The sequence below is a fragment of the Triturus cristatus genome, chromosome 7 (genome assembly GCF_964204655.1).
Source record: "Triturus cristatus chromosome 7, aTriCri1.1, whole genome shotgun sequence".
NCBI lineage: Eukaryota > Metazoa > Chordata > Amphibia > Caudata > Salamandridae > Triturus > Triturus cristatus.
Window position 1 is genome coordinate 720,957,255 of NC_140590.1, and position 144,179 is coordinate 721,101,433.

The window sequence follows — 144,179 nt, forward strand, 5'->3', positions numbered from 1 at the left end:
AGACCACCACCCTAATCCTCCTCGACCTCTCCGTTGCATTTGTCTTTCACCACACACTCATCACTCATCACCAGACTACACACAGTGGGATTTTAAGAATCAGAACTCAAACAGATAGCTTCTTTTCTCTCCGGAAGAACACAAGAAGTTAGGTTCTTGCTGTTCACATCAAAACCCAAGGACTTCATCTGCGGAGTCCCACAGGGACCAACACTCCGCCCCACACTTTTCAACATCTACATCATCACATCCCGCAGAAATTAATATCATCTCCTACGCCGATGGCACCCAGCTAATTTTTTTCCCTCTGAGACGACACCGCCACCACCAAGACAAACGTCAAATAATGCATGACCATTGAGGCCAATTGGATGAAAGAAAACTGCCTCAAGCTAAACATTGACAAAACTGAAGTTCTGACCTTCAGGAATAAGAGCTCTCTTTCAGACTCCACCTGGTGGTGTGCTGATCTAAGAACCACCCCCACCCCAACCGACCAGGCTTGGAACTTAGGCCTCAACCTGGACACCAATCTCAACATGAAGTACAAGGTTAACACAGTCACCACATGCTTCCACATCCTCTGCATGTTATGTGAAATCTTCAAGTGTCTCCCACTGGACACCAGGCGTACCATCACACAGGCCCTAATCACAAGCAGATTGGACTATGGCAATGCACTATATGCCAGCATCCCAACCCATCTCCTTCACAGACTTCAAACCCTCCAAAATGCAGCCGCCAGACTCGTCCTCGACCTCCTGCATCAAACCCACACCACACCTCAGAGATTTACTGGCTCCTCATCCAGAAGTGCTGCCAATTCAAACCTTTCACACATGCATTCAGGTCACTACACAACACGGGACCCACATACCTCAATCGCTGGCTTCCCTTCCACCAACTCACCAGACAGCTTCATTTGGTATCATTGCACTCACACACACACCCTGCATCCACAGAAACACAGCTGGAGGTTGATCATTCTCCCACCAAGCTGCAAAACCCTGGAATGCCCCCCTTCATTTTGTGAATTGCGCAAGAAGCTGAAGACCTAGCTATCAAACTAGTCTTCTTGTGGGACCATTGAGACTGGCTGTTTTTAGGCCCAGCCTCACTACATGCGAATACTCCCCTACTCAGCGCCTGAATACCCTCACGATGACAAGCAGCATTCTACAACTCCACCTTACATTATATTACAGTGCTTGGTTTTGTTAGATCTGCTCTGCTGTACTATCCTGGTGGTGCCCTGTCCTGTTTTAAACAGGTGTTGGTCTGTCAGCTATGTTACATTGGTGCAGTTATGTCTCCCTCGTTAAACTACAATTTTCTGGCTCCAGTGTTATTCTCATACTGCAACTGTTCGCTATGTAGTGTTTCACTAGTGCTGTTCTGTCTCTTGTGTTACACTGGTTCTTTCCTGTCCTCAGTGTTCTGTTCTGTTTCTTTGGTACATTGGTGCTGCTCTGTCTACTTTGTTACGTTACTGCTATTTCATATTATGTGTTACACTGGTGATATTTTGCCTCCTATCTTACACTAGTTTGGTTTTGATGTGTCTGCTGTGTTCAGCTAGTGCTCATTTATCTGCTGCGCAACTTAGATATTGCCCTGTCCTTTGTTATACGGGTGTTGCTCTATCAGCAGCATTAAGTTTGGTAGTGTCTGTTGCGTTACACTTAAGCTCCCCTGTTTCCTGTATTCAGTGGTACTGCTCTAGCTCTTGTGTTCTACTCCTCTTGTTGTATCTACTTTGTTCCACTAGTGCTGCTGTTCTTCTTACTAACAGTGATCTTGCTCTGCCTCCTGTGTTACGCCAACGTTCTTGTGTCGCCTTTGTTACACTGGTGCTTTTCTACTCTGTATGCTTTTTTACATTGGTGCTTGTGTGTTGCTATTGTTGCTCGGTTCAGTGTTGCACTGCCTCCTTCGTTACACCAGTGCTGTTTTGGAGCTATTGTTAGACTTGTGCTGTTGCACTTGTGCTGAGCGTGTCCCTCCTGTTACACTGATGTTGTTCTGTCTCCTATTGCCTGTTTGTTCTGTTTGATGTGTTACTTGGTGCTGTTCTGTTGCACTGGTGTTTAGGGCTTTAAGTGGGATAAAAAAAACTGGGGAGTCTCTCAAAGTGACGTGGCCAGCGTAATTAGGGGCGGGGTTTAAAAATACCTAAGCTAAAAATCTGTGCTTATCATAGTGTGCCGCCCAACTGGTATTTATATTTGCTTTTGTGATTGCATCCAGATATATAATACAAGTAACATTACACATACAACAAGCCAGGACTATTGGCTTGGTCAATGGTTGTTAGTTTCATAAGATAAATAAGCAACCAGTGGTGGCTGGTGACATTTGAAAGTGGTGAGCCTTAAAGGTTGGGTTCAAGTGTTATTTCGTGTTTGGGGAGAAAACCTTCAAGAAACCAGTGGCAAATCGCGCAATAAACAGACCACACCGTGTCTTTAGCGTAAAAGGCCATTTATTAGGACCAGGCTGCACAACATAAACAATAACCAAACATTATCTGAATAAACTTTCCCACAACACTCTACCATCCTTCACTCCTTTCACCCACTCCACACTCCCCTTTTGTACCACTCCATGCCCCTTCCGTTCCTCACCATTCCACAAACCTCCTTGCATCCTCCCAGCTCTCCTCGGCCATTTCACTCACGCCTCCAATACCCCCACCTCGTTCACTCTTCCCCCCCGAGGGATGGGTGTGCCCGCTAATGACTCCCCCCACCCCTCCAAAGTACCGCCACCCCCGCAGCCTGTCCTAAACTGGCACGCTGTAGCCAACCCCGAAACCCAACCCTCAACTGCAGGGCGGGTGGGTGGCCTTTGCTAAACCCTCCCGATGGTGCCGAGCTCAGGAAGAGGAAGTCGCCTTCCTCCCCTGCGCTCATATACCCACCCCCTAACTCCACCCCTTGACCCTACCTGGTCCTACCCTCGCGCGAATGACCCCGGGGGAAGACTAGTCTGCGACTCTGCTTCCCCCGGGACCCGGCATCGCGCAATAAACAGACCACACCGTGTCTTTAGCGTAAAAGGCCATTTATTAGGACCAGGCTGCACAACATAAACAATAACCAAACATTATCTGAATAAACTTTCCCACAACACTCTACCATCCTTCACTCCTTTCACCCACTCCACACTCCCCTTTTGTACCACTCCATGCCCCTTCCGTTCCTCACCATTCCACAAACCTCCTTGCATCCTCCCGGCTCTCCTCAGCCATTTCACTCATGCCTCCAATACCCCCACCTCGTTCACTCTTCCCCCCCCCCCCGAGGGATGGGTGTGCCCGCTAATGACTCCCTCCACCCCTCCAAAGTACCGCCAACCAGGTAGCCCCCTGTAGGGCGGATACCTGCCCCACCCCCTAGGCCAGGACCCCTCACACATCCCTGCGACACCAGATTGCCTCATTCCAGAGCTTGCTGACCACATCCCTCATCTCCATCATATAGTAGGCGTTCCCCAGTCTAGACAGATGCACCCCATCATCCCTAAATAACAGTGGTTCTTCCAGTCATAGTCCCGGGTGACTGATCACCTTAATGTCTTTCTCCCCACAAAAAACGCGCATAGCTCTGTTCAATTTCCGTCGCGCCTTTTCAATTGCCCCATGCTTAACAGCTCCCCTCCAGATCCTCCTTGGAACAAATTCCGTCCAGGCAATGCAAGCCCCTGCCAGTCTGTGCTTTAGTACCTCCAAGTCTCTCTGCATCAGCTGTAAGAGCGCCAAACCCGACAGCCGAACCAAATCATTCTCCCCCAAGTGTATAATCAACAGATCCGGGCAACCCTTCTGTGGGACCATCTTCGCGAGCCAGGGCAGTAGTGCCCCCAATCGCATTCCCCCTTTACCCCACCAGTGCACTTCGTGAAGTTGTCCTTTGAGTCCCAGGTTACGGCCGTACACCTGTTGCTCCGCGTATTTCAACGCCCAGTGCACAAAGGAATGCCCCACGATCCATGTGACCGTCTTGGCCCCAGGGCCTCCCACGCAACCTAAGAGAGAAACATAGGTTAGAGACGCACAAAGAAAGCCACTCCCTGCCCCAACCGACCCCCCACGCCCTGCACCCCACCCTGTCACTTCCGCACATACCGCTCACAACACCTTGACCTCCATCTCCCAATCTGCCGGATCCTATCCCAGGACCACCCCAGCCGGGCTGCCGCTGTCGCCGCCCCAATCCGAAAGGAGTGAGTTCCAAAACCCGCCGGCTCCAAACCCACACGCACCAATGCCATGCGCAACACCGCCAACAACTGGCCAGCCGTCACTCGTGCCCCAGACCTGTGACAAAATATTTCCCCTACCCCAAGCTGCCTCACACTCACAAACGCCCGCCACTCAGCCACCGGGCATACACCCCCTCCCTGATTCTCATTCAGCCAAACCCACTTACCCCGGCCCAACTGGTCTGTCTTCGACCGACCGAGCCAAATCCCCAGGCGCCCCGCTTCCAATCTGATTTCCTCATACCTCCGCCCCTCCCCAGCACGCGTGCCCAGCAATTCAGAAACCCGAAATGCCCCAAAAAACATCCAGACCATACACAAGTGAAAAATCCGAACCTCAAACTCATCATAACAACAGAGCGGCAACGCCGCAACCAACCGAACCAACACCTCAAACGTTATGGCCTCCCTCGGCACAGTGCCCCCCGCTCTCTCCCTACCCCAACCCCGCAACACCCTACTAACAATCACACTTTTTGTAGGGTCAAAACCAAAAAACAGACAGCAATAAAAAGACACCCCCGCCAGCTTTCCTGAAATGGTTGCCGCCGACAACCCCTTATCCACGCAGTGCAGCACAAACTGTAACACTCCACGCTCCACCACCACCTGTCCCCCAGCCTCAGAAACCCCGCTCCAACCCATAAAGGCGACAAACTCTGCCCACACCCGTCTGTAGGTCCGCCTGGTGGTAACAGCAACAGAATTCTCCACTAGGCCAACCACCCTCACTCCCCCAGGGCCCAAATGCCATCCGGCAGCCCCGTCTTGCACAGATCCGCTCCAGGTGCCAGTCGCCGGAATCGCTGCCACTGCGAACGAGACAAAGCATCCGCAATGTCATTATTCGCCCCCGGAACATGCTTGGCTCGAAAAGTCACATTCAGACGCAAACACTTCAGCATGAAACTCCTCAACAATCGCAACACCCTCAGGTCCCTTGCCCTCTGCCGGTTGACCAACTCGACCACCGTCATGTTGTCCACATGGAACAACACCGCCCTGTTTTGAAACTCAGAACCCCACACTTCCAGCGCCACCAACAAAGGAAAGAATTCCAAAAATGCAATGCTCCTCCCCTGCTTCCTCCAGTGCTCCGGCCAGGTCTCTGCGCACCACCTCCCGTCCCAGAAAATACCAAAGCCATCCGCCCCAGCTGCATCCGAGTAAATTTGGATTTGCCAAACCGTGTTTTCCTCCACAAAGTCCAAGGAGACCCCATTGAAATCCATCAAGAACAACAACCATGTCCGCAGATCCGCCCTCACTTCCATGGAGATCCTGACCCTGTGGTGTGGAAGCACTGCCCCCGACATGGCCATGCCGAGCCGTCTACAGAACGTCCGCCCCGCCCTGACCACCCGGCATGCAAAGTTCAAGAACCCCAGCAGCCGCTGCACCGCCCGCAGCGCAATCCGTTTCTCACCAATCGCCCACTGGAGGCACTCCTGAATTTCCACTACCTTCGCGACCGAGAGCCTCGCTGTCCATTGGATGGAATCCAGCTCAATGCCCAAGAATGTCAAAACGCAACCCGGCCCACTCGTCTTTTCGGGCGCCAACGGAACCCCAAATCCCTTCGCCAACTCCTGGAACCCTGACAGAGCCCTGCCACAGTCCCCCGAACCTGCCCTCCCAAGGAAGAGGAAATCGTCCAGATAGTGCGTGACATCCCGGTGCCCACTCTGCTGCGTGAATGCCCACTGCAGGAAGGTGCTAAACATCTCGAACAAGGCGCAAGAAATCGCACACCCCATGGGCAGGACTTTGTCCACGAAGATGGCCCCTCCGAACTGCATCCCGAGGAGTGCAAAATCCGCCGGGTGTATAGGCAGCAAGCGGAAAGCCGACTTCACGTCACATTTCGCCAATTCTGCCCCGGGCCCACACACCCGCACAAGGCGGATCGCATCATCCACCGACGCATACAGCACCCGGGAATCCTCCACCGCGATGAAGTCATTCACTGACTGTCCCTCCGGCCACGATAGGTGATGAATCATGCGATACTCACCCTCCTCCTTTTTGGGCACCACCCCCAGTGGAGAAATGATCAAATCCTCCATCGGCCAGTCATAAAAGGGGCCCGCAATCCTCCCCTCCTCCACCTCCTTCAAGAGTTCGGCCGCCACCACCCCCGGCAATTCCTTCGCTGATTTGAGGTTGTCGGCCCATCTCCGTGATCTGGGACCTTGATACCCGAAAACCGTCCGTAAAGCCCCACTGAATCTTCAAGGCGGCCTCCATGTCCGGGTAAAGGGAGAGCCACGGGGCCATCGCCTCCACCTTAACCGGTGTAGGGGCCCTTCTGTCCAGTCTGCCCCCTCCCCTTGGAATTCCGCCATTGTTCGGAAGGAGTGGTGAGTGTAAGACATTGCGTAAGGGGGTGCTTCCCCCCACACTTAGAACACTCGTGCTTGAACTTGCACGGGTACCTGGAACAATATCCCCTATTGTAACTCCAACAGGCCCCGGTATTGTAAGTGCCGGGCTTGCTAGTCTGTCCGGGCCCACCTGTGGGTGCTGTGGTTCCCCCCGCCCCAGTATGGGCGGGACGCGACTGAAAAGACCGGTACGTGACCGGTAAACCACTCGCCGTGTGAGTTGATGCGGATGAATGCGTGGACGCCATCCATTGCATCCATAATTCCTGGTCCACCTCACCCCAATGCTTCTCGGGGTTCGCACTGACCCGCGCCCTGAACTCCTCATCGTAGCTCAGCCAAGCGAAACCCCCAAACTGCATCTGAGCCTTCCTGATTATATCCATATATTTCAACAATGCGATTGCCCTATCGGGATGCTTCTCGCAATATATACTCGCGTAAATGAGAAAGGCCGAGGTCCAATTCTCCATATTCACCGGCACCCTCGGCCGCCTAGTCAGCTCCCACTCCTCCTCCTTGGAGCCCTCCTTGGCCTGCACCTCCCTATGCAGTAATTTAAACACGTCCACGTACTCGTGCTTCCAGATCTTACCCTTAATTTTGTCGGACAAGTGCGACCCCAACGGCATAGCCAGGCCCATGTAAGGCAGTTTTTTTGGGAGCTTACTCCCCGACGCCTCCTCTTTACCCCCATCCTTCTCTGTCTGCACCTCCGCCGACGCCACCGCCTTGCTCCTGACCGCTTTGTCCTCAATAGTGAGCCCACCCTTGGGAGCCCCCACCACTTCCCTCATGGAGCCTTCACCAACCCCAACCGACCTACAAGCCTTCTTCCTTCCACCCTTGGGACCCCCGTCCCACACCGACCACCAAACCCGCTCACCTGTCAAAGTCGGATGTTGCCCGCTGAGTCGTCCTCCGGAGGGGGCCGCCCGCCGCGTCTCTACCGTCTCTTTGTCCGCCGGTCTCTGGGGCACCTGTAACACACCAACCTCTCTGTTGTCCTTGCCTGCGCCCGTCCCGTCACAGTCATCCCGCACCTCTCCGTCCTCAAGCTCATCACTTTCCGCCTCATAATCCAACTCCACATCTGCCTCCGCACCGTCAGGCACCCACAACACCTCTCTCACCGCTCTCTTCACACCCTTGCCACTCACCGCGCCAGACATGCGTGACCCCTTCCCCCCCGCTGCCGCTGCCCGCTCCCGCGCTGGAGGGATGGCCGCCGCGGACCGCCCTACTGCTTCTTGACGGCGGTAAGGGGCCGTCTTGCACCCCACCGTACTCCCCCTAACTCTGCCGACAGCCGCCGGCTTGGGTCCCCCCCCACCCCCCAGGTCGCTCGAACCTGGGTGGGCCCCGGCACCATCGGGCCTCAAAGCCGTCCTGGCCGTCCCTGCCTGCTTCCGCGGTCCCCTGACAGCCCCCTCCGCCCGCAACGTCGCCCTCTCCGCCCTCCCTAACTCCTCTTGCTCCGCCCACCTCTCCTCCTCCGATGTGGGTGACGGGGGCCCCTCCGACACGGCCTCCCACACCGCCCCCACACACCGCCCGTCCTGCTCAGTCCACCGCGCATCCGCCACTTGCGCCCAAAGGCGCTGTTCCCGAAGCCTGTCCTCCCACGTCCACGCGCCCCAACCCGGGAGCAGTGGGGGGGGCGGGTGCCCAAAGACCCCACTTCAGGCATCCCCGAGGCAAACTGTGCGGACCCCACCGGCTGCACAACCCCTCCGGGCGGATCCGCGACAACCCCCCCTCCCAGCCGCCCCGCGCCGCTAACCGACACACCAGGGGTCGAAGCCCGGGACCCCCGGGACAAATCAAGGGGCCCCTCCGTCTCCACGGCCCCCCCCGCTCCCTCCACACCAGCCAACACGCCCACCGTCCCACACGCAGCCCCCAGCCCCCCCACCCCCACCCCCGCCACAACCTCATGCGCCCCGTCCCCGCCAGCAACCACGAGCTCACCCCCTGGCCCCCCCACTCCCCTGCCTGCCTCACCCTCCACTTCACCAGCCCGCCCGGCCGCAGATAACACCCCCGGGAGCCGCTCCTCCGCGGACAGCGCCGACGCCACGCCCCCCTCAGCCTCGTGGGCCTGGAACTGCAGCTGGGGGAAACGAAGACGCGGAGGCAGGCTCCTGCGCCGGCCTCCGCGCGCCTGCCTCGATCGGCCCGCGCCCCGCCCCCTCCCACGCAGACCCGAGTAAACCAGCGGTGGCGGCGGCAGCAGCTCCTCCTGGCATGCCAATACCGCCGCCGCCACCCCCGCCGAAGCCGCCCACGGGGCCCTCTCAAATCCCACCCATGCCTCCCCCAGCACACCGGGCCGCAGGAGGTCCTCCCGCCCTGCCCGCCCCAGAACCAACAGCGCCCGCCTCACCTCCTCGGAGGTCGCCACACCGTTGGCACCGTCAAACGCCATCCGCAACGTCCCGCCTGCCACAGCAACGAGTAAACACCCGACAAACTACCCAAGGCCTAACCCTACACTACTCTCGTCACACTCCCTTTGCTAAACCCTCTCGATGGTGCCGAGCGCAGGAAGAGGAAGTCGCCTTCCTCTCCTGCGCTCATATACCCACCCCCTAACTCCACCCCTTGACCCTACCTGGTCCTACCCTCGCGCGAATGACCCCGGGGGAAGACTAGTCTGCGACTCTGCTTCCCCCGGGACCCGGCATGGTACATATTAAAGGAAATTTGAGAAAGAAAGGTTTATTAAGCAATTGTGAAAGTGCAGTGATGAAATATTTAAACGCATCAAAAGCTGCCCCATATCTTACTGCCTTAAATATGTTAAACAGTTACTGTAGTGAGCCGCTTGTATGATTGGACTTCAGTACTGTGCATATGAAACTATGAATATGTTGCACATAAGCAATCTGAATACTTGGCAGCTATAAATCAACAGATCACCATAGTGTAAAACCTGCCATTGAGAGCAGGGGGCCCCCTGCAAAGAATGATTAACAATTAGTTATGGTCAGTGTCCAGGGAATTGAGTTAATTATTGTTGTTGAGTCATAAACGTGGAGTAGTCCTGCTGGGGTGTGTAGACTGAGTGAAAGTAAACATGCACAAGAAACACAGCCCTGAAAAATGAAAATCTGGTCTTGAATATTAGATGGTGACATTTAGATTTGAAACAATTAACTTTGAGTTCTTTAGGATTATAATTATCAATTAACAATTAAACCCCCACAAAAAGAAACTCCAATTGCTTCATATGTGAATGTCACCATCTAAAATTCAGATCAGCTTTCCCTCTTTTTTATTGTCGCTCTTCCTGCTTCAGCAGGAAGCAGTCACCAGACGAACACATTCCAGCTCACAATTTACTGATGTCACAGACTTTCCATTCATTATCAGACAGAAACGTGAAATGGGTCGCCAGCTCAAGCACATTTTCTCTATAAGTGAAAGCATAGAGGCGGTAACTGTGAACATTCAGTTCTGGAATGAAACGTCAGCTACCGCCTTCAAACAAACATCCACGGAAAGGCGCAAGGCATATTTACCAAGGGCAGAGGTAGTGTGCAAGGGCTGGAGTGTACAGTATCTCTATCGAAACCTTGCATGCTCTGGAGTGCAAATAATATATATGGCGTGAAGACGGATGGTGGCAAAACACCAACACGGCAGCAATGCAACCAAGCGTAGTTGCCAGTGTATATGAGCAGAGCAGTGCAGGAAGATATGACTTGGCGCACGGTGAAATCCGTATCCCCTCAAAAGAGAGGTACAGATAGCTCCTCACAGTGAAAATATTTCAACATTGACCCTTGAGCCGAACCGGGAGTTAACAGTAAGTGCTGTTCGAGTCTCGGCGCCTGGCTCGAGTATATCCTGTGATTCTGGGCAAATCACATACTGCTGGTGCCTTAAAAAAGATCTGAGTGACCTTGATTAATGTAGCCCGGCCGGGTGCTTATGCAATGCACGCCAGTACCTTTAGGTCGAGTTTGCTAACTACAAACTCTTCTGCGTGAACAACACATGGCTGCTTAACTGCACATAAATTAAAAAACCCATAAAAAGTTATGTATATTGAGTGCAGCTTAAAGGGAAAATAGGCACCTACCAACCTGTATTGTTTTGGGCCTACGCTGTAACAATCTCAATGAAACGTGACTCCGCTTCAGCTGCACAACGCTTTCAAAAGTGAAAGCCCACCACACGAGGAAAGGAAGGAAGAGTGCAGACAGCTGCACCCCTCCTGCAGCCCGGCCCCCCCCGTTATGACACCCACTACCTTGTTCTGCCTCTCAGCCTGCCCCTCCCTCTGCCATTGAAACAAATGGAGCTCTGCACACTCCTCCCAGGGCCATTTTTTAAAGCGCCCGAAAAGCAGATTTATCCTCCGCATTCTAACTCGGCACACCCCTGCCATGATGTCACTACTGTAGCTTGTGCCTGCAGGTCGAAAGATGACCTCGCCCTGGAAGGCACATGCGCCGCAGGACCTCTGCAGTTTATGACAGCTGCAGCATTAAAAGAAATAGAGCAGCCAGCAATAGCAATTTATTTTCAGTTGCTTGGCTTTTGAAATTCTTTTCTTACCTCTCCTCTCAGATTGGCTGGGCAACGCCTCTTTTGCCCACTAACACCAGCCGCCCGTGTATGGCTTTGTTGTATAGCACATTGAAAGTGCTTCAGTTCTGAAATGATGAAACTGTGAAAGAACTAGAACGAGTCTCTTTGAAGTTACCTCAAAGGCAGTAAAGGGTGGCACTGCTGCAGAGTTAATTTTTTTTTTTCACCCTGAGGGCAGGGCAAAAATGTAGAGCCCGGTATGAACCTGTCTTAGCACCTGCTTTTTAAAACTGCCGATGCAGAGCACCGGCAGGACCCGGCCCACATAAAGCCCTGCTGGTGGTGTTTTGTCTCCGGTGCTACTCGGATGCTGCTCTGTCACCTGCACTGTTCATGTTCTGTCTCCTGTGCATCCTTTCTAAATATGCCCCTCGCGTCATGGGCGTAACATAGGCCCCTGCGGCACGAGAGGCCAGCCTTTCAAGGGCCCCCAATTTAGCCTACGAATATTTGAGACATTTGGGGGTGTGAGGAGCCACTCCCAACATTCCGCAAGGGGAGGGGAGCTCCATCCGCCTCCTCTTAATGCCCCACCCTAAAAATCCCTCCCAATAAATGAATTTCCCGTCCCGTCAGCTCTTTGTGCCGTGAAGCCATAAATGTTTCATTTGGTGCCATAAATGGTCCCCACTTCTGTGAGGACGATAACTCACAGCACAGCCTACAAGTTCGCCTTTTCATCAAACAGCTCCCCATCCCCCACCGACCGAAGGCGGGGGCTAATGGGCAACAGCCCTCCTCAGACACGCACACCCGAGCGCACACTCACAGACGCACGTCTACACACGCATCCATCCGCGTATTACAAATCGGACGGCATTGTTGTCGAGGTTTTTAATTTCCAGGAACGAGAGCTCGCCGGAGCGGAAACCGGAAGCCCTAATTCCCTCCGGAGTCGAGGTATGGATCGCCTTCCACTTCGAAGGCGGCAGGAGGGGGCACGCGGTGCTATCTTCAATCAAAACCCGCCCTATTTTTAGATACAACCGGAAATATTTTATTACACGAGGGGGCACGCAGACACAGAGAGGCTGAGAAAACTGATTAACCGGCAGGAGCACTTCGGAGTCACTGAAACCCGACATTCCTGCTCCGCCATTAGCCCTGCCATGGGGAGCAGAGGGTAAGTGATTTCAGCTGGGCCTGGATGGCTCATTGACGGAGAAAGCTAGCTTTGGTTTCACACAGGCCAGAAGCGCCGAGACTTCGAGCTGTGAAAGGCAGTGGCAGGGCCGGACTGGGATCAAAATACCCCCGGACACCAAAATAAAAGTGCCACCCATTAGTAGAAATAGATAACTAAAGAGGTGACTCATGTTTGCAAATAGGGCCAGTTTAAGACATGCTGTCAGCCGCGGCCAGTGCAGATAAGAGCAGTGGGGTGGTGGGGCCCGTTGGTGGGGGGGTGGGGGAGGGGGGGGGGCTGGAGATTTCGACAGACGACGACAAGGAGTGAAAATTAACTATTTATTTAATTTTCCCTCGTCATCGTCTCTCGAAATCCCCTCTTCCCCCACCACTGGGCCCCACCGCCCCACCTCTCTTACATGCATTGGCCGCGGCTGCATGCTGTATAGGTGTTTTGCAAGGTATGGAAAACTGCATGGATTGGAGCTAGCTGTAGGCAATGTTCATTTTAATATGAGAGAGAACGACAGTAAAACCAGCCCAGCAAACCACAAAACAGGCCCACAAACAGCCAAAAAATCCAGCCCACACTGCCCGATTGCCCTGTAGGCCTGTCCGAACATGTTCAGTGGATCCATGGTCCTGAGTGTTGTTTCATCAAAATGGTTGGGTAGTGGAAGTAACATCACATACCCTTTAGTCCCTTATGACATCACAGGGTTGGGTGACTGTCCAACACTTCAGACATCCACAGCCTATCATATGCTGCAGAGTGCGAAAGTGATTGCACCCAAGCGAAACAAAGGAATGTACATGGCTCTTGGATCCCGGTTTACATTCTGTTCCTGCTTCTACTACGGGAAATAGGAATAGCAAGAGCAGTGTCTGTGGTAGTTACTGCCAATGCAGGGGAAGCAACTGTTATTCCTAAAGACAACTGACGTTCATGGCTACTGGGAATCCAACAACTCTAGGTTTTTTCTGGTCCTCAGGTACCCAGTTGGTAGCATCACCAAATCTGGCATCAATGTTGGCATCAGAGCTAGCAGCCTCCCCAAACAAGGCTAACGACTATGCAAACAAAATGGAACCCAGCGTCCAACAAGGCCTTCCAGGACCCCCCTGGTCTGTGTGAGGAGAGGTAAGACAATGGGGTGGCAATTCAGGGCATGGGCTTCTCACCCACATTACAGAAGATGGGTGCCCTTAGGTCTTGTCTGTCAATAATTAAAAATGTATTTCCTTATCGTGGGGACTTGAAGGCTCTACCACTTCTCCAATACTAATACCAATAGTAGAAATTAGCTCACTGTATTTATCCAGCTTCTAATTGTCCCAGTGGAAAGTGATGCACAGTGTGAGACTGTTTAGGAGGAGAGCCCAGACTTGTGTTCCTTGTGCGCGAAACACTTAGAAGAAATGGATTACCAAAAGGAAGAGAAGTCAGAAGCATTCCGAGTTGTCAAGTGATTCATGTTGTGAACTGTGCCAAAACTTTAAGTCATTAAAACAACAAAAGAGTGAGCCTTCTCAGGGGAAGAGCAGGCATGAAGAATCCAACCTGGTTCTTTAGAAAGCCCTCACTCACCAACCTAGTTGGTGACATCCTTCATCATCGGGCCCCACCAGGAGAGACCGAATGCCACCCTGGTGTGCTTCAACTTAAAGGGCTTAATGATAATATCCCTTGGAGCACCGTGCTGCGACGCTGAGTCACAGACTCTCAGGTATCCCTGGATTGTTAGATGCCTCCCGTCACCTTTTTTCTGTTGCATATATGACCTTTCTCTTTTCATAAGAGGTTCCTTTTTTTCTGTTGCATATATGACCTTTCTCTTTCCATAAGAGGTTACCTTTGGTCCCCGCATTGTAATTTGATACAACCCTCTCTACCGCCTAATGAATTCATCATGTGGGGTAAATGACATGGGAGGAATTAGTAAAAGGTCCATTTCTCAACGTGGGACACTTATGACTGATATACAGAATCTCCCCCGTTTTTTGTACTGACAGCTTTCCTTCTTTATGTTATGGCCGTTTTAATTTAATAACAGCATTCTCTGTCACATTGACATCTGGCCACCTTAGTTTTCAAATTGGGTACATTAGAATGGGGACTGTATTCTGTTCGATGCCAATAAAGTTCTGCATAGAAAATTTGAAGTCAGCGGTTAAAGCTTACTTTAGCCAGCTTCCGTGTTGAGGATTCAGTTTCAACCACGAGATTGGCTGAGTGCACCTTAACATTAGTTACTAGCTCTTTGATTGGCCCAGCCTGACGTAGTGTCTACCACGCATACGCGATGACACGTATAGATACGCCTACACCCCGGTTCGGGTTGTGTCCTTCCCCATTGCTTTAAAACCACGCATGGGAGCCCGGACTACCCGTCTACGGGGTCCGGTTTACGAGGGATACAGCAGGTATCAAGTGGGTGCCTGGCATTGACGGCGTGAGTCAAAACCGTGCGACAACATGAGATAAGTAATCCATTTGTGGTCTGGCAACAGAATTGATCTCTATTTTCCCTTCCCTTCTACCTACAGGGTGTGCCATTTTGCCACCACCCCACTCTCGAGACCCATGGTGTGATAAATCATTACACCCCATGTAAGATATCTTTGAATTGTGTGATTTACACTTACCCAGCAACACCGGCTTGTTCCATAGATATAGATAGCGTTTTTCCACAGAATTACTGATACTGCTAACGCCGTAATGGGCGTACAGGTGATCTAGCGCTTGTATTAAGGTACTTTTACAACATGAGCTGACCTTAATGAGAAATACAAAAATAAGTGCACATTACTATCCACAATAGTACACTCTTTCTCTTATAGTTACGGTTATAGTGCACTTTGAAGATCAACAGTGCATGAGAATTTCCAAATGACAAACGCATGAGTATTATAACTAAATAACTTCTGTTTGTTTTCTTCTTTATATGTTTGTCATTGTCTACCTTCTGTTACAGCTTGCACTTTCTTTCTCTAAATAAGAGGAACACCTGATAAACAGGATTTTTAAAAATGTTTACACTTATAACCTCAGGTTAGGGTTGGCCTTAGCGTGCCCATACCGCCGAGGTTCACTCTTTGGTCCTGAAGAATGCCTGGTTAATAACCCCTTATAGGCAGAAACATGTTGACCACGCACAATGGGATATAGCTGAACAATCCATTCACATTATATATCCCACACCTCGTTTTTATTTGTGTCTGATTGGCCAATCAATAACATTATTTTTGGACACAATCTAGACATTTTTAACTACCACACACACACTTTCACTTGTCACAAATCCTGCTCCGCAGTAATTCTGGCGTTGAAGCACACCAGGGTGGCATTCGGCCTCTTTTGGTGGGGCCCGATGATGAAGCATGTCACCAACTAGGTTGGTGAGTGAGGGCTTTCTAAAGAACCAAGTTGGATTCTTCATGCCTGCTCTTCCCCTGAGAAGGCTCACTCTTTTGTGGCTTTGATGATATAAGCTGGGAGACCAAGAGTGCTCCTTAGTAAATTTCCCTCCCTCTCTTGTTGTTTTTTGCCAAAACTTTAAGTGCCATGCATCTTCAAGTCGTGGAGCGCCCTGCCGTGTGCCCGAGAGACTGGTGCGGCCGACAGCAAGATGGAGATCCCTCTTCGTCGCCCTGATCTGCAGAGAGGCTTCAATTGTCGAAGACACGCACCTGCAGATGAGCTGTTTTATATAGTGCCACGCTGCCATTTTATAGCTTTCTCAGAGCACACTGTGACATTGTAAACATGCAGAAAAGCCAAACAGATGGGCATTCAGATATTCATAGTGAACGTCCTGGACAAAAGGCTAAGCGCTGGGAGGTGATATTCTCTCTCTGGGTGCCCTGAGTCCCTTCTGATGTATGCTGAGTCGCCACAAACACTTAGTATTCCCCGATGAGCCATGAGTAGAAGCTTCAATCTGTAGGCAATTTGCGTTATTCTTGGGACACATATGGTGACCAGGTGGGACAGTCCCCATTTTTACCATCTGTCTTGTCAAATTTTAGTACCTTTAGCATGTGTCCCAGTCTTCACCGCTGGTCAATTGCAGAGAGATGGGGGCAAGTTTTTATATGTTACTGTGCAGAATTAGTAGCCCTTACCAGAAAGCAATTTAGTTATCGCAAATGCTACTGCTTGTTGAAGTTGTATTTAACTACCACAGTCCGTGTTTTCTTTATTGGTGAGTGCGGACACCTAAGTCATTCTGTACCCCGGGTGATGCAAACTTGTAGTCCTACTCCTATGTTTGTGGAATGTCCCAGTTTTTGAGTCTCAACATCTGGTCACTCCAGATCAGAGGTATTCAAATTTGTGTATGCCCACCCCACCCCCTTTTGTATAAACAATTTCATTGGGGTCCTGTTCTTCCACAACTATTCTTTAAAATTAGCAGCCCTTAAGCATATTTAACAATTCAAACACTGCAATGATATTTGGTTTTCCTTTTCTTAAATTGCAATTAATCAAATACACGATTGCCAACATGCCATGGTAAAGCCTGAAATTTTAAAAGTAAACACAGCGTGATCCTTTATCAGAAATGGGATGAGAGACTTCGAGGGTTATTTGTAGCCCCGTCTCACTTGATACCTACTCCCAGCCGGAAGATGAGAGACAAAAATGTTAGTGATGGCCCCTCCACAGAGTGGCTCACCGCCGCTCTGTTCTTTCACTGAAAGCACGGCACTTTGTTGGCATGAGTCTCTACTTGGCCAGTGCCTGGCGCCCCCTTGAGTCCAGGTCCCTTTATGTGGTCTGCCCACTAGTTAGAAGATCATTGCTTTAGACACACTCACTCAGTTGAGGAGAAGTTTTGGTTTGAGAATTCTCTCTATGCAAATGCCTTAGTCTGGTATCTGGTCTGTGTAGAGACATTGTCTGTGCAATTTACAAAAATGTGCCTTTTCCTTCTCGCTTACTGCTCTGCAGTTTCTAATTTCTGATAAAAGGGAGCCTGAGCATGACCCGTGCAAGATCTGCTCACTTATGGGCAATGTAAAATGTATTTGGTGATTCTACGTGAAGCTTCCAGTAGGGACGTAAAGATGCTACGAGCCATCGGAGGACCAGCAGTTGGAAAGATAAACAAAGTTTTCAACGAGTAAAACAAGTCTTTATTGCCATCACCACTCCCTGTCAGCTGTAACTACAACTTCCCTGATGACAGTTGACAGGTCGGAACATTCCAAACCAGTAAGGAGGCAGGGGGAGGCAAGGTACAAGAAGGGGTAGATGGAATACCAGAGGGAAATGGTACAGTCCTGGGTCAGAAGCATAATTGCGAAAAATAACAGTAAGAAGAAGTGAAACCTTGAGTATATTGCAGTATAAATAGCAGATTACAACACCAACCATGCTCTTTTATTTCTGTGAGAGGACCACCGCACTGGGGACAGGGCCATCTGTGGCTATTGCGTGCCTGTCACGCCTGTGGTCGGATCCAACCATACAAACATTATGGGAGATATTCTGAAGAATGTGTGATAACCATCGCAAAAGTTACTTAACACAACCTTCAACATCGCAGTCTATTGCGGGAAAATACGCTGTGTTAACGAAGCATTCTCAACACTGCGGCACCATGCGATATTCCCCAGATAACGCGTCAACTGACCACATTAAAACCAACGCCACACCGCAAAAATGCGATACGCGAATGCAAAAAAAGCTGCGATGAGCCCAAGCGCGATACAAAAATCAGCGAAAACCAGCTACAGGCCTACAATTCACACGCGCCATAAAAGTAGAAAAAAACTGACAAACAAATGCCAAACAATATCCAGGCACAATGGATGTTGCCGGAGGAAGTACGGAGGAGAACCAGAACTCCACAATCTCCCCGGAGGACCTGCCTGAAACCTCGGGGTCAGGAAATGGCAAGGAGAAGAAGAGTAGGAAAAAGCACTTCAGTCCGTAGGAAATCAGGATCCTGATAACGGAGGTGGTCGAACACCATCAACAACTGTGTATCACCTCCACTGTGTCATTGGCAACAAAAAATGGACTATGGGAGTCCATCGTGGACAAGGTGAATGCAGTTGGAGTGCTGAAGAGGACAATGGAAGAGGTGCTGGAATGACGTCAAGCGCAAAACAAAGCTGAAACTCGCCAACAACCGGAAGGCAGCAATGCAGACTGGAAGTGGGAGTCCTGCGCCACAGGAGGAGCTGGACGACATGGAGGAAATGGTGTCCACAGTCGTCAGTGGGGAGACGGTGGCAGGAGTCCGGGGACCGGACACTGCTCATCAGGACTGGACACAACAGCAACAGGGTGAGTAACGACCAGGGAATGGGAGGACGGGGGGAGATGGGCACAATGGCACACATGCACAATTGAGCTGAGCACATCTGCGGACAAACCATGCCCCAGACCCCAACTTCCACCAAGAGAACAATGTACCCAAGTATGCTACATATCAGTACTGTACAAACACAGAAGTCAAAGGCACACCGCATGAAAGGGATAAGGGGCAGCAAAACAGAGCAGCAGGGGCCACCCCGCCCCAATGCAGCACACACACATAACATGCAGAGCACAGCATCACTGACAACAAAGTGGCACAAACCGCAACACGTCCACAACAGAACACAGGACACAACTGGCGCCTACTGGGTGTAGACACTGGCCAATCACAAGTGGAATTGCAGGGAAATGTGAGCAGACAATGTTCAAGTTCAAACACACATCCGTGATGTTGTCGAAATGTCTAGGCCTGGGCGGTAAATTCCGTTCCGTTCGCGGAATTTGCGCAATTTGGGTAATTTCGCGTTCTGCGGAGAACACGGAATTGCTCAAATTCTGCGTTCCGCTGCTTCGCGGAATTTTTTGCTTGTTCGCGTTCTCAAAATGCGTGTTCGCGGGATATTTCCCCCCGAGCACACAAATGGTGTTCGCGAACAGGTAAAAAGCATCGCGAACAAGCAATTCCGCGTGTTCGCGGAATTTCTGCATGCTCGCGGAGGGTTTTACCGTTTCGCGGAGTTTTGCGTAGTGCAACTTCGCAAATTCCGGCCACCCCAAGAAATGCCCACTGTCCCACAGCAGATAGGCAGCCCCTCCAAAACAGGCACGATGTACACAGTCATGCAGTCTGTATGTGAACATGTACAATCCGACAACACACATGTGAACACATTGTCAAACTGCATCTCCCCTTCACATTGCAGAGGGACAATCAACACCTCCTGCAGAGCAGCCCAAACCTCTCTTCTCTGATGATGAGGAGGACCACCACAGCTTCGAATCCGACACCCTCCAAGAGTTTATTGACAGTCTCCACAGCCCACCTCCAGGAGCAGGGCAGCCCAGCTGCAACGGGGACACCCCACCCCCTGCACAGACCACACAGCAGGCAGTACCACCACCACGGCTGCCTCCCAGGACCACCATGAAGAACAAATGGCCTTCCAATGCCGTGTGTTGGGATGCCAGGAGCAGCTGGCTGAACAGGTGCAGGTGGGCTTCGACTGCATGACAGACAAACTAGATGCCACACGTGGGTGTCTAAGTCCCATCAGGGACCACTCACAGTCCCTAACGGACACCCACAGTCTGCTCCATGCTCTCCAACGAACCATGGCTGACATCGCCAGTCCTGACTCTGAGACAAGAACGACTGTCTAGTCAGAGTGGCTCCAGCGAGCTCGCCCGGGAGTTGGGACTCATGCGGAGGGTCATGGAGACCATAGAGCGGGCCAATGCGGAAAGAGCGGCTGCCATGGCTGCACACCAGCGAGAGGTAGCTGGGATCCACAATGACCTCAAAAGCATCCTCATGGCATTGTTGCCACAAGGCCTGCCGCCGATGCATGCTGCTGCTACCACTATATCCACATCTCAGCCCCCTGAAGTGTCAATGCCACACAGTGCGGCAGACATTCCAACTCCGGCCCCTGAGGTGTCAATGCCACACGGTGCTGGAGAAAGGCCAGCACCACCCACACGTGAGGCACATGATACAGCAGAGGACGAAGATGCGGATGAAACCGCCTTACTGGTACGGAGAATACTGTAGCATTCATCTCCGCCATATGGCCGGTTTCAGCTTGGTTCTGCCCTCTGCATCATCACCTTCCACTGTCCCCCGATACACTCTGCGACACTCACCTTGTACCTCGCAATGGACTGCCATATTCTGTATGATCGCCAATGACACAGCAAACAGACTGTGGACTGAACTCTTCCTCTTCCTTTGGACTTGTCATTCCCTGAAGGACTCTGGCTGGCCCTCTACAGGCCAACATTGTAAAGTGGGCTTTGCATGGACCTGTACTGCTCCAGATGCAACACTCCACTGAATGTGCATTAAACATTCCGACTCACACAGATGTGGCGTGTGTATGGTCTTTCACGTGTGGTAGTATGGACGAATGTAGGGTCAGTGAATTCCTCCCACGTCATGTGGCTCATGTCGTTGGACTTGGGTCACAGGGTGACACAGTGCCAAATGTTGCCAGGGTGGCGCTGACGCAACAACAGCGACACACGCATTTGTTACTTCCTTTTCCAGCCCCGTGCGAAACAACGCCCAGAGCCCCGGGCTCATTGTTCAAACCCTTACGCTAGACTGGCATACGCCAGGCCAGCCCACTCCACTTACGCTTACAGGGGGGACGACAACGCTACATGTCCCAGGTCTTCCCTGTAGGGATCTGCTGCTCACAGGTCTAGTTGTCAGCATGCCACAGCCACTCCCTCACGGCTGGTGTACACCCACATCACACCCATCCAGCACACGCATCACAGCACATGTGACCCTGCCAATAAAAAGGGCCCGACACATGTGCTCGACGCCATTTCCAACCTCTTTCGGGGTGTATCTGTGTGGTGTGCATGTAGGCATTGGGACCCAGGGGCCTGCGACATCACATTCCACAGGCCCGGAGGTGACATGATGAAGTCCGCACCACGATACCCAATCATAGAGGGTCCATGACTTGCGGGTCACAGAGTTAGTGGCACCTCAAGGGCTGAGCAGGTGTGCAGCCTGGAATGATGTCCTGTGCACTGGTATGTCCTCTGCCATGGCAAAATCAAGACCCAGCATCAAAAGTGAGACCTGGTGGCCTGCAGAGCGGGGCTGCATGATGTGGAAGGTGCCATATCCGCGGACCCTGGGCTTGTGGCTTGCAGTGGCACATGGTGGGCACTCTTTTCTACATGCCGGTGGCGGAAGGTGAGCAGTGAGGCCTGGGTGCGTAGGGGCGGGCATGCACTGCTAGGCGGTGGGAGGGGCTGGGGTGCATCTGCCTGGGTGCGCAGAGGCGGGCATGTACCGCTGGGCGGCGGGTGGGGCTGGGGTGCATCTGCCTGGGTGCGCAGGGGCGGCCAGGGGATGGTGTCTTGTGCAATTGTATGTACTGTGCCATTCATGTATCTGGACTCTGTTTCAGATGGCAGGTCTGTCTCAGATGTGGAACCTGGTGAACTGCACTACATACCGGCACGTAGTTGGAGACACACCAGTGGCAGCAGGTGAGCAGTGTGGCCTGGGTGCGCAGTGTCGGCACTCTCTTCTTTTCTCTCTCTCCCCCTCTCTGTCCGTCTATCTCTCTCTCCCCCTCTCTGCCCGTCTATCTCTCTCTCCCTCGCTCTCTCTCTGTCTCTTGATGTGCGCAGGACACACCTTCTCATCATGATTTTTGTCTTGCAGGCTGTGACCTACGGAATGTCCGAGGGGAGCCCCCATGTGTCTTCATTTCTGTTCTGTGTTTATTTTAATAAATTTTCATTTGTTGCTTCCAAGGTGAATTTGTGATGTTCATTTTTGTGACGACACATGCATGTCACCAGATGTGGTTGTGAGACATCAGACGGATTATTAGGTACATGATTCCGTGTAGTTGATGTGGCATGTCTTTGGCCAGGGGAGGAGTGCCGGGGAGGGGGGTCCTGGGGGTGGTGGCGGTGGGTGTTGTGGCCCTCTTGGGTGTCCAGCATGCATGTTCAGTGGCCCAATGGCATCTGTTGTTCGTCAGGTGTGGCTCTGGGCTGGGCTCCCTTTTGTGCTGCAGGCTGCCGCCCGACTTTGCACCAGGCCAGAGCAGGTGTTAATTTTCTGCTGCTAACGTGCCTTATCGCATGCTTGTGTTCTTATCGCCGATGTGGCTGGTCGTTGAGAATGTTGTGGAGTGGTGTTGTCGCGACTTTTTGCACGGGAACGCCTACTCTGCATCTCATTAGCAATAGTTGCCGGGGTCATCTGTGGCTATGTTTTTTGCGACTGCTATCACAGGTAAACTTGTGTTATGGGCTGTTAGCACCAGCTTGTGAATGGCATGATAAATTTATCTCGACTTTGGCTGCGTTAAAGTGCCGTTAACTCGGCGATAGCTCCTTGAGAATATGCCCCTATGTTTTCAACTAAGTGTTAGGGAAGCACGTCGTCCCAGCGCTCTACAGGGACAGCAGCACCAACAATCACAACAATGACGCACAGCGCAGCTAAAACGGAAAGGAAGAAGCAGAATATTCGGAATCATGTGGCTTAATGAACTACCTATTCTGGGGTTTTACCTCCAGTGGTGTCATCGGACACAGATAGCGCAGCAGTGCCACCTAGGGGCCCGTCGCAGCACCTCACTGAGAGATTTTAAGGGGAAGCTTCAATTTTCTTCACTGCCATCGGGGGGCGCTATGTCGCACTTCTGCTTTAGAAGCTAGACAGGAGTATCAATGGACCTCTCCGTTGTAGTGGTCAGTGCAGAGATAAAGGAAGGTAGGTTAAACGGGAGTCTAGCTGGCCTGGGACTGACAAGCGCGGGTCTCACAGGTATAGAGTGGTATGGGTTTGCGTGACAAGGGCAGGATAACCCCCTTGCCCCCAGCACACACACAGTTCCCATGGACAGCCCTCGCACCCCGGGCACGAGGAGCGCCTGGCAGGCGTCTTCCCGCGCTGCTGACAGGCCGTCAGCTCCCACGTCACAGTTCTCTGGCTCAGCATTCCGGCCCTCAAGGTCTGCTGCCGCCGGCAGTCTTTGTGGGCCCTTTTGTTCGAAGAGCGCGAGGCAGCGGCTCTGGGGTTCGCATTCTTCGCGGAAGCACTACTCGCCAGCAGCACGTGTCTTTGTCGTCGAAGGTCGACCGGGATGCATGCAGCAAGGTGACATTGAACAATGTTAAGAACACAAGAGGGCACAACTGAGCGGTGAGAGAGGCGAGCGACACCGAAGAGGTTAACCTCTCATCTGCCGAGCAGCAAACACCGTCTTCAAGGCCGAAGCAGCCTGGAGCGCAGGGGCCTCGTCAGGCAGGGGCCTTTCAGAGGGCGGACGCAGGGCTCTGTTATGTCTGACACGTGGCTGACTCTGCCCCGGCTCGTTAGGCCTTTCGAAGAGAGAGGTTTTTTCTGGAAACCCCCCAGTGTTCCTCTATCTCAGCCCCTGCCTACGCTCCGTGCCAGTAGAGAGTGAGGGGCTCCGACTGCTCATGCTCAGGGCCGGCTGCTTGGTATCTGTATATACTCACCATCTGCTCTGCTTGTGTTTCACTGCTGGGCAGGTGGACAGGCCAGCCATCCAGGCTGTCCACGCTGAAGAGGAGTGGTGTACAGGGATTTTAGAAATACATTAATATCTCCTGCAATTGTGTATAGTACTTTATCGAAGAAGGGGTAGCAAGTGCCACATATTTTCAAGCCTCGGCTCGTACACACGCTCTTGGAGCCAGCGCTCACCCGCAGCTTGGCATTTCCTCTTAATGTATTGGGTTACCCACCGCTAGCTCAAACATCTTCAGCGCCTGCAGAATGCTGGCCATGAGGCCGACTACCAAGAGTCTGATGGCTGCATTGGTACCAAGAGCCTGGTGGATGCATTGGCACCAAGAGCCTGGTGGATGCATTGGCACCAAGAGCCTGGTGGATGCATTGGCACCAAGAGCCTGGTGGATGCATTGGTACCAAGAGTCTGATGGCTGCATTGATACCAAGAGCCTGATGGCTGCATTGGCACCAAGAGCCTGGTGGATGCATTGGTACCAAGTGCCTGGTGGAGGCATTGGCACCAAGAGACTGGTGGATGCATTGGCACCAAGAGCCTGGTGGATGCATTGTCACCAAGAGCCTGCATGCCTGATGGCTGCGTTGGTACCAATAGCCCGGTGGATGCATTGGTACCAAGAGCCTGATGGCTGCATTGGTACCAAGAGCCTGGTGGATGCATTGGCACCAAGAGCCTGGTGGATGCATTGGCACCAAGAGCCTGGTGGATACATTGGCACCAAGAGCCTGGTGGATGCATTGGTACCAAGAGTCTGATGGCTGCATTGATACCAAGAGCGTGATGGCTGCATTGGCACCAAGAGCCTGGTGGATGCATTGGTACCAAGAGCCTGGTGGAGGCATTGGCACCAAGAGACTGGTGGATGCATTGGCACCAAGAGCCTGGTGGATGCATTGGTACCAAGAACCTGGTGGATGCATTGTCACCAAGAGCCTGCATGCCCGATGGCTGCATTGGCACCAAGAGCCTGGTGGATGCATTGGTACCAAGAGCCTGATGGCTGCATTGGTACCAAGAGCCTGATGGCTGCATTGGTACCAAGAGCCTGGTGGATGCATTGGTACCAAGAGCCTGATGGCTGCATTGATACCAAGAGCCCGATGGCTGCATTGGTACCAAGAGCCTGATGCCTGCATTTGTACCAAGATCTCGATGACTGCATCGGTAACAAGGGCCTGATGGCTGCATCGTAGGATCACACGTGGCTTGTGCTGGCTCGAATCCATTGGCTGATGGCAGAAGACAGATTCAAGACAGTCTCTGCAGAGGATGATCATGACTGGGAGTAGGCCTCAATTTCCTGACCAATAGATTCTGCTCATATGTTTTAGTAAGAAATGTATATTCTGCTGGCCAGGGCCCTGTTCGAGCATGACTCTTTAACAAGGTCCTAATTGGTGGCTATGTGTTGTGAGTACGATTAGGGGAACTGTGGGATTTCCCGCCTGTCCACCTCTGCCAGAAATAAACACACCTACATTTTCAGAAGAAATTGAAGACTCTGCTTTCTTCAGAGATATCTTGCATATATCATCAGAGCTATATTCACAAAGAAATGATTCAATGCCGCAAAGCAAGTAAGTTGCTGAGCTGCATTGTCTCATTGGCAAAGAGCAGAACAGAGTCATTTTGCGCTGTTCTTTTCTCTCCCTGCGCTGGCACACTTCTGGCTACCATGTGCCAATGCAGACACCCTTGTGCCACAGTTCAAGGATCTCTACATTATGGGAAGTATAGTTTGTGTACAGACAGAGTCCCTCCCGGTACAAAAGCTATACTTTAACGCATTTTCCTATTTGTTTGTGTGCTGTAGAAGGCAGCACATATACAAAGATCGAAGAACAAGGAGAAATTCATATTGTTTTCCTTGTTACGCCTTAAGGGATGTGCAGGGTTTAGGCTCAAATGCATGTCTACATTTTTTTGTATTTTCTTCAAAACCTATGGATGGTTGCATGAGAACGTCCATGCACCCCCCTTGGAACGTCCCTCAATGCCTTGCATTACTTTGGGTTACAATCCAACTCAAATCTTAATTTGCGTTGGATTGTCAATCCTACCAGTAGACTTTGAGTTGGGTTTGTATTTAAAAAGTAATGCAAACTTGATGCAAACTCTTGGTACACCTAGGGATAAGTGCCAGCTTGATGGTATATATTTCTTTTTATACATCCTCCAGTATAGCGCCATAATACACGCATATTGCGTGTGTCATGAAGATTTCGAGTATGCATGTACTTCATAGATACAATGAAAAAAAACTTGAGATTAGTAACAGGAGCTTGAACATTTCCTTCATTCCTACCCAGCCCATTTCTGTTAGAGATGGAGTCATTCATTACAGAAGATCCAAGAATAAACTAACAGATCTGCACAACATGTTTCCAGAAAGGAACGTCACAAGTTAAGTGAACCAGGGCCTGGTGTTTTGGAAACTCCCTTTGGCTACCTTGCATGTAAGTGCTTGGATATTAAATTCCATTATGACCACTGACCCATCTACGCTGCCCATTTCCTGCCTTCCTTAAAACCACATACTCCTTAATCTCCAGTTCGGTCTTTGTGTTCACTCTGGAAATAATCTCTTGTGTCTGGCAGGGCCCTATTTAATGTATGTCCTTATTCTGTCCCCAGTCCCACTTCTGCAGATCAGTTTTATCCATGCACCACCCTGTCTGAGGAGCATGTCCTCCTTCTAGTCCTGAGCCCTCTGTGCCAAAGCTCTTTTCACACATAGTGCCTTGTTGTTGAGCCGCACAGCTCAAGAACCTACTGATGCCCTCCTGCTCCACTGGACTTTAACGTTGAGCATCACTTCAACAATGGCCTGTAAGTGCACAGGGGATCGGAGACCAGGAGATGAATGATACTCCTGCATTCCACGTGTCCAGGCTCTGAAAGTCACAACCGGGTAGTTACCCCCAAGTTACAGAAGGCAAGATGGGGAAGCAGAGCCTTTTTAGTGGCCACAGGTAAGGTTTGGACCTTCCTCCCCTGCTACATCCCCTGCCTAAAGGCTCAAGCCTCTTTCAGGAAAGCCTTGAAAACCTGACCCTTCACCCTACAATGATGGTGCAACAACTCCATGAGCATAGATCTTTTTCGTTTCATTTGAAACCATAAAAGGGCCATGCCACTGAATTATTATTGTGAGTGACTCTCCACGAATATTACCGCACTCGGTTTTATGACATTTATTTTTTAACATTTCCTTCTGTATTTAGCCATGTTTCTTTTTTGCTCCTTTTATCTTTCTTCCTTCTTGTTTTTTTTGTGTTCGGTGAAAAGGGATAATGTTGCAGCTAATACATTCCCACATTTATTTATCCAATATATGTACACTCACAAATAGTACCTGCTGGGTGTTAGCGCTGTCAGGAAAAAAATATATTATCCTCAACAGTACACTTATTAATGCTGTATACAAAATATGTGCACATCTGCAGCTATTTAAGGATCAAACATCCTGTTCTCTGTAGGCTGCACAGATGTTGGCAGGGCAGTCATAAGTGACAGCAGTTTTTGTCAGGGGTTTGTATGTAAAAATCTGAAAAACTGGAAGAAATGTCATCACTTTTAAAACAAGCCACATTAACCCCATTGTTGTCGCATTCTAACGAAATCCCCAGGGACCCTGTTCAGGCAGTGGCCATATGATGATTGTATTGGCACTACACCCTCCAAGCTTCTCTTCGGCCTTCAAGGACTTCCGTTTGGCTTGTCCACCTCAAATTCTTCTTCTTGAACACACCCTTAAGCTCCATAAAAACACTCTTGGGTGGCTCTGGAAGCTATGCGAACCTACAGCTAGCAAACAACATCTACAAATGCAAAGTAATAGATACAACGATTTGCCCACATTGCCAAATTATACACAGTTATAATTTGTTGTCTCAGATTTATTGGTAATATGCTGCACTCATTTCAGACAGCTTCTGTTGAAGAGGAGCTAGTGCTAACAATAGCATATTGACAACGGCGTCGAGCGGTGTATGGCCATCTGTACTATTTATTTGTGTGAGACTGTTTTCAAGGATGTCTGAAATCAGCAGAAAATCACTCAACAGTAATGGCCTGCACCAACCCCTGATGCCTGATCAAGAGCAGAGTCGCCCTGCCTACATCCATTGCCAACACTGCTCTTGTGAGGACATAAATACTAATTAATATAACCAAGGACATATTTAAGCATTTCCGCAAAAAATGAGACTTTACGTCATAGAGGCAGACAAATTAGAAAGGAGGTGAATGAATCTCTTATCTTGCAATGATTTAAAGATGGAGTTTCCTATTGGTGAATCCGAGCGGCTGCCAGGCGGCAAGTTGATAATATGTAAGAAATCAACAAAACAAGCAAGTTGTTAAAGTCTGATTAAAACAATGCCAGAGGCCCTGTTTTAACTTTTACATATTGCTCAGCAGGATGATTTAAGACCGTACACTAATGAAGCACAGAAAAACCTGGAGAACCCCTGCCTTGCTTGTCTGGAAGTGGTTTGATTGCTTTCACCCAGCCCCGGAGGGGCGACAAGATCGATGCTGAGTGTATCTTGCTCTCAACGTCAAGCAGACAAATGGCCGTATAACTTCCTGGCGCTGGGGAGTCTCCCTGCAGAACAGTATCACTGGCTCCAATTTACAACGATGAAGGCCGTTCCCTTTATTTTGATACTATCCGAAACTCTCTGTTCATGGCTGGGCTCACTGACCCATTGAAAGGTAAGACCTGGTAGGGTTCTCAGAATTACAAACACATATGCAAATAATCTTCACTGAAATTAAGTACAGCAATAATTTCCCTTTATATAACGCTTCATGATCCGGGCCCTTTAAGTAACAGGTGTTAGTATCACTCATGAACCTGAATCCCTCACTCAATCAGTCGGTACTTGTAGAGCGCGACTTATCACCCGTGGGGGTATCTGGGTTCCGGGTCGGTGGGCTCAGTCGAAAAGCAGGTCTTGAGTGTCCTCCTGAAGTCCGTCAGCGAGGGTGATGTTGGGAGAGGGAGGGCGTTCCAGGACTTGGAGGCGAGGTGGAAGAGGGAGCGGCCTTCGCTGTGGCTACGCAGATGCGTTGAGTCTGTGCCAGGGCGAGGGAGGCGAAGTGAAGGCTTCTGGGTTGTTGGTGAACGTTCAGGCGGTGGTTCGTGTATGCTGGTCCTTGGTCGTGGAAGGCTTTGTAGGCGTGTGTCAGTGAAGACTTGGATCTGCGAGTAAGAATCCCAGGAAGCTGGTCGCACTCATGGGGGACAGTTCTCTATAACATACCCCATGAAAGGATACTCATTGTATTATCCTTTGAAGGATGAAAGGCTGAGTCGGCCTTGAAGGATTCTACCTGCAGAACACCCTGCTTTACAGCAGCAAGCGCAGTCACCGGGCCATCGAGTGACTCCACACATTGAAATGCTGCAGATGACAGTCCGGAGGACGGACACACCCAGCTCTACTCTTTAGGCAGCCCCTCTATCAAAATGCACATTTAGTTTTAAGATCTGAAATGAAAGACAGATCTGACTACTACCCTACTGTGTGGTGCTCATTGTATCGACCTGGTGAGGATTGCTGACGGATTAATGGTACGAGGGCTTAGCCTGTGCCCAGCAGGTTGCACACCTGTACCTCGGACAGGTGAATCAAGCTCCTGGGCTGGTTTTCTACTGCATTGCGTCCCATCGGTAACTCCTACAATAAAGATCGACAATATAGTGCTCTTCAACAAATAAATTGTGCCTCAGTGGAATATTCATAGCGCTTATGAATGCCTCCTACCAGGACATTGCACGCAGATCTTTGCAGCAGGCGATCTGCCGACTGAGCTATCTAGCAGGCTTAATGAGATTACATGTTTCAACAGAAGTGACAGAGTCCAATGAAAACACATGAGGACATTTCTGTCCCTAACAGTTCCACCTTTAGAATAAAAGGTGTTGTTTATAGTGCATTGACGCCACAATCATTCGTTTTAAGCACTACACAATTACCACATTGTTGTTATTGGAATAGCATCAACTTTAGACGCATGGCTGTTGCTAGGGACAGCGGACTCGGTGCTAATCTTTGCTCATTGTTTCCTCACTGTGCATCTGTTCGGCGCACACCATACACGTCAGTCTCTTGGGTACTTAAACAATAGCTGTCCCCGTTGACTTATTTAATGGCGCATCAGTTGATGTCGACCTCCGAAGGACAAACGGCTGAACCGGCGCAGGTGGATGACAAATGCTGTCGGGCGCATGTAGATCGCTGCAGTGTGCGCTCCACCCATCGGGCTGCCTGGCTGACATTTGAACCTGTGACCTGCCACGCTGACCTGTACAATCAGCCCGCGAGCCCGCTCGGCTTTGGACCTGTGGCCTGCAGGTTGCACGCAGATCCTCCACCCGCGGGCGTCAACCGGCTGAGCTACCTTTCCGGCTAGGCGCGTTATTCACGAGTTTACTTTCCATAGCGAAGCGAAGACGGAGGAATGGCCGAAGACGCATACCTGAGAACCCCCCCCCCCCCCCCTCTCCCCCTCCCCTTTCGTCGCTGCCGGGCCCTTAGACCCCGTCTTCGCGAGCACTGTCTGACGTTTCAGGTTTAGAGAGCGTCTCTCTCCTATGCATCCTTGGGGGTGTGTGGAGCATATGCTTCTATGGGCGAGTTTCAGAAGTGTCACTGCAAAGTGACGGGTGACTCACTGAACCAGTCACGGGGTGAGTCAGAAGGCACTAGATTGTGCTGGGAAGATGGCCATAAAAGGGGGTATGGATACGTGGCCAGGAATCTGTGGGTGGGCTCTGCTCCGTCAGGGTTGGCAGGGAACCCCATTGTGCTAAATATGACCTGCGTTGGAACATGGGACCCGCAAGTCACACTCGCATAGGTACAGCAAGTGCACTAACCCACCGAGTTGCCGTGCATGCTACTTGCGAGCTTGAAGCAGATGTGTGAAGGAGGCAGATGACTCACCGGGTCCTTGGAGCTAATTTACTGGGTTTCGACCCTGGGACCTCCGGTTTACACTGAAGCACGCGCATTAATCGGCTGCGCTACCTTAGTCTCAATGGCCTACAGTTGGTCTCTAAATCGGGCTCCTTGACCCTTGGTACGTGCACCAGTTAATGCAGTCTCTCACCAAACCTTGATGTATCCAATAACACACAGACTTGGAGCGCTTCCCCGGGGCCTCAGAATGTGTGATGCCGAACTCCCCACCCGTGAAATAACCTGGTTGGGGTCACCCAAAGCGACGTGGTGTTTTCTTCCAGTTGAATAGACTATAAAAACACCCAGAGCAGGTCAACGCATTGTGGTGACGCTTGAGAACATTTTCCTCAAAAATAAAAACACAAAAGCTGATTTTTAGTAATGCTATTCATTTATTGTAAGGTGTGCAGGTACCCAGGCGTGAAAAGAGCGCTATAAAACATCCCAGCCGTGTCCAACACTTCAAGCGAGAAGAGACTGTGGGCTCATGTTTTTTAATAACAGACAAATACATTCTGTTTCGCTTTTCATCTTTCAATAAATCAATTATGTGAAACAAAAAATATGTTGCAAGCTAGAGTGGCAACTTCAACGGGACGTGTTGGGGGACAGAGGGAGTACAGCACTCAACACATTTATTTCTTTATCGATGTAGGTTCTTCTTTTTTCGTTTCTCATACTAAACTTTCAAATATTTCCAACACCGCACTGATTTGGCTTTGCTTGAGAAGCACATTTTACCCAGCACGTGTTCAAGATGTGAGTGGTTTTCAAAGACCCCTGTTGAGTGGCCGAGGAAGCCTCTGAGTCGGCGCCACAGCCTGCGACCCCTCGGTCATTCCTATGTCCCACAGTCTGCAGCGCCCTGCGACCCCCAGGACATTCCTTTGTCCCACAGTCTGCAGCGCCCCGCGATCCCCAGGACATTCCTTTGTCCCACAGTGTGCAGCACCCCGCGACCCCCAGGACATTCCTATGTCCCACAGTCTGCAGCGCCCTGCGATCCCCAGGACATTCCTTTGTCCCACAGTCTGCAGCGCCCCGCGACCCCCAGGACATTCCTATGTCCCACAGTCTGCAGCGCCCTGCGATCCCCAGGACATTCCTTTGTCCCACAGTCTGCAGCGCCCCGCGACCCCCAGGACATTCATTTGTCCCACAGCCTGCAGCGCCCCGCGACCCCCAGGATATTCCTTTGTCCCACAGTCTGCAGCGCCTCGCGATCCCCAGGACATTCCTTTGTCCCACAGTCTGCAACACCTCGCGACCCCCAGGACATTCCTTTGTCCCACAGTCTGCAGCGCCCCGCGACCCCCAGGACATTCCTTTGTCCCACAGTCTGCAGCGCCCCGCGACCCCCAGGACATTCCTATGTCCCACAGTCTGCAGTGCCCCGTGACTCCCAGGACATTCCTATGTTCCTCAGTCTGCAGCGCCCCGCGACCCCCAGGACATTCCTTTGTCCCACAGTCTGCAGCGCCTCGCGACCCCCAGGACATTCATTTGTCCCACAGTCTGCAGCGCCCCGTGACCCCCAGGACATTCATTTGTCCCACAGTCTGCAGCGCCCCGCGACCCCCAGGACATTCCTTTGTCCCACAGTCTGCAGCGCCCCGCGACCCCCAGGACATTCATTTGTCCCACAGCCTGCAGCGCCCCGCAACCCCCAGGACATTCCTTTGTCCCACAGTCTGCAGCGCCTCGCGATCCCCAGGACATTCCTTTGTCCCACAGTCTGCAACACCTTGCGACCCCCAGGACATTCCTTTGTCCCACAGTCTGCAGCGCCCCGCGACCCCCAGGACATTCCTATGTTCCTCAGTCTGCAGCGCCCCGCGACCCCCAGGACGTTCCTTTGTCACACAGTCTGCAGCGCCCTGCGACCCCCAGGTCAACCTTTGTCCCACAGTCTGCAGCGCCTCGCGAACCCCAGGACATTCCTTTGTCCCACAGTCTGCAGCGCCCCGCGACACTCAGGACATTCCTATGTCCCACAGTCTGCACCGCCCTGCGACCCCCAGGACATTCCTTTGGGCCCACAGTCTGCAGCGCCCCGCGACCCCCAGGACATTCATTTGTCCCACAGTCTCCAGCGCCCACGACCCCCAGGACATTCCTTTGTCCCACAGTCTGCAGCGCCCTGGGACCCCAGGACATTCCTTTGTCCCACAGTCTGCAGCGCCCCGCGACCCCCAGGACATTCCTTTGGGCCCACAGTCTGCAGCGCCCCGCGACCCCCAGGACATTCCTTTGGGCCCACAGTCTGCAGCGCCCCGCGACCCCCAGGACATTCCTTTGTCCCACAGTCTGCAGCACCCCGCGACCCCCAGGACATTCATTTGTCCCACAGTCTGCAGCGCCCGCGGCCCCCAGGACATTCATTTGTCCCACAGTCTGCAGCGCCACGCGACCCCCAGGACATTCCTTTGTCCCACAGTCTGCAGCGTCATGCGACCCCCAGGACATTCATTTGTCCCACAGTCTGCTGCGCCCGCGACCCCCAGGACATTCCTTTGTCCCAAAGTCTGCAGCGCAATGGGACCCCCAGGACATGCCTTTGTCCCACAGTCTGCAGCGCCCCGCGACCCCCAGGACATTCCTTTGGGCCCACAGTCTGCAGCGCCCCGCGACCCCCAGGACATTCATTTGCCCCACAGTCTGCAGCGCCCGTGACCCCCAGGACATTCATTTGTCCCACAGTCTGCAGCGCCTCGCGACCCCAGGACATTCATTTGTCCCACAGTCTGCAGCGCCCCGCGACCCCCAGGACATTCCTTTGTCCCACAGTCTGCAGCGCCCCGCGACCCCCAGGACATTAATTTGTCCCACAATCTGCAGCGCCTCGAGACCCCCCCCCGACAGTCATTTGTCCCACAGTCTGCAGCTCCCCGCAATCCCCAGGACAATCCTTTGGGCCCACAGTCTGCAGCGCCCCGCGACACCCAGGACATTCCTTTGTCCCACAGTCTGCAGCACCCCGTGACCCCCAGGACATTCATTTGTCCCACAGTCTGCAGCGCCTCCCGACCCCCAGGACGTTCCTTTGTCCCCCAGGACAGTCCTTTGTCCCACAGTCTTCAGCGCTTCGCGACCCCAGGACATTCCTTTGTCCCACAGTCTTCAGCGCCTCGCGACCCCAGGACATTCCTTTGTCCCACAGTCTGCAGCACCCCGCGACCCCCAGGACATTCATTTGTCCCACAGTCTGCAGCGCCCGCGGCCCCCAGGACATTCATTTGTCCCACAGTCTGCAGCGCCACGCGACCCCCAGGACATTCCTTTGTCCCACAGTCTGCAGCGTCATGCGACCCCCAGGACATTCATTTGTCCCACAGTCTGCTGCGCCCGCGACCCCCAGGACATTCCTTTGTCCCAAAGTCTGCAGCGCAACGGGACCCCCAGGACATGCCTTTGTCCCACAGTCTGCAGCCCCCCGCGACCCCCAGGACATTCCTTTGGGCCCACAGTCTGCAGCGCCCCGCGACCCCCAGGACATTCATTTGCCCCACAGTCTGCAGCGCCCGTGACCCCCAGGACATTCATTTGTCCCACAGTCTGCAGCGCCTCGCGACCCCAGGACATTCATTTGTCCCACAGTCTGCAGCGCCCCGCGACCCCCAGGACATTCCTTTGTCCCACAGTCTGCAGCGCCCCGCGACCCCCAGGACATTAATTTGTCCCACAATCTGCAGCGCCTCGAGACCCCCCCCCGACAGTCATTTGTCCCACAGTCTGCAGCTCCCCGCAATCCCCAGGACAATCCTTTGGGCCCACAGTCTGCAGCGCCCCGCGACACCCAGGACATTCCTTTGTCCCACAGTCTGCAGCAACCCGTGACCCCCAGGACATTCATTTGTCCCACAGTCTGCAGCGCCTCCCGACCCCCAGGACGTTCCTTTGTCCCCCAGGACATTCCTTTGTCCCACAGTCTTCAGCGCTTCGCGACCCCAGGACATTCCTTTGTCCCACAGTCTTCAGCGCCTCGCGACCCCAGGACATTCCTTTGTCCCACAGTCTGCAGCGCCCCACGACCCCAGGACATTCCTTTGTCCCACAGTCTTCAGCGCCTCGCGACCCCAGGACATTCATTTGTCCCACAGTCTGCAGCGCCCCGCGACCCCCAGGACATTCATATGTCCCACAGTCTTCAGCACCTCGCAACCCCAGGACATTCCTTTGTCCCACAGTCTGCAGCGCCCCGCGACCCCCAGGACATTCATTTGTCCCATAGTCTTCAGCGCCTCGCAACCCCAGGACATTCCTTCATCCCACAGACTTCAGCGCCTCGCAACCCCAGGACATTCCTTTGTCCCACAGTCTGCAGCGCCTCGCGACCCCAGGACATTCCTTTGTCCCACAGTCTGCAGTGCCCCGTGACCCCCAGGACATTCCTTTGTCCCACAGTCTGCAGCGCCCCGCGACCCCAGGACATTAATTTGTCCGACAATCTGCAGCACCTCGCGACCCCCAGGACAGTCATTTGTCCCACAGTCTGCAGCGCCCCGCGATCCCCAGGACATTCCTTTGGGCCCCCAGTCTGCAGCGCCCCGCGACACCCAGGACATTCCTTTGTCCCATAGTCTGCAGCACCCCGCGACCCCCAGGACATTAATTTGTCCCACAGTCTGCAGCGCCTCCCGACCCCCAGGACGTTCCTTTGTCCCCCAGGACATTCCTTTGTCCCACAGTCCTCAGCGCTTCGCGACCCCAGGACATTCCTTTGTCCCACAGTCTGCAGCGCCTCGCGACCCCAGGACATTCCTTTGTCCCACAGTCTTCAGCGCCTCGCGACCCCAGGACATTCCTTTGTCCCACAGTCTGCAGCGCCTCGCGACCCCAGGACATTCCTTTGTCCCACAGTCTACAGCACCTCGCGACCCCAGGACATTCCTTTGGGTCCACAGTCTGCAGCGTCCCGCGACCCCCAGGACATTCATTTGTCCCACAGTTTGCAGCGCCCTGCGACCCCCAGGACATTCCTTTGTCCCACAGTCTGCAGCGCCTCACGACCCCAGGACATTCCTTTGTCCCACAGTCTGCAGCGTCCGTGACCCCCAGGACATTCATTTGTCCCACAGTCTGCAGCACCTCGCGACCCCCAGGACATTCATTTGTCCCACAGTCTGCAGCGCCCCGTGACCCCCAGGACATTCCTTTGTCCCACAGTTTGCAGCGCCCCGCGACCCCCAGGACATTAATTTGTCCCACAATCTGCAGCGCCTCGCGACCCCCAGGACAGTCATTTGTCCCACAGTGTGCAGTGCCCCGCGATCCCCAGGACATTCCTTTGGGCCCACAGTCTGCAGCGCCCCGCGACACCCAGGACATTCCTTTGTCCCACAGTCTGCAGCACCCCGCGACCCCCAGGACATTCATTTGTCCCACAGTCTGCAGCGCCTCCCGACCCCCAGGACGTTCCTTTGTCCCCCAGGACATTCCTTTGTCCCACAGTCTTCAGCGCTTCATGACCCCAGGACATTCCTTTGTCCCACAGTCTGCAGCGCCCCGCGACCCCCAGGACATTCATATGTCCCACAGTCTTCAGCACCTCGCAACCCTAGGACATTCCTTTGTCCCACAGTCTGCAGCGCCCCGCTTCCCCCAGGACATTCATATGTCCGATAGTCCTCAGCGCCTCGCAACCCCAGGACATTCCTTTATCCCACAGACTTCAGCGCCTCGCGACCCCAGGACATTCCTTTGTCCCACAGTCTGCAGCGCCTCGCGACCCCAGGATATTCCTTTGTCCCACAGTCTGCAGTGCCTCGCGACCCTCAGGACATTCCTTTCGGCCCACAGTCTTCAGCGCCTCGCGACCCCAGGACATTCCTTTGTCCCACAGTCTGCAGCGCCTCGCGACCCCAGGACATTCCTTTGTCCCACAGTCTTCAGCGCCTCACGACCCCAGGACATTCCTTTGTCCCACAGTCTGCAGCGCCTCGCGACCCCAGGACATTCCTTTGTCCCACAGTCTTCAGCGCCTCGCGACCCCAGGACATTCCTTTGGGTCCACAGTCTGCAGCGCCCCGCGACCCCCAGGACATTCATTTGTCCCACAGTTTGCAGTGCCCTGCGACCCCCAGGACATTCCTTTGTCCCACAGTCTGCAGCGCCTCACGACCCCAGGACATTCCTTTGTCCCACAGTCTGCAGTGCCTCGCGACCCTCAGGACATTCCTTTGTCCCACAGTCTGCAGCGCCCCGCGATCCCCAGGACATTCCTTTGTCCCACAGTCTGCAGTGCCCCGCGACCCCCAGGACATTCCTTTGAACCCAGTCTGCAGCGCCTCGCGACCCCAGGACATTCCTTTGTCCCACAGACTGCAGCGCCTCGTGACCCCAGGACATTCCTTCATCCCACAGTCTTCAGCACCTCGTGACCCCATGACATTCCTTTGGGCCACAGTCTGCAGTGCCTCGCGACCCCCAGGACATACCTTTGGGCCCACAGTCTGCAGCTCCCCGCTACCCCCAGGACATTCATTTGTCCCACAGTCTGCAGCACCTCGTGACCCCATGACATTCCTTTATCTCACATTCTGCAGCGGCCTGCGACCCCCAGGACATTAATTTGTCCCACAGTCTGCAGCGCCTCGCGACCCCCAGGACATTCATTTGTCCCACAGTCTGCAGCACCTTGTGACCCCATGACATTCCTTTGGGCCACAGTCTGCGGCACCTCGCGATCCCAGTAGATTCCTTTGTCCCACAGTCTGCAGCGCCCCGCGACCCCCAGGACATTCCTTTATCTCACAGTCTGCAGTGCCTCGCGATCCCCAGGACATTCCTTTGTCCCACAGTCTTCAGCGCCTCGCAATCCCCAGGACATTCCTTTGTCCCACAGTCTTCAGCGCCTCGCGATCCCCAGGACATTCCTTTGTCCCACAGTCTGCAGCACCTTGCAACCCCAGGACATTAATTTGTCCCACAGTCTGCAGCGCCCCGCGACCGCCAGTACATTCTTTTGTCCCACAGTCTACAGCACCTCGTGACCCCATGACATTCCTTTGGGCCACAGTCTGCAGCGCCCCGCGACCCCAGGAAATTCCTTTGAACCCAGTCTGCAGTGCCTCATGACCCCAGTACATTAATTTGTCCCACAGTCTGCAGCGCCTCGAGATCCCCAGGACATTCCTTTGTCCCACAGTCTGCAGCGCCTCGCGATCCCCAGGACATTTCTTTGTCCCACAGTCTGCAGCGCCTCACGACCCCCAGGACATTCCTTTATCTCACAGTTTGCAGCGCCTCGCAACCCCCAGGACGTTCCTTTGTCCCACAGTCTGCAGCGCCCCGCGACCCCAGGACATTCCTTTGTCCCACAGTCTTCAGCGCCTCGCGACCCCAGGACATTCATTTGTCCCACAGTCTCCAGTCCCCGCGACCCCCAGGACATTCCTTTGAACCCAGTCTGCAGCGCCTCTCGACCCCCAGGACATTCCTTTGTCCCACAGTCTTCAGCGCCTCGCGACCCTAGTACATTCATTTGTCCCACAGTCTACAGCGCCTCGAGGTCCCCAGGACATTCCTTTGTCCCACAGTCTGCAGCGCCTCGCGATCCCCAGTAGATTCCTTTGTCCCACAGTCTGCAGCGCCCCGCGACCCCCAGGACATTCCTTTATCTCACAGTCTGCAGTGCCTCGCGATCCCCAGGACATTCCTTTGTCCCACAGTCTTCAGCGCCTCGCAATCCCCAGGACATTCCTTTGTCCCACAGTCTTCAGCGCCTCGCGATCCCCAGGACATTCCTTTGTCCCACAGTCTGCAGCACCTTGCAACCCCAGGACATTAATTTGTCCCACAGTCTGCAGCGCCCCGCGACCGCCAGTACATTCTTTTGTCCCACAGTCTACAGCACCTCGTGACCCCATGACATTCCTTTGGGCCACAGTCTGCAGCGCCCCGCGACCCCAGGAAATTCCTTTGAACCCAGTCTGCAGTGCCTCACGACCCCAGTACATTCATTTGTCCCACAGTCTGCAGCGCCTCGAGATCCCCAGGACATTCCTTTGTCCCACAGTCTGCAGCGCCTCGCGATCCCCAGGACATTTCTTTGTCCCACAGTCTGCAGCGCCTCACGACCCCCAGGACATTCCTTTATCTCACAGTCTGCAGCGCCTCACGACCCTAGTATATTCATTTGTCCCACAGTCTACAGCGCCTCGAGGTCCCCAGGACATTCCTTTGTCCCACAGTCTGCAGCGCCTCGCGATCCCCAGGACATTCCTTTGTCCCACAGTCGGCAGCGCCCCGCGACCCCCAGGACATTCCTTTGTCCCACAGTCTGCAGCGCCCCGCGACCCCCAGGACATTCCTTTGAACCCAGTCTGCAGCGCCCCGCGACCCCCAGGACATTCATTTGTCCCACAGTCTGCAGTGCCTCGCGATCCCCAGGACATTCCTTCGTCCCACAGTCGGCAGCGTCCCGCGATCCCCAGGACATTCCTTTGGCCCACAGTCTGCAGTGCCTCGCGATCCCCAGGACATTCCTTTGTCCCACAGTCTGCAGTGCCCCGCGATCCCCAGGACATTCCTTTGTCCCACAGTCTGCAGCGCCCGCGACCCTCAGGACATTCCTTTGTCCCACAGTCTGCAGCGCCTCGCGACCCCCAGGACATTCCTTTGTCCCACAGTCTGCAGCGCCCCGCGACCCCCAGGACATTCCTTTGAACCCAGTCTTCAGTGCCTCGCGACCCCCAGGACATTCCTTTGTCCCACAGTCTGCAGTGCCTCGCGATCCCCAGGACATTCCTTTGTCCCACAGTCTGCAGCGCCCCGCGATCCCCAGGACATTCCTTTGAACCCAGTCTGCAGCGCCTCGCGACCCCAGTACATTACTTTGTCCCACTGTCTGCAGCGCCTCGCGATCTCCAGGACATTCCTTTGTCCCACAGTCTGCAGCGCCCCGCGATCCCCAGGACATTGCTTTGTCCCACAGTCTGCAGCGCCTCGCGACCCTCAGGACATTCCTTTGTCCCACAGTCTGCAGCGCCTCGCGACCCCCAGGACATTCCTTTGTCCCACAGTCTGCAGCGCCCCGCGACCCCCAGGACATTCCTTTGTCCCACAGTCTGCAGCGCCCCGCGACCCCTAGGACATTCCTTTGGGCCACAGTCTGCAGCGCCCCGCAACGCCCAGGACATTCCTTTGAACCCAGTCTGCAGCGCCTCGCGACCCCAGTACATTAATTTGTCCCACAGTCTGCAGCGCCTCGCGATCTCCAGGACATTCCTTTGTCCCACAGTCTGCAGCGCCCCACGACCCCCAGGACATTCCTTTATCTCACAGTCTTCAGCGCCTCGCGATCCCCAGCACGTTCCTTTGGGCCACAGTCTGCAGTGCCTCGCGACCCCCAGGACATTCAATTGTCCCACAGTCTGCAGACCCCTAAGCTTGTCTCTTCCATTTCAATGATAGGGCCTCCCCGCTCATTTAGCTGTCTGGTACCGCCCTGTATTATTACTCTCGTGATTACTATTAGAATTGTTATTAATGGCAGCGTCTCATAGACACCCGTGCGTGAAGGCGCATGCGCCAGGCCCTTCAGATTAATCACGTCTGGTGACTGCAGCACCTGAGGGCCCCGGCCCTCTCCAGCCCGGCTTTGGTCCCAGGCCCCCTCCCGTGCCTGTCCCTCCTGAGTGCTTTTCTTTTTCTGGTGGTGCGCTGCGCGCCTGTTCTCACCCCTGCCGCGAGGCGCCTGCTACAGTCACCTGTACTCAAGTCACCTTCCTTTTGTAACTCAAACCCATATGCAGCTAGGTGAACACTAAGGGGGTTATTAATATTTACAAGACCCTTGCGCCGCCGGTGCGTCACTTTTAATATACGAAAAAGTGACGTACCGGCAGCGCAGGGGGCTTGTAAATAAGCTTCTAAATGCCCCCCTCTCCCAAACGAGGCTGTGCACTGCTGTAATACCACGTGCCCCCCTCAGACCAAAGACATGAAGTTGTCCACTCACTGTAACAATAATGTGATGTGTGCCGGTAATTATTACTCATATCCCTATTACTGTGATTATTACTATCAATATCCATGTATTGTGCGGAAGCCTGTTTTGACCTTTTAAAGGCTGTAGTTTATATTCTTTTTAACAAGCGAGGTCTGACGTCAGAACTCGTCCGTAATGAGTAGGTGACTGGTGACGGCGCAATGCAGGAAGTGTCCCCTGCTTGAAAGTCAGCGGGACAGTGAGACGCGTGCTCCGGATGGCAGGGTTAATACAGCCCGGGGACCCGGGAGGAGGCTGTCCTGGTGCGTACACGGTGCCCCCGGGGTCCTGCGCGGCGGCGACTGACCTCTGTGCAGGGGCGCAGTAACAGTGCACTTCACTGGTCCCTCCGCGCTGCCGCTTTTCTTGTGCACTGCAGGAGTGAAATCTAGCGAGGGATCGAGAGTAGGGGTACCGAGCACGCCCCCTCTCTCCCGGGAATTGGGGCAGTCCCTCTAGCAGTGAAGGACTTCTTGTGGAACATTTCCAGTCCTGAGCCATCTTGGCGCTGCCCCTTTCATCCGGTGGCCAAACAGGAAGTGTCAGAGACGGGGAAGTCACAGAAGCAATTGCCGATCACATAGTACCTGGGAGCCCACAGTACCTGGGAGCACAAACTACCTGGGAGCACGCACTACCTGGGAGACCACATACCACCTGTAGTGGTAAGATAAAAGGCAAGCACCAGGTCGGGTTTCAACGAAGTTGCTGCACTGCATCGCCTGGAGAGAGCTGAACTGCGCCATACCTTCAAGGAAATGGCACAGTACTTATCTCTTCGTGTGCTGGCACACGTTGGGCGGCCTAACCCTAATGGAGGCGCCCTTCCGCCATAGTGCAAGGGTGTCTACATTGTGGTCAGGATAACTTTTGTACAGATGAGAACACCTTTCTGAACAAAAACTGTCCTTTCAGGCTATTTCCTCTTTGCAAAGAGAAAATAGCAAGGAGAAATACATATATTTCTCTTTGATACGCCAGCCTCAGCCAGGCACACCGTTTTGGAGTAAACCCATGGCTATCTATTTTTGTGAATATGGATTTGCGTCAGAAACCATGGGTAGGTGCACAGGTACACCCATGTACCACCCATGGAATGCCACCTGACTCAAAGTAACGGAAGATAGAGCAATGCACTGCATTGCCTTGTCTTAGAAAGCCACACAAGTCAACATTTGTGAATCCAAAAAAAGGATTTGGGCTAGGGCTGTATCAAAAAATGACACGACCCCAGTGCAAAATCTTTATAAATGTCAGCCAGGCGTTCTAAGACTGAATCTTGGCTTTCCCACTTACACAAATAATGTGAGCCTTGGAAATCCCTTTATCGCCATATGCTTCTGTTTCTTTCTGTAAGCTGCGATCATGCTAGGGGATATTCATGTCCTGCAGGGACATGAATGCAGGGTGAAGAATAAGATATATGCTTTTATTCAACCGCAATCACTCAGGGAAGGTGTGTGCCTGGTACCTTGCATTATAAGGAATAACGTTCCCCAAGAGAACATGCAGAGGATGTTGCAAGTCATCTCGCGGGCCCTTCCTCGTATAAAGCTGCTTGGCCTGCAGCCTCTGCCTATCTATACATGACCACCACCTTACGGTATTCGTACAATGCACACTTGGCGGTGCTTCATTATTACTAGGAGCTGATTCCATGTTTTTGGTATTATAACATAAATTACTGCTGTTCTCAGTGCTGACGTTATCACTGCTATTAGAATGCTGTCAGTGACAGCGGCAGTAGTGCTTCGTCGTGACACCGAGGCGCATTGGCAGCGGAGTGCGCTGGCACAGACGCTCCTCGCAGCGCTGGGCACTCTCTCTGCACCACCAAGAGCCAGGCGGAGGCGGTCACACGGCGATTAAAGTGGGATTCCACCCCTGCTGACGTCACAGGGGCGTGCAGGCGGCCGCGGTATAAGAGCTGTGGCCGTGCTGCAGCGGGCTCAGCCACAGCTCCTGGGACCGAGAGCACTGCAGCAGGGGCACAGCACAGCTCCCCAGCCAGCGGACGCACAGGCCTCGGTGTAAACTACAGGGACTGAGGGGGAGCTGAAGCGGGGACAGACCCTGGGACTGAGCGAAGGCTGCAGCACAGACAGATCCTGGGTCTGAAGGGAGAGCTGCAGCACACCACAGCTCTTAGGGCCTGGGGAGGCAGCACGCGTAGCGAGGAGCTGCAGTAGGGACAGCTTCTGGTGCAGAGCGAACACCTGCAGCACAGTTAGTGAAATAGGGAGGTAGCCTACAGCACAGAGAGCAGAAGAGACAGCTCCTGTGACTAAGGGAGTAGCTGAAGCATAGACAGTTCCTAGGTGGCAGCCGGGTTAGGGTGGCGTTGCAGCAGGCAGTTCCCCTGCATTGGCACACTACGCCGTTCCTGGAACTGGAGCAGGATAGACAGCTCCTTGGACTGCAGGGAGGGTTGCAGGAAGCTGGATGCACAGTTTCCGGAACAGCTCCCGGGGCAGAGATAGCGCAGCTCAGGGCAGGAAGGGCGCAGCTGCTGGGTGCTGAACTACAAAGGGGCGGGGTGCGCGCAAGAAGACACGCTGACACCCCTCGAGACTGGGGAGAGAGCCGAAGTCCCCTCAGGCCCAGCTCCTGGGACTGAAGTAAGGAGAGCGAGCGCGTGGGAACGGCTTGTGGGAAGCTCCTGGTGCTGAAACGAGGACAGAACGCGGGTGCGCGCTTGTGAGAGCGCGGGAGCGCGCTTGTGAGCCACCTCTTGGGCTGAATGAAGTACGGAGAGAGCACGGTGCGGGCTGACCAGGCAGTTCCTGCTGCTGAAGAGAGGACAAAGCGCGAGAGCGGCTTGTGGGACAGCTCCTGGTGCTGAAGAGAGGAGAGCACGAGAGCGCTCGTGGGACAGCTCCTGGTGCTGAAGAGAGGAGAGCGCGAGAGCGACTCGTGGGACAGCTCCTGGTGCTGAAGAGAGGAGAGCGCGAGAGCAGCTTGCGGGACAGCTCCTGGTGCTGAAGAGAGAATCGAGAGCAAGGTGCGGACTGACGTGGCAGATCCGAGTCTAGATCCGAGTCTCGCACAGAACAGGTGCTGAAAACACAAATACATTCATATTCAAAGAAAGACACGAGAAGGATCTCTGATCCCGCAGGTAAAAGGGAGACAGCGCTGAGGTGCTGAGAGAACAGGAGAGACTCGCTTGGGACCGCTCCCGGGGCTGAAACCACTAGTCCGAGAGGCGCGGCACGAACAGCTCCCGGTGCTGAACTAGGGGAAGTGCTGCAGGAGGCGGGGGGCGGAGTGCTCTGCCAGCGCCTCCTTCTGCCAGAAAGGACTCCCCGTTCACTCCCACGGAGGGACTCCACCACCTCCTTCTTTCAGACGACTCTCCCATCTGCCAGAGAAGGATTTGCCGCGATCTGAGTGATTAAAACCAGGCAACGCGGCGATCTCAATCGTCAGTGAGTGCGGATCCCATCAGAAGACTTCCGGCAGCCATGGGCCCCGGACTCGCGTGGATGTGCCTGCTGCTGACCCTCTCTTGGCCCCCCGGGTCCGGGCAGGGCTTTGGGCAGAGCCGGTTCATCTGCACTTCGGTGCCCGCGGACACGGACATGTGCGGCTCTATGCAGGGCACGGGGCCCACGGAGGACCTGCGTGGGACCATCCTGCAGCTGCGGGAGAGTGTGCTGCAGCAGAAAGAGACGCTGCTGAGCCAGCAGGACACCATCCGTGAGCTGACGGGCAAGCTGAGCCGCTGCGAGAGCCAGAGCTCCGCCGAGCCGGGGGCCAACGACGCCAAGGCCGGGCTCCCAGGGGCCAGGAAGATTCCACCCAAGGGCTCACTGGGGGACCTGTCCCGAGGGTCCGGCGCAGAGACCCTTAGCAGTCTCGGCCAGACCCTGCAGACCCTCAAAACCCGACTGGAGAACCTGGAGGTAAGAGCTGGGGTGCCCTAACCACCATAGCCCAGTTTACTCACCCACCTACCTAGCCATCCGCATGTCTCGCTACCCACCCACTTGGCTATTACTTTATGTCCACACCTGTTTGCCAGGGGCTGACTTGCGTATGCACCTGCTCTCTCCATCCTCATCTTCTTGGCTATGAGTCTCTGTGACACTCCAACTTCCCACAAATAGACCTACCCCTCACCTTTTGATTCTCCGCCTCTCTGTCTCTCTCTCTCTTCCTCTCTCACACTGCCCTCTGGGGTCTCTTTACTGGTCTATCTACCCACACAAGTCCCTGGCACCTCAGTATCTCTGCATCTCTCTTGCCAATTGTGCATACATCTATCTACCGTCTACTCTTCTGGGTGTCCCTCTACCTGTCTACTCACCCACCCGGTATCTTCCAGCACTCTACCCACCTGCTTGCCTCAGCAGGCCCAGAGTGCTCTGCCGAGTTAGGGGCTGGGTCCCAGGCGGGCGGTTAATGGCTGGTATAATCTGGGTCAGGGCGGAACTGGACTGCTTTGTCGTGATCGTGGATTGCGGATGTGTTGGGTCTGCAATGCACATTACAATCCAGCTGTTCGCAGTGTGTGCACGACTCCTCTCCCAGCCTGCGCTTGATGTCTCTCTCGCCTTCTTCTGTCACTAGCACACATGTTCTCTCCTCCTTTCTATGCCTCACCATCTGTCTTACTTTAATTCTGCCTTTGCTCTCCCTACTTTCTCCTTCTCACTCATTTTTTGCTTTCAAACTTTCCGTCTCTTTTACATTCCTTCTTCCTACCATTCCCCTGTGTCTTATCTTCTCCTGGCATCTTCCACTTATCATGTTTCCTCTCCCCTGCCTCCATTCTCTTGCCATCCTTATCTGTCAGTTTATTTCTCTATGCCTCCATCTAGTTTCGCGTGCCTATTGTCACCTTCTAATTCTTCATCGCTTTCCCTCACCCCTTCTTCTCTGCCCCTGGTATGTGTATAGCGTCCCTTCCCTATGACCCTTTCTCCCTGTCGCTCCATGGGTGCCGGGCGACCACCTCACTCCAGGTCATTGGAGACACTGCCCTCAGTCCAGAACTTTTCACTCACAAACCATTGATTTCAGGGGTGTTTCTCTAATTAGTTCAATGGAAGCAAAACAAGACTGCAACCCCCAGAATGCATTGGCGATAATAAAAAAAAGTCCAGGACCAGAACAGTGACTGTAATGACCTGGAGCAAGGTGATTACCCCCCCCCCCCCCCCCTCGTGTACTGCTGTCCCTTGTCTTCGGCATACTAGCAGAAATATACTCTTTCCCTCTCTTCATCCTCTCTCGTGGTTCTCACCGCCTTGTCTTTGGTCTTTTTTTCAAATGCTCCCCTCCTTCTCTTATCCCTTGCTTTTCTATAATGCTTTATCTCTCTCTCCGCCACTCCTTTTGATCCCTCACTATTCCCCATCTCTCCAGGAGTCTCACCCCCCCTCTCACCATGCTGCCATGTTCTTTGCCTCCCTCTCGACCCGTTCCCCTCTCCCCTCTCACTGATCTCTCACACTAGACTCATCTCTCAACTCTCACCTATTCCTCGCTCCTCTACTCAAGATTTCCCTCCCTACTCCTCTTCCTGCTCTACCTCCGCTCTCTCCCCTTCTCATTATTCTCTGACCCCTCTACTCCATCTCATCTGCGTTCCTCTTTATCTCTCCCGCACTCTCTCTTGCTCTCTCTCTCCTCTTCTCTTTCAGTATGCCCCTCTCCCCCTCCGTCCCTCTCCTCTCCCTAATCTGCCTCGCTGTCTCTTTTTCTCTTTTTCTCGTTGCTCCTTTCTCCATCTCTTAATCCTCTCAAGTAATCCCCGTCTCTCTCTATTCTAGCACCCTCACCTTCCGTTCCCTCTCTCCGTCTCTTGCTAACCTTTCTTCCTTTTCCTCTTCCTCCTTGTCCTCACTCTCACAACCGCCCCTGCGTATGTCTCTAGTGTGATCCTAACCTCTTTTTTCTCACTTTCCAAATCTTTCTTCCCTACTTGTTTCTTTCTTTGTCCCAATCACTCACTTTCTCCTTTTTCTGCCCTCCCTTCCTTTGTGCCTTTGGGCTGCACCCGGATCTCTCGCTCCCGCCCCCCTCTCTCTAACCATCTTGTTCCCTCTTTTGCGACTTCCCATCCATCTACGGTGCATATTCCCTCTTTTCTCCAATCTGCACCCATCGACCCCCTCCATCTTCACTCCTTCCTCTCTATTCTCATCACTTGAATGGGACTCTCTTCGCCGTCCTCACTCCTTTCCCTCTCTCTTATTGTGTGACCCAGCGCTACTACACTCTCTCCTATCTTCGCCTTGGTCCTCGGTACATCTCTTCTTATCAGTTTCCTTATCTCCTCTCTCCCTCGCGTGCTCGCCTCTCTCCTCCTCTCCATCACTCGTGGAAAAAAAAACATCCAGCCTCCCGCACTTCTCCCGATTCTAGGTGTGGCCCTGGCTGCCTTCCTCTTTCATCTCTTTCATCTCCTCCGTCCCTCCCTTCTGTTTTCGTCTCTGCTCTGCACCCCATCGCTCCTCGTCTCTCGTGCCTCCTCTCTCCCCTCGCTTTCCCTCCCTCACTACAGGACACAGAGAGGTTTTACAGTGCCCAGAGGCAGGCGGTTTGCTGGAACCGCTTGAATCCCGGAGGACAGTACACGCATGCTGCCCCGGGGCTCGCATTCTGGCTGGTGTTCGCTTCTCGAGGACACGCCGGGGCTTGTGGTCCCTTGATGCCCACTGAAGAAGCTGATGTAGGTTTTGCAATCTTCTGCTCAGACTCTCCTCTCGCCGTTAGACCCGTCCCTCCCTCCATCGCCCTTCCGCACTGTCTCCAGCTCAGACTCAGTCCCCAAGTGGCTCCTGCAGCCCGTTATCTCTCAGTCGTCACTATAGAACTCTTTTTTTCTTGCTTTTCTCTCTCGCCCTCTCTTCACCCCCTTTCTCTCCCCCTGAGTTTCCCGCCCGCCCCCTCTGCAATTCCCTCCATGTTTCCTTGCCACTTTCCCTCTGAATTTCTGTTGAAGCCCCCCTCCCCCCATGCCCCTCCCCTTTTCACTTCTCCGTCTCCTCCCCCTAGTCCTGCTCCGCCGGCCCTTCCTGCGTTTATCCCTCACAGTAGCCGCATGTTAACACCTCTTGCGGTTCCAGCGGTGCCTCCTAGAAGCCCGAGAGCTCCTCTTGGGCGTTCTTGGGGGGCATTTGCCTATGCCACCTGATCCGCTCTGGGTACCGCGCGGATCCCTGCCCTCCTCTCTGCCACGGGCTCTCTTAGTAGGATTCTGCCGGTGCAGCAGTGTGCCTTGATAGGTGCCCCAGTGCTCCTTGCCTGTGCTCCGTGTCCTTTGACCTGTGCCCTGGTGTCCTTTGACCCGTGCCACAGATTTCCTTGTCCTCTACTCCAGAGCTCTTTCACCTCTGCCGTGCCCCAGGGTTGTTTGACCTCTGCCTGATGTTCTCTGACCTCTGCCCCAGTGTCCCTTCACCTGTGACCCAGGGTTGTTTGACCTTTGCCCGGTGTTCTTTGACCTCTGCCCCAGTGTCCCTTCACCTGTGACCCAGGGTTGTTTGACCTCTGCTCGGTGTTATTTGACCTATACCTAGCGATCCTTTGACCTGTGCCCTGGTGTCCCTCGATCTGTGCCCCAAGGCTGCTTGACATCCACCCTAGAGCTCTTCATCTGTGCCCCATCGCCCCTGGCCTGTGCCCCAGGGTTCTTTCACCTGTGCCCGGTGTTCTTTAACTTATTCCTAGGTGTCTCTTGACCTGTGCCCTGGTGTCCCTCGATCTGTGCCCCAAGGCTGCTTGACATCCACCCTAGAGCTCTTCATCTGTGCCCCATCGCCCCTGGCCTGTGCCCCAGGGTTCTTTCACCTGTGCCCGGTGTTCTTTAACTTATTCCTAGGTGTCTCTTGACCTGTGCCCTGGTGTCCCTCGATCTGTGCCCCAAGGCTGCTTGACATCCACCCTAGAGCTCTTCATCTGTGCCCCATCGCCCCTGGCCTGTGCCCCAGGGTTCTTTCACCTGTGCCCGGTGTTCTTTAACTTATTCCTAGGTGTCTCTTGACCTGTGCCCTGGTGTCCCTCGATCTGTGCCCCAAGGCTGCTTGACATCCACCCTAGAGCTCTTCATCTGTGCCCCATCGCCCCTGGCCTGTGCCCCAGGGTTCTTTCACCTGTGCCCGGTGTTCTTTAACTTATTCCTAGGTGTCTCTTGACCTGTGCCCTGGTGTCCCTCGATCTGTGCCCCAAGGCTGCTTGACATCCACCCTAGAGCTCTTCATCTGTGCCCCATCGCCCCTGGCCTGTGCCCCAGGGTTCTTTCACCTGTGCCCGGTGTTCTTTAACTTATTCCTAGGTGTCTCTTGACCTGTGCCCTGGTGTCCCTCGATCTGTGCCCCAAGGCTGCTTGACATCCACCCTAGAGCTCTTCATCTGTGCCCCATCGCCCCTGGCCTGTGCCCCAGGGTTCTTTCACCTGTGCCCGGTGTTCTTTAACTTATTCCTAGGTGTCTCTTGACCTGTGCCCTGGTGTCCCTCGATCTGTGCCCCAAGGCTGCTTGACATCCACCCTAGAGCTCTTCATCTGTGCCCCATCGCCCCTGGCCTGTGCTCCAGGGTTCTTTCACCTGTGCCCGGTGTTCTTTAAATTATTCCTAGGTGTCTCTTGACCTGTGCCCTGGTGTCCCTCGATCTGTGCCCCAAGGCTGCTTGACATCCACCCTAGAGCTCTTCATCTGTGCCCCATCGCCCCTGGCCTGTGCTCCAGGGTTCTTTTACCTGTGCCCGGTGTTCTTTAACTTATTCCTAGGTGTCTCTTGACCTGTGCCCTGGTGTCCCTCGATCTGTGCCCCAAGGCTGCTTGACATCCACCCTAGAGCTCTTCATCTGTGCCCCATCGCCCCTGGCCTGTGCTCCAGGGTTCTTTCACCTGTGCCCGGTGTTCTTTAACTTATTCCTAGGTGTCTCTTGACCTGTGCCCTGGTGTCCCTCGATCTGTGCCCCAAGGCTGCTTGACATCCACCCTAGAGCTCTTCATCTGTGCCCCATCGCCCCTGGCCTGTGCCCCAGGGTTCTTTCACCTGTGCCCGGTGTTCTTTAACTTATTCCTAGGTGTCTCTTGACCTGTGCCCTGGTGTCCCTCGATCTGTGCCCCAAGGCTGCTTGACATCCACCCTAGAGCTCTTCATCTGTGCCCCATCGCCCCTGGCCTGTGCCCCAGGGTTCTTTCACCTGTGCCCGGTGTTCTTTAACTTATTCCTAGGTGTCTCTTGACCTGTGCCCTGGTGTCCCTCGATCTGTGCCCCAAGGCTGCTTGACATCCACCCTAGAGCTCTTCATCTGTGCCCCATCGCCCCTGGCCTGTGCCCCAGGGTTCTTTCACCTGTGCCCGGTGTTCTTTAACTTATTCCTAGGTGTCTCTTGACCTGTGCCCTGGTGTCCCTCGATCTGTGCCCCAAGGCTGCTTGACATCCACCCTAGAGCTCTTCATCTGTGCCCCATCGCCCCTGGCCTGTGCCCCAGGGTTCTTTCACCTGTGCCCGGTGTTCTTTAACTTATTCCTAGGTGTCTCTTGACCTGTGCCCTGGTGTCCCTCGATCTGTGCCCCAAGGCTGCTTGACATCCACCCTAGAGCTCTTCATCTGTGCCCCATCGCCCCTGGCCAGTGCCCCAGGGTTCTTTCACCTGTGCCCGGTGTTCTTTAACTTATTCCTAGGTGTCTCTTGACCTGTGCCCTGGCGTCCCTTGATCCGTGACACAGATTTCCTTGACGTCTAATTCAGTGTCCCTTCACCTGTGCCCCAGGGTTCTTTGACCTCTGCCCAGGGTTCTTTGACCTCTGCCCAGGGTTCTTCGACCTCCGCCCGGTGTTCTTAGACCTAGTCCCAAGCGTACCTTGCCCTCTGCTCCGGTCTACCATGACCAATGTCCGGGTGCCCCTTGACTTGAGCCCTACGGTTTACTGACCTCTGCCCGGGGGTCTTGACCCTCTTCCAAGGTATCCCTGGTGTCTGGACCTGTGTCTTGGTGTCCCGTCACCTATGCCCCCGTGCCCCTTCCCTTGTTCCTCGGCTCTCCTCGGCCTCTGCCCCAGGATTGCTTAACATTGATCACGGCCAGCTGGCATCCTCTTCCAGAAAGCATCCGCCTTGTGCTCTGAGCTACTTCGACCTAAAAGTCCCTGTGCCCATAGCTCCATGCCCCGTGGCCCAGGGCTCCGTCCCCAAAAACGCCCTCAGCCACTCACTTTCTCTGGCTGTTATCATCTCTCTGCCATCAGGACAAGCCCTTTTCCTTCGCCTGTCGGGCTGCTGCAAGTTCCACCTGACCTTTGACACACACTCTGGTACCCACAACTGCACAACTACATTTGAGGGAATATTAAATAGACATTTTGATATCCAGGCCATGGCCAGAGCGGCTGCGGGACTCGCTCTCTCCGATTCCACACCTCCTCTCTCATTCCTTCTCTCATTAGGGCCCAGATTCTGAAAGGTGGCAGCGCAGCACCCAAAGAGGGTGCGTGACAGGGAGAGATTGGGAGAGCGCCATATTCACAGAGATAAGGCCTCTCCCCAGTGCCAGGGCTGATTTCAGCTGCTGTGCGCAAGGCGCTCACCTTAGTGCCATAGCGCTTGGGTGTGTGTCTGAGTCTAGCCAAGGTTTTGTACAGGGAACCCTTCCTGTACAAAATACTACACCTAGACAATTTTAGAAGCTGTTCCTACTTTGTATGTGTGCGTCACAGTGCAGAACGCATGCAAAGCCCGAAAGCACAGATTAATGAAAGCATTTCTCCTCCATTTCACACTTGCTTTTCAGTGGTGTCCATTTTTGGTGGTAAACCCTTTCAACCAATGTTAGGGAATAGGATTCAGTGTCAAAAAGCAAGAGTGATTGCATGAGAAAGACCATGTACCACCCATGTGACACGTCCTTGACGCAAAGTAATGCAAAGCAACGTTTGCGCCGCTTTGCGCTACTTTTACATACACACCAACCCGAATACCAATTTGCGTTTGAGACGGTAAACCCGTGAGAATCCGGGCCTAATTCTGTCTTTCCCCTCACTACCTCTCCTCCCCTCAGCCCTATTTCAATTCATCTAACTTCCTATCTGCCCTCTGCATCCCTCTCATACTTTAGTCTTTCCCTTGCTTTCTGTATCTCTCTACTTGTGTGTCTTACAGCTCTTTCCATATTTGCCCTGTCCTGTGTCTTGTCTTCTCTTGCTACCTAATTCCATTTCTCTCTGGCTCTGTCTCTTCGTGCTGGGTATATGTCTCTTTTTCCCTCTCTCTATATCCCCCTCACACTTCCTCCTTTCACTCTTTCTCACTCCCTGCCTGTCTCTCTTTCAGCCGCCGTCCGTGCACGCGCCACATAGCAGCGGTGGGGCCGCGGCTGCTCTCTTTCCCTTATTTTCTTGCTGTCTCTCTCCGTGTCTCTCTGTCACGCCCTGTCCTTGTCTGGCTCGTTTTCTCTATCCCGAATTCTGTTTCTTTGTCTGTTTCTGTTTCGTCCCTTTGTCTCTTTGACTCTCTCTGTTTCGTCCCCGGGGTATCTGTTTTTCACTCGCTCCTTAGTTCATTCTTTTGCCCACCCCTCTCTCCTTCTGATTGTCTCTTTTTTCCTGCCCCATCACGCTCACGTCTCGATGTCGCCCTTGTGTCCTACTTTCTCTCTTGATCTCCCTCACTCTATTCTCCATTCCTCTATTTCTACTTCCTTTTGTTTCAGTATCTCTCGCTCCCTTTGGCTATCCTGCTGTCTCGCACTCTCTCGTCTTCTCTTGCTCCCTTGGGAGTCAAGCCCTCTCTCACTATAACTGTCTTTCTATCTCATCCACTCGATCTCCTCTTGTCTTTCTCTGTCTCACTCTCTTTTTCTCTCTCTCTCTGTCACTCGCCTGGTCTCTCCCGTTGCCTCTCTGCCTCATTCTCTCTCTCCTATTCTCTGTCTATATCCACTTGATCTGGTCTCTCTATCTCCTGGTCTCTTTCTCATTCTTTTTCTCTCTCCCGTTGTCTGTCTCACCCTCTCTCTCTGTCTTTCTCCCTTCCCTCCCTTTCTCTCTCTCGCTCTCTCTCTGTCTTTCTCTCTCGGGCTCTCGATCTCCTCGTCTTTCTTTTTCTTTCTGCCATGCTCTCTCCCTCGAGCGCGCATTCGCTCTGTCTTTCTCATTGTCTCTACCTCCCTTTCTCCCCGTCTCTCTATCTGTGTATTTATCTCTCACGCTCTCCCTCTGCCTGTCTCTCTCCCCTTGTCTTACTCTTTCTCTCTGTCACGGTCTCCCTCACGGTCTGTCTCTTTCTCCTTGTCTCTCTCGCAACCTGTCTCGCTCTCTCTCCCTGTCTCTCTTTCTCTCTGTCTCTCCCCATCGCGCTCTCTCTCTCTCTGTTTTACCTTGACTCTCTCTCGGTCTCTCCCTCTCTTTTTGTACCATGCGCGCCTCTGTCTCTGCCTTGTCTTTCTTTTTCTTTCTATCTGCCATTCTCTCTCCCTGTCCTTCTCCTTATCTCTCTCTGTTTTTCTCTCTCTAGCTCTCCCTCTGTCTGTCTCTCGCCCCATTCTCTGTCATTCTCTCTCCCTCTCTCTCAGCGCACTCTCTCTCTCTCCTCGTCTCTCTCCAGCTCTCTCTCTCTCACTTAGCTCTCTGTCTCTCCCCGTCTTTCTCTCTCTGCCTTTCTCCCCATCTCTCTCTGTCTTTCTACTTGTCTCTCTCGCTCCACCTCTCTCTCTCTTTCACCACCTCTCGCTCTCTCCCTGTCTATCTCTCCGTCTCTTTCTTTTTGCCTCTCTCTCTCTCTCTTAGTACCACGCGCGCCTCTGTCTCAGCGGCAGTCGGCCAGAGCCGCGCGCCGCGTTGTGTAATGTGATTACAGTGTTTGCCCGGCAATCTCTCAGTTAACCCCACTCCTAGCGGGAGGCCTGGGATTACTGTCACCGTTAAGTACCAGGTGGTAATGTTGTTTTATCCACAATCCACTTACCCGACGTGTTCCCCCCCTTCTCCCGCCGCAGCAGTACAGCCGGGGCAATACCTCCACCCAGACCAACACCATGAAGGACCTTCTGCAGAGCAAGATCGAGGACCTCGAGCGGCAGGTGCTGTCGAGGGTCAACAGCCTGGAGGAGGGCAAGCTGGGAGGCAAGAACGACAGCGAGCAGCGGGGCAAGATCGAAAGCACCCTGACCTCGCTGCACCAGCGCATCTCCGACCTGGAGAAAGGTGAGTGTGCTTTCAGAGACGCCTATTGGCTGTTGAGTCTGGCCTCTACCAAGGTTATGACGTCATTGGTCTGTAGTGACAAGGAAGAGCTGAGAACTCCGGCGTCAGCATCATGGGGAACGTGAAGAAACCACAATAAATAGAAATCCACAACCCAAAACGAAGAAACAATACAAAGAAACAAGCATTTGCAATGCAATAGGTCTCGCATTTGCGAGAGTTTAAGCTATAGGCATTGTAAATGACAATGCCTTTTATTTATCTGTTTTGCTGATTAATACATAAATAAAAGGCATTGTCATTTACAATGCTAATAGCTCAAACTTTTGTAAATGCAAGACCTATTCAAAGAAGCGGCCGTTTTTGTCCCGGGCTGTTCGGAAAGTTAAAGCATGCATGGCAAGCGGAATGTTGCAGGGAAGCATGTTGTGCCTGCAATAGGAGAAACTCATTAAAGAAAATAGTGCTTACAGACGAAAAAAGAAGTACAGTGTAACAACCGAAGTAAAATGACTTTTCCTTATGGGAGGTTATATATGAAGACGCTGGCCCTAAGGAGGGACTAACAAGTCTATTAATGAATCAGAAGCCAGCATTTATAAAGGAAAATGACACAAGACAATGAAAAATATGGACTGAGAGTGGGTGGGTCTTCTATTCCGTACTCCAATACAGCATGCCTCACAGAGCAGCGCATGCGCAGCCCTGGCTCGACCTAATTAGGTAATCATGAAGGAAAAATAAAGAACATTAAAGCAATGTCAATTAAAAAAAGTATTCATTGAAAAGGTTTAGGATAGACCCTGCCAGTAAATAACCCCAGATGTCATAGGGGTTGAGGCAACCAAAGTTGTATGAGTAGGACGATTTTCCCCCCACAATTGGTGGCAGGTGTTTCTGCAAGAGTTGTTATGAGTCGAGACTTATCGCAGACTTTGTAATTACGTTTGACTGGAGTCCTAGGGAGAGGCGGCTCTCAGAGCCACAAAATGGCGGCCTTGGCTAGATTACTTTCTAGAGAGTAACATACACGTGTGGCAGCGGGTCCAGAGGGAAGGGTTCCTGCCAATAGGCCTGCCACCGTTTAGTGGAGAGTTACTTGCGCACACTTACGTATCCATCATATGGGGATCAACATAGTAACACATTCTTGCAGCACCTATGGGGTAATCAGGAAGGAAACAGCGTAGCTTGGTGAGTAAGACTTGGGGGCGGGGAGCATCAGATTTCCCAACAATCACGCTGGCATATAATGTTAAAATACATTACAGGACAAGCAGGGCACACTCGAGAGGCATAAGAGGCAGCTGAAAGGGGGACGAATGACGATTGCTAGGGGTACTAAGCGAGAGAAAGTACATTATTTTGTGACATCACCAGCATTTTTTAAGTCTTTGCAAACAGAGGGAGGGAGAGCATGTGTGTGCGTTTTTGTCTGTGTGTATAAATTCCTGGAGAAATCTGATTGACACCTCACCATACAGGACTAAAAGCACCTGTATCCAACTATTTATCGTAAATACATTTATCGGGGGTATGTAAAACCCCAACCCCCCTAGCCCCCCACCACCCCAAGCTACGCCCCTGCAAGAAGGCTCATTTTTTGGGAACTCTAAAGATTTTCTACATTGGGGTTGGTAATTTTAATTGTAAAAGAGTGCACCACAGGGACATACATTAAATGGACCTTTAGTCTAACCTCTACCGAAAGCTCTGTAATATATGGCCCTTCTAAAAGAAAGGAATCCTACGTGTCTCAGCTTGCCCTTCAAATATTTTAGGGTCCTATCCTGCAACTCATCCCAGAGAGGCAGGGTTCCTTGACATGCTCAGTCAGCTTAACAGGTGTATACTGTGGATTGGCGGTCAGTCCGCAACATAACAGTGACATCACCCCCTGTCTATGGGAGCATCAGACTGTTGGCCTCCTGGTCCCACAGTCTGTTCCAACATATTGGAGTAATATGGCAAGGGAGGAACATAGCCAGGATTCATTTACTCAGAATGGAGTCTGACCTTCTGGTGCTCACACATGAGACACAGAAGGAGAAATGCCCACTCATGTAGGGTGGGTGCCTTAGGCATGGGTCCTTCACCGGTCCCGGTCACCAATGTGAGTGACCTTCTTGTGGAACCACTCGTCCTTTTTCTGCCAGCAAAGGTGACTTCTAGCCTCCAACGAAGATGGGAGAGAGGGGTGGGTCATGGGTGTTAATCTAATCATCACAACGAAGGACAGGTCCAGAGCCTGGAGCCTCATCTTCTCTTGTTCCAGTTGTCCATGAAGTTTCAGTTATCCACGAAGAAGATGTGGGGCCTGGCCCCTGTTCCTTCTGGCCTGCTTATACACACTCAGGCTGAGGCATGCCACGTTTTAGTGGTACACAGTGCTCTACAGTCTCTCTCATGAGCCTGCCAAAACTACCCCTTGGACAGCACTCTCTTTCCCGCAGCTGAGACATCCCAGGGCCAATCCCCAGTCTAATGGTTTGGGAGCCTGACTGAAGAGCAGGTTGCCCCTGGCATGGATCACTCAGAGAGCTGTCCTAAAGGACCTCACCTTAGGAGTTTTACCTCCAAGGCTGTACCCTGAACTGCAAGAGACTCATCAGCACTCAAGCAAGCAAGGGAGACTACTTCCTTTTGGTGCCGCGCACCCCCATCAGCCAAATGGAGTCTGGTGCTCAGGTGGGGCGCAGGTAGAGCAGTCACCTGGGTGGTATGTGGAGGGGAAACACCAAACAAGTTGAGGGAGGAGCAAGGAGTATCCCCAGGCATTACGATGGCGGTCAGACGAGCGTCTGACTGCCATCACTGTGGGATGGAGACAGTCCCACATGTAGTTGGTGGATCCACCCGCCATATTATGAAACGACTGCCGTGTAGGCGATTGGAAACATGCAGTTTTCTATTGCAGCTTGTGCTGCAGCCCATAAAAGGGCTGCAGCACAAGCTGCAGTAGAGAAAGGCATGTTTGCAAACATCCATGCATGTGGTGCCTAGCACAAGGTGCATGGATATTTGGGGGGACCACATGTGCCCACCTGGCCACATAGCGGTGATCGATGGGGGCTCTGCTAGGGGCCCCCAAAATCCCTTTCCAATAGCCTTTCCATGGAGGTGAGGCTGCCATGAAAAGGCTGTGGTAAATGGACATCGTAATCCCTACGATGGTGTCTGCACAGGCACTGCCTTCATTGTAGGGATTACTGTCCCACCACCGTCCAAATGGGCTCTTTGAGCCTGTGGGAGGGAGAGGTCTTTCTCCCTGCCCGCTGCGCTCAAACTGCCGGTATCTTAATCCGGCAGTCGGACTGTTCCCCTGCATGTCGGGTGAACCACCACCGAGGGACTATCGGTGGCGGTGCCGGACCGCCCAACATCATAATGAAGGCCAAAGAGTCAATGTAGTTGCAGTTGGTAGATATACAACCTGGTGGCCCTTGTCTGCTATTAATAGCTATGCTTTATGACAGGCCAGTACCTCTGAACATCTGGTAGGGCAGGCATGAAGCCAGATAATATTAGATTCAACCATGTTTCCATCTTTCATACAGATGCTCACTTTTCATCTGTGTTGTTTCTTCTCATTCAGTCTTTCATACTCATACCCAGTGTTCTCTACTCATCCATGGCCTCTCCACCCATCCACTGCAGCCCCCTCTCATGTCCAGGACATACCTCTCCCATCCAGGGTCTCTCCGTCCACTTGAGGCGTCTCCATCTTACATAGGATTGTCTCTCATATCAAGTTATTTTCTTCCACTCAGGGTGACCCCCAGCATCTATGTTTCTCACACTCCCATTCAGACTCACCCTCTCTTTCCGGGGCTGCCTCTCACATTTAGCTATCGCCCCTTCCCTTTTGCGGCCTCTTTATTCCAACCTCAGACTCCCTCATCCTTCATTGCCTCCCTCTCCCCAATATCATTCTGCCCTATCAAGGGCTTCCTTCCTATCTTGAGTTGCTCCTCCTACCGAGGTCTCTGCTCTTGTTAAGGTCTCCCTTACATCTCTCACTTGAAATCACCCCTCACTCTGTGGTCACCCTTCATATGAAAGATTCCATACCCTCCCATTAAGGCTTCCCCCTCCTTTTCATGGGTTCCTCCCTCTCAGGAGTCTCCCTCTCACATACATGAGACTCCCCTTCAAATCTGTGGTCAACCTTTGTCTACTTAAGGTCTCTCTTGACATTAAAAGTCCCCTTGCTTCACGGTGTCTCTTCCCCCTTTGGAGCCACCCCATTTGCCTAGGCCTCTCTTCCCATCCAGGGTGTCTCCTCCCATCCAGAGAAGCCCTGGAGACACTAGAGAGTCTCTATGGAGGGAAGACACAGAAAGCGAGAACATACCCTAAATGAATGGGTGGGGGATCTGAGGGGGCATTATCATTTGGATCTTTACATCATCTCTATAACCTAACCCAGCTAGCTATTGTATTCACCCATTATACTTACCTTGCAACAAGTGATAGGATGATGGAGTGGATGCAATATTATTGTCATGCGATATAGTGCATGTGGTATAGTGGAATATACTATCTAACTTTACTAATAGAAATACATTTTTTTGTCAATCTACAGGTAGGGTTTCAGCTAGAGGTGTGAAAAGTAAAAACAAATTCTCAAAAACTGTGTATTTTCGGGAAAATTACAAAAACTATGAACATTAGGTCGCAAAGTTTCATGTGAGCTAGACTTTCATGAGAAAATCAAAACCTTTGCACGTGTTGAGTCACTTGCGACTTAAGCAAGGTATGCACGAATATATAAAATGCTTGCACAGGACCAGATCTAACACTTACAAGAAAAAACGCTGTTACATACAATTCAGTATTTTGAGCGGGGGTGTCCAGGGCATCCCTTCCACCTACTGAATCGCAGTGGTATTTATTGATGTTTTGCAACTGAATTACGGTTGCAAAACATACATTTTTTACCAACTACTTAAAGGCAGTGGTAACCAAATGGGAAGGGGTCCCCAAGGGACCGTTCCCCTTTGAGAATGTAAATAAAAATAGTTTTAAGAGCAGGAAGTGCCCATTCATAAAAAAAGGAAACACAACAGTTTTCTTTTTTTCATTTTAGATGCATCCCGTTTCCCTTCAAGGAAAACTGGCTGCATAAAAAAAAAAGTTTTCTTTATTAAAAATAAATTTAAAGATCTGATGGTCTGCTGACCTCAGCATGCCACCATCCTTGTAATTGCTGCGATTACTAATGAGTCTCTATTTGCGACCTACCTCATTAATATTCATGAGGTAGATCGATATACGAACCCATTAGGAATTGCTCATTCATAAATACTTATTTTGTACATTAGGAATTGTGATTTCTTAATTGTGATTCAATAAGAATCACAGTTAGGAAACAGCAATCCATAAATGTTGTACATCTGGCCCTTGGTTCTTTGCCTTGGTATGTTTTGGAGTCTCAATAACAATTGGCTTTGTAGTATATTAGTTATAAAAGTTGACTTGATGCATTCCATGGAAAAAAAACTGGACCCAAGTGTAGGTCGGTGAGTAATGACACTTGTGTTCTGATCTAGACATGGAAACATCTCTAGGTGCTGGACTGATTATAAACATTAGTATCAAAACACTAGAAAAGGGGACTTGAGAGAATTAACCCCTTCTGTGCCACGCCCTTTCCCCCTCCTGTGCCGGGCGTTACATTAGTGGGTGGGGTTCATGACGAGATAGTCTCGTCATGGGCACAGCGCGACCGTGCTCCATGACGAGACTATCTCGTCATGGGCACAGAAGAGGTTAAAGAGGTCAGATATACATCCTTCCAACCTACAAGCATTGGCAACACAAGGTATGGCAAATTCTTGACAAAGAATTGCTCATGGAAGCCTGTCCTGTCCAACAAGGCAACTCCTAATAATACACAGGACTCTCACCCACTCAGTGGTGATATGGTTCATCATAGGGTCCACTCCTCTGTCAGAACAGGAATCATTCCTATCTGACTGGGCTTCCTGGTAAACAGATCTCTATAAAGGAGATTAATTCCTGTTTAACAATATGGGTGTGATTAAAGCCTGGAATCCAAGGATTTTGTTGCTGGTAAAATTATCCTATGGCCAGCCAACATGTGTTTATTATGGTTATCACTGATAAGACTGAAAAGAAAGGGTTGGAAGTTAGGGGAATTCAGTAATTCCCACATTTCCTGGCCAACATGTTTCGGTAGGATATCAAGTCCAGAAGGGTCAGAGGTCTTTGTCAGGACCCAAGGATCCTTAAAAACTGTTCCTATCCTAGATGTTGTGTTTAGTATGTATGAGATGTAGGGTAAGAAAATAAGTAAACTATAAATACTCATGGTTCAATTTGGCTGCAATAAATACCTGGTATTACAAGAAATATAGAATCCAAAAATATTATGTCACACACTTCCATGACAGAGTAACTAGTCATCACACACTTAAAAAAAAAAACATAATTAGGTGAAAATTTATTGAACCCTTGATAGGAACATGCTTCACAGCCAAATAATTCCCTCCAAAACTCAAGGAAGTGGAAAGACGCATCAATGTGAATAAGAAGCAGAGCAAATAGTCCTATCTTACTTTACATAGAAGGGCAACAGGTCGATGGAGGGAATTTTGGTACTAACTCCTATAGGCAAACACTAATAAGAGTATACAAAAAATCAAGTGAGTATAGCTTGTAACTGGGATAGTAACCCCTGCTATCGGGAGAATATAAATAGTAGTATTAGATATCACAGTAAGACCCTAGGCGTTTAACTGTAAGCTCGCCCTTGACACTAAATATCTCTCATATATATCCAAAACTCTTGTAGACTATGTAACAAAAAATGAAGACTCTACATCTTTAGATTATGTTGAGGAAGCTTGGAATGCAAATACCCAGGGGATTCTTTAAGCTTTACAATTCAAAGAGATTAGAAGTAGAATTTTTGAGGTAGCAGCTACTGTAACTGGTTTTCACCCATACTAAATGCATAATGGAACAATGGCTTGAGCCTTGTGAAAAATAACTATTCTCAGACTTAATTACTCACAAAATTCTAATTTGGATTTGTTTTTTAGAACAACCCAGTAAGAGCAACTCTGTAACAACAAAATTGTTGTTTTGAGAACAATGAAAATATGGGTCATTTGTTGGTCTTACAGGTTAATGAAAGGGAGGGTAATAATGTTATCAAGACTATTACAAATTCCTAAGGACTGGAGTTAATAGGAAAAAAAATAATTTTCAACGTTTTCTATTCCTTTTGATGGTTTTTTTAAGTGTGTGATGACTGGTTACTTCTTCATGGAAGTACATAATACAATATATTTTGGTCTGGGGTCTGCCTTTTTTGTAACAACAGCCAAATTGAACCACAAGCATTTATATTTTGTTTATTTTCATACTCTACACCTCTTATATAGTAAACACAACATGTCGTGTAGGGACAGTGTTAAGGGATTCTTAGGTACTGACAAAGGCTACTGATTCATATAGGCTTAATGGTTGACTGAAACATGTTGACCAAGAAAAGTGGGGAATTACTGAAATTCACTATCATCCAATTCTTGCTTTTTTGTCATATTGGTGATAATCATTAAAAAAATGGAGGTTGATCAGCAGATGATTTTACCAGTACAAAACGTTGGATCCTGGGCTTTTATCATAGCCCTGTTGTTACAAAAAAGAAGATGTCCATTTCAGTTTCTTCCAATAGCAGCCCATTCAGACAGGAGTGCTACTTGTTCTTAATAAGGAGCAGACCTTAAGATGAAGCATGCCACCACTGGTGGGTGAGTTTCTTGCATTTTACTAGGAGAGGTCTTGTTGGACCTGTCAGGCTTCCATGTCCAATTCTTTGTCTAGGGTTCACCATACCTTGTTTTGCTAATGCATGACCATCAGTAGTTACAAAGAGGTCTGTGCTTAAACCACTTATGCGATCACCAGCTTTTGGCTGCAATTAAACTTCATGGAGAATGGAAGCCGCAACTAAGGATCATTTATTTATTTGAATTTTTTATAGACCGCGAACTTGACCCGTTAGGGTTTCAGGAGCGCTTTACAGGAATCAGCAATAATATACAACATACTTGAATGGGGGGGGAGGGGCTGGGTACTCAAGGGATAAAGGACAAACAATTAAATTTACATTTGCATTTTACGAGACAATGTAGGTCCCTGGGTACATGGAGGGATGCCCGGAAGTTCGGGGTGGATAGTATCAGAGTACTCCAGGGGGATGCATTAGACGGAAGTAGGGCAAGGTCTCTGGATGAGTAGGAGGCAAAGTTTAGGCAAGGAATTTGCCCATTAGGAAGGTTTTGGCATCCTTTTTGAAGTGAGCCAGAGAAGGGATTCTTCTAATGGCGGGCGGGAGTGAGTTCCATATTCTCGGTGCAGCCCCAGAAAAGGCCCGATTGTAAGTTTTCTTTTTCCGAAAATGTGCAGGTTGGAGCAAGTGGTCTCTGGAGGATCGTGTGTTTCTGGTTCCTCCGGATAACACGAGTTTCTGAGCAAGAAATGCAGGGGAGTTTAAGTATAATGCCTCGTGCATGATACATACCAACTTGAGTTGGATTCTGGCCTTTAGAGGAAGCCAATTCAGAGCTTTCAGGTGAAGAGAAATATGGTCGAATTTCCTTGAGCCAATTAGTAGTCTGGCGGCCGCGTTGAGGCAGGCTTTTAAAGGTGCCAGGGAGATCTTGGGTAGACCCGACAGGGTAGAGCAGCCATATTCAAGTCTGGAGATGACTAGAGACTAGACTGCCATTTTTAGGTCGGGAGAATCAAGGAATAGTTTCAATTTGCTTAGGTAGCTCAGGTGGAATCTGGCTGATTTGGCCATTGAATTGATGTGGTCCCGCATGCTCAAGTTGCAGTCCAGGGTTATTCCAAGCGATTTGGCCAAGTCCACGATGGTTGGAGGGCAGTTTAAGGCTGTGATGGCCTTAATCCAAACCCGAGTCTCAGGGTTTATATTGGGTGGGGAAATTAGAAGAAATCCTGTCTTCCTTGCGTTGAGTTTGAGTTGATTGGAGGAGAGCCATTGGACAGACAGTTTCAAGGCTTCATTCAGGGAAATAATCTCTTTGAGGGAGGAGATTTTGATGTAGATCTGGGTGTCATCAGCGTACATATGGTAGGAGACATATGCAGTTTACAATACTTTGGTAAGCGGTTCGAAGTAAAGGTTGAAGAGGGTAGGGGACAGGGTTGATCCTTGGGGGACTCCAACCGTGTCCGGAGAAGGAGCAGACAGGTTACCGTAAATTAAGAATCTCTGAGATCGGTTATGGAGGAAGGACCTAAACCAATCCAAAACAGAGCCATCCAATCCCATCCTGGGTTTGAGGTATTCGAGTAGTTTTTCATGGTTGACCGTGTTGAAGGCCGAGGATAGATCTAGGAGGATTAGGAGACAGGTTTGCCTTGGTCAAGGGCTTGAATGGCATCATCCACGATGTGGAGAATGGTGGTTTCCGTGCTGTGCCCAGGCCTGAAACTGGATTTGAAGTCATCTAGAAGGTGGAAGTTGGTGATGTGTTGGCTCAGCTGCTGTTGCACACACTTCTCCAGAACTTTGGCTAAGAGTGGGATATTAGAAATAGGTCTAAAATTGTCAGGGAAGGCAGGGTCAAGGGCTGTTTTTCTAAATATTGGTAGGACTTGGCCGGCTTTCAGTGAGTTGGGTATCGATCCTTGAAGCAGGGAGACGTCAATTATTGCAGTCCAGCTAGGGATGATGGATTGGGTGGTGGCAGCTAGGCAGTTGGAGGGGAGTGGTTGTTTGGGTTTAAGGTGGATAGGATTTTCGCGATGGCGTGTTTGTCGTACATTTTGAAGTCGGTCCAGTGCGCTTGGTTTTTAGGAGAGGCCTGAGGAGGCGACTTGGAGGGAGGAGGCAGATCTGGAAGGGGTTGAGAGTAGTTGGCGGATCTGAGCTCATTGCCTAAGGCTGTGATTTTGTCAGCAAAAAAGACGGAGAATTACTCAGATGATATTAGTGACTTGGGGGTTTCTTTCAATGTTTTGGCCAGTTTGTTGGATTGGCGTTTGACCAGTTCGAAGAGCTTGCGGGTTCTGTTCTTGGCATTCCCCAGTTCAGACCTGAAGAATTCTTTTTTTGAGTTGAGGATGTTCCTGTTGTAGGCATTTCTGGCCTGGCGGAGAAGTTTTAAATGCACGGCTGAGAGGTGCTGTCTCCAGATTCTTTCTGACTGCCGGAGGGACTTCCTCTTGCTGTTGAGGGACCCATTGAACCAGGGGTTTCTGTCTTTGATTTGGGTTCTTTTTAGTTTTAGCGGGGCAAGGTCATCAAGAATGTTAGTTATAGTCGCAGAGTAATGATCATTCAGGTCACTGACCATTGTGATATGGGGAAGGGGAGGGCAAATTTTCAACGGGCTGCCAGTTCCCTGGGATTAAGGCTCTTGGTGTCTCTAACCCAGGGTTTAGGGATCGCCTGTTGCGGTACCCCAGTCTTGTGGGTGCCAGGTAATAAGAAAGTGATAGCGTGGTGGTCCAACCAGTCGCAAGGGTCTGTAGCGATAAGCTTGACTGTTGATTCCTTATCGATGATCCAGTCTAGAGTGGTGCCTTTCAAGTGTGTAGGGAGTGAGCAGGCTTGGGTTAGGGCTTGGTCAGCAAGGAAGTCTTTGATGGCGTCAACATGAGGATCTTTGGGGTCATTCCAATGCAGGTTAAAGTCACCAAGGAAAATGTCTTTAGAGTTGGAGGACACCTTGGCTGTGATGATTTCCATGAGGTGGCCGGTGAAGGCGTCATTCGTGCCTGGGGAGGTAAAAGATGTGCAGATTGCACAGTTGGGTGGTGTTACTGCATATGGAAATTGCGAGGTATTCACAGGAGTTTGTGGTATCTGCCAGGAGTTCCGTGACGAGGAGGTTAGAGCGGTAAATGCAGGTGATGCCTCCCCCTTTTTTGCTAGATTGTCTGTCCAGCCTTGCAATGTTGTAGTTGGGAGGGACTAGGAGGTCCAGGCATGGAGATGAGGATTTGTTGAGCCACGATTCGGTCAGGATTGCTAAGTCAAAGTTTTGGCTCAGTATGAGATCTGCGATATCGACGGTGTGCCTAACTCCTGAGCGGCAGTTGATTAGGCCAGATAGAGGGTGGTCGGAGAGGGAGTCGTGCGAAGGGGCGGACAGGGGTACTGGCACTAGGTTGTTCTCAACCACACTTCTGTTGCGGAGGGTGGCTGATCTGTTGGGGTTGATTGCGTGCGGATGGCATGTTCGACATTCATGTTTAGTGGATTGGAGGTTACTGGGGCAGAGTTGTAGGAAGGGAGGATGGCTAGAATTTTCTCTTCAGTAAGGTCTAGCGGATTAGGGGTGACAAGAGGAGAGGAGGAGAGTTAGGATTTCCTCCTCCGAGAGGTGGCATGGTTGCTTGCGAGGGCGAAGGTATCTCAAGGATAGTGGTAATGGGTGATTGGGGGCTCTGTGATAGGGAGGGGGTGGTGTTCCACTGTGGCTTGAACTTGGAGAAGGAAAGTTCACTGAGGTGAAGGAAGTTCTTTAGACACAGAATGGAATTATGGATGCTATGCGTTAATTTGGCTGCTCTGTGGTGCAGAGATTCAATATCAATATAGGAGGGAGGTGCTTGAGGGCAGGAAGACAGTGGTTTGGTGGCAGTTCTATTGGCATGCGGTGGGGGTAGGGTAGAGAGGCTGGGACGACATGTGTTGTAGGCCAAAGGAAGAGTTTCAGTCTCAATATCAGAGGGAGAAGCTGGGGGGCAGGAGGCCTAAGGTCTGGGAGCAGTTCTGTTGGTAGGCGTAGGTGGTGTGATAGAGGGGTTAGGTTGTGAGTGCTTAGGGGGGTGGTATGAGGGTACCTGGCCACGCTAGTTGGGGGGTCGTCAGGGCGGTTGTTTGTTACCCTGCAGGTGTCATGCACGTGGTTTTTGAGGTGGGTAAAGAGGTCTGCAAATTTATTTAGGTTTTTGGTTGTGGCTTGTATCAAGACGATGCCGTTTTTGTAGAGGGTGATAGTGAGGTCAGCTCGCAAGATTGCGGAGGGCACTATCTTGAGCTTGGTCCCTTACGGTATGTTCCTAGTTCTGTGTACATTGAGGAGATGTGCAATGGTTTTGCACCATGTGGATGTTCTTCTGGAGTAGAAGATAAGGTCGTTAATGACTGTGCCCTTGTCAGCGCTTTGACGTAGATCAGAGATCAGGGACTCAGGGTGGATTATCAGGGTGGAGTGCTTGAAAGATTTCATGGCGGGTTTTAGAGAGGTTGCGAGGATACACAAGAGTATAATAGTTTTCCCCAGTAGTGGTCAGGCCAGGTCCTGCCATGTTGGCTAGGGTAGGGCAGTATAGGATCGATAATCGGAGTTGGTCAACTAGAGCCAAAAGGGTGAGTCTCCACCACCCGGAACGTGGTTGAATACAACTACTGCAGCGGAGTCTGAAAGGCTGGGCCAGCCTCAACACTTCAGGCCCAGAGAAACGCCAGGACAGGTCATGACCCAGATAGGAGATGGCGCGCACCGGACCCCAAAGGAGTGCCGAGGTCCCTCTCAGGGCAGCGCGGCAATGCACCAGGGGATCTCTCAGGATTACATCTCCTCAGTCGTCGGGGTGGAACAGCATCTTGTTCGTTTGCTGATAGTATTCATTAGTTTCTGATAAGTGTAGCATTTGCTCAGATAGTTTCTTTGATAACCCCTCTTGTTTGTAGATACCCTTATGTTTATTGAGTGAGGAAAAGAGGGGGTTGTCAGAGGTCATGGGAGCTAATCCACTTAGAAAGCATCAGTTCAAGATGGCCACTCTGTTATGAAGTCCTCTTTCGCTTTCCTTTGAGTGGTCTTCAGGGGGTGTAGTCCTATTTTTCTGATTAGTGCAACAGTGTGATAAGGTTACCGACGAGTACGAGAGAATATTGTTTATAATAAACATCACAGGTGAGCATTTTGGGGAAAGGCAATGTTACCACGTCCCTGCTGGAACCATGATCAAAAACGTTTACGAACACGTTTACGGTGCCCAGACGCTCCTATCTGCTGCACGCCGAGGGCCAACAGAGGATGTCTGCAGCGGCTACCATGGGAGAGATTAGTGGGTCATCTTCAATGCGCATACACGCTCGTAACACCACCACCTAGCTAAACATTTGGAGGCGGAGGGCAGCATCAGTGCCGATCACTTTAGCGATACAAGGCACAGAACAGAGTACAAATCTGCCACCCTGGCAACACTGTCCTCAGCGTCGGGACCTGCACCGTTGGGACTTTGCAATGGAGCAGCACGGTGCAGTGGCACTCACCCCTGGGGGTCGTCCTGCGATGTGTCCCTCACCGCCGCACCCGGTCTCAGCAGGCGCACCACAGCACCACAGCCAACGGAGGTGGAGGGGTTGCAGAAAGCAGAATCGAGACCTTGCAGCTCCCGAGCCCAGCGTGGTACAGGAAGTCCTCACGCAGGTAGGTGGAAAGTAAATCCAGGCGATCAGTGCCACAGGGCACACGAAGTAGGAGAGGGAGAAGGGCAGATGGCGGGGTTAAAACGGGGATATGCACCGAAAACGGTTATCCCCAAACCAGGAGCTCCAGCATGGAACTCCTACTCGGCGGCCATTTTGCAGTGCATCATACAAGGTGACTGTCTCACTCATGCAGACTAAATACCACCACTCTAGCTTCACAAAAACCTTTAGCACTCTGAAGTAAAGGACTCCCGGAGCTATATGACTCCTGAATACATAAATAAATAAATGACAACCTGTACAGCTTACACATAGTTCGAAATTTCAGGTGTGATGTTTCTTCCTACTAATTGACCCTTGCAATAAACATTTTTCAGGCAGGTTGTAGCCTGCCTCGTCTCTGTTTTGTAGCCTTTATCTCAAGCCAGCTGAGACTGAGAGAATGTTCACTGGATGCAAACAAGGAGGGGAGTCATGTAATTGTTAAAGAGACCGTGTCAGGGAAGCCGGAATTTCTGGCCCTGCCCTAAGCTGGATCATCTCCTCTTTGGAAAATCGATCTCAGGCAGTCCGTATGGCTCAGTTCACTGCCCCCAGCGTTCAAATCTCTTGTGGCATCCCCAAGGCTCTTCTCTTTCACCCTTGCTATTCAGCCTTTACCTTCATCCTCTTGTCCGAACCCTGCAGGAGCGCAAAGTTTGCACCTTAAACTACGCCGATGATTTCCAACTTATCTTTCCCATTAGCAATACCCCTGAGTCGGTCCACGCATTCCAATCCACTATGCTGTTCATCAGCACATGGATGAACAAGAACCACTTGAAACTTAATCTGGACAAAACGGAACTCATCCTTACTGGTGGCATTGCCAAAAACCCCTGGGGACCCCACTTCTGGCCCAGAGGACTGGGTCAGCCCCCCGTCCCCTCCAGCACAGCCAAAAGACTGGGGGTGATTATCAGTCAAGACCTCCCTTTAAAGCCCCAGATTAGCTCTGTAGTATTCACCTGTTTCTTCCAACTTCGGAAAATAAAGATTTGTAAATACCTCACTCATGATGCTCGTATTTAAGTAGTCATTGCTATGGTCATGTCACATGTTGACTACGCCAATTCTCTGTACTTTGGCATCCCCCTTCATCTATCTAAACGGTTACAGCTAATACAAAACCAGGCAGCGCGCTTAATTACTCACTTACCTAGGCATCACCATATCACCCCCATTCTGAAGCAACTTCATTGGCTCCCTGTCGCTCAGCGGAGTGCTTTCAAAATCGGATGTCTCATTTTTAAATCACTCAATGGTTCTAGCCCAAAATTTGTCAATAACATGATCATAAAATATGCCCCCACTCGTCATCTTCGCTCAGCTTGCAAAAATCTTCTTTTGACTCCCGCTTTCAGACTCAAACATACCGGCGGAGCCAGGTTCTCTACCTTGGCCCCCTCGTTTTGGAACTCTCTCCCTTCTGAAATCAGTCTCTCCACCAATCTCCTCGCCTTCAGAAGTCTGTTAAAGACCTGGCTTTTCCGGCAGGCCTCCTAACTCTTCCTTTGGACCAGACTTTTGCCATACCAGCGCCATGAAACCTCCCCGGTGTACGTGCGCTCTACAAATTCTCATTGACATGACATGACATGGTCAGAGGGAGGTTCACTGTGGTACACTATGGTCAGTTTTTATAGGTGGAGATTGAAAGGTGTAAATGGACAGTTGCAGCGTTATGAACTATAAAGCAATCAAACCATGCAAGCACCTTTCTATGCATCCCAATTACGTACGTAAGGAAACAAAACAGCTTTAGTTGATCTACCATGTCAAAGCCAGCAGGGAAGTCCAAGAGCACTAGCCTAGCAGGTGAACTTTGTTTCTGGTGCTCAAGATACCCCCTGGGGTGATGGAAAGTAAACCTCTCTACGGAAAAACTACCTTGTTAATTTGACATAGGAGATCCTGTAACTGTTGTGTTCTGATCTTCTCTCATCCTGTGAGGACAACAGGTATCCCAGTGATTGGGTGATAACGGCGGGATCTTCCTTGTTTACATTTTTTTTTTTAGTAGTGCATTGTGATAGTTGGCACTGTGGCAGAGAGGATGAGTGAACCATTTGTTGTAATAATGATAAAGTAGCTCATGGTGCAAACAAGCCAAGAAGTCAGAAAGTGCTTAACTACGTCAAAGAAGCTTCACAATCAAAAGCATTTAATAAGCCACTCAAATAGTTTCAGGTACAGTTACTGCACTTTAGATTCCTCGTAATCCTCCATTCTTTCTGCCCTTCATTAGGAAAAAGCAAACTGTTGAAGAACCGAGCACAAGCCAAGGAGCAAAGGCTGTTGTATCATAGGTGATCAAAGGGTCCATGATGTCACTTCTGCTACCCTTGACATTTTCATCAATTTACCCCATGGCTGAACCTAACAACTTTTGTATTTCCCTTCTTCTTCTTTGGTGGATTTCTCGCTGAACTGCCCATCCACATTTTAGGTCTCTCCTACAGACAGCTAAAAACAATTTTAGCTGTCTGTTGTCAAAGACGTATTGTGTGCAACATCAACACTTTGGACATATTTACAAGCCCCTATCGCCACAGGGACGTCCCTTTTAGTAACGTACTTGTGGCGATATGGGCTTTGCCTTGTTTAAAAGACAGCGTTAAGCTACTTAACGTGGCTTAATGCTGCCTTGTAAATAAGGCCCCCTTTCATGCTATACTTAGCGTGAAAGGGGCAGGCAATGGTTGTTGTGGTGGTTGTTCCACCGCATCACCCACTGATTTTGACACTGCCCCATATTTACAAGGGCAGCACCAAAATTAAGACCAGGGAAAATCTGGTTTTAAACAAGTGCGATGAGGAGAAATATTTTATTCCTCCTTGTTTTTGCTGTTTCTATGTATGCTGCGTTTTGCATTACACATAGAAACAGCAAAAGGCCATTGATTGTTTATGTGCAGGAAGGTGATCCTTCCATGTGTAGGAAGGTGAACCTTCCTGCACATAAACAATCAATAAAAAATCAATAAAAAACTAACTTTTTTTTGCAACTTCTATGTGTGCTGCATTAAGCAGCACACAGAGAAGTTTCAAAATGCCATTTCAGATTGTTTATTTGCAGGAAGGGACATATTCCTGCACATAAACAATCTTCCCCTACAACTCAGGCATCCATGCACTATGGTGCAAGGGTGTCTGCATTGGTGCTAGGAAGCTAAGACTAGTGCCAGGGCAGGGGGAAATGCAGGGTTGCACCGTATCCTTGTAAATATGGTGCAGCCCTGCGTTTTAGAAGTGGCGGAGCGCGGCGTTATGCCAAGATGCCTAACGCCGCACTCTGCCACTTCCTAGTATATGTGCCCCTTAGAGTGATGTTTGGGTCAGCCCATTTCTTATTATTGATTGACTTTCTTGTCACTCTCATTTGCCTGCTTCTGATATGATGGCTTAAATCCCTCGTTTTGTGTATTGTATCCCTCCGCTGGAGCACAGCTTCTTTACACCACTTTTTATTGCATGATGTGTGCGATCAACGGCTAACAGCAGGGGCCTTTATTCTTTTTCTTTGAACACTCCATGGAAGTGTAGGTGTTTTCTTCCTCATATTCCAAAGTACTGTACTCTGTTACATCCCCACCACCCCATGCTCTCCATGTTGCCCCATCCCTCACTGCTCACCCATTAAAGCACTGGAACAGGTATATTTGGACAACGTTGACTAAAGAGAAGACTTTATCAGTTTGGTTTTCTTCCTTCCACATGTTGAAAGAAAGCCCATGACTTGTTACACAAAGCTAGCATTTTGACACTGACCCTGTGTTTAAGGCAGAAGTTTAACTGAGGGCCTGATTATGGGTTTAGGTGCAATTTATCGCACCAGCTAAATAACAGTACCTCGGATATGTTACTTATTGAGTGCGATAAATAACATCTATTACAAGTTGGCGGGGAATAACATGCAGATTTTAGTGTTTAATGCACTAAAATCTGCATGATACAGTAAATACAGTATGCTTTTCCCCCTTTAAATTTCGACAGAATTGACCTACCAAAATGTAATGAAGGTTGGGGATTTGAACACATCCGATAATTACTGGACGCATTAAATACCTACCACCTTGTGATTCCAACCCGTGAGTAAACAGGGGTTTATGCATGGGTCGGAATATAATGGCAAACTCATAATCTGGTCCTGAGAGTGACATTAAAATGAGTTCATAAATCTGCTCCTTGAACAGCTGTAGAGCATGAAGTAGCAAGACCATTTGTTCCAGTTCTGAGTCGTATGGAAAGTTAAGGACCAGCAATTTCCCTTAAAGTTTGTACACTTCCTCGGAGACCTGATATGCTCTTTTAAGTAGCTGTAGCTAGTCCTCCGTGTTTTTTCAATCTGGCTTTTAAAAGTCTGTTCAGCGTTTCCTGTATGAAATTTGAAAAATGAGCCATGCTGTTTATAATTATTTAAAAAATGTAATTAATTCAGTGTTTAGTAATGAGATAACATAGTATATGTGCTTGCTTTTCCTCCTGTATTGTCAATGTTTTTTCTTTTACTTTTTTTAAACAATGCTTTACAAACAGGAATTGGTAAAGCCAAAGGCCTAGCACTTGCATTAGAAAGGCAGGCCTATTGGCTTTGCCTCTGCTCGTTCATCCTTTCCCCTCACTCTCCGAGGTTGCCAGTCAGAATATAATTTGCTGAAATTCTTTCTTGCATAAATACTGTGTTCTAAATATCGCTTACAAAAACGTCATTCTACTGTGTGTAGATTTTCTAATATTAATCTAAGGTGGTGATATTTGTGTGGACTATATTCAGGCCACCAGATTTAAGCCATACGATATTCTTACAACTGGTACCAGACCTTCCCCAGCCTACAGTTCTGGCCTCAATGGGTGACCAGACGTATGTCTCGGATTTCATCAACTAGACCTGTGAAGGATTCCATTGAAATTAGGTCAGCCTTGACATCCCTCCTCTGGGGGTGAACTACTATGGCATATCCATTTCTGTGCTTTTTGTGCATCTAAGAGGCCTGTTTCCTGTAATCCACTTACAATCTTTTCTGATATCACCTGTGTTGTCATCACCTTCTGCCAGCCTGTCATTTTGTGCTCGACGAAAATAAAGGTCATCTTTTAATATGATTTCAGGTCAGAAGGAGAACAGGCCCACTGATAAGTTCCAGCTCACCTTCCCACTCCGAACCAACTACATGTACGCCAAGGTGAAGAAGAGTCTGCCGGAGATGTACGCCTTCACCGTATGCATGTGGCTCAAGTCCAATGCCTCCCCCGGAGTGGGCACCCCCTTCTCATATGCTGTGCCAGGCCAAGCCAATGAGGTGGTGCTGATTGAATGGGGCAACAACCCCATGGAGATCTTGATCAATGACAAGGTGGGTTGGGACTGCACTCACCCTCTCCTTTGAGGGTTACCAAGCCAACTCAAAGTCAGGGCAAAGGAGGTGAAATTAAGAACCATCAACTATATTGAGGAATGGAAAAGAAACAGCCACAGTGATCATGTTCACCAAATGCACAATCCCATGAAACCCTCCCAACAACAGATTTCCCCCAATAATCAAAGTATGGGCAGAAGTTAAGGGCATGCAAACAACCACCGAAAAACCATGCTAAAGGGAAGCCATTGGTTGTTCCTTAGAAACCATAATCTCGAGTGCTATAAAGAAGCGCCACTAAGAACTTTAATTGAAGAGTGATGGTGGGCTGTGCAGCAATAATGCCTGCAGTGACCTGCTCCTGACCTCATGTATGGTATCATAGATGGTATCAAAAGTGACATCATTAATAACATTGCTACCTTAAATTCACTTGTATGGGTGGAGTAATGCTATCAATAAAGAGATGTTTCTGTAAAGAAAATATAGAAAAGAAAAGTCCTAGCATACGGCAAGTCCACTTCCCTGTGGACAATACACTCTGGGATCAGGGAACAGAAGCAGGCTTCGCTCCCCCTTTCCATTGAGTCCCATACGTGTCCATTCACTTGTCATTGAACTCCCCTCGATGTGTCATCTCTGTCCCTCTCTCCTCTCACTCTTTCTTTATGTTACTTATCTCTCGTCTCTTACTCTTTATTTTCCCTGGCACTTCTTAGTTTTCCTCCATCTCTCCAATGTTCCCCGCTCTCATTTATTTCTTTGCTTTTTCCATTCTCTCTGTCTCTCTCCGTCTAACATTCCCCTTTTAGACTGTCTTAATCAGTTCTCCCATACTCACCGTTCTGCCATGTTCTCTCCCTCCCCCATCCACAAACACCTTCGGCTAAATGTGAATCTTCTAGCTGCCTTCCTAATATCTGACCCAGTAATCTTCCATCATAGGCTGACAGCCTCTGAGTCAGGGCTGAGCCCAGGATAATCCCTGGGAGCGGTCAGAGCTCAGTCCCAGCCCACGCCGGCAGCTCATGCAGTGACAGCCCAGGCTGGGGGAAGCCAGAGCGGGCCTGGGGTCAGCTTATGCCGTGACAGCCCACGCTGCAGGCAGACAGACAGCCAGGGGTCAGCGGCAGCCAGAGATAGCCCGGGGTCAGCGCATGCAGTGGCAGCCCACACTGCAGGCGGCCAGAGATAACCAGGGGTCAGCTCATGCCGTGACAGCCCACGCTGCAGGCAGACAGACAGCCAGGGGTCAGCGCATGCAGTGACAGCCCACACTGCAGGCGGCCAGAGATAGACAGGGGGCAGTGGCAGCCAGGGATAGCCAAAGGTCAGCGGCAGGCAGAGGTAGCCAGGGGTCAGTTCATGCAGTGGCAGCCCACGCTGCAGGCGGACAGTCAGCCAGGGGTCAGGGCATGCCATGACAGCCCACACTGCAGGCAGCCAGAGATAACATGGGGATAGCAGCAGCCAGAGATAGCCAGGGGTCAGCGGCACCCAGTGATAGCCAGGGGTCAGCGACAACCACCGATAATTAGAGTCAGTGACAACCAGAGATAGCCAGGAGTCAGCGGCAGCCAGAGATAGCCAGGGGTCCGCTTTACCCAGTGATAGCCAGGGGTCAGAGGCAGCCAGAGATAGCCAGGGGTCATACTAGCCAGAAACAGTGAAGAGTCAGAGGCAGCTGGATACAGGCACGGGTTGGAGCAGCTCAGGTTATAAATGAACAGGGACGAATATAGAGACAAACAGATACCGCAAGTGCCCACTGCATCCAGGTTTACTCCTACAGAGGGGCAAACTCAATCAAAAATAGATACCACCAGTGCCCACTGCTTCCTAGTTTATCCTTAGAGAGGGGCAAACGCAATCAAGAATGGATACCACCAGTGCCCACTGCATTCTAGTTTATTCCTAAAGAGGGGCAAACGCAATCAAGAAGTGATACCGCCAGTGCCCGCTGCATTTTAGTTCACTCCTAAAAAGGGGCAAACGCAATCGAGAATAGGTACAGCGAGTCCCCATTGCATGTTAGTTTTCTCCTACATAGGGGTAACCGAAATTAAAAATGGACACCGCCAGTGCTGCCTGCAAAGTGGGCAATAAAGAAACAGGGTTATATACAGTGGGGGATGGATTCCGCCAGTGCTGGCCTCACTCAGGGGTATATTTACAAGAAAGTGGCAAAAGGTGTCGCTAAGCCAAGAAGGCTAACGGCACGCTTCATCACTTTAGAAACGCAGGGCTGCACCATATTTACTAAAATATGGGGCAGCCCTGCATTTCCCCCTGCGCTGACGCTAACCTTGGCTGCCTAGCACCAACGCAGGCACCCATGCAAGGGTGCCTGTTTTGAGGGGAAGACTGTTTATGTGCAGGAAGATTTCCCTTCCTGCACATGAACAATCTTTAAATGCCATTTTGTAACTTCTATGTGTGCTGCTTAATGCAGCACTCATAAAAGCTGCAAGACTGATTATGTTTTTTTGGGCAGGAAGGGGACCTTCCTGCACATAAACAATCATAGGAAATGTGCTGTTTCCATGTGTGCTGCACAGGGCAGCACACATGGAAACAGCAAAAATGAGGTCGCCTTCCCTTGTCTTAATTTTAGCCTCCTATTTACTCTGCCCTTGTAAACAGGGGTGACAAATGCAAAAAGATAAATTGATGGACAGAATGCAGAACAATGTCATACATTCACCCCAGTATGGAGATCTGGGCCTAAATCCATTATCTTTTTGCTCCCCATGCTATTCCAGATTGAACCTAGCCATATGCAAGTCAGTCTTGACCCTGTGCCCAATGGGAACAGTCTAGCCCGAACTGCCGGGCCAGGTCCACCCCGGACTGGAAACAAGCATCCTCTGACTGATTTCAGGGTTTCACCCCTCATCAGCCAGGATAGCTTGACTCTGAGTTCACTGTGCCACTGGATTCAAGCTAGCCTGGCTGATGAAGGTTAATACCCAGAAACCAGTCCCAGGATGCTAATTTCTGGTCCAGGGAGGACCTGGCTTGGCAGTTCGGTCTGGACTGTTCCCATGAGGCACAGGGTCAAGACTGATCTGCATATGGCTGGGTCTAAACTGGGGTGGCATGGTGAGCAAAAGAACTATGGATTTAACCCAGATCTATTGACTGGAGGTGAATGTATGATTTATTCAGCATTCCGTCCATCGTTTGTTTGCTTAGCACTTTTCACCCTAAGTGGGATGGGTATGCCCAGACGTGGATCCCTTGCTCACTGTGCCACTGGAATCAAGCTAGCCTGGCTGAAGAAGGGTAATACCCAGAAACAGGTCCCAGGATGCTGTTTCCGGTCCAGGGAGGACGTAGCTTGGCAGTTCGGTCTGGACTCTTCCCATGAGGCACATGGTTAAGACTGATTTGCATATGGCTGGGTCTAAACTGGGGTGGCATGGTGAGCAAAAGAACAATGGATTTAACCCAGATTTCTTGACTGGGGGTGAATGTATGATTTATTCAGCATTCCCTCCACCATTTGTTTGCGTAGCAGGAAACAGGAAGAAGGCAACCTTCCTCCCCGTCTCTAAGCCAATCACAATGCTGCAATGGCAGCGTTGTGATTGGTGCGTACGGCACCCAGCAGCGCGCCTGTAGGGAGGCCATTTCTCTATGTAGGCTACATGCAGCCTACATAGAGAAAATGTAGAGTGTGCATGACTGGTTTGGTCGGCCCCAGAGGGCCGACAAACAGTCAGGGTACTCAGAGTGGTGTAAGCCACTCCTCTCTGACCAGCCCCCAACCAGGTATACCCTAACGCCCACCCCCAACCAGGCATACCCTGCCTTCAACTTTCTCGCAGCGTGAGAAGCAGAAACATAAAATGGTATCTAAAATACCATTTTATGTTTCTGCTTCTCGTACTGCGAGAAAGCAGTGGGGCAACGCTCCTCCGCCCTAAGGTCATTTAACCCTGACGTAGGGTTAAATACAGTGGGGGATGGGTACCACCAGTGCTGGCCGCACCAAGGGTTATACAGAGAGAGGGTTAAACACATTTCGGGAGGGATACCATCAGTGATGGACGCAGGATGACTAGATAATGGCGGGAACAGCTACTGTTAAGGAGAGCTGGCTCAGAGAGCACCAAGGCTAGAGATAGCAAGGTGAAAAAACACCGTCAGGGGTAGGCCCTGAAACAGCTAAGCATGTCCAGAACTAGATGTAGCGATGGATAAAGACAACCAGAGGTAGACACATCTGGGACAGAGACAGCTAGCCTTGGCATTGCCAGTATCAGAAAGGGAGTCTGAAGACAGCAAGGGCTAAACAGAGCTATGGGCAGAAACAGCTGGGCAGAGAAAGACAACCACTGTGAAGGATGCACGAGACAAACAAGGCAGCACACAACCAGGGTGAGAGGCAAGAGAGCAGCACACAACTGAGGTGAGAGACAACCAGGCAGAAAGACAACCTAGGCTAGAGAAAAATGGGGTGAGAAACAAACAAGGGCAAGGAACAACGATGGAGAGAGACCACCTGGGTGCCACACAAACAGAGAAATACAAAACCGGGAAGAGAGGCAACCAGGGAACGAGATAACCGAGGTGAGAGATAGCCAGGCATAAAGACAACCTAGACCAGAGAAAAACAGAGCAACACATAACCGGGGTGAGAAACAACCAGGGAGAGAGACTACCTTGGTGTCAGACAAGCAGAGCAACACACAGCCGGGAGAGAGACAACCAGGGAACAAGGCAACTGAAGTCAAAGACAACGAGGCAGAAAGACAACCTAGACCAGAGAAAAACAGAGCAGCACATAACCGGGTGAGAAACAACCAGGGAGAGAGATCACCTAGGTGCCAGACAAACAGAGCAACACACAACCGGGGACAGAGAGAACCATTGTGAGGGATGCACGAGACAAACCAGTACACAACCGGGGTGAGGGGCACTGAGAATGAGAGACAGTCCTGGTGAGAGACAAGAGAGCAGCTGGCACCTGAGTTGAGAGACAACCAGGCAGAAAGGCAACCTAGGTTAGAGAAAAACAGAGCAACACATAACCGGCGTGAGAAACAACCAGGGCAAGAAACAACCAGAGAGTGAGACCAGCTGGGTGCCACACAAACACAGCAACACACAACCGGGGAGAGAGACAACCAGGGAACGAGGCAACCGAGGTGAGAGACAAACAGAGCAGAACACAACAGAGGTGAGAGCAAACGAGGATGAGAAGCAACCAGGATAAAAGACAAAGTGAGCCACACACAACCGGGTGAGAGACAACCAGATAGAGAGAGAAATGGAGGTACAATAATGATCGAAGTCGCCGATATGCAGCGTTAGTGGCCTCAGGGGTTCGGGACGGCCGGATCCAGGGACAGATGGCAGAGTTAGATAAAGACAGGCTTAGAGACAGAGAGGGTTAGGGATACTGAGGGTTAGAGGAGGACATCGCTTGAAACAGGCAGGGCGACAGACAGCCAGTTAGAGACAGCAGCCACCGTGAGAACCAGCTTTGAGTTTATAATCCCCTCCGAGCCCCGAACTCACGGTGCAGCCTGTAACCGACAAGATGGCGTCCACAGATGACAGCCATGCTGAAGGAGCCTCAGCTATTTCTTTCTTTTCGAAGAACGAAATTAGATTCATTATCAGTGCAGCGGAAACGCTTCTTTACGTCAGCATGTTCCTTTGAAGGTGTGACCTTCGCTCCTGCGTATAATGGCCTGTTAGCCTGCTTGCTCTCAGCCATCCCCGCATCTCAAAGAAAGAGAACATTAAAGGAAACAGAACGAGAGGTGCCACTGAAACCAGCTGGGCCCAGGAGATGTAGGAGCTAATGATGCTGCGGGGCCAGCAAGGCAGACGAGGGCAACCGAGCCACAGACAAAAACACAACGGTTGGTATGGAAAGAGGGTACCGTGCCTGCAGGTATGCAAGAACACTCAGACAGAAGCGTCAGTTTCATTCGGCTCACGCGTGCGTAGGGCACCCAGTCCCTGCGTTTCCATTGGCTATTGAGACGAGTAGTCCTGCGGTTCTAATAGGTTAAAACAGAACTACAAATAACGGTATTCAACGAAAAAAACTCAACCAAGTAAGGTACTCACGCAAGGGCCTGGGAAAATGGAGCACTTTGCTGTCTTTAAGTGTCCCAGCAAAGAGTGTATTTCTACATAGATATAATGTTCACAAAATGACATACTGTACTGTTTAAACTTAACTATGCTTGTGAAGTTCTTACCGTGTTTTTAAAGGGAACAGCTGTCAAGCTGCTTGTTTTCCTAAGCTTCCAAACTTCTGACCATGTTCCTATTTTTACCCATAGGTTGCAAAGTTGCCCTTCGTGATCAACGATGGCAAATGGCACCACATCTGCCTGACCTGGACCACCCGGGACGGGGTCTGGGAGGCCTACCAGGATGGTACCTTGAAGGGCAGTGGGGAGAACCTGGCCCCTTACCATCCCATCAAACCCCATGGAGTACTGGTGCTGGGACAAGAACAGGTATGGCTCACGTGAATTTCCAAACAGCTAGCCCAGCTCTTAAAAAATATAAATCTGAAATCGCAAGCAACCCCATGCAAGAAGCTGACATTGTATACTGGAAGTTGTAGTCCTGCATTTATATTGTTGGAGAAACAAAACTACAACAACCAGAATGCAAAGAGAAAACCAGGAATGGATGAGCAACTCATGCCTGGCATCTGGCTGACTGCCACAGCCATACTTACTGTACTGAAGTACTGTTCTGTCTGGATATTCTTCGGTTTCTCCTATGGGCTGCTCCACTTGTGCTCTTTGGCAGTTAAACCAGATCCCTTAAAAGCAGGGGGCCATGACTTCCCATGGGACAAGGGTGTTGACCAAGAGACTATCTAGGCATAGGCAATTTTTATTTTGAAAATGGTAAAAGCTTGCAAATTTGCAAAACGATTTGCCATATCGCAAAATTTCACATTATATTTGTCCATAAGAGACTGGTTCAGGTAAACCAAAGCAAAGAGAACCAGCCTCCTACTGGTTTCTCGCATTAATTCTCAACACAAGTTATGCCCTTGAGTTCAATGTTCAGATGAGATAACTGGCCAAAGAAAATTCCACTGTATGCATCATTTTGTGTAATTTTTATTAAATGTAACCACCAAAGGTTTGTGATTTCCCCCACCCCAGTACCAAGCAGGAGTTTGCACTGGAATTCCAAACCTCTGATAGAATAATATTTATATAATTTGCACAGCACTTTAAAGTCCACTAAGATCAACTTTCTCTACATTAATAGAAGTCGTAGGAATGGGCAAAGACTCTAGAGAATCTTCGTCTCACTCTCCAACCCTTACTAAAGAAAGAGAAACTCAGCGACAAGCACCTCTAACAATATATTCACATTATTGTGAAAAATCTTAATGTGAGCTAGGAGTATGTAAAGTTGCACATCTTCACAAATGTGCATCACTAACTTAATGTTTTTAAAACTACAGGTAGTTATGCTAATGAGTAGCTATTTATAGTTAAAAAAGGGGTCTTTCAGGCTCTGTGAGGAGTTGTTTATTGTAACCCCTTTTGTACATCTCCACGGCTGCTGGAAAGATTTGGGAGCCTGCCGAATCTGGCTCACCCCTGGGCCAAGCCATATAAAAATCAATCTTCATTATGTTCCTGCGACAGCCTGTCTGTCTACTCCTAATGCCAACATCTTCTCAAGCGACCCAAGGCCACCCATCTAATGGCACAGCCTTCTCAGTGTGTCCTAAAACCATCTTTACTACCTGTAACACTATCCATCTCTGAACCCTATAAAACCCTTACTACCCCTTGACACTATGCACCCCCTAACTCTAAAAAACCCTTTCTGCTCCTTAACTCTACCCATTCCTAAATCCTAATATCCCTTATTACCTCTATTTGATTTAAATTACTTGAAAAATATAAAATTGAAATACACTCACACACCATGTTTATGTCACTTGAAACCACAAAAAATGCATTTATTTGTTAAGTAAAACACCATGATGTACATTTTGTGAAAACCCACCCTCAAAGTACTTACCCGCGATGGAATGGTAGCATACTAATCAAGAAACACATTTCTGACCTTGGATTTGCTATTTGTGATATCTGAATGGGTACCAAGGTCAATTCTCAGCAGTGCTGCTATCCCATTCACAGACAGTGCCTGCATTACTCTGCAGGCTTTAAAGGACAGTATCTGCACTTCTAAGCAGGACTCTTATGCTTATCATGAGACTGGACTTGCCAAGGAGCGGCCCGTGCAGGTAAGACAAGGGAAAAAAAAAACACTTTACTTGCACTCACAGCATTTCCAACCCGACGATCTGGCAAGCGCAATCTAAGTGGTGTTCTTTTTTCAAATTTAATTTTCCCTCATCGGCGTCTGTCGACTCCCCTCCATCCTGCCCCACTGGTCTTACCTGCACGGGCCGCTCCTGGACTGGACTGGACCCTTCTGTAGAATTTCCATAATTCTTATGGGCAGCAGAAGTCCCATGGGCTTGGCTACTGTATTATTATTAGCCTTGGTCTGCAATCTCAGTCCAAGAAGCCTGAGAAAGCCTTTCTGCATTGACCCCCTTCGTAGGCTCGGGCGGAGCGGAGTCAGAGAAGCAAAGGTGTCTCCTGTTTTATTCTCAGACATGCCACCTCCATTATGTAACCGCTTTATTACAGAGGACATGAAGCGCCAACTCCGGCCAGCGACCCCTCGAAGCCATGTTATATCAATGAGGGAACAGATACTATTGTAACCGAAAGCTACTAGTTGAAGTTACTCTGCAGACTCCGATGTATGGTTCATCAGAGGGATTTTTTCTCATTTTATTTATACTCTCAGAGTACTGCACCTTATCTCGGCGCCGAACGGGCAACTATGGCGTGAGCACGAGCCAATGTGCCGAGACAGAGCAAGTATCAGCCTTAGCAAACTTTTAGAGCTTTATCTAACAAGATGAAAGAATGCTCGTTACAGATGTTTTAGTGGCAGATCATTACATTAGTTGGGACTAAGAACCGAAATTCTCTGGTCACCGTGTGCTTTGCACTTTGTTCTGGAAATTTGTAAATGCAGGAAGTCAGCTAAAGGCCTAGTGTGTGGATAACATGGGTTATTATATAAATGAAAGAAAATCATTTACAATGCATCTTACCTACAATAATCTAACTCGTATACACAGAGATCAAAAACAACAGTCTTCAGACTAGGGACCAAACTCGTTCTGATCAAGGATATCCATTACATTGGCCATATAAAGTGAAAAAGGATCAGCCTAGAATACATTGGTGGTCAACATTTTTGGCAGTGGCCCATTGTCATTAGAGAGCACATGGGGTGAGGTTTGTATTTCACTCACCTTTCGCTTGCTTGATAACACGGCCATCGCGTGTGTGTATCCTACAATAGCAGTTTGTCCATTGCCCGTGTCAAGGGCTCATCTAATACAAGGTTTCTCCTCTGAGACGAGCATTGCAGTGAAATGATGGCTGCTAGAAAGGGAAGGCGGGCTTCGCTTATGATTTGGGGGCAGGATGCAACCGCTCCACACACTTGGTAGAATCCTGTGATATATGATGTTTAAGAAGAGGGTGTATGTATTCTTATTTTTCAGCCCAAAAATATAAGGTGCCAAGTAGTGGAGACATGAAGACCAGTGTCAATATTTTAAACTTGACCCTGGATTTGAGAGGCAGCCAACAGGAACATTAAACTTGGATCCATTTTAGGGAGCTGTAGAATGAGCTGAACTGCTGCGGTAAATCACTGCTGCAGTCCTGCAAGCGGGCAATTCAGATGCCCTCCAAATAGGGCACTTCCAAAAAGCAATTTGGAATTTATTTCTGCACCTATCACGTTTTATGGGATTCCACCGCAGGACAGAGTTCTTTACGAAGCCGGGTAGTGCTTAATTTGTGAAAGAAAGAGTGCTGGCGCCTGAAGCTCTGATCAGAAGACGGCGGCTGGTGCAATTAAATGTCGGTATGCCAAATACCAAGGCCGGTAGCCTTTTATCCACTATCAGACACTCCCTGCCCCTTTTTCTGTGATGGTTTTGGCATCTGTTTCTTTATCTGTCTTTCCCATCTGTGGGTTTTTCCCTCTCTTGCACTTGATAAATGTCTGATAGGGAAAAATAAGTGCCAGTCCCCAAAAAGAGGTGCCAGTGCCACCCTCCCCCCAGCAACCACCGGCTCAAATTAAGCATTGAAGCCGGCAGATCGTGTACTAGGATTCTTTGGAGAGCTTGTAAATTTGATGAGACAGACAAAGTCATGCTCGAGTCAAACTGGCAAGATGTTAATGCCATGGAATGTTTTCCATGGTTTGCATTTAATAACATTGTTTGCTGCATAATTTGCCTTTCCGAGCCGCAAAATGTGTCGATCCACGTTGCATAATTCTAGTGGTCATGCCCACAAGTAAAATTAGACAATAGCAGACCATCTGTTGGTGAGATAGTGTAGCTGGAATCTCTGCAGGATCCCTGGCCAAATTGCCTGCCTCTCCATGCTCACCCCCATGCCCACAGCTGGAATGTCATGTGCTACACACAGAAGTTGCACTGTAAATAGTTGTCAAGGTCACTGTACATTCTAGAAGGCTCGAGCAGGACAGGTGACCTCTCACTGCCCACCCCTACACCCTCAGCTGCAGTGTCAAGCGACACATTCACATGTTTATTTATTATTATTTATTTATACGTTTTATAAAGAGCTAGCTAGACCCGGGGGTATCAGAGCGCTTTACATACACAAAGGAAAAAATGTTGTATTACATAGCAGGACATAAGGATGCATACAGATATTAGCAAAACATTATAATTAGGCATACAGTGAAGGGGAGGGAGGAAGGTCAGGAGGTTGAAACAGTCAAATAACCACCTATCCTTGATGGACGGTGAGCGGGGAGTCAGCTAGGTTATTGAAGTCTAGGTTAGTTGACTTGGATGGTAAAGTATTTCTTGAGGAGAAGGAGCTTCAGGTCCCTTTTGAAGCAGGGGAAGGAGTGGTTGCATCTGAGGTCTATAGGGAGTGTGTTCCACATGCTGGGTACGTTACCAGAAAAGGATCGGGACTGAGTGGTTTTCCTTTTCAATTTCGGGGGGATGAGAAGAAGTGAGTTGGAGCCTCTCAGAGTTCTGGATCTTCCAGCTTTTACCAGTTTGCTGTTTAGGTAGTTGGGGGAATGTGAGTGAAGGGTTTTGTGTGTGATGCAGGACAATTTATAGATACATCTACCTTCAATGGGAAGCCAATTGACGGAGTGGAGGGTTGGTGTGATGTGTTCAAACCTTTTTACACCGTTATGAGTCGAGCTGCCATGTTAAGGACTGACTTTAGTGGGGCTAGGTGGGCTTTTGCCGTCCCTGTTCGGATGGCGTTCCCGTAGTCCAGTTTAGAGACGACTAGGGATTGTACAAGTTGCATTGTAAATAGTTGTCAAGGTCATTGCACATTCTAGAAGGCTCGAAGAGGACAAGTGACCTCTCACTGCGCACCCCTACACCCTCAGCTGGTGTGTCAGGCGACACATACACAAGTTTAACTGTAAATAGTTGTCAAGGTCATTGCACATTCTAGAAAGCTCGAGGACGACGGGCAGTGGTTGAGGGGGACAGAATGGAAACGCACACTCGCCCTGCAGATTTGGTCTCTCTGCCTCCTCAGAAGCAGGAGTGCGCGGGGCAGGCCGGGAGGGCGAGGACATCAGAGCGCGTGGCAGAGACAGAGAGGGGCCCAGGCTCCCCGCCAGCAGCGCTGCTGCCTTTGATGATAACACGTAGAGACAAAGGCAGTCGCCCCCACCCTGGCCTTTGAAGCCAGGAATTCATTTGCCGTCGGTTGGATATAAAGCAGTGTCCAGGGCCCTTTGTAGCAGGGGGAAGTGTCCTCCAGCTTACAAAGCAGCACTTTCTTCTCATGCAGCATCAGCTGGTGGCCAAGACCTTCTGATGTTAGAAAGCTCTGTCCCCGAGAGAGGTACCGGGAGGGCCATGGCAGGTTTCATCTACAGAGCCAGAACTTAGCAGCACAGAGAGTGACGGCTGCTGCACCTCTGTCGCTGGGGACAAATGGGGAGGCGAAGAGCGTCTGACAGAGGTCAGAGAGTGAATCTCTTTTAGTGTAACCTATGCCTTGCCAAGAGCCTCTCATAGCCACATAATTAGCCACATAAAGTCCTCTCTAAGCCCGACTAAGGAGAGGTAGCTGTCATTTGCAACAGGTGGGGGACCGCAGCGAGGTCGGTCATATTTCAAATCGACAGACATTCCACACTCATAAACATATAGATGATTCCGCAAAAGGCCCCAATGCGACTCAAAATTCAAGCATTAGAGAATATCCCATTCTCTGGCCCTATTTATTAAACCTCATCAACACGACAAATTTTCAGTTTCCACATTTAGATATAAAGTTACAGTATGTACAGTAGCATTGTGATTATCACCAGGACATAACTAATACATTACATTTCCTGCAAATACTCCAGAGCTGATACATTAAATTTCCTAGCAAATACTCCAAAGGAGTCATGGTTGACCACCCCTCAGGACCTTGTGGCATCGACTGAGTCAATTGACTTGGACCCAGGACAAAAAACCTGCTGGTCCCTCCATAAGTTGTGCTCTACAAGGCGAATTCACCTGACCCCTCAATACAGAGGGAGCTTGGGTTAGCATAACAGCTGATACCCCAAAAGAAAATCTCTGGTGTTCGAAAGGGGCCACATCAGCATTCATGAGGGGCAACCAGGTAGTGATGAGCAATTATGTAACCTAGCCCATTATTTAACCTGTCCTGCTTCCCCTGACTACCGCCCAGGCGACCCTACCGGTCATGTGGCAACCAATGGCTGCACACTGCGGCAGACCATAAAAAATTCAAAACATGGCCACTGAACCTGACCAGTTGGATCCGGCCCTCACCTGTCTACTGTGCCTGCGATCTAGCACCTTGGTCCCTTGTCCAGACTTCCGCTCACTCAACTTCCTAAGGTCATGCTAAAAAATAATTAATTGTGCTAAATGTTAATTTGTTGTAAAAAAAATACATACACAACAAATTAAAGCAAACCAGCAGAATAAACTAACAAGTGTGACATACTCCCCGATAAGAGCAAAAACTATTTGGACAAGGATGCCTCAACCACAATTTGTGGCATGCTTCATCTTTGGGTAATGTCCATATTCATGGTGAATCGTTGTCCAAGGACGGCTTAGAGTTAAACTGAGTTTAACCGAGAAGGCAGAACAGTACCTGCTGTGGAGTTTAAGTGCTATCCTCCAGTGTTGTACCTAGAAAGGCTATGTTCCACTGTCAACATTGAAGCCCAGACAGGTCAGTGGCCTTCTTCAGGATATGCAATCATTGACTCTTACACTCCTTATGCAATTTATCTTCTGTATATAGAGTAGAGGGTATTGAAGCAATTATCACATATAACAAACAAAAATACTCACTGTTATACATGATAGGATTAAGATATTTCCCAAGTATAGAGGGAATCAAGCCCTGTAGGGTAAGAGTGAAAGCATCCCCTGTTCATCTGAGGGACAGAGACCAATCGACACACCAATTGGCCATTTTCCTTGACGAATATTTGACTACTGAAAGATGTCTTCTCCCTCTGTTCAAAAGTATCCCCTGGAGTCATTCACACCAAAGCAAAATCGATTATTTGTGGGCATGTGAGGATCACAACACGCGTCGTTGGATGTTTCGAGTTCCCTCCGTTTGTATGGATGGACAGAGCTCTTGTTTAATTAAATATGGCAACAGAGCAGACAGAGTGGCATTTCAACCTCTTTATTGATGGGAGAAACCACTGTCTAACTTTTGACAATAGTCTCTGCTTTCTAGAAACAGTGGACTCTGTGGCCATGGTGCACAACTATTGTAAGGGCATTGGGGTAGGGTGCAAACCTTAGGAACAAATGAAACACTAGATGGCCCCATCAATGTTTGTAGATCCAGACAGGATCCCACTTCATCGATGCATTGAGAGGTGATGAAGAGCAAAGAACGTATTTAATTGCTTTGGTGCAGGAGAACATTTTTTTATGGTCGCAGCCCTGGGTGAGAAAGCATAGTTGGACTTATTGAGAAAGTGGCCCATTTTCTTATTCCATGAAGCAGCATTGGTAGGAGGGAGTAAGTGAGGTGGGAGAGAGTCGCTCAATGTGTTTGATCTGTCGTGCACATCCATGGCTGTGATCACAGGCAAAACCACCTACCTTGAATACTATGGAATTTTGAGGTATCACTTAGTAAGGGTGTAATATCATCTGCTCAGGATAGCACCCAACTTATGTGCGGCTTCAAGTGGCGAGGGCTGTTGTGCTTCTTGTTTGGCTACAGACATGACTAACAATGAAGTGGCCACAAACGAGAGAGTGACCGGTCATAAACCAGCAGGAAACCTGCCCGAAACCCTTAATGCAGCTAGCCAGTCTGGCATTAGCCAGTCTCAGTTTATAGCCAGTCCACCCCTGGACCTGAGGCATGGCCAGCAGGTGCTCCTACTACTGGCCACAAAAGGTTGTCAAGCAGGTAGAGCCGCTTTCTCGGAGGTCAGGGAGGGATAAAAGTGTTAAGTGTTCTTGCTGGGTAAGGAAGAGAGCCAAAAAAGGGTGCACCTCTACAATGTCAAAGCAGCTTTTGAGGTATGTTCTATGGCACTGGCTACGTTTGAGGAGGGAAGGAGTCCCAGGTCTAATCATAGTCCTGCATTTTAAAAGTTTGAAGGGTGTGGCGTGTTTCACTCAAACCTTTGCTGGGTAAATTGGAAAGGGTTTTCTTGGCACAAGGTTTGCATGTTTGTCAAGGTCATTCAAGAGAGAAAAATAACAACTCTGATAGGGACAGCATGATCTCTGGTCAGAGAATGTGTGTTAGGTCCTCTGAACGGATTTCGCTAGACAATGCCCACCATGGGCCTTTTATGAGGGGTTCCTGAGGTCTGCCTAACCGGAAGGCATGACCACAGGGTACTGCTGCTTAAGCTGCACCCCAAAATGTCATCTAAACAGGTGAGCTCAACACAGCCATTTAGGTGAAAGTAACTGCTTGAGATAGGGGGCACGTGGGACAACTCCAGACAGCAGGTGCCAGGGGCATCCATGGGGCACAGTAGGAATTGCCACCCAGTCAGGTATCAGTAAAGTATCCATGGGATGAGGGTCAAAAGCGGGAGGTGGAAGGAGGCAGATCAGTGCAAAAGAGAAACAAATATAAGGGGTGCCGCAAAGTACTCAGAGCTACTTCGTTCCTGCCCAAACTAGGTTCGACCTCGGTTAGAAGTGCCTCAATGAATAAAATGGGGTTAGTTCACCGTTGATCACATTTATTGCAAGGGTATAAATGGACTCTATTGCCTAATGCGAAAAGTGGTGAAGTCACAAAACTCTTTGGTGAAACTCACGGCGAATCAATTGATGAACTAGCTGGACCACGGTGATAGAACTCATATGCTTGATTTTGGCTTGACACTCCGAAGATTAATCACAGTACCAAAGTATGTGAAAAGGGGAAACCCTGTCCTTCTCTGAGGCACCACTTACATCCGATCTGGGATTCCTTTGTTGAGTGAATGTATGTTCTAAAGTAACTATCTATACGCTCTTAAAGATGTGCAAATAAGGATTCTCAAATTAAAATCCTGCGCTCCTTTGATGAGAGCGTAATCATTTGAAAATCAGAATCTTATGCCTCTTCAATGAGTAAATCTGGAGTCTGGAATCAGAATGTTTAATCCATTTGATGTGGGAGGTTTCATTTTATAATCAGAATTAAATGTCCCTGTGCTTAGAATCATAGGCAGGTGTGTGACTGATAGAAAACTAGATTTAGAATATGTGATGAGAGTAATACACAGCTTGAGACAATAAGCAGCAATTTAGGATGAATAAGAAAAAAAGCAACTGAAATTCACATGCACACAGATGAAATATAGGGTTACATGCACTTGAAAGCGAATGTGTGGGAGTTACATATTTACTGTGAGCGAGGACGGCCAGATGTTGAGATCAACTGTTGCCTTCTAGTACATGATGGTGATCCTGAGTGGAGAGGCTGGCCCTGGCGTGAGGAGGAAGAAGGTGGGTACCTAGTGCCTGGAAGAGCCAAACCTCGATGAAGTACAGGGCGGTTTGCGTGAAGCCAGAAGGTCCGAGTGAGCACAAAGTGGGTTGCTGGCACAATTGTAGCCGGTCGGTGTTGTCAACATTTGTTGTGTGCAAGGTCATGGTCATGAATAACTTCAAATACAAGTGTTGGTACCTTACAAAGGCCTCTGTTTTTCAAGGAAGCCAGGCACCCAGCCTGGCGTTGGTAAGAATAGGCGGAGCGTGCCTGGGTAGAGAGCAATGTGCTCTTGTGTCTTCGTTTAAGAGTTGTCCAGTGGAGAAAACGAGTAATTAGACTCCCACAAAATTCGATTGTGCTGAGAACAAGGACATTTGTCAATGGTTTGGCTGCATGTAATAGGATGCATGAACAGAGCCTTTGTATATTCAATATTTGACACAGAGCTGACGTTGCAGTAGTAATGATGGATTTCGAACAGCGGTAGCAGTAAAAAAACCACTAAGGTTTCTTCAGAGGGAGCAAATGTCAGAAGTAAGCAGTGTGTGCAGCTGGGGAAGGAAAATATTAGATCTCTGCCTTTGAAGAGTTCAGTATGAGGGTTCTTGATGCCATACGATGAGGAATCACTGTGGCGTAATCTGGTTTGCTTAACTGGAGGAGTTTTGAGAAAGATGTGGAATAGAAAAATATGTGGGTGTCATCGGAACAGAGATGATGCGAGAAACCAAAGGAGGAGAAGATGTCACCAGGAAGGAGTTGAACCATATAAGGGCGGAGACAACCATGTCTAGGAAGTTTAGGAAGGAAATTAGAGTAGCATGATCAAACATATCAAACGCAGCGGGCAGACCGAGGAATAAAGAAGATTAGATTGTGCTGGGTGGTTGATATGAAGATGATTATGTGTGTGGGTGACAGCTGTCTTAGTAGATAGAAGTACGTGGAATTCTAATTGTTGGGGACCAAGGAGCTCATCATAAATGTGCTTGATTGATTCATTGATTGTTTACTGGGATAATTATCTCCAAATTGCAAGCTCTTGTAAGTTACTGAAATTCTTGATCACTGAAGGTTTCCTTAAATGGCAAGCTCAGAATATGGACCTTATTTGCATACATTTGTTTGCTCATCTACATCTTTAATTGTTATTTCTGAGGTGCCCCCTTGTTTTTAGCTCAGTAATCTGAGTACCAGTCTTCGGCTGACGTGCTGCAGCTGAAGCACATTTTGGGACCCACAGAACTGTGTATAAGAAATGGTTCTGCATAACTTACCCTCTGTCAACTTTGTTCCCACCATAAATGTCGCTTCCATAGAGAGGCATACTACCAAACTATCCAAAATGTATTCTTAAGGAGTATAAGATAGCTCATGTTTTTTTTTTTAAAGCAAAAGCAGATGAAACCCAGAATCCTGCTTGATGCGAGTTTCTGACCTTTGTAATATGATGTGCCCATTGACAATTCTTTGATAACGTGAAAGCCAAAATACATGTGGATATATCAGCCACACCCACGCCTACCTTTCCCAGAGCACTCGACCCATATATTGTCTAAGTGGAACTCATGATGTTGTTTCTTGAAATGCACATTAGCCTGAGATAATATGCTGCTACCCATCTACTGTCAGATCTAGTTTGCATACAGCAGAGAATGGTAGCACCTCCCATTGAGCTCTGCAGGGTAAATAGCCCTGTAGGTGTCAGCCTGATCTTCATACGCTCCTTCCTACCCGCTCATTCACCTGATTGTCTGTCTGATGCCTCCCTGCCTTGTGCTCCTACTGCTATGTAACCAGAGTAGACCACTTGCATCAGATCCATAATACAAGGGAAAGTGCCAGCCTGGTTTTATAGAATTCCAACTCTGGAGCAGTCCGTGGCGTCAATGGCTTAGAAAGGTCCACAAAACATTGCAGAAAGCCATTTAAACTCTCATTTGAGCAAATATAATTTAAAGACTCTTACACACCAGAGAGTGGTATTTTCTCTAAACCAATCTAGTCAAGCTGTCTGGTAGACTATTCAATCATACACTCATCTGGAGAGACGTGAATGTACCACTTGTTCGTAAACTTTTTCTGCCACATCCAATATGGGTATTATCCAATGCTGGCATCCAATAGGGCATCCTCGGGGCGAAATGCTTCAATCAGCCTGCTTCAATAAACAGGTTTTGTTATTTCAGTAACCCTACTCCCATTCCTTTGGGTACCATCAAACAATAGTATTTGAGAATAATTCTGAATGTTTACCATCTGTTGCTGAGTTACCAATTTTAATTGATTTGCAGCAGCCCAGACAAATATATTCTTGTATCTCTCTCTTAGTGCTCAGTGTGACTTCAGAGCGAGGCAGTGCAGCTTTGTCATCATCGGCCCACTGATGGGGTTAATTGTTGGGTCATCAGTAATTGAACACTGTCCTGAAGCTATGGCCACAGTTTAGGTGATGTGTAAATAGGGATTTTAGAATCAGCCTGTGTTCATCTCTGACAATGTGTGAATAAGGATTCTAGATCCATAAGCATGAGTCCCTTCTGCGGCGTGCTGATACGGGTTCTACAGTCAAGAATTTGTATCCCATGGATTCTAAATACAGAGTGTGGAATAAGAGTGCGTGTCCCTTGGGTGGATGAGTGTGTATTCTAGGATCAGAATCTTTTGTTTTTCGATGCAGAAATAGGGATTCAGCACTCAGAATGGTATCCGCTTTGATGATGTGTGATCAGGAATACTAGAATCGTAATCTTGGGTCCATTCCGCGATGCATTCCACAGTCAGGAGTGTGGATTCCACAACCAGAAGCTTTAGCTCCTTTCAAAAGTGACTAGACACTATGGAATCTGAAGTATGTGTTCGTTTGATCATTTGTTAATAGGGATTCTACACTAATAGTCAAATAATAAATAGGGATACCATAATGCATATCTTATGACGAATTGATGACTGCGGGGGATTCTAAAGCTGGAAATAAGCTTGTATAAGGATAACGGATTACAAATTGTGTGTTATTTTGATAATGTCTGTAAAAAGGGCTCACAATTGTGTGCCCCTTTGAAGGTGTGTGAATAGGGATTCTGGAATCAGAATCATATATCTAACATGTTAATGTTTATAGGGTTAAGCAGTATCATTATCCTTTTGATAAATGGGATTCTACAAAATAGTTTGTCTGCAGCCAGTGGCCATGCATAGTTCGGGTTCATTATTACTGACACGCTTAGAGAACTTGGTGGTATCTCAGACTGCCTGTATGACTCCATTAATAATCATTTTGCCCATCAGATGGGATTTCCCTGGGATATGTATTGGCCCTTTGATCTCTGTTGGACCTTGCTGTTCTAGATGCCCCCCCTTTGAGGTTGAGCCTAGGCAGCGCTTGCGCTGTCTCTTTGAGACATGCTGTATTCATTGTGTGGGCTTACAGTCCACCCATTGCCTTTTTATTCGTCCCTTCAATTGTTGTTTAAAAATGCCTGCTTGCTAGTAATTAATCCTTCTTCTTTGTCCCACCTTTTTGTGGTTTTTTTCCTCCCACTGAGCACCTACCAATTACTTGGATCCTTACACTTGTCCCATTATAGAATCTGTTCTCTGAACTACATTTTTATTTTTCTAACAACGCTCTGAGATCTGTTTCTTTAAACAGGGCTGTAATTCTTGTTCTCATATTGTCACATTTGCAGCCGCCCTTTCAGCATGGCACATTCGCAGCCTTCTTTCCTCCAGCAGGCTCACTCGGTACAAAATGCATCCCATTCACTCACTGCTCTGACCTTGCACCGCCCAACTTTCCCCCTGCTAAATGCATGCACAGTCTGCTGCAGGGTCACCCGTAGTCGTCACAGTAAGGGCAGGCAAGCCACACGGGGTGGGTATGCGGGGGGAGCAGCTGCCATGTCTGTCAGTCCCTGGGGTCAGGGGGAGGAGGATCAGTGACATTCACTAGAGCTGCAGCGGCTCTAGTCCCAGGGATAGCCAGAGGGCTTGTGCACACACCGAGTGAAGAGCCGGGAGCCCAAGGTCCGAGGACGTGGCCCAGGGCAATGACATCAACACCGATGCCCTGAAAGTCCGAGCAGCTAGAAATCTGTGCATGTTTCTTACTGTGCTCACTGCCGCTCACACCCCCTTGTTTAACGGCCTCCCTGCCATCATTCTGTGTCTCCAGACCGTCCTTCTCAGCTAAGCCGTCCTGTCAGCACACTTCCACATGACTCCTCTTCCTATTTCTACCTCAGCCACCGCCATACTGCTAGACAGCCAGCTGCAGTGTGCCCCGGAGTGACTGACATAAATGGCCTTAACCGTCGCCTTCATGGGCATCGCCGAGGCAGCTTTGGGTTTTTATCTCGCCGCCTCAAAGAAGAGTTTTGTGGTCTGACCAGTCCGCCTCAGAGGTGCCATCCTAGAGGAATGGAGAGTATCACTAATGTGGAGGCAAAGCCCAAGACTCTGCTGGTTCTTTGTGGGACTTTGACTGGCAAGCGGCTCATTCCACACACTTCAAGGCTGTTTATCACACACCCCGGCTCTCCGCAAGGTCATCTAATGAGGCTTTTTCGCACTTGCACTAATCACAGAAGACCCCGCTACAATGTGCGGCAGCATGTCTGAAATGAACTCCCAGTGAGAGCCCGGACCCCAGGGGAGACTAATCGTTTGTACCATGGCAATTACCCATGTGTGTTTACTAGCGCTGTTTTTCCATATTTAGGGTTGAGCCTACGAGAGCATGCGCTAGCGCATGCATCTCGCTTGTGACACACTGTTGTTAACAATAAAGCGTTTAAACCCCCCCCCCCGTTGCTTACCATGTGTTGCCTTGCATGGCACTCTTCTTCACAGCCTTGTTTTGAGCACTTCACAAGAGAGTGTGTGTTTTTCAGCTGTCTGACTTGTGTACTTGTCTTCCTCTGCTTCACTCGTGTTGCTCTGCCTGATCCCAACCCCCTTTATATTGTGCTCACCCTTGTGTGCGTCGCTCCATGACCCCGTGCTGTATGCTTGCCTGTGGGCTCCTCCTCTACTCCATGTTGCACTATCTTGCCCGTTTGCTTCCCTTTCTGTGCCCCATGTGCTGCTTCTCCCCCACATGTCTCGTGTTCCTTCTTCCCACCCTCCATGTTGCTTCCATGCCCTCCATTATTCTACCCTCTGTGTTTTTCCCCCCACCTGCATACATCTGCTCCCTCCTTCCACCTGCATACTTCCCCTACCCTTCTTCTACTTTTTAGGTCTCGCCTGGCTATCGCGTAAGCGATCGCCAGGCGAGACTTATGTAGGGGCTTCAGAAAATGCTCCCAAAGGCTTCCCAGGCGGATCGGGTGGCGGTTACGCGCACAACCACGCGCATTCCATTTGCCACCAGCTACTTCCTGCGCGTGCGCCGCCTCACGCATTCAGAGAGATTTAGTAAGGGGCACAAGACCTTAAGAATGCGGTTTATGGCCAGTGCATGTGAGGCATTCAAGCGCAAAGCTGGCATCTGGCATCGGACTTGAAAGCAGCAGACTGCTTTCGCCAGCGCTCGCTCGGACTCACTTCCTGCATCCCCTCTTACAACAATTAACTTTCGTTATAACTCACACCCCATATGCTCGTTCCCTCCCACCCTTCCTTTGATGTCCGCTTTTCTTGTTGTTTACAAACCACACCACACACTGCTGCACGCCACACACTGTTGCACGCCACACACCACTGCACGCCGCACACTGCTGCATGCCGCACACTACCACACGCCACACACTGCTACGCACACTGCTGCATTACACACTGCTGCATTACACACTGCTGCACGCCGCACACTGCTGCATGCCTCACACTGTTACACTAAACTTTGCTGCACGCCTCACACTGCTGCACGCCACACACTGCTGCACGCCACACACTGCTGCACGCCACACACTGCTGCACGCCGCACACTGCTGCACGCCGCACACTGCTGCACGCCACACACTGCTGCATGCCGCTGCATGCCACACACTGCTGCACGCCACACACTGCTGCATGCTACACACTGCTGCACGCAGCACACTGCTGCACACCGCACACTGCTGCACGCTGCACACTGCTGCACGCCGCACACTGCTACACGGAACACTGCTGCACGCCACACACTGCTGCATGCCACACACTGCTGCACGCCACACACTGCTGCATGCCACACACTGCTGCATGCCGCACAATGCTACACGAAACACTGCTGCACGCCACACACTGCTGCACGCCACACACTGCTGCACACTGCTGCATTACTCACTGCTGCATGCTGCACGACACTGCTGCACGCAGCACACTGCTGCACGTCGCACACTGCTGCACGCCGCACACTGCTGCACGACGCTGCATGCCACACAGTGCTGCATGCCTCATACTGCTACACGAAACACTGCTGCACGCCACACACTGCTGCACGCTGCACACTGCTGCACGCCACACACTGCTGCACGCCACACACTGCTGCACGCCGCACACTGCTGCATGCCGCGCACTGCTGCACGCCGCACACTGCTGCACACCGCACACTGCTGCACGCCTCACACTGCTGCACGCCGCACACTGCTGCACGCCGCAAACTGCTGCACTCCACACACTGCTTTTATGCGAGTTTATGCTACTGACATTGTAAATGACAATGCCTTTTATTTGTTTTAAAACCAAAACATAAATAAAAGGCATTGTAATTTTACAATGCCAATAGCTCAAACTCTTATAAATGCGAGACCTATTGCATTGCAAATGCTTGTTTTTGTTTACCAATCCAACTCCAATCCATAAAAAAAAAGAAAGCAAATCACTTGTCTTCGTTTTGTAGTCGTGTATGCTTGTTGTTCATTGTCCCATAGAAGAACAAATTTAAATGCTTGAGTTCAGGAAATGTACTGTTCAAATTACCTAATTTGTATTTTATTGAATGGTATATATTGTCGCTCCATCTTTAATAGGAATTTTGGTTTGATTCTTGGATCACTATTAATAGTGTTATCAGGGCTGAGGCAGAAGTGCTTCTCAGTTGATGTTTAAAAACTCACTTTTAATATATACTTCTCATATAAGCCGATGTACTAAGGTGAAACATTGACAAAGCCAATAGGTCTCCCGTAGACCAGACCGATTTGCTTTGCCAATGCTAGTTTACATTTTGTAGTGACATACAGGTTGCTACTTTCTTGTCCTGAGGAATACGCTGATTAAATTACTTCTTAGTAACCTTGAACTGATTGGTCTTAATCATGTTTGCATTTTGTGCTGGACTCGATAGATATCTGAAAAATCATTTCTGAAATGGATTCTATTTTGCGTAATGATGTCCACACGATTAAGACATTTAATTATATGTTCATATTTTATGTTTTATTTTAGTGTTTTACTTTATGTGTACTTGCATTTCGCCGTTACTTGTAGCACCTATTCTTTAATAGGAATTGTCACTGCTTTATGTATATTTATCGGGTCAGCAGGGCCTTTATGTCACACAGCCCTGCTATAGCATCAAATATTTTCTGTAAGTTATTCCTTCTAGAACGGTTTTTCTTAATATGTCTTTAATTGCCCTAGATCCATGGGTACTAAGCCCAGGCGGTGAACTCTGATCCGTTCACGTAGTGTTCCGAACTCTGTGCTCCGCGCACCATGTAGAGCTCGTAAAAACCCCGCTCCACATAGCGAAGCAGAGTTTTTTCCTCACTCGCGCTCCCCAACGTCAAGTTTGCGAGTGCGAATACCTGTTGGGTCTCCGTAAGCGTACGACCCTGCAGAAGGTTCAACTCCACTTCCTGGATCTGGTGCTTATAATTGCCAGAAGATACATTGCCATGAGATGGAAGTCAGCAAAACCACCTGCAATATACACCTGGCACAGCGAAGTGTTATGTTGGGGTGGGGCTGGAAGTGCTGCCATACGCCGAGAGGAGGCCCGAGGGCTGGGGAAAATCTGATATCTATGGAGTGGGATGTAATTTTAAAAGCCTTTAAAAGCGCAGACCCTGATCATATACCTGGTGCCCCAAACACGCAGTAGACCATGATGTCATGCTGCTATAACCAGCCTTAATATAGTTGATTGAAATGAAGGAGACGCTCAATACTGTTTAAAGTAATATGCAATCTGTAATAGGATGTAACAAATATTCTGATGTGGATAAGAATGCCAGAACAAAGGCGGGAAGGGGGTGGGGACTTCGACAGATGTTATTAGTTAAACGTTTACCTCTTATTGGTACCTGTATAATTATGTCAAAGCCTAATCTATATGTAAGGCAAACTTTACCGGCAATGATAAGCAATTGTATACAAAATCTTTGAGGTATATGTCATGTGCAATGCCAAACTGAACAGAAACAATGTAAAGTTATCTAACGATAATTGACTGTAACAGATATAATTGGAAAACCAATAAACTATGTTTAAAAAAAAAAAAAAGTTTGCGAGTGCAAGCGAGAAAAATCTACCTCCCGGCGAGATTTCTCACGCAGGCCGTCGGAGTTCTCAATGCAGGTGGTTGGATTTCTCAATGCAGGCAGTCGCAGGCAGTCGCAACCGCACATGTTGACAAACCTCCTGTTCGCATCGACAAAGTTGCTACTCGAGTAGAAAATCCACTTGAGTGGCAGAAAAGAAGCAGCGCCCTCGTGCACTGCACATGGTGCCATTTGTGTTGATTTTTCAGTGCAGGACAAACACCCGGCGCTGCAAATCAAAACGAACAGGCGTGACCAAGAGCACTCCGCCGCTTGCGGAACTCTGCGTAGTGTGGTGGATTTTTTTGGGCACTTCGTGGAGTTCCGCGTAGAGGAACTCCTCCAACTCTGCCCAGGCTTAATGGGAACAGAGGTTGCCCCGTAATTTGTTCTCATATAGGAAGGCAATACGTCTGACTCAGGTCACAAAACACACACTATGAATAGTAGCATGTTAATTGTAATCCTGGCTCTAAAAATTGGTAAAAAATGAAATAATAAAAGAAATATCTCAAAGTTCCCTTTTGTTGTGTTCCTCTGCAGGATACCCTCGGAGGCGGTTTTGACGCCACACAGGCCTTCGTTGGAGAACTCTCTCACTTCAACATCTGGGACCGGAAGTTGGTGCCCTCTGAAGTGTACAACCTGGCGACCTGCAGCACCAAGGCCCCCGCCAGCAACGTTATCACATGGTCCGAGTCCAACATCGACATCTATGGCGGGGCCACAAAGTGGACCTTCGAGGCCTGCCGCCAGATCAACTGAGGCGTGTCCGGGCCCTTCGGCGGGGCATGGCCCCAGCCACCGCTAGCCATTCGCCGTTTTAGACTCTTTCCTCTCCTCCCCTGGGGGGCGAGGTAAGGGCAGGTGCGTTTTCATTTCTAGCAACAAAAAAACTATCACCAACCAATCACCGTTTATCATCAATCAGAAATCAATAACTGTGTCGAACAAGCACACCGTAGGCCAGGCTGAGCTTGCATGGAGGTTGGTGGGAGGGCGTGGCTTGCTTCGCATCCTCCTGAGCAGTGTCTAAGACGGGGAGTTCCTGGCAGGCCCTCGGCACCTGCGACGTGGGCAGAACTCGCATTTCCGAGCATGGTTGCCGCTCTTTGATCAGACAGTACCGGGACTTCTCTGCTGAACCGTGAGACTTTAACTGGACAGTACTGCTACCTCTTAACAGGGCTGCAGAAGTTTTAAAGGGACAAGACCGGCACTTTTTTTCAGCAAAACAGCCACGCAAATTCGACAGTAATGGCACATCTCTGCAGTTTTGCGGTAGTTTATTGTGGCTACGTACAATTAATTCTGTGCAGATGAGGGCACTTTTTTGTTGCAGCACTAGCTATTTTTAGCCTTGTCATTGTTTTCTGAACCAATGGCACGCCTCGGCAGAACTTAACGGGACAGTACTGGCGTTTCTCAGCAACACTGTGTACCTTTCATTAGCACAGAACGTGTAGGACGAAGACATCGGTAGTCGGAGAGTAAGGGCACTCTTGCGCAGAACCGACACAACCAATAGTTGGCATAGGCGCTACTTTTAGGAGGACGGTGTGGGCGCTACTCTGCCGGACTTCGGTGGTTAACGGAACAGTACGGGTGTTGCGTGACTTTGATGGGACAATACAGACCAAATGTATATCTGCCTCTGCAAGCACTGCTCCGGAGAGTGCCTCGACGGCCGGCCTGGCATGATAGGGCGCTACAAACTCTTGCTTTTTTAGAATCATAGATTTTCCCGTTACCAACTAAGCTCCGACCCGTAGTGCCTCGGTATACACCCGCAGGCGCTTGCGTCATTAGCACCACCCCTTGAATATATCACTAGCTGACTAACAACATCTGTTCTCAAAATAAATGTGTTTCGCGCTGGCGCTGTTCGTCAGAGGCGCCCTCTTCTGTGGGGGTTTAGTTTAGTTTTGTTGTCGTTCTCTGCACAAATCCCCGATACCCCAGCTCGCCGCAGGAATGGCCGACACTTCCATACCATCACATTGTTTTGAAAGCTACACGCATGGCAAACGTCACGAGAGAGAGAGAGAGAGAGAGCGGACTTTTTTGTACAAAGTGGCTGTTGTGCTTTCGGCCCATTCTCTTCCACTAAAATATCTATTTTTTATGAGACGCAAAATATTTAAAAGTGTGAACAAAAGCCATGGCTGGTGCGTTTTTGAGTGGACTGGTCTGGTTGAGTGAAATATGAGACACGTGATTTTTACTCTAGCATATAAAATGAGTCTTTTTTACTCGACTTGAAACAAGGCACACACACAGACTAAGCACATACCTTCTGGTACTCTCGCTATTGGCCAGCCGGCCTCAGAGCACAGCGCATGCACAAGACCCACATTTACGAGTGACGAGTGATGTAGGTTCAAATCTCATGAGTTAACATAACAGTAAACACACTTTGCTCTAGATCTTGTCCTAGTATGCTGTTTTTTTACCAATGAGATGTAAAGTGCACTGCGATTTGGAGTCTGGTCCACGTATTTTGAAGACCAGACCTTCTGAACAGGTTGCGCGATTATCCAGATACAAGCATGATTGCGTCATCACCAGGCCACGAAGCGCCCGCTTGCTTGCATGTGGCACAACAAAAGCTCCACTGATTCAGTAATTAAGTCTCCTCGTGTCATGAAGAACAGCTTTTTTATTGGTCAGCTCAAATGGCCGTGTGCATCCCGACATTTCTCACTCACCAACACAACTTGACAAAACAACCCCAGGCTACACAACTTTACATGTCTCCAGTTCAAACATTTCAGGCTCGTAGGCCTAGTAAATTTACCTTTGTTCCCTAAATGTCTGCATCTAGTTTACTCTTGGACACAAGAACAAAGTAAGATGTCACAACAGACATGATGGTCAGTGAACCTGGCCTCTCCCAGGGTGCAGCACAGGCCGCTTCCTGCCTTGCTTTTTCTCGAGGTGTAAAGGCGAGTTGTGACACAGTGGCAAGCTGACCGAACTTCTTCCTGCTCTGAATAACAAAAAAGCGGTGATACAGAGATATCACCGCTGAGTATCTGAGCTGCTTCTTTCCAAGGACACTCCTCAGGCTGTGACACCGCATGCACGGCTTCTGTTTGCGCTGCTGCTTCCACATGACTCTAAGCAAGCTTAGGCGCCACAACTACTGCTTTCCCATGATGCTCAGTGTGCTGTGACGCAGCCGGCACAGCCCTCTATGTCATCGGAGGAGGATTTCTGCAAGATGTTCTAATGGCAATGTGTTGCAACATCAAGATGACAATGATCACCACCAGGTCCGTCTTAACAGCATTATAGGCCCCCGGGCAACACACAACCACTCACAGGAATAAATATTTTTAACCGAAAATTAGTGTTAAATTCTGGTCTGCATGGGGCCCCTATGCTGGTGGGGCCCCCGGCTTACTGCACAGCGTGCCCACGTGTTAAGATGGCACTGATCACCACAGAGGGTGAATGGAACCTCAGGGCCGCAGTTTCCTTCTGGTTCTTCAAAAACTCCATCTTGAAATGGCTACTGTTTTCTTCAGGTTACAAATGCAATGTTAAAAAAACAAAAACATTTTAAAAACTAACCAGGATTTTCAAGAAATTGAGGCTGAGCCAGGGAAAATACATTTCAAGTTTGGCAAAGTTGTATTTAAGATTTGCTCTAATTTTTGATGCAAATCTCCCTGTGCCTTACTTGGAAGTGATTCTTGACATCGACTGAGTGGAACAACCCCCAAGGCATGTCAAGAAAGGAATCTCCTATAATTCTAGTTTATGTAATTGCAACTTGGTGCATTTCTGCAAGGCCATGTTTTATTAGCACACACTAGCTCGCCACCACTTCTTGGTGAATCCGAATAGTACAACATGGGCTATTCTTGGAACCTGAAATATTTTTGCAGTCAACATATGACCTGTTCTTGCATCCCTTCAGCCCAACCCATCTTCCAGCCTGCAATGACTGAACATGCTTCGCTCTAAGGCCATGCTATTTTATACTGAAAGCTATTTTTAACTCCCTAATTCCTTCGTGTGTTTGCTGCCTGCCACTCCCAGTGCATTTTAACCCCTTCGATGCTGCGCAGATTCCGCCGCTGTGCTGACGGAATCTTGCGCGGGCGTGGTCATGACGGAATGGTTCCGTCATGAGCACAGCTCAACCGTGGGTCATGACGGAACCATTCCGTCATGAGCACCGAAGGGGTTAAACCCTACTTACACGCCGGCCAGGTTGGCCGACTTCACACCTTTCGAAGCTTTCCAACTTTTGATAACACTGCGTGTAAGCTCTTACTGTAAAGATGCGTTTATAACTGGTATATTTTGTATGAAAAATAATAACTTCAAAAAAGTAGATTTACATTTAAAACAACTATTATTCCCTGACACAAAAAACTCTCAACAAGCTGCAAAAATTAGAATATAAAAGCATTTATTTTCAAAAGAAAGAGACTTTGTATATTTTTATTTACTTGCTTTGCAGCCTCCAGAGGTGTTTATGGCACAAAGTGTGGGGAGGGGGGCTGGATACAGGATGACTGCCAAAAATAATTTTTGGGGAGGGGCTAAGCCATGGAAACAGTAACTCTCTGTCTAGCCAGACCAGTGAGACAAGGAATGCTGCTTCCGGTGATATTCTCATGAGAGTAAGTTGTCTGGAAATGCCTGTTTCATGTTATAGCCAAAACAGGAAGTGAGGGCTCTGTATTAACTATAGTCCCAGATGTAGACAGGTAAAGCATCTAATTAGAAGTATGTGATTGGATCCAAACGATGGAGCAGTGACATGTATTTCAGCATTTAGCAGCATATTTTAAGTCATGCAAGTGGGTTGGGCAATTTCCTGATTAATTCAATGCCTCATTGAAGGCAGTAAGACACTGAAGCACAATTTGCAAAGAGAAAAAATAAAGCATGTTTTGAAAAGGGTATGTAACTATTACAAATGAGCGTTGTGTGTATCCAGGACTTACCTTCCCCAACTCATACATTCTGTTTAGATTAGAGGGGAAAACACTGCACATGTTCCACATGGTATCCGCTCCCATAGGATTCAAAGCAAGCTAGGACACTTCGGGCATGGGCACTATTGAAACTTTATTTTACACTTCTGGTTGCCAACATTGCACGGTACCTATCCTCAACACTAAGACAACAAGTGGAGAAGGTACCTGTCGCTATTATGCCGTAGCTTGTTTAATTCACTTGCACTATGCTGTTAACAAATATGCCATAGACTGGCTGATCGCGAGGGAAACTGAGCTTTACTGACAGGCCGGTACCTCTGAAAGAGCGGAGGGCTGGGGTACAGTGAATTGTATGTCAGACGTGATTTACTTTTAGTCAAAGCATGAGATTTCACAATCAGCTTTTCTCCTTCTGAGATGCCATGCACAAGAGCTTAAGGATACAAGCATTCTTAAACCACAGAAAATTGAATATGGATTACATATGCTGGGAACAGAAAAAGCAAGGTTACTTCTGCACACACATACAAGGTTTGTAAGTTTTATGACCCCCTTAAAGACAATACCTCCATGTTTCCTTTTCTGTCCTCTATGCCAACATGTAGTGATACTCATGAGTTGTAAATATTGTACAGGCAGAACTAAAGAATGCCAGTACCTGCATCGTCGTTCTTGTTCAACAGAGCTGTACACCTTTTCAGTTCACCTCGATGTCACAACATCCTTTGGCTTTTGGCTAGGTTGTACGTTGTATGTCACAGCTCAGCAGCTTTCACCGATGTATTTGTGGTTCATTTTCTACGGATTTTACCGCATTTGATTTTCTTTTACCGCTAAAAGGACATGAAATGTTGAGTTTATTTTTACACAATAAAAAAAATAAAGAAATATACTGCTTCAGAACGTTGCCTACTTTGTTATTTTTCTATAAAGTTTCTAAGAGCAAATTGGACCCGGTCGCCAATCGTCTGTTACAAGGAGTCAAAGAAACATCTTAAAGGGGATACAAATGTATAGGACAGTGACTGGCTCTGCCTTGCCTTGAAATCCTACCCTAAGCTCCTGTCTTTCAAAAGTCCCAATGATCCTGTATCCCCTTTCCTCTGGCAGTACTCACTGTGTGCTGTCAGGTGCGGGCACATGCTGCAGCGTGAATAAAGAAGCTGAGATGTGTTGTTAGTTGGGAAATCAGCTACCAATTGATTTGGACGTACAGCAAAATCGTTTATTTAATCAGGAAGAAACCCATGGGATCAGGAAGTGTGGGTTACGCACCCCCCAGATTTTAGAGTGGAGGGGACATGGGGGACAAGTAGGGGGGTCATGGCGCACCTCCACTGTTCGCAGGACCAATGGCGAGTGAAAGCGCTACATAGGATGGCTGTGCTAAAAGCCTGCTCACCTGCCTCCAGTACTTATGACCAATCTATGGGTCACGCAATGAGGCAAACATCACAAAGTAATATAAGCCTCTGCCTTTTTATTTGGACTCAAAGGCTTTGGACATTCTTTGTATTGTGTCTGCCTGCCCTCCCAGTCTTCTTCAAAGTGTCCTGTGCAGCAGAAGACCTTGAAGAGGAGGAAGCTCTTTTGGTGCCGGCAGTCTGCCTCTCCCCACCCAACCCCGACAGGAAAGCCCAGGCTCTGGGTCACCTACAGGGTTGGATTGGGATTAGAAATCTGCCCGGGCACGCTAAAAAAAGTAGCCCACATTTACATATTGCCTCTCCTCAAAACACTGCTTCGGCGAAGTTTTATAAACACCTGAAACCAAGTGAGGCCACTTGTGCTCAGGCCCCCTGCCCGCCCTCAGTATTCACACATTAATTGGCCAGACCAGCTAGAGAAAGGGAGTGACACCTCTGCCCGTTGATAAAAGGGAGGTAATGGACGCTCATCTGCCTCGAGAAAGGCCTCTCAGGGTCCCACTGGGCCGCTGGTGACATCTGAACACACCAGACGCAGCCCAGAACGGCCCCCCAGGCTGCCAAAACAGAAGCCCACAGCTGGAACTTCGATACCGGCCCCTCGGCCATTGCCCGAGTGTCCACCTTACCAATCCGACCCTGGTCACCTAGTGTCCAAGCCCATCTTCAGCCCTACCCCATCTGCCCACCTGGGAGTGCAGCCCTACCAGTCTTCCCTTCACAGGAACAACCAGCGCCCGCGCCCCCCCTCGGACCAACCCTACCTGTGGTCTTGAAGTGGAGCCCTGCAGCACATCCCTTCACAGGAACAACCAGTGCCCAAGCCCCCCACCCTACCTGTGGTCTTGTAGTGCAGCTCTGCAGTGCCTCCCTTCACAGGAACAAGTAGCGCCTGAGCCCCCCACACGGCCCTACCCTACCTGTGGGCTTGGAGTAGAGCCCTGCAGGGCTACCCTTCACAGGAACAGCAAGTATTGGTAAATGCATTAGGTTTCGCCTATGTGATTATTAATACGCTCTATTTTGTTGTAAGTTGTATCTTGGTGAATAGTTGTGCAATACAAGTTATTGAAAGTCTGTTCAAGTGTTATGACTTGCTTTTTGGGAAAGGCAATATATTGTGCTGTTACTGGTGCTACACATCTGTATCTAAACACAAAGGTAACACTAAATGAATTATATAGTGAAATAAATGAAAAATAGCACTGAAGGGAACTAGCTTGTGTGATGAGTTAATCAGAGGTGTAAGTAGGCTGACCAACTTTCTCATGCTATATGCTGTAGGGGGTGGACGCAAAATGTGAATGACGCAACAACAGACAGACCAATGGATGAAGACAGGTGATTGAAAGCCCCTATGGGTATGTATATTATACATATTGTAGTACAATCAAAAGATCTTGGCTAACACCAGACCTAAAATAACACATCATTGAAGAGAGACGGGGCGGGGCTTCAAGCCTTCTAGACACAAAAAACAGTGCTCTCGTCCCGGGCGGGAAAGAAATGCAAGGATTCCGGAGACTATGGAATCGTCGGCTCGTTAGAACACCTGGATTCGTTCCCTGTTGGAGCGCTGCTCCTGAGGGTGCCATTATAGCTGAGCATGGTCTCCGATTTTGTGCGGAAATACCGTGGTTAATTCTGCCATGATTGGAGACCCGTGGACATAAAATGGCGGATTACGAGCAGTTCGCACTCGGAGATCCCTACAGTCTATTCTAAGATCCGGGTTGCCTAACTACACATCGGAGCCATGAGGATTCATCAGCTTACACCATCCGATGAGGTATTTAATTAGTTACAACCAAAATATGGACATTGTGGCAAACTTCTAATTCCTTGGCCTGGCCCTAAAATGGCGGCTATGTGTGTATTATGGGGTCCTACTTGCCAGCCTCTTTGATGTGTTCAAGTACGCGAGGAGCTGGTATGCTTGATGGGGCCGCTGATCAGAAAGACTGTCTGGAGTATTTTGAAGCATTTCTGAGCGGGTCCGTTGTCAGCATCCAGACGACTTTCAGATGTTAGCGCCTGACTCTAATATGGCAGCCATGCGATGACTCTGTGAATCGGTTTATGCCTTTTGGGGGTGAACACTGAACCGGCTTTTCCTGTGAAGAGTCTCATATGGTCAAGACCAATTTCTGTCTGGTCACATCATCTCCATTTGGCTATGCTCTTGAGTGATTCTGCTATTAGGTAGTGCCCGGTTCATCCCATCACCGGGTGCAACGGGAGTCGCGAGGGTAACCCCGGGAGGCTGGGGGCTCCTGTCCATGCCCTCATCTAGATCTTTTGGGCAATGATTTTTGTATGGAGTGCCTCTTAAGAAATGCGCCTGGTTCCAAAATGGCGCCTGAAGTAGATTGGCGCCTGGGGTCTTAGCAACATCATAAAGGAATCCCCCCGTTTTGCATCTACGGCGTAAATCCCGCATAATAGAATGGAAATTGTATCTACTGTCCAGACCTATAAGGATGACCCTGACTTGCTCCCTGACTATGCGAGAATGACTCTGAAGGCATCACTCACACCCTCTGAAGACATGCGGACACTGGCCCTGTCCTCCTGCCGCCTCACTGCATTGACTGGACAATTGAGCTGATCATTGATCTTATCCACATCCCTCACTGACCTTGATCCTGCCCCCCCACTAGGACATGTACTCTTCGAATTTTCACTCGACCGTGTAGACCCTGCCATTTGACCGATGCCCGGTGGAGCTACCTGTTAGCTGAGGAGGAGATGGGCTGTGGATCCCCCCTCTGCTGTCATCTACCCAGGTGGACTTTGGGCAGACGTTCCTTTGTCTCTCTGTCGTATCTCCCTCCTACCACTTCACCCTACCCCCTTCCCCCTCTACGCTCCCTTCTTCTTGCTTTCTATCCCTTTAATGTTTTTCTGTTGAGACCTAGCTATTTGACCAATGCCCGGTGGAGCTACCTGATAGCTGAAGAGGAGACGGGCGGCGGATTCCTCTTCGGCTGTCACCCTCCCAGCCGGACCTTGGGCAGACTTTCCCTTTGTCTCTCCATCGTATCTATACCCTACCCCTTTTTCCCCTTACCCCTTTCCCTTCTCACTCCACTTTCCTTTTCTTCTATGCTCCTTAAATGTTTTTACTGGTATCATTGGTAACTTGTAACTGATGTAAGTTTGCAACTATGTGGAACCTTATGTAAAGCGATCTGATACCTTCGGATCTCGCCGCTTTGTTCAGGAGATCGGCCTTGATTCATCCCCTCACCGTCACCTACCCAGCCGGACTTTGGGCACAGTTTTTCTCCCCGTCTCCCTGTCTCGCCCACCACCCCCATCGTATTTCTGATTTTTCCTTGTCTCCTATCTATCTATCTGTTACCATTTAGCACTCTTTCTTTCTTTGTCTTACTTCCTTTGCTCTATCCCCTCACCTAAATCTTTCCCCCTGCCCGCTACTTCGCCTATCCCCCTGTCCTTTTGTGCCCTTTGACTAAGCACTCCTTCTCCTCTTGTTGGGGAAAGATCTAATATTTATACTCTGGAGTCTCAGCGAACCCGCTAAGAGAGTCCACAGCACCTAGGGAGCCACTCACAGTTGAGGTATGGTATGGCACCTCTTGCCAAAGCACTCCCTCTCCCCTTTTTGGGGAAGGATCCAGTATGTAGGCCTTGGAGTCTCAGAGATCCCTCTGAGAGAGTCCACTGCGTATAGGGAGCCTCTTGCAACAGAGATGGGGAAATGATACCACTTCCCCTGGGATCACAGCTTACTGGACTTTGGACGCAGCTCTGACTCGTCTACCGGTTTGTGTCCCCGTCACCCTCCCCCTCCTCTTTCCATGCTGTGTCTCTCACCCTCCCCTCCTCTTTCCCTCCTCCATTCTCTGTCTACTTCCCCTGCTCTCACCCCCCTCTCCTGAATCTCTCCCCTTGCCTGCTTTCTCCCTTACGTATATGTCCTTTTTGTTTGTCTCGACCTTACTTGTCACTATGTTGCCAGGCTCTAATAACTGTGTAACCTTTGTAACGATGTAACCTGCAATTATGATCTGATACTCATGTAAAGCGCTCTGATACCTCCGGGTCTAGCCAGCGCTATATAAGACCTTTAAAATAAAAAAATAAATAAAATAAATAGATATTTGGAGCCAGGGAGCAGGCAAGGGAAAGAGAAAAGGACCCTCTGCACTTCAGTACTCTGTGAAATTACAAGGCTTTTTTTCATAGCATTCATGGTTTAGAATCAGAGCCTGAAAACTGCCCGGTAGCTTAGATGGCCTGGAAACAAATGCGCTCGGCACAAAATCAGAACTAAGCACACATAGAAAGCACATGAGCATTGGGTCACGGACAAGAAGTCATCAACCAAAGTACAATTAATTACATATTTAAAGTGAAAAAATATGAAAAAGACAATATCCCGACACCTGTACCAAAAGGTAATACTTCACCGGTAAATATTTAGGAAATGACATTTTCACAAGTAAACTGTAAAATGTACATGCAGTCTGCCAACCCAACACTGCAAGCAGGAACACTAGAAAGGAAATCGGAAACTCCCACCAGAGTGCAGTCGTGGTCTGGCCTTTCGGTCAGTCTGACACTGTCAGATGGGTCAGTTTGAAAGGGACATTGTGGGCCATTAAGAGGCTAAACAAACAGCCCACGCACTGGCCCATCCAATGTGGCAGTGGCAGACTGCCCGAAAGGGAAGTCCAACACTGTAACTTGGAGCACTATAGTGGGAGGTCATAAAAACCCACTAGAGTGCAGCGTTGGACTTCCAAGCAACCTCACACAGTGACCCAGGCCAGCTAGAAAGGGCCAATGTGTTGGCTGTTTGTTTACTTGTGTGGGCCTTGAGAGAGCTAAATAAACAGACCACACACTGCCCTTTCAAGTTAGGCCTTCTGGCAGTGCCAGGCTTCAGGAAAGGCCAACCCAAAACTGAGAGTAAAAACCCTATACTGGATGGTACTCAAACCCACCAGAGAGCAGTCTTGGACTAGCCTTTCAGGCAGTACCTTGAAAGTGCCAGTATGAGATCTATTTCTGGGACCATGACAGGGTTAAGACAAACATCACACACCCTGGTTCTTCCAAGCTTACCCATATGGCAGAGGCAAAATCATACAACGGTCAGTTATCCCTGTGAGAGATAACACCAAAGTGAAAGGTCACACAACTCCACCTGAATGAATTGTTGTATTGGCATTTTGGGCAATCTGGCACTGCCAGATGGGCAAGCTTGAAAAGGCTGGTGTGTGTGCCGTTTTATTTTTTGTCCAGTGGGCCTTGACGGGGCTAAGAAAAAACACATACATTCGCTCTTTCCAGCTGGCCTCTCTGGCAGTGTCAGAATGACTGAAATGTCAGTCCAATAGCGCGCGTGGAAATACCAGAGTGGGATGTTACAAAAACCCACCAGATTGTAGTGTTCAACTGGCCTTTCATGCAATTTAGCACTGCCGAAATTGACCAGTTCAAAATGTCCAGTGTGTGGGCTGTTTGTTTGGTTCCATAAACCATAAAAGGGTTGAAAAAAAAAGAAGCCCATATACAGGGCCTTTCTAGCTTGCCCATCTGACGCTGCGAGTGGGAAAACCAGAGTGGTAGACCAAGACGGATGGTTTGTGAGGGAGGAGCTTACTGTGTTCTGCTTTACAAATTGCCTGCTTTCAACACCAATCCATTCTTGCATCGAGGGGAAAGGCATGGCTGTAAGAAGTGGGGACGCGGGGGTACATCCCCCCAAATTTCGGAATGAGGGGTGTTCAGTGGGAAAGGTGGGAGGGGACGAGGTGGATAAATAAATCTCCCAAGCACCTCGAGTGTTAGCAGAGCCATTTCCTCTGTTCTTCTGCTCTCATCTCATCGAGAGGACAGAAAATGCTTGTTTTACAATCGTTTCTCCTGCTGGGCTGTAGTGTATTAGCACAACAGGATGTAAAGAGAGGCAAATCAGCTTCTGAGAAGACCAGGACAATAAGTGGGACAGTCCTAGTCTCAGAGCTGGTAGTGATAAAGAATGGACATTGATGTGGTCCCTATCAGGGCCTGTATTCATGTCCTTCACTAAAATACCCAAAAAATTGATTGATTTTTTAACAATAAATGTAAAAAACATTTAGGTGATCTATGTCAGCAATTTCTTTTTTGTTTATATTTCAAGTTTTACCTAATACTGCATTCCCTAAATGTGTTAGCTACTTCGAGGATGTTATTTTTATATATATATATTTATATATATACTGCATATTTTCAACGGAGTCACTCTCGTGTGTTTATAACGTGCCACGAATGAGTGCTCTGGAATTTAGACTGAAGGCAGCTCGAGTTTCTCAGGATGCCTGTCAGTGGGTCAAAAAGGTGTTCAAAATACGTGGCCATCCAATACTTGGCATCTCTGCAGAATGAAATGAGAAATGGTCACATATTTCATTGCAATTGTTGAAACATTTTCTACATTAATTACATAAAACAAAAGCATTAGTGTTACTCAATTATCTTAAAGAGCTAACAACCATTGACAAAGCCAACTGTCCTGGCTGGGTTTAGTTGTATGTCAGTTGTTGCATTATATATCTGGATGTGGTAACAGAAAGCACAGCGAGGAACCTAAATAATGGCTGGGTGGAACACTATGGAAATCACTGATATTATGGGGCAGATTTGTCAATATTTCACACAATGCAACACAGCAAGACACCTTGCTGTGCTGCGTTTAATGGAGAGGGCAGGAATGCACCATATTTAACATTATAAGGGGAGTTCCGGTCCTCTCCTTGTGCTGGCCCACTTTTGGATGCCTAGCACCAATGCAGGCATACTTTAGTCATGGTGCAAGGGTGCCTGTGCCTGTGTTGCAGGGAGGATTGTTTTTGTGCGGGAAGGGATACCTTCCTGCACAAAAACAATCCTCTGAGGCGTTTTCCTCTTTCTATGTTTGTTGCAGAATGTTGTAGAAGGAGAAAAAAAGGGGAGAAATCAAGATATTTTTACACATTACACCTCCCCTGGGAAGGCGTAGCATTTTGACGCATTCCCAACTCTACCACTCATGGTAAAACTGGGAATGTGCCAAAATCCATGGGTGGGAACACCCACGTTCCACCCATGGAACACCTCCCTGGGGGAATGTAACGCAAGGCAGCGACTTGCGCGGGCTTGGCCTACTCCAGACTTACCAAACACCGCAGGGCCATGCAAGGTGGCGTTGCTTGTTAAATCTAACTTTAAAGTTGCGTTGCTTGTGTTACCTTGTGTGACGCAAGGGCAATGCAACACTTTGGTGAATCTGGCCCATTGTTTACATGTTTAAGCCACACCCTTAATTTCAAAGGTTACTGCCTTTTAGAGACCCTATTTTATTATTTCACTTGAAGCGCTGGAGAAGACCTGCTGCTAACATACCGCATGAGATTTCCCCTTAGCTTTAAAACAAAGTTTTGAAAAGAAGAAGTGCTAGATAATTAAAAAAGTTTGCACTATTTTCACTTGAATTGTAATAGAATTTGGCAAAACGTTGATGTTCTATTAAGTTAAAACAGGTATACATGTTTTATTAGTTTCATATTGCAGAAAAGACAATTTCCTAAATTGTGCCTCTCTCCACCACCTTTCCTTCTTTTTTGTAGGCAAATATTTATACTTATTAAGTCCTGGTTTTATAATTTGCTTTTAGGAACTTTCAGTTCTCTTTTTACTTTTATAGATGCAACATTACAAGTCCCAGAATGCAACTAAACTGTAGATGTGAGTGAGTCAAAAAAGCTCGAGTCAGGCTCCTGCCAGATTCCTTACTCTGGCTCAACTCGAGGACTTTATGGAAATTTAAACCCAGAAAGTGCCAAGCTTGCAATGGAGGTGACCTCACGGCTACAGCTGCTGACCATGTAACATGAGGAACAATGTTATAATACAAGGCGTGACTCCACATCCTGTCAACCCTGGCAAATCTCACTGTGCCAAAAACAAGCATGTTTTGCAGCATGTCTCTTGTGAAGAGTTCATATGTCCTTGAGCAAGATTTGTGCTATGTAAAACTTCCAAAATAAAATGTGGATTCTGCTTGTCAGCCAAGCTCTAATCACATCCTCTAAGAATTATGGACGAAGCATTAACCTTGGATGTTAGAAAGAGATACCCAACTAGCAGCTAACAGCACTGAGTGAAACAAGAACATCTGGGATCAAACGCAGCTTTCCTGCTCGACCAAATTATCTGATGTTAGGCAAATACTTTAGTTCACAGAACCTGCTTTTTGTTCATTATGGCTGTTAGTCAATGCAAAATTGTAGTCCTACATCCATGTTTGTCTGAGGTACCGGTTTCCGCTCAACCCTAAGACAGTGTATGCACTGTAGCTTGTGAGATCTTTTTTTAACATAAACTTAAAAGGGGCATAGAGGCCACACATTACTTACCATTGATTTTGCTTTTTTTTTTTTATTTAATTGTGCTTTTTGTCAAACACCAATATCCCTTTTTTAAATATTTAATCAAACCCTCAAAATGTTTATTTTAAGTTTTGACAAATCAAGTCACAGCTTTATAGATGTCTGGTACCAAATCCCACAGCCAATTATGGTGCTCAGAGACAAACCTGTGTACACAATTCATTGGAATTTTGACTACCTCATTTCAGGTAACACTTCAAAACGTCTTTATTGCATTTTTGCGAAGAACTATAATAATTGGCATTGTGTTTCTTTGGGTAATGCTTTGGCCTTTATTCAGGTATTTGTTTGGGTGCACTGTGTTGCTTTCCCTGCCGCTCCCGTCAGAAAAAAAGCGCTATAATGAGGCCAGCGTTGGCCACATCATAGTGCTTTTTTTCTAACCTGCACTGTACAACATGGCTAAAAACATTGACAAAGCCAATAGCTCCCCCACAGGCAAGACCCAATACCTTTGCTTGTTTAGATTTCAAAATATGGTCACCCTAAGTTATTATGACACTGCTTTTGACCTTCTGATGTGCCCTCAGTACTTTTGACCTATCTGCAGGTCACAAAATGAGGCCACCGCCATGAAGGTCACCCCACCCTAAGCCCACTGCCCTTTTATTTAGACTTCAGTGTTTATGCCCATTATTTGTGTGTCTCACCTGCTTGCCGACAGTTTCAAACTGTCCTGTGCCGCTGAGGATAAAAGAAGAGGTGGAAGCTGTTTGCTGCCTGCTGTTTACTGCCTCCGGTCTGCCCCGGGATGAGAACCAGGACCTCCACACACTGCTCATTAGCTAGCAGGGCCAGGGTCCTGGCTGTCTAGTGCCCCAGGCCCTGCTCAGCAACTGCCCCGCCAAGGTTCCCAGGTCAAGCTGGTCCTGTCCAGGTTGTCTTCTTTGAATTCTGGGACATGTAGGCTTCTTTATTCCATTATACAACCAGGTCAACACTCTGCAGTCCCAGAATCCAAAGAAAACAAAGTACTTTACTGGTAAACTTGGCAGCTATGCCTCACTACTACGCTTGCTGCTTCAAAGCTGAGCTTCATGCTGAAAAAGAGGACTATCAATGTCCTGCCCAGCCGAATGCCTGCAGCCTGCTACTGCCAGGTGAGATATTATTGTTAGAGAGAAACCATGTACTCTACAACAACGTGTGAAGCTTTAATTGAGACAGTAACGCAGTCCCTGTTTAAACTTCACTAATTTATCAGTGCATAAAAAGCATGGGGACTGAGATCCTTGACTACATTGGAAGTGGGGTAGAGATGTGGCAAAAAAAATAACAGTTATATAATAATTTTGCCGGCATTCGACATACAGACAACTCATGAATACAGTTTTATTTGTAGACCCAGCCGACTATTAGCCTAATGTCAAGGTTCTGCCTTTTTTCTGTTTTATGAAATATTTAATAAATATATTCTGGATTTAAACATTTTGAAGCCCAGGCCAAAAAAAAAAACTCCATGAAAAACTCATATTCATCCCCGATTTAAATTCAGCCTGGCGGTTTTTCAAGAAGCAGCTGTCAAAGTCTCCTAAGAAAGATTCTTGATATGTGTGCGATTCAATCATATGCTAGGACGGCACTGTTAGAGGTGGAGTGGCTTTTGTAAATGAATCCACTCCCTGAAAACAGTACATTTGAATGTCTAGCGGTAGGATCTTCAGGACTTGTCTCGAACCTTTACATTTTGTTAGTTTCAACCAGGTGTTTTTTCCTGTTCTACATTTCTCACATTTAGGGCCATATTTATAAGAGAAGTTGCTTAGCTCCTTCACCACGCAATGTGTTGCAGGCATGACACTAGTCCAAAATGAAATGTATGAAGCCTTGCCTGGCCCGAGGGTCTTCATAAATCTGGAGTAAGGCAACACAGCACAAATTGCAGTCTTGCCTTACTCTGAACCAGGAAGCGTTTCATGGATGTTGCGTGGGTGTTCCCACGCAACATCCTTGGATTTTGACACATTCCCAGATTTACCAAAAGTGGTAGACCTGGGAATGCGCCAAAATGCTAGATGGTCCTAGGTGATGCGAAAAAAGAAAAACTATTTTTATTTCTCCTTGTTTTTCCCTCTTTCTATGTGAACTGCATTTTGCAGTACGCATAGAACAAGGAAAATGCTTCAGGGGATTGTTTTTGTGCAGGAAGGTGCTCCTTCCTGCACAAAAACAATCCTCCTTACAACACAGGTCCTAAAAAGAAAGAAATATCTCTTTGGTACATAAGGTTTCGTGAAGCAGACGGAATTGAGATCCCCCCTCAAACATCAGTTTGGAATCAAACACCACTTGCCTATGGTATAGAATTTTTTTTTGAACCGTCACTTAAGCTACTTTATAAATATATAAAGCCCGCTAGTCTAAAGAAGAACCATTTTTTTGTACTTAACAGGCTTTACTATACTCCGGCCAAGATCGCAAAATTCGCCCCGGTCCTGGCTCCAAACTGTCCTAAATGTAAACTTGCCAATGCTGACGATATTCATATTTTTTTTTAATGTCCGTTGTTAAGCACGTTTTGGAAAAATGTGGGAGATTCTTTAACATCTATTTTTGAAACCGACATAGAGATAGATCTCCATCTGGTGATTTTTGGTAAAAACGATTCTACCAGCGGGATGCTCTCTCAGATCCAAATGGGCTTGCTGTTATATCTTATACTGTTGGCAAGGAGGGAGATCTGCATACGGTGGAAAGCTTCAACCACCCCGGACAGTGAAGGCTGGCTTAAAGCTGCCTTGAGCATGGCACGTTTATAGCAAGACGGCAGAGAGGAAAATCTAAATAATATCTGGCTCCCATTGTGAAGTTGGGGACGGCGCCTGCGATTGATAAATTGTTAATTGGTGGACCTTCTTCCGGGTCCTATGATTACATCAGACCTCAAACACGTGAGGAAGGCCTTGCGGGCCTAGACAGACGCAGTTAGCCGAAGGGCGCCCAGTAACAAACAAAAAGTCGGCTTGTTAAATCTGCCAATGTCTTTGGTGAGATGAGGACAAAAAAAACCACAAAAAAAACAACTCAGGTCTCCTTTCACCTTGGCAGAAAGGTGCCTACATTGTCACTAGGCAGCCCTTTATCCGCCAGCGCTGGGGAAAGGACAGGAATGTGCTGTATTGAGATAAATATGACACATTCCTGCCCCTTCTCTGTAATGCAGGGCAGCGCAGCAAGGTGATTTGCTGCACAGCGTTACCTTGACATAAATATGCCCAGTAGCGGCTGGTGTGGGGTCGGAGTGGCAGGGAGGGGGGGTGACGGGGAGGTGAGGAAGAGGGGGGAAAACATACAACACACATAACATTTAAAAAAAACAAAGATCTTATCTGCCGCCCGACGCTCATTTCCGTGTCCACAGGCTCTGGATGCTGTCTCCTTCCTCCTCGCTCTCCTCGGCTGACTCGGGCGGAAGTCCTTGCGGAAAGGGAAAGAGTTCCACCCTAGGACAACGTGAAACCAGCTAATCCTGGAGCTGGATTGGCTGGAGCAGGCTAACCCAGCGCTCATTTTGAGGCTGGGGCCTGCAGATGCAGTCCCTCGGATGTTTCCCAGCCTTGGGATTGCAGGCTCTTCAGTGCGCAGGGTCAGATAGCCAATCTGACCTGAGCACTGGCTGGGGGCTGACGTAAGTGAAATTGCACTAATCAGCCCCGCTCCCTGCCATCGTGCTGTAACAGCGCGAGCCTTAAATTCATTAATAAAATGGTATTTATTACCATTTTATTATTGAGTGTGCCTGCTGCCCTGGCAGCAGGCGGGGCGACGCTCCTCCGTCATAATGGAGGAGCCGCGCCTGAATATGCCCCTTACTGTTCAAAGATGTCATGTGCTGCTTTTGGCGTACTTGATGGGTCACCTGAAGGTGACTGCTTTTCACATCGGACAAGTAATATCATACTGTGTTGTGCTAATCTTTTGTACACATGTGCGTGGGCCAGCTTATGACTTTTACTAATATCATGTTGTGCAGTTCATCATAAACAGGGCCACTTGAATAATGTGATTCTGCAGCTGCTGGATTTGTCACATTTGTCACATAATCCATCATCTGTCACATAATCCTCAGAGTTTATCAAAAAATGGATTTTAGCTCAAACGGATGAAAAGTTACTAAAATTGCAGCAACACGAATTGCAGCACAGTGGGAAGCCATTCAAAAGCTGAACTGTCAAACTTTCAGCTACTTATCCCTGTATTTAGCTGTTAAACTGGTACTAATGATGTGAAACTTTTGCTAGTGCTAATATTTCTAAAAATGTCAAAATAAGTAATATCCTCAAAAATATACCCATTATGCCGCATAATTTGCGTTATAATTTAGTTAAAACTGCCGCATAATTTGGTCTTCCCAACCACATGCTAAAATTGGCCCTAAATGTTGGCAATATCTGCATGTGAAATATAATGCATAAACCTTGAGTGAAAAATAAATGAAAGATAAACTAATCAGTGGAAATCCATTGCTCTGGTATTAAAGCTTAGATGTTTAAAATGATTGGTTCAGAAATCTGTGAGTATAACTGGTTGATGCACTAGAGACTAGTCACTTGTGTGTTTATAGAACGAAGAGGTCCCAGCCTGTGTGATAAAGCATTGCAAATACATAGGTCAGTTAAAAAAATTATTAGACTGTTCTCAGAATACATTAGGCTGCCACAAAATGTGCAAAATTACTTAGGATCAAATTCACTAACACTTTTCACAAAAGTGACACAAACACAGGAAAAGTTTGCATTGGAAAGCAGCATGAGTTCCAAGTGGGCATTCCCTTGCAACCACACAATATTTTTAGTGCAAAGCCCCAGCTACTAAAACAAGCATTTGTAATGCAATAGGTCTCGCATTACTGAAAGTTTGAGCTATTGGCGTTGTTGATAATAATGCAACGCCAATAGCTTAAACTATTAGTAATGCGAAACCTCTTGCATTGCAAATGAACAAATGAGTGGCTAGAAGCTCTCGAAAAGTTCAAGACACTGGAAAAAGTAATTCCCCATTAAAGCAGGTGGCAGATAACCTGTAAAGTCAATAGTTTTTTTTCAAAGCGGAAAAGCCTCGGATCTACAATGTACATGTGTATGGCCCTATATATATATTATGTATGATATGTGCCAACTCGCTTCAGGGGACAACGACAGTACACAGGAAGCATCAGCCTTTATAGGTCAGAAAAAATTGGAAACCCCCTTCAAACCAAAATCCAAATTCACTCCGATTTCGTCAAGTGATGGTCTGGATGCATTCAACGAACATGTGGTTACGCAAATCAAGAGACTAACCCTTGCCGTCAACAAACAAAAGAAAAAATACTCCAACGAAGAAAGAAAGTACCAACAATTGATGAAGAAATTACAGAAAGGGGACCTGATAATAAGGAATTCGGATAAAGGTGGCAACATCATCCTATGGCCAGTAACGGATTATCTAAAGGAAGCATATAGACAGTTAAATGACATCCAATTTTACAAGAAAAGAGATCTATTAAAATTCAAAGCAATGCAAGATAAACTATTTCAAAGCCTGTTGGCTTGGAAGGGTTTGGGACTGTTGAGCTGGGATGAGTACAAGTTCATCAAAAAGGAACATCCACTTGTATCATATATCTATTTCATACCCAAAGTTCATAAAAGCCTAACGGTCCCTCCAGGGAGACCCATCATTGCAGCATGTAATGGACCTCTTGAAAACCTTTCTCAATACATGGATTATTTTCTGCAGATCCATATGAAAAAACTAGATTCCTATATACAAGACACTTGTGATTTTTTGAATAAAATCAAAGATCTAGTATGGAACTCTGAACTATTGTTAGTGACATTGGATGTGACTTCCCTATATACATGCATCAGGCATATGGATGGCCTAAGAGCAGTAGAGTACTTTCTGAGCAGAAGATCCTTGGAACATACGGAACATACACGAATGCTGCTTAGTATGTTATCTTTCTGTTTAGAAAACAATTATTTCCTTTTTAATGATCAACTCTATCAACAGGTACAAGGTGTGGCTATGGGGGCCAGCTTCTCCCCCAGCTATGCCTGTCTATTTATGGGCTGGTGGGAGGAGCTGGTCCTCAAACGTGATTATGAACAAACTTGCAACAATAATATAGTCTCCTGGATGCGTTTTATTGATGACTTGTTTATTGTCTGGCGAGGTACTGAGGAGAGTGTTTTACATTTTGTAGAAAGTATTAATAACAATGATCTTAACCTAAATTTTACTTCCAACATCAGTAACAGCTCGGTGACATTTTTAGATGTTAAGGTTTTAGTGTGTAATAATACGCTGGTAACTACCCTTTTTAGAAAACCTACCGCCGGAAACACACTGCTGCATGCCACAAGTGCAAACCCCAAACACTTAATAAATAGTATTCCATATGGGGAGATGCTCCGAATTAAACGCATCTGCAGTGATCCAGTTGATATGAAAACAAAACAAACTGAAAGCCAGGTACGGTTCTTAGACCGGGTGGTTTGAATACAACAGAAGATCTACATACCCTTCTATAAGAACTATCAGGAAGTTTATGGTATCATAAAATAGAGTGATAATAGCCTATCATGGGGGCTGTAGTCCTGGGGGCATTGTTTTTTTACAATTAGTTTTAAGATTCTCATGGGTAGTTTTTATCTATGTGTCTTTTTATTGATTGTTTTAAATATGTCACTGGGCTACTGTCTTTAAATTAATATTTTTAACGTTTTAGGATTATATACACTCTACCTCTACAACGATGAACTACATTTCTGACCTTTTGCCTTCTAATTTATTGTCCTCTTCAAACTTATGTCCTTGGCAGCTATGTAACAGCATGTATGTAATGGTTCTATATGTATTTTAGTTTATTAAGCTGTTTTAGTATTAGTATAATTTGAAAAGATAACACTATAGCACTTTATCTGGTGAGCACTGAATATTATTAGTATACTATGCAACAAATCATATTATGAGAAATTCAGACGTACTATTGAAATTATTATTAAACTGCATAATACCAAGATATATATATATATATGAGGTATACATGGCATTTATGCCTTCTTCCTATGCTCTAAATTTCCTTAATACATGGGGAATTTAATATAAGAGAAACACAAAGGTTTTTTCTAAAATAATAATGTTTTTAAGTATGTTATATTATGTACTTATCACAGTATGTCTTCCATGTCTATTAATGATGATGTTGCACTTGCACTTTAAAATGGGCTATTCTGTGACGTATGATCAGGTGATCAAGGCCGCTTGGACGGCCGAAACGCGTCCTGACACAAGAGGAAACTAAATAAAAATAATGCTGCAAAAAGTTGGTTTACGCTAGTGATTTCCGCGCGCAAGCGGGTGAATATCGCGAGTTGCTGTGATATATTATAGGGAGTGTACAACCATGCCAAGGAATTTCTAAGCATGTTCGGTCTATAAAGAAAATAAATAACCGATCCAGTTGCATGAAGTTTCACGGTATACCAGAATTCCGATTTAAGTTCACTTAGATTTGCAGGTATTTTCTATGAAAGCTCAGCAACCAATAATGACATCATTCTGATGAAGGGTTTTTTAGAGTTTAATTCTACTGCCTACTATATCTGAAGTATTTTTCCTTTTTGCACAGCCATGCCTTCTGATCTAGGCCATTAATTGCTCACTAATGCAAACTACAAAGAACAGGGTCCCACAGACAAATACGGCATAAAAGGAACGTTTATCAAATAGATAATGTGAAGAATCAATTGAAGGAATCAAATATTTTCCAGTTAATCTAGATGTTTTTAGAAAAGGGGCACCAGCATTTACTTGACTACACCTGCTTGTGACAGTCTGCCACAAGGTGGCACTGTCTGGCTAATTTTGAGATGGCCACAACAACAGGTAATTAATTCAATATAGATTAAAAAAGAAAATGCATCGCAAGGATGGGAGATTGCCAGTAAATGGCGCTCAGGTGTAGACACGCAATGAGATACAAACACACAGGGCTACCAGCTCGTTTTGTAAAACATACAACTCAAAACAAAAGCTGCGCGGGCATACCAAGTACTCACTGTACGGCGCGGAGGCTTTGGGAAGAACCTAGGCACATACAAAAGGCGGACGCTCCATTAAGCAATAACCCCACGAAGCAGAACAAGTTACGTGTGGGTGATCCCATGAAAGAGTTGAACAAGCAGGAAGTGGGATAAGGGAGGGGGTGGCAAATGGTGTGCACTTTCGCGGCCGCTTTGATGTTCTCAGTGGCCGTGCGGCTCACTGAGAACATCAAAGCGGCCGCGAAATGATCACGCAGGCTGCCAAATGCTGCGCGCGCCCGGCGCACATGCACTTTAGTTGGCGGCCTGAAATCACTAGTTTGCACTTCCAAATCCCCCGTTTACAAAAGCTCTCGCGAGAGCAGTGCTAAAGCGCTGGCTTAGGCAAGACCTAAAAAGTTTTCCTTCTTTTGTTGGTTTTGGGCTGCCTTTTAAAAACTCCCTGTTTTTCCCCTTTTTTTTCCTTAAATTGGGACACGTAATTATTTATACATGAGAAAGATATCGATGATGATAAAATCGTGGGCAGACTGGTGAGAACCTGCCAGTAGCTCCTCTGGTGTTGCGCACGTGAGATGCTTTCTCATTTTTTCACAATTTTTTTTTTTCACACTTTTTGTTTCTGTTTCTCACAGAAGTTGGTGAAATACTTTTCACATGGTTGGCTGCTTTTCACTTTTGGAAACTCTAAAATATTAAGCTTGATGACACGAGGGATGGAATGATAGTTCATGATAAGAACTACTGCTGCTGGTGTAATAGTTGTTTACATTACCCTTCTATTTATCCCATGTAATCACAAGAAGTGTCTTAATATTACCAGGTCTTTTGTTTTGTATTAAGTGACTGAGTGGAGGGTGGCCTGGTAATTTTTCCCTCTCAAACTCCTTTTTTGAATATAAATGTTGTACGGCGGCTCAGCCGTGAGAGTTTTTTTGAACCATATAGAGTTTTTTACACAATGAGTGTTTATAAAAGAATCAATACCCCCACTTCTTCAGATTAGAGGCAGGCATAGTTGTTTTTGAGACCCCCAGTTTGCTTCACTTTCTTTCTGTCGAAACAGTGGATTGTCAAATTAAGTCAAATTAATATCTTTTGATTTTTTGAGATGGATAGAAATTGTCTAGCCTTTACGGATGATCAGATCGCTGCGATCCTCTCTGGCCCCTCACTTTTTCCTGACTCTGGTCTCTCTAACACTGGTTCTGTGCGAGAAGAGTGGGAGAAGTTGAGCTTCATTAAAAAGAAGCAAGTGAGAGTAGCATTACATGGGGCTTTAATGACTGAATATTACCGAGCCGGTGCAGCCCCGTCTAGTCTTTTGGTGAGGATTGAACCTAGGATTTTCCTGGAGGACAAACCGTTTAGGATTGACTGGAGTTTTATTGACTGGTTGATCTTGATTATTCAGACATCCAAAAGATTGAGTGAGGAACTTTTAAAAGAGATTCTAGAATTGGAAGAGAGTATAAAAGCAGATTCCAGTATTGTAGATGCTAAAGAACAGCTTCAGAGGATACAAGAAGACCTGAGCGATTATAAAAACTATATGGTTAACCAAAAGATTAAGGGACTAAAGAGAAACCTTGAAAGATACTCACATGAGTGGGCGTACCCTTACACTGAAGATAAATATTATCAGCAAAGCAGCGAACAGGTACCACAGAATAGGTATCAGAGGGGAGGTCGAGTACAAGCAAGACGTACTCCTCAAAACTGGACGTTTGATAATACTTCTAGTGAGGAGGAAGAGGGGGCGCAGGCCTCTGAACAAGGGAGGGTAAGATTTAACCCCCAGGTGCAGTCAAATCAGGATCTGGGAGGTTTACTGCGCTCTTTTTTAGTCCAAACCCAGAGAGGAAACAGAGGGGGTGGTTTGAGGGGTCGAGGACGTCAGAATCAGTCCCAGACATGGCAGTCATTCTCCCCTCGTGTAACCAGGAGCAGGGGCAGGATGCCAACCTAAACAACATCGTAGTCAATTTATCAGCTCACCAATTAACGGTAGAAGAACTAAGAGTGCTTAACAAGGGCTTGGGATACGTTCCCACTCCTCAACATGACTCATTTAAATGCAGAATGGAGTTGCAGGAGGCAATGAGGAAGATTAAACTTAAAAAGTTTTTTGCACATAAAGACTTGGATCCCCCCTCGGTTTTCTCCACTAACTTGCATCGGCCCTCTCACTTCTGTCCTCCCAGTCATGCAGTAGGTCCTGAAGTTACTGTTTTTGAAAGAAAGGTCTTGGATGAGATCAAGCTGCTTGAAGAAACAGAACAGAGAAATGTATTCAGTAACATGAGTAAGAATGATTGGCATGCTATGAAAACCTTGCAAGAAAATGCGTCTCTGACAATAAAATCAGCTGATAAGGGTGGGGCTATTGTCCTTATGAACACCATGGACTATGAAAGGGAGGTTCTGAGGTTATTGGATGACAGAAAAAACTATCAACCCTTAGTTAGGGATCCCACGACCGAGTTACTGGGGATTATCACCACTATGGTAGGACAAGCTAGAGAAAAGACCTGGATTACAAGCAAGGAGGCTGACTTTTTAGTTAATACAAAACCCAGGATTCCGGCATTTTACATCTTGCCAAAAATCCATAAGCCACAACGCCCCCTCCAGGGCGCCCCATAGTTTCGGGGATTTCCTCGGTGCTTGAACCGTTATCTCAATTTGCGGATTTATTTTTGAGAGAATCAGTACTCAAACAGTTGTCCTACGTCCAGGATACCACTGATGTCCTTAATATCATTCAAGATCTGCAGTTTGATGCGTCACAACAGATACTTGTGACTATTGATATTGAATCTTTGTATACAAGTATCCCCCAAGACGCTACGCTGGTGGCAGCAGCACGCGCTCTTGGGGGACAGGATTGGTTTTATGACACACCCCAATCCTTTGTGATTCAATGCATTGAGATTGCGCTAACCCGCAATTATTTTTCCTATAAAAATGATTTGTTCCTACAAACATCCGGTACTTCAATGGGTGCAACTTTTGCACCCAGTCTGGCCTGCATTTATGTGGGCCAGTTTGAAGAACATCACCTATACCATCCATCCAATCCCTTCCAGAGGCATATCAGCCTCTGGAAGCGGTATATTGATGATGTACTCTGTATATGGACAGGTACCCGGAGCCATCTCTGTGAGTTTTTGGATTGGCTGAACAATTGTGATGCATGTTTGAAATTCACGTGGAGTATGAGCACCGAAAAGGTGACCTATTTGGATTTGGACATCAGTGTGACTGGTAATAGGTTAACCTTGTGCGTTCATCAGAAACCCACAAATAAGAACTCTCTTTTGCATTACCAATCATTTCACCCTAGAGCATTGAGGGACAATCTCCCGGTAGGACAGTTTCTGCGTTATCGCAGAAACTGTTCTTCGACTGCTGATTTTCTGGAACAATCTGAGGGTCTTGCTGAGAAATTGATCCAACGGGCCTATCCAAGAAAAATCGTTAATAGAGCCGTAAGAGGGCTCACAATACCCCTCGGGAGGCTCTATTGGAAAGGATTTTAAAAGAGGTAGCTGAATGTTTACCTATAGTACTGACGTTTGATCCTCTGGCTACGAAGATTCGCCAGGCTATTAGGAAACACTGGTCTTTGCTCTCCACCAGCGAATATAAAATGCCAGAACCCCGTTTTGCTTTTAAAAGAGCTCAGAACCTCAAAGACAGACTCGTTCATACGAGACCCCCACTACAACTAACAAACACCTCCATTCCCCCTGGGCACTACCCTTGTGGTGGATGCTCAGTTTGTGAATTGACTGAGAGGACAACAAGTGTCCAGTTGCAGAGTGGACGAACTTGGTATCTGAACAAGTTCAGTAATTGCAATTCGATCAATTTTATTTACAGATTAACCTGCCCATGTGGGCTTCACTATATTGGCCTTACCACAAGAAAAATTAAAGTGCGGATACAAGAGCATCTCAGCACCATTAAGAACGGTAAATTGACTACGAGGTTGGTCCAACACTATAAAGATAGCCAACATAATTGCAAGGCAGTGAAATGGGTGGTACTAGAAAAAGTTATGGGCGACGCGAGTCAGATTGAAAACACACTCGCATTAAAAGAGGCGCGCTGGATTTATTCAGAAAGGGTTGATCAGATTGGTTTAAATGATCAGATTGAATGGAATAAGATCTCTAGGCAGTGAGAGTGTCTGATGAAGCTGTTCTTTACGTCTTGACCTCCCTGCTATGTACATCGTGATAGTTGGGTGATCTCAGACTATCCCCCTCTGCATTTTGCTGATTTGTACAGTCTTGATACTTTTGACTCTTGGGGTATCACCTTCAGCCTTGGATGAAATAATTAAGTGAAGTGCTAAATTCATGTGTTTTTTTTGGCTTGTGTTTATTCAAAAATTACCTCTTAGAAATGAATATTCTGCCCTCTAACGAACTGGGATTTTGTTTATATAGTGTTACTGATGATTAACGTTGAACGTATGGCAATACTAGTAAGTTTTTTGACCCCATATGCTGAGCCTCTCTATTTATGATCCATACGGGTTCTGCCACTTGAAAATGGCCGCCCTGGTGGTCCGCTTGACAGCGGTGCTTTTTTGATCCGGGTGCACGGCCTCGGTCTCGAGTTGTGACAGGAAGTGTCTGATACGCTCTGCCGGTTTAAATCCCGGCCGCGTATTCATTCACGCCGATCCTGGAACGAGTGACGGAGCACTCTAGGAAACCTTACGGTGAGAATTAGATCAGTTTGAACAATGTTTGTAGCGTTGCTTGTTAAAGGACCCTCTGGGAAACGTTGAAATCTCCCGGGCACTGTCAGTTATTTGAACCAGTGATAGAGAGACAGTGTCTGTACTGCTGCATGTTAGAGGACCTTCTGGAAAACGCTGTAATCTCCCGGGTACTGCCTGATATTTGATCCAGTGGTAGAGAAACATTGTGAAGGGGCAACAGGTAGTTTGCATATACCACGGTGAACTTCGCAGCCATTTAGACGCTAACGATTGTAGGGTGCCGAGGGACCACATGAACTACATCGGTACTTGTGGGTACTGCCATTTAACTAATGCTAATGAGATGGTGGTATTGCCAGGGGCTGGCATTGAATGACGGACACTGTCCTTTTTATGTTTATAATGGGTGTTAACAGTTGATGTGTATAAAGGCTACTCCTAGCACAAGAAAAAAATTTATTTACTCACTGGACACATTTGTCTCTCCAGATGAAGGTGTAAGCAACGGATGTGTTTTTACCTGGGACAACGAGTGCAAGTTGCACTGATCTCCTAAACCAATTGAGAGCTGGTATGCGGGCCCGTGGCTCTCATTAGGTAACCTGCATTGATGACCTCGCAGTTGTCTTGTTTATCAGGATATATGTCTCTGATATTTAAAGTGGGGTGTATTTGGTTTCTTTGATGCACTCACCAACCTTGTGTGTTTATTATGTTTTCTGCGTGTGTGCAGTTATTCTCTTTTTCGAATAGAAAAAACCCAGGGAAGTGATTACAGACCCTTGACGCCCTGATGAATTTGCCGCAAAGATAAGTAGGCAATGAAACATGTTGGCCATTCCTGAATGTGGTTACATAACATGACCGTGTGTTTTTAACCTTGGGATGACTCACGGAATGGAATAAATTAATTGGAATATATACGTGAGCCAGACCTAATTTTACTTGCAAAAACTTCACGGGTCTTTCTTTTTCCTTCTTTTGTTGGTTTTGGGCTGCCTTTAAAAAACTCCCTGTTTTTCCCCTTTTTTTTCCTTAAATTGGGACACGTAATTATTTATACATGAGAAAGATATCGATGATGATAAAATCGTGGGCAGACTGGTGAGAACCTGCCAGTAGCTCCTCTGGTGTTGCGCACGTGAGATGCTTTCTCATTTTTTCACAAATTTTTTTTCACACTTTTTGTTTCTGTTTCTCACAGAAGTTGGTGAAATACTTTTCACATGGTTGGCTGCTTTTCACTTTTGGAAACTCTAAAATATTAAGCTTGATGACACGAGGGATGGAATGATAGTTCATGATAAGAACTACTGCTGCTGGTGTAATAGTTGTTTACATTGCCCTTCTATTTATCCCATGTAATCACAAGAAGTGTCTTAATATTACCAGGTCTTTTGTTTTGTATTAAGAGACCTAAAAAGTAGACAGGACTAAAAATCCATGCTTCCTCAAGGCAGTAGTAAAGTTTTGTGAATGTGTTAAAGGGTTCTCTTCCAATCCAAAATCTATGCTTGACATCCAACATCCACCCTTGCACTATTGCAGAATGTAAATAACAATAAAGCATACTTGCAAAGTTTGCCTACCTGCCTGCCTTTCTTTTTCACTTCAGAACTATGAGATTGTATTCAGTTACGTTTATAGGAGCCAGCTCACCGACAACAGGCACTTTGTATACGGTCAATGGAAAGTCCCCAACCCTGTCTCTGCCCCCCCCCCCAAAAAATGTACTGTCTCCTACACCCCTGAGGAAAGGAGCATCCACAGTTTTTTCCTCAGCAAAAACATTCCGTAGTGAGGCATATATTCCAAAAATTCAGCAGAAATTTCATTGTGCACGTGTGTTTTCCATTTACACTAAACATTTAATGATATGGAAATTTAAAATTTTAAATTGCAACTTGTGCTCTAATCTTGGCGAATAGGGACTTCATTGGTCTCAAGTTTAAGGAAAAATAAAACAGCAAGGTAGATAAAACAAGTTAGACCAGACATTTTTTAGGCTAACAACCCCAAACACCTGCAATATCAAAGCCTAAAGTGATCAGAAAGTCCAGTGGTAAATGCAGAATTAGATGGTGAAAGAAGAGATGGGGAGAGGATGTAGCCTTATGGCTAGAGCGGTAAATCTCGAAGCTGGGGAACCGGGTTCAGTCTCGGCAACAACGCTCAACATCCTGTGATTCTGGGCAAATCACTTAATCTCCCCGTGCCTAACAAAAATGAATGTGTCCATCTGTAACAAAACTGGTGCTCATATAAAGCGCTCTGATACCCAATATCTTAGGGTCTAGTTTGCGCTATATAAAACTCTAAAAAATAAATTAAAAAAAGATGAAAAAGCACAGCACCTAGACTCGGCGGTCTAACGGCCCGACTGAGCAAGCGGTGACAGTAATTTCAGAAAGACACTCTATGGAATTATTTCAAAAGTAAAACCAACTTGCTTATTGAGCATGATGAATGGGCAGCTGAACCTGCTCAGATCTTGTTATTGCTCTCCCTTGAGCTCCAGTATCAAGCGATCCAATTACATGAAGGGGCTCTGTCAGAGGTCATGATGCGGTCAGGCCTGGCTAGGAAACAAGGGATGCACTGTTTCTGGGACTCCCATCAGCACGGAGCAGATTTTACTAACCAATAGCTGCAGAGCAATCTATGTATCCTCTACTGCCAATGACTGACAAGCATATAAAATACAAACGTCTGAGAGAAAGTTATGTTCTGGAGCTATTTGGTGATTTGTGCACTCACGCTCATCCATCACTATGGAAATGCAAGAAGGATAAAACGTCACCCGTGCGCTCTAACCAGTGCGACTTTACTTTGTTATGGAATTAGCATTGCAAATGCATAAAACAAGCCCTGGCATAGCCAATAGGTCTAATTTTTGGGACTTTATGATTGTTTACCCAGAGCTAATGGCTTTGCCAATGTTTTTAAGCTATGTTGTAGAGCAGCGCGGGTGCTGTGAAGCATGTTGAAAAGTTATAATAGAAAAGTGTTATAAGCATTTTTGTTACCATATACATAACCAATAAGACATTATTGTGTAGGTGAGACCTAAACAATGAGGTACTGCATTTTTTTCAAAGCCGACTTACAGGGAGTCGGTGATGATCATGGGATCTGGCCTGCCCAGGATCACAGCAGGGCTTGGCACACACGTAATTTGAGGGGGTGACGTCACATGCATGCTGCAAGGACTAAGTGAACGAGGCCTTTGAATGAGACTGATAGGCCAAAGCAACACCATGACTTGAGATTTTGGTAGTGAACAAACATCCAAAACTACACAGTAATGCATTAAAATGGGGCAGAGAATGAAAACATAACAGCTGTTACCTGGTAAAAAGCATGGGTAAAAGGTGACAATGTAGACACATTTTAGAAGGAAAAGAGCAAGACCGAGCGTAGTGAAGCGAATAGGAAAGTGCAGGATGGAGGTAGAGAGAGAGAAGCAAGGACAAAGAGAGAATGAAAAAAGTCAAATAAGGGTAGATGAGAAGAGCAGTGCAGAAATACAGAAGTGAGAGCGCAAAGGGAGAAAAAATGCAAGTGGGATGAGAGTGTAGAGCTCAAGGCAGGGAGCTGGAAGGGCAGAGAGAAGAAAGCAGGGCAGAGAATAGAGGCAGAAGGTCAGGGGTTACAGGCAGAAGGACGGGAGATTGAAAGTAATACTAGAGGTGAGCTGAGGGCTTTACTAAACAACATGAAGTCTCTTTTTGTCCCTTCAAACCTTGAGTAGGCAGGAGACAAGCATTTTGTCAAAGTCCACAGCCTTTCTGACCCTTAAGGGCAGAAAACATAATGAAAACGTGCTAAATAACTCCTAAAAGAAAACACATTCATTCAAAATGGAAAGCCTATTATAGATTATCAAAACACAGCAACTTGCTGCCACTGAATAAAATGGGATTGTGGTCAGCCTCGGAAATCTGATAACCAGCAGCTATCGTGTTTGGCGCTCTTAATAAGCCTGTTTTCAATCTGCTTTACAAGAGTTGCTCCCCGCTTTTTTATTCTGGTTTGATACTTGAATAAAATTAACATGGCATAACTCAGGCTCTTGCATTATACAAAACAAAACACTTTTAGTCAGCTATTATCCGAATAAACTGGAAAAAGACCTACAAGTTCAGTTCTACACACAAGCTTTTGATTATCTGTTGTATTTGAGCCGCTAAACTCCACTCTGCAAATATCCAGTGGTCGAAGTGGGGAAAAAAAAGTAGGGGAACTGTGGGCGGAGACTCAGGGGGCGGGAATAACCCAAGGATTGGATTAGTGGGCGGAGTCGGAGGTGTGGCTAGAAATAGCAAAACATACCAATTTTTGAACGTTTGGCATTTCACTGACCAGTTACAGCTTATAACGTTATTTAATTCAAAGAATCAATAAACATGTTTATTTAAGGTTTAATATATAAGTTGTTTATATTTAATTCATTTACAATGTGGGACATGTTTCCAATCACAGAATATTCCAAATACGCTTATAAGTGGAATCATAAGCCATTTGTCTCCGAGCCATGCAGTTTCTTTCATCTGTACTTCTCCTCCCTTTTTCTAACCATTTCTGAACATAAAATTCAAGTTTAAATTCTATGACAGGTGGCCCCACGATATTTATGAACATTGTAGAAGACAGACGATTGATTGATATTCTGTTCCGCAGTGGTGTGAGCACATCATTCATTACACTAAAGCCCCGTTCACATTCAGCAGTTGAGGTACAAAAGGTGTTTATAATGTGCATTAATGGTTTCAGGCTTTCAGAGATGCAATTTTTATTTTGTTTGTACTCTCTGAAACCAAGGATGTACTGCCTGGTATCAAATACATGCAACCTGCTACAAAGGTTTTGTAATTCTCCCTCACCGTATAAGATGTCTACTGGATCTGGCCAATAAACTGGTTGTAGGAGTTTCATTCTATGTACTAACTCTTTGTATTCTATTTCATCATTGTTTGTGGTTGTGCATATAGAAACATTTGATGCATTAGACATTGTCATCCTTTTTCGCAGGTTATTTGCTAAGCTCCTAAAGAACTGTGCCCTTTTGATGCTAACACAGCCTTTGTTCTGTTGCAGTCCTACACCAGCAAACTGCATCCGTTCAGCAGCATCTAATGCAGTTGTAGCAAACAAAGGGCCCAGGTGCATCAGCCATTGATTCAAACACTAAAATCTGCATCTGTATTGAACGATCGGCCTCATATATGGTCATATCACGCCGCTGCAGCCTTCTGGATAGGTCACCCAATTCTGTGAGAGCATCATATAAAATGCCCATATTTTCAACAAACACCAGGGAGGTTAATAAACGGTTTAAACCAGCATATTTCCTCTGCTCAATGTCACTCCTCGTTGAGTCTTCGGAAGATTCCATGAAATGTTTAATAAGTCCTTTGTAGTTATTCCAAACAGCTCTCACAGATCTTTCACTTGAGGACACCCAACGTACATCTAGCACCTTTCCAATTGCCAGAATTCTTACTTCTACCTCCAGAGCACATTCCCCAAGCTCTCTCTGATTTTTCGGAGAGGCATGGTAGGTGGTATATAGTTTATCGAAAAAAAATTTGAGCTGATTAATGCCTGCGACTTCTTTACAAACATCACCCACAGCAAGCTCCAGCTTATGGTTAGCACAGTGCCATACACTCAACTGTGGATATTTCAGTTTCAGAAGAGTTGCCACACCGGATTTCCTACCTATCATATTGGAAGCACCATCTGTTACAAGCTGAACCAAATGACTTTTTAAATACTCGTCAGTAAAACCGTGTCTCTCTAAGCATGCAAGTAAGGTATCTAAGATTAGATCTGCTGCTGTGCTTGGCAACTCAACAAGGTCCAAGAAAAAGGTCAGTGGCTCATTGTGTTTATCAATACATGCTCTTACACAGATAATTAGTGTGGTCAATTTACTATTCGTGAGCTTAGGGACATATTTATGGGAATGGTGGCGCAGGGCAGCACAGCAAGTTACTTTGCTGCGCTGCCCTGCGTCACAGTGAAAGGGCGGGAATGTGCCGTATTTATCCAATATGGTGCATTCCGGTCTTTTTCCCCTGCACTGGCGCCATTTCGACAGCCTAACTTCAACGCAGGCACACTTGCCCCATGGTGCAAGGGTGCCTCCTTTGCATGCAGGATTGTTTTTGTGCAGGAAGGGGCACCTTCCTGTACAAAAACAATCTTGAGAGGCTTTTTCATCTTTCTATGTGGGCTGCAGAATAAAGCACAGTTTGAAAGAGGAAAAAGCAAGGAGAAATAAAGATATTTCTCCTAGTTATGCCTCCTCTGGGGCAGCGCAAGATTTTGCCGCATTCCCAGGATTACAAGTCCTTGTAAATCTATGAATGCGTCAAAAACCGTGGGGGTTGTGTGGGAGACTTTTATTATTGCAGGAAAACTACTGCGTGACAAAGCCACTGCTGCTCTAGGGTGTGCTGCTTTGTAGACCTGCCCGCAAGACTGGTGGTGAACCTGGGTATGAATTGTGGTGGACAGGGCTTCAAGTTTACCCAACTGGCCACCGGTAGGGTTCACCTTCTGGTGCTAAGAGACCAGGGCTTCTAAGGTCTAGTGGGGCCTTCTAAAGTCTATCATGGGTGCTCCCTCGGGAGTGGTCTGATGGACAAGGCATGAAGGCTGAACCAGGTTCCCCAGTTCCAAATTTGGTAGCTCTGGCCATAATGCCACATCCTATCCCCACCGAACACCCTTCTGCCCCACTGAGTGAAACTCGCACTGTCTTCACCTACAACCCAATTCTGCCCCATTATAAGCACCTGGATGTGACTCATTTCAAATTATGCAGTGCCTGAACAAAAGTAACAACATTCTGGGAAAAGCAAATACTCATAGGGAATGCAGGATTATGTAAAGCATGCAAAATATAAGCAGGAACGACTTGTTACCTTGACGCTTTTACTCTCGTTCAGAAATCAATGAGTATTTTTTGTCTCAAACATTGAGGACATGAATATAGGGCTCCTCCTGTACACATGTGTTAAGCAGGGCTCAGAGACAAAGGAACTCTTCAAGAGAATCTGATCTGGCTCACGGAAACCCACAAGGGCTCCTTCTTATCCACAAATTGTGCACTCTTGATTGTCAGCGCCAGGATGCCTGTTAGGTGACAGTGCGCTTACAAGTGAGATAAATAAATAAATAATTCTTATTCATGTCAGCCAGCTAGCTGCTCAAACATAGTATAGCACATATGTATTAAAGTTTCCTGCAAAGAAGAATGAGTGCGAGTAAGTAAATGTGGGTGTGAATGTGAGTGCCTGAATGTAACTGAGCATGAGTGAAAGAGTGTATGTCGATGAAAGTGAGAGAAAGTGAGTGAGAAGGAGTCACGTAGAGTAAGTGAAACTGTAAGTTAGAATGAGGTAATCAGAGTAGGAAAAAGTGGTGAGACTGAGTGAGTGAGAATGTGATACTGAATGTTGAAGAGTGAGTGCAAGTGAGCAATTTTGAGTAAAAGGGAAAGTGAATGAGAATGAATAATGGAGGTAGTGAGCCTGAGTGAGATAACATGTGAGCAAGCAGGACAAAACACAGGCCTTGGCAAAGTGGAGGTAAATATTTACTTATGGGAGGAACATATTGTGCATCTTGAAAAAAAATGTGGTCAACTCCTGGGGATGTTGTCTTGGCACAGTAATGGCTTTGGAGAGAATTTGTGTAAAAATGGGGTGTTGAAAATAAAATGCAGTATTTGACCCTATAGTTTTTTTTTCAAATTTATCTTGGGAGTAGCAACACCCAGACTGCAAATCCTCCGGGCCCTCCTTTATCTCTTCTTAGTCTTACAAGGCCCACTAAATCGCACTCTTTTCCAAATCCCTTTCTAAATATTATCACTCTCAAAAACTGTTTTTTCTATGTAATTTTCCTTTGATGGGAAGAGGAGGTTTCTGAGGTGGTAGTATCAGGCAAGTGACACTACTTGGGCTCCCTCTGTTCGAGCCTTCATGGAGGATCCCTCTTCATTGCTACCTCCACCTGACCCCGGACTCCGCAACTCACTCCCTTACAGGCTTGATTATCCACTACTCCTCTCCAGTGCACCTTATCTCACAGCTGACCTTGGGACCCAGCCCCATATCAGGCACCATCGGGCTCCACTTTCATTTTTCCCGGTAAAAACTTTAGTAAAATCACCTTCAAACTTAAAACATTGAATATAGCAGTAAATATAATTAGCACACACTTTAAAGTATGTTCCACAGTAGCCCTTATGACCCGACTGCTAATTAAATAAACAAAAACAGAAAGGCCATGACAAGGCCGGCTTTAGCGCTGATGCGAAAGTCTTTTTTGGTGCCACACCAATAATCACTGCCATACGCCACAAGTGCTCCTCATCTCCCCATAGCCCCTCCCCCTCATGACCTCCTCCTCGGATTCCCTCACTGCCACCCTCCACCAGTGCCCCTCATTTCGCTGTAGCCCCTCCCCCTCATGACCTTCTCCTCAGAATCCCTCACTACCATCCTCCAGCAGTGCCCCTCATCTCTCCCTAGCTCCCCCCTCCCCCCCATGACCTCTTCCTCGGACTCCCTCACTGCCACCCTCCAACAGTGCCCCTCATCGCTCCATAGCCACTCCCACTACCTCCTCCTCGGATTCCCTCACTACCACCCTCCAACAGTGCCCCTCAGCTTTACGTAGCCCCTCTCTCATATGCATTTCATTTGTTGTGTAGCGCTACTCATATCAGTGTAGTGTGTGTCAGTACTTTACACCACGCACACATTATACAGAGACAACGAATCATACAAGTATGTAAATCAGTCTACAGGGAATGTCACATAAGCCAATGAGGATTACAAGGTGTAGGAATCACACGTCATCCATACTGGTGGGCAGTTATTTTAAGAGGGTTTGGTCTGGAGAAGCACAAACTCAGGATTTAAAGAGTTCTCCTGTGGTTGGGGGTTGGCTTTACTGATAATAATGTATATCTGCCCAAAGATACTCATTTTAGCAACATTAGAATAATGAAAGACTGGGGAAGTTCTAACTATATCACAAAACAAAAAACGCGAAGTTCTATCATTCAGGTTTGCATTTAGCTCTTTGATGACAGTTCATTGGTCACTGTCCTATGTTAGGATTGTAACTTCTGAACTGCAAGTAACACAAGGATCTCTGTCACAATGACAGTAACCCACTGAGCTTCCGCATAAAATACAGTTCATCTGAACTTAACTACTAACAGAGAAATGATTGCTCTCCAGCAGGATCATTAATCCCCAGCGTTATCTGGGCATTTTTTTATTGTCCTATTGTTGTCCTGCATCAGCCATGATAACGATAAAAACTGATTAAATGAAGCACACACGAAGTACAGATCCTGCTGCGCCTGTGCAGAATTTAAAAAGAAAAACAAATAGTGACACATTCTCCTACCTACTGCATTAGTCAATCTTAGTGTCGCAGCCTGAAGTGATAAGCAGCTGCAGGGGTTGGGAAAGGTGAATTAAAATAAACAAACTTATTTTCTCCTGCGCTGCATAGAAAAAGAATATCCACGCAGCAGGACAGTAGGCAAAGGTTACCGCGGCCAAAGAAAGGATTTGTCCCATGCCCCTGTTGGAGATGAAGGGGTGAAAAAATAAACAAAGCCTCGTTAACATGTAAATGGTCTTTTAAAGACCTGTGAAGTACTCAGGTACGGCTGCGATAATCTATGAAACTGTCTGTGTGTGTGCGCCCGGGCTTTGAAGCACTTTGAGCCCCATGGCGTTTCGCGCCTGCCTTCAAGCCCTTATTAGAACCGGGCCTGAATTAGGGCAGACCCGGGACGCTTTTTTAAAATCAAGAAGTAGGGGAACGGACTAGCATAATTTTTAAAAGTAGGGGCACGCCGTGCCCTTCCGTTCCCCCCCACTTCTAACACTGCAAATATCCCTCCATTTTGTATTGTCAGTGCACAATACCATCCTTCAGGCAACTGGGAATAATAGTTGATAGTACTAGGGGCAAGCAGTCTGAGGCTTCCTGCACTCATACTGAGCGTGACCAGGCTTGAAAAGGCCAAAGCAGACCTTTTCATTCTGACACTGCTTGCGCATGCCGTTTTTGATGCGGTACAAGCTTTGAAAAAAATTCCTCTTCTATAAAACAGACAGAATTGAATGAATAAGTCAGGAACCCAAGATCTGTTTGTACCTGCTGGGGTGAGGCCTAGCTTTCACACACCTGCCAGAGCCCATTCATGACAAACGGGAATAGAATTGACCCCGGCCTCAAACTGCGTGGCCCATAGCGGGCACGGTGGTAGCAAAGTTCGAGCACTTGCGACAGTGCCTCGCATGATACTTACTTCCTTTGACATGCAGATAGTGCCTTCTGCCATAGCAGCAGGTTATACACTATCCAGACTTACTAGCTACTTTAAGATCACCAAAGTGATGCATATGTAGGAGCACAATCCCCTCCTTCTCTTTACTGGCAGGGAAGCACAGAATCTGAAATCCTGAGGTGTTGGGCGCAGCAAGCACTTTGAAACTTAAGTGAATGCAGAATGTGAGAAGCGTGTACTACCTCGGACGAAGGAAGCAAAAGGAGAACTGGCTGAATGTTCCCATATTTGCCTGAAGAAGTTGGCAAGCTGCTTACAGAAAAAGTGACGTTCCGTTTACCCCATTGAAAGTAGAGGATTAAATAAGGGATATATGGCTATGCCGGTGGTTAAAAGCCTACCTTATTTCCGTTAAGCCACGCCTTCGGATAGCCTTCTACCACCGGTTGCGCATTCACTTCCCTGTTTATAACAAAACAGAAGTGTGGAGCTCGGCCACTGGGAAATGTAGTTTTCCCATGGTGCTCATAGACAATCGTATAGCTCGCTTGGGAGGGAGGTTGTTACTTGCCATATGCTTTGGATTGGTGTTGGTGATACTCCAGCATACTCATACACCCGGAATGGAACAGAGATGTGCCCTGTTTTGAAGTCGGAGTAAGCAGCCTGTGCCTTTCTTTTATCAACATGACACCCGCTTCACGAGCTCAGCGCTTCAGGAAACATGAAGCGGCATGAAGCGCGGTGGCCGTGAAGCGGGCGTTGACAGACAAAAAAAGGAAGCAGCTAAGAATCACCACTCCTTTAGGAATACCCCACCCTCAAATCTGCCAAAAAAAAACATTTATGCTTTTCCACTTTCACCAACACAGCAATTCAAAGCACACGTCCTACATAATATAATCCAGGGATATTATCTTGTATTTCCTCTTATGCCTGCAGTGCACTTAAACAGTGTTTACGAGCAGATGCAGTGGCAGTCACCATCCCCAAAGCGAGCAATAACATCTAAACCACGTAGCTGCTCCTGGGGAGTGTTTTTCACTGCTGCTGTCCTGAAAAGTACAGCATTTAAAATACGCACACAAAAAATAATCCATTAAGCTCAGGAAAGTGCATTGCTGACATGGTTCCAACACGAGCTCCCAAAAAGTCCGTAAAAAAAGGGGATTGCTCAAAAACTGTTAAAAAAACAAACTGAGTAAGATCACATGTAACAGGGGTAGTCCCCATGGGAGCTTACAACAAGTACAAAAGGAGGGACTACTAAACACATTAACCAAACTAAAAACAGCATTTTGGAAGAACAGTCAAAGGAGCCAATTAAAAAGATGGGCGGAGTAACAGACCATATTCTGGATACAGCATGTGTCAAAGAGACAGTACATGCGCTGCCTGGGTGAAACCTAAAAAGACATGTTTACAGCTCCAGGTGCCGTTGATGCTGCCCATGGAGGGAAACACTGCTGTTGCTCTGACCCCTCACGCCCAACATTGTTTATTCTTATGAGGTTTGAGTAGGTGACGTTAGGGTGGGGAACACTGATCACCATGGATTTGTGATGATCAATCCTGGTGATCTGTGCTCACTGATCTCTCAACTATGCAAATACAAACACGATAAACATCACCTGTGCACTCTAATCAGTGTGGCTTTACTTTGTTACGGAATTAGCTTTGTAAATGCATGATGTATAATTTGTAAAGCATCATGCATTTGTACACCGGCTGCCTCATCACTGCTTTCAATCAATACATCAGCAGTGTATCGTCAGGAATGGGAAAAAAAACAGTTACTGGCTGCTGCGATGTTCGTTCCATCTTCAGTCACTGTCCCTGTTTATTTATTTATAAAGTTTTATATAGCACGAACAAGATCCCAAGGGATATCAGAGCGCTTTACAATATGATAGAAGGAAGGACATAAATGCAATATCCACATCAAGTAAGAAAATGTTTTACAAAATTATTCGCAGATTACAGGACAATTGTACCCAGGAGGGTAACGCAATCAGCAAGTGTAGGCGGGCGACAAGTGAGGGTCAAGAGTATGCAGTAAAGAAGAGCCGTAACAAATGGTGGTACAATGGTAGTAGGAACAATGAAAACAAGCAAGTGAAGCCTATCCCTCTTAGGGTAAGAATGTGTTCATAAGGAATCTTTTGGCTTCCAATTTGAACATTGTCACTGAAGAGATTCTGCGTGCTTCCTGTGGAAGGGAGTTCCATATCTTTGGGGCAGCACCTGAAAAAGCTCTGTGACAAGTTCTCTTTTTGTTAAGAATGAGTGGTTTCAGGAGGAAGGTAGAGGTGCTTCTTGAGGCTCTTACCCCACACGACAGTTCAGGTTTTTGAGCCAGGTACAAGGGAGTATTTAAGTGAAAGGCTTTGTGCATCAGAACAGCAACAATAATGGTGATGTACAATATATGAATATGGTTGCATTTACAACCATTAGCAGTTGAGAATGTGACACGTAAATCAGACTTGAAGACAGTGATTTCACACTCTTTACAGCTTGAATACATCACTGTGGAGTGTTCAATGCTGTTACCGCTCCAGGGGACTTTGATGTTGCTGATGGAGGGAAACACTGCCGCTGCTCCGACCCTTCTCTCCCAACATTGTTTAATCTTATGCAGATGTAAGTGGGTGGAGTTATAGAAGGGTAACCCTGAGCAGGAGAGATTTGTGCCTATCGATGTATCCCTACGAATTACATTTGAAATGAGGCTATTCTAACAAATGAGGTGTTCTTTCACAAGCCTTTCATTTCTTGCACTTCATCGCTGCGCCTACCTCTCTGGCGACTTTGGAGCTGGGTTACCAAGTTCGAGTCTCGGCGTCAGCTCAACATCCTGTGATTCTGGGCAAATCACCTATTTTCCCAGTGTCTACCAAGAAATGAATGTGTCCTTGTGAAATGTAAAAGGTGCTCATGTAAAGGGCTCCAATACCTTTGGGTCGAGATTGTTACTATATAAAAATGCAAAAAATAAACTTTAAAAAAAGCAGATCATGTTGTCCCCGTCCACCTTCTTCACCCCTGCCTGTCAATAGGAATTCCTCCTTCAATACTTGCTGGTTTTTGATCACACTTACAGGTCAGCCTGCCAAATCTGGGGGAGCATCTCATGAAGCACACTTGAGGAATTAAAAGAGCAGGTAAAGATTCTTCTTCACTCTGCCAAAAATAATAATGGTTTAGGGACAGGATTTCTGGGAGTGGACAGGGTAGGGGTTTAGTGAGTGTGGAGGGTTTGCCAGAAATAGAGGAGTCACAGAGTGACGATAAACCTCCTCCTGCTACAGGACAGAGCTGTGGGCCAATGAGATCGGCCTGAGAACATTCTTTTTCAGCAGTGGGCGATCTAATCGGCCGTGGCACTTGCAAATTAAAGAAGTTCCCATCAAAGTGGGCAGATGAGAACGAGTACTTAGCCGTGGCAGACTGATAAGAGAAATACACACAAAAGAACAGGAAATAGAACACCTACAACCAAAAGAATCAAGGAACCAAAGTGACAAGCACACTGACCAATAAGAAGTGAAGGTGGGATGGAGCCCCTTTTAAGATATATTAAATACAATAGATTTCACAAGCACAGCACAAGCGCTGTGCTTGCAAAACCTAAAAAAGGAAATCGAAGTGCCGCCACACAGACTTCCACTGCTGGGTATGAGATTGTAGTTGTCCCACACTGTATGAAGTTTAAACAGGGACAGCCATGCATGTTTGTGCATACACAAAGTATGGGAACTGTGATCCTGAGTACAACGGAAGCAGGGCAGTAATGCAACTAAAAAGGGCTTGTCCCTCTTATTTCGGCAGAAGCATAGAAAGACAGAAACCTCCTACAGCACCTTTACTAGGCATGTCCCCTTGCACTTCAGCAGCCCCAGAAAGGCACAGACATAGTCTTTCTACACCTGCCCAGGGTTAGCCTCACTACTCTTCAGCAGCCTTTGAAAAGAGCAGATGGGCTCAAACTACCTCACTCTTTCCCAACACATACCATTGTGCCATGAAACGCTGCCCCCTCCTTTACAGACCACTCCCCTTCATGACACACACACGTGTGTTGAGGGATCCTGCTGCTTTCTGGCGAGTGGTTAATCTCCCCTTGTTCAAAAGTAACCAACTCTCTGTCCAAGCATCAACTATTACTTCGCAAGCCTGGGTTGAGCATTTCAAGGCTTATTTATAGCCAAGAGGGAGAGGCCACCCTGTCAGAAGGCAGCCAGGAGGATTATCCCGTTATATTTGTATTGACTGAGGTGACCTCTGCGATTACTAATCTTTCTACCAACAAGGCCCCTGGACCCAACGGAGTCCCTGGTGATCTTTTTTAATTTTCTGTCGATCTCTGGACTCTCTTAATAACCCAGAATTTAAATGCAGCCATTAGAGGTTCCCTTCCATCAACCTGGCGCTAATCAGTTATAGTCCCAATTTTTAAAAAGGGAAACAGGTCAGACTCGGCCTGCTAAGACCAATTTCCCTTATCGACTCTGAGGTGAAAATCGTAGGTCGGATCCTGTTGAAGCGACTCTCTAACTGCGCAGAGGAACACAATATCTTGTCCGATCTGCAATATGGATTTAGGCCATGAAGGGGCACTTTCGAGCAAAACTTGAACCTATACCTGCTGATTTGCAAGTATACCAGGGCTAAGAGAGGGGCAATCCATCTGGCCTTCATGGACCTCAGCTTGGCCTTTCATAGAGTCAATCGCTCCAGGCTGTGGTCCTTGATGGCTTAGATGGACATAGAGCCCACCCTGGTATAATTTTGGGTGATTTGCTCAGGGACCTCTCTGATTCTATTAGGTATGGCCCTAATGGTGAATTCACACCACACTTTGAACTAAAGCGAGGGGTTCATAAGGGTTGCATTCTTGCGCTATTTTTATTTATTCTCTCCATTAATCAACTAGAATCAGCTCTCACAGACTCACACCTTGACACCCCCACAGCTGGCGGTCGCATGATCCCTGCTCTGCTTTATGCAGATGACACAGTTTTAATTGCTCGGACTGCTATGGGGTTACAGAAACATTTAGATTTATTTACTGACTTTATGAATAGCCTTGACCTTTCCATTAATTTCTCTAAATCCCACGTGATAAAGTTTGGCCCGCCTAAGACAAAGACAATGAAATTCATATTAGATGGTCATCATATTAGCCAGGTTGACAAGTTTAGGTATTTGGGTGTTCATTTAGAGTCTAGTCTCAGCTGGCATCCTTTAATTAATCCCAACGTGGCAGCCTTTAGTAGGGCAATATTTAGTATTGGAGACTTCTCCCGGCGAATGGGACACACTCACATTAAAACAGCCCTGGACATATTCAAGCCAAGTGTATTCCAATATCTAGTTATGGGTGTGGCATTTGGGGATAAGGCCAAGTGGCGGAGAACAAACTCCTCAGGTCCCTTTTAGAGGTGCCACAAAGTACACCTCCTGAGGTTGTTCATGAAGAGTGATAATGGGCAATGTGATTGATTTTATTCGGCTCTGCCCTGTGTTGCTTTGACTTTCCGTATGGTACAAGGAGGAGCTTATAGCATGATCAACAGGCTGATCATGCAAGATTGCATGAACCTGGATAACTCTTCTCTGATCCCTTGGCTGACTTAGGTCTCCTCCACAATGGAAACCTTAGGGAGACCAGAACCTTATTATGATCCAAGTGGCATTGTTCAAACTGATAAAAGTTGGGTCAAAGAAGCCTACAGAAATAAGATGACAGCAGATCGGGAGGCTTCTGCTCAGAACAAGCTTTCAGTGCATCACACACATTTAGTGAAAACTGTTTGCGGTTTGGAGCCGTCCTTACCTTGGACATGCCTCTACACCAGCGACAACTCCTGACTCTCTTTAGACTTAATTTATTCCCCTGGCTTGTGTCTTTTAATCATGGTTGTTATAAAGACTCTAGGCTCCCTGTGTGTGACTGTGATAATGTCTCTATTAAGGACACTTTACACATAGTCATGGTCTGCTCGAAATGCAATCATTTGCGTTTTAAATCTATGCTTCCACTCTTTGAAGAACATGAATTTTAATCAAGTGAGACCTGCTTTACTGTTCCTTCAGTTTTAAACCACTCCCACAGTGTGCTATTTATATCACGCTATCTTTCTGGCGTTCTAAAGTCAATCGAATTGTATTTTATTTGATTTATATTTTTATGGAATGTATTTTTATTGTGTCTGACTTTTATGATTTTGCTTCTTAAAATCGAATAAAGAAGGTTGATTGAATAATTGATTGATTGATTGACACACACACGTGACTGTCCCACTCCATTTGTACCAGAATTGTTGGCAGCATGAGGTGCTGCCCCTCACTTCCCTGCCTGCCCAAGGCAATGGGAGAAAAGACCAGAGAAAGGCGAAGGAAACATATCTGTTTAAAGGCTCCAAGTTCCAGGTTAGGCTGTGGGGCATTTTTAAAGGCCTCCCCATCAGACTACTGTCCCTACTTCTAAAAAGGTAAACCAGAACCCCCACCGTCACTCTGGGATCTCACATAATTACAAGTTATGCATTCCTGGAACTCTGACTAACCCCTCAGGGTCTCCAGCACTGGCGGCCTTCACCAGCAGGACTTGCATTTGTTCAAGGTAATACTCTAAATCGTGCCAGCCTCTAAGCCGAGGATGAGCTCTGGAAGTGGAGTGCCAGCACATTGTTTTGCCTCTCTCTGTGTCTCGTCAGAAAGGTCTTACTGCTAGGGTTGCCATATGGCTGTTGTTTACTGGCCTGCTCTGCATTGTTAAGTCTAGGCAGATAAAACTATTGGGAAAAGCAGTGAAAGACAGTATTTTCTTTAATTAAACATTGCACACAGGAAACCAATTATGAAATCACTTAAAAAGTACTTGAGAGTTGTCAAATCACTTCTAGGTGATAATTGGAGCAAATACAGGGACAATTGCAACGAGACAAACAGTAATGAATGTGTTTTTTATCCCCCAGCTCTTGGGCCTTCCAGCCTCGCAAAACATAAACGAATGGCCGATATTTTCCTCACAGAAAGGTGGCAGTCCTGGCTGCTGCTCGCGTTGTTCTCACAAATAGCACCTTCTTTTACATGCTGCTTTTCCAAAGAGTGGTACTGTTAGCTCACTAGCTGTGGGTGCTTGCATTTGCATGACTGTCTATGCCCTCTCGCCCACTGAGCTTTATAAACCATGATTGCCTACATGACCAAAGGTGGAGTCAGGAACTATATTTTTTTCTGCATTTCACAAACTTGCCAATTGGCACTTCAACATAGGATGCCATCAACTATTCCTGGCTTTTAAGCCAACAGTATGTTGCATTGTTGGGTTATAGGTTTGCTGTTAATAGTTTCATTATGGGGTTAAACCCCTAGCGTGCAACGTGCTGGTGGCTAAAATGCCAGCATTAGCTGAAGGTGTTATACATAACATGGAGCCACCTGTCAACTGTGTTTTAACATTTTATAAAGTTGTATAATACATTTCAAAAACACCTTGTTTTACTTATAAATTCAAAGGTAAAATATGCTTACATTATACTGCGAAGGGTCACACTTTCATTTATGTCATACATTAAAGCCAGCATTGGTTATGAAAATTGTTTTGTCTTTTGTGTACTGGGAAGTTTGTTTTCTACAGAGCTTTACAACAGAATCAAGGTACAAAAATAACAGCAGGCATGCAACTTTCCGTAATATAAAGGTCAGGTACATGGACAATCTTGAAACATGTTACTGGTAAGAACATAGACACATTATTGTCCAGATTTGAACCTAAAACTATCCTGCGATTGGGGACAACTGAGAAGGGACTAAATGAAATGAGCGAAATTATACATTGCATATAAAGTAAGGGTGGGCGGAATTTGCGAAATTGCCGGTCGCAAAATATCGCGAAACGGCAAAAAACCCCGCGAACACGCGAAATTTTGCGTGCTCGCGGAGATTTTGGGCTGATTAATGCCTTACTGAATTATTTATCCAAGAAGATGCCACCGTTTTGTGCAATACCTCTACTCAACTGGACTACTTTCTACTGGCTAATCAGTAAGTGCTACCTCGGTGGGTAAATGTATAGTGCATTCCCTACACTACAGCTGCGTAAAGGGCCAGAAGAGTTGTCTCCAGTGACCATGTGTGTCTGTAACTTTTGCCACCGCGGGGTCCCTCGAGTGAGCTAGCCATCATAGTGGGGAAAGGGCGGGAAGACGTTGCACTCCGCTGGTGTGTGGGATGGGGCCAAACGGCAGGGCTTCTATGCAGTTCACATGCCTCTTGTTTATAAAGGGTCAGAGACCGACCAGAGCAGCAGATGAGGAGACAGAACCTCCTGGTGTCAGGAACTACAAGGGGATTACGCTCGAGAAACTCATGGATGCACAGACCTCCATCAAGGATTACAGCAAATTGTTGATAGATATGGAGAGAAAGCACACCTGCCTAGCCTCCACCGTGCTCATGAATCTTTTGTGCTGATTAATGCGTTACTGAATTTGACCTTCAACTCGGACACCTGCTTTATTTATATCTGTAAGTGCTTCCTGTTGAGGTTTAATGACAGGAGCATTGTGCCAGAATGAATCCTGTCCTGCATATTTCCGTTCCACCGCGGATCGCGAAAGTTTCGACATTTTCGCGTTCTGTGAGGAACGTGAAAATTTCGCAATTTTCGCAAGCAGAACGGAAATTGTCGCCCACCCTTAATATAAAGGAGACCATCAGCAAAATCCTGCTAACATCTATACAAAGTAGATGATATAGACTGTGCACCTATACAAGAATACAAGGGGTTTGATCCACTAACAAGGGACAGTTGCTCCC

General features: G+C 48.1%; 1 protein-coding gene across 2 annotated transcripts; it reads left to right on the plus strand.

The window, feature by feature from the left end:
• The first annotated feature begins 42,838 nt into the window (after positions 1-42,838).
• Positions 42,839-103,262, plus strand: NPTX1 (neuronal pentraxin 1). Of its 2 annotated transcripts, none has more exons than XM_085617421.1 (5): positions 42,839-44,776; positions 53,823-54,030; positions 72,635-72,879; positions 79,188-79,367; positions 97,964-103,262. In XM_085617421.1, exons 1-5 carry the CDS (start codon positions 44,336-44,338, stop codon positions 98,183-98,185), a joined length of 1,296 nt encoding a protein of 431 aa, XP_085473547.1. In that variant the 5' UTR covers positions 42,839-44,335; the 3' UTR covers positions 98,186-103,262. The 2 variants fall into 2 exon arrangements, with proteins under 2 accessions (XP_085473547.1, XP_085473548.1); XM_085617422.1 differs by having other exon boundaries at positions 53,826-54,030.
• The last annotated feature ends 40,917 nt before the right edge of the window (positions 103,263-144,179 follow it).

Bases quoted from the DNA above. Each gene is read 5' to 3' on its own strand.
- NPTX1 (XM_085617421.1), top strand. From the start codon at position 44,336: ATGGGCCCCGGACTCGCGTGGATGTGCCTGCTGCTGACCCTCTCTTGG. The intron at 54,031-72,634 runs GTGAGTGTGCTT...ATATGATTTCAG, and splicing joins CATCTCCGACCTGGAGAAAG to GTCAGAAGGAGAACAGGCCC. The intron at 79,368-97,963 runs GTATGGCTCACG...GTTCCTCTGCAG, and splicing joins TGGTGCTGGGACAAGAACAG to GATACCCTCGGAGGCGGTTT.